Source organism: Mesocricetus auratus, unplaced genomic scaffold, assembly GCF_017639785.1.
Source record: "Mesocricetus auratus isolate SY011 unplaced genomic scaffold, BCM_Maur_2.0 Super-Scaffold_100006, whole genome shotgun sequence".
In the NCBI taxonomy this organism is placed as follows: Eukaryota; Metazoa; Chordata; class Mammalia; order Rodentia; family Cricetidae; genus Mesocricetus; species Mesocricetus auratus.
The window spans coordinates 33,219,971-33,364,149 of NW_024429190.1; the positions used below are offsets into that span (position 1 = coordinate 33,219,971).

A 144,179-nucleotide genomic window follows, 5' to 3' on the forward strand; every position below is an offset into this window, starting at 1 on the left:
CTTGCATTGTTTTCATTGTTATGGTTTTTGTTTTTGAGATAGGTTCTCACATAGCACAGGTTGGATATGAAGCCCAGGTTGGACTTAGACTCCTGATCTCTCTTCCCCTACCTCCTAAGTTCTGGGGTGGCATCATGCCTCACTTTATTGTTTATACATTTTTCACATCATAGCTATAAGACCATTGCTAATCCAGAATCCAAATGCTTTCTTCAATGAGTGTGAGAGTTTGGGGTTTTGTCTTCACATATGGTCTAATTTTTAAGACTTATTGTAATTTATGTGTATGTGTGTATGCATGGTGTGTGTGTATGTGTGTATGAGAGAGAGAGAGAGAGACAGAGAGAGAGAGAGAGAGAGAGAGAGAGAGAGAGAGAGAGAGAGAGAGAGAGAGAGAGAGAGAGGCTGGATGACTGAAGATGCCAGAAGGAGGGTTTTGGATCCCCTAGAGTTGGAGTTACTGGCGGTTCTGAGTCAGCCAGCATGAAAGCTAGGAACTGAACTTGATCCTCCTCAAGAACAATTGAGTATTCTCTCCAACCCCCAGTTTCATTTTGTTGCATATAGATATCCACATAGTATCCCTATTAGTTTATAATAAAATAATTTGCATATCTATAGTCCTTAAATAAAGAACTGTCTTGAGTCATAGTTCTACCCCTAGGAGTATAATGAGCATGATTTATATTTTCTGTGAATAATCTGTGAAAATGGAGAAAGTTCCTTACTCTCAGCATCGTCCTGAGGATTGACAGAAATGACTAATGTCCTTCTGAAGGCCATAGACAAGGACCATGCAATGATACTTACTGAGTTTACAAATTATACATGAAAGGGTGCATTCATTATTTATTGCAGGATTGGGGATTGAGCCCAGGGCCTCATACATAACTGGGCATGTGCTCTGCCACCACCCAGCCACATGCCTAGCCCTGGCATCTTTTAGAACAGAAAGCAGTTGCAGGTTTGGCACACATCCTTTTGGAAACCCTTTACTGCGTAAAACGAAATACTTCTGCATATAACCTGTTCTTTAGAAGTTGTCTTTCAGTTTTTACGTCCTACTCTTTTTGCCTAGATTCTATGATTACTGCTTATTTTGGGAACTTGGAAAGTACCATGCAAATATAGATATAGCTATGCTAGTTAAAAATAAAAGACTTAGATTTGCTGGTGAAGGAAAATATGATGCTCTCTGTAGGTATAACTGCTTGATGAACACCAGATTTGCATTTCATAAGAACATTTCTGGAGAAATTGAGAGTACATTGAAAACCAGGAGCCAAATGCCTTTCCCAGACGGTAATTTATAACTCTCGGTGAAGTCAAAAGTAATTCTGAGGGTAGAGTTGAGGCCACGTGTTTGGAAAACTGGAAGAAAAAAAAGGCATGAATAAATTTCCAAATCTTTCCAAAGTACTTAGAAGGGAGGCAATTTGTAGTTATGAGCTTAAGAAATGTTTTTTTTCCACTGGTGGAATATTCTTTCCACTCTGGTATAATTTATTTTACCTTTTACAGGATGCTAATCATGATAAAATTTAAATAATCACTTAAGCAGCAAAAATTAGATAGAACCATACCAGTTATAAATCCTAACACAGTCCTTAATGATTCTTTTAAATTGATCCTCTAATGCATTTTTTGATGACCGTATCATTAGATGTAGCTGAAGCTTTTCAAACATACTTACTATGTATCAGGATGTCTGTGCTCATGATTTATCTGTAGTTCAACTGGAAATTACCGGAGGCTTTTCCTTTTCTTCTTTTGATTTTTGTTTTTGCAAGTTTCAAGAGCTCCTTTAAAAAAGTTCCCTATTTGTAGGCCAGTTTTGGTAGTGCACGCCTTTAGTTCCAGCAACTCTGGAGGCAGTGGCAAGCGGATCTCTTGAGTGTGAGGCTAGCCTGATCTACAGAGTTTCCAGGATGGCTAGGGCTGCTCCGAGAAACCCTGTCTTGAAAAACCAAATATAAGTAAGTAAATAAATAAATGCCCCCTACATGTTGGACTTCTAGAGATGCTTCAGGTGTTAAGAGCACTTGTTCTCAGCCGGGTGTTGGTGGTGCATGCCTTTAATCCCAGCACTCGGGAGACAGAGGCAGGCAGATCTCTGTGAGTTCGAGGTCAGCCTGGTCTACAGAGCTAGTTCCAGGACAGCCTCCAAAGCAATACAGAGAAACCCTGTCTCGGGAAAAAAAAAAAGAGCACTTGTTTTCCTGTGGGCACTGGGTATACACATACATGCAGGCAAAAACCCATGCACATAAAATCAAAATAAACCTGAAAATAGGGGGGTTGGTTGTGGCATATTCCTTTAATCCCAGCACTTGGGAGGCAAAGGCAGATAGATACCTTGAGTTTGAGGCCAGCCTGGTCTACAGAGCAAGTTCCAGGATGCTGGGTCTATACAGTGAAACCCTGGCTTGAAAAACAAAAACAAAACAAAACAAAAATCTAAAAATAATTTTTCAAAATCCCTACATGTTGATGTCATAACAATGTGAAGTAGTTAACATATGAAACTGGCATAGTGTCAACAGCAACCATTGAAGGTGACGACACACGACTCTGGTAGTGTTGCTGAGGCGGTGATGGGTTACTGAGCTGACTTTGACAGTGAGAATTTCCCAGGAATTTTTTGAAAACTCACTATTTGTTATTGCTCAAGTAGATGGTTCCCAATGTTAGCCACCAAGGTCTCTGCAGGTTTATGCTTATTATTCTAAGACAATTAAAAGCACAAAACCTTTCTGGCAGGCTTGCCTTGAAACTGTGAGGGAGACCACCCTTATGTTCAAGACAGAAACCTAGTAGTAACTGCAGCATGAATAATGTAAACCCAGAGACAGATATTGGGATTTAAGCTGAAGAGCAGAAAAGCAAAGCAGACAGCCACTAGCTCTTACATGTTCCTCAGACAGAAAGGGTGATCCTGGCTCCGGGAATCCTCATCGTGGATGTAGACTGAGCTCCTTATATACCTCTCCAGTGCTGGGATTAAAGGTGTGAGCTCTGTTTCTTCTCTTTTAGACTAATTCTCTCTCTCTCTCTCTCTCTCTCTCTCTCTCTCTCTCTCTCTCTCTCTCTCTCTCTCTCTCTCTCTCTCTCGTAACCCTGGGTGACCTTGAACTCACAGAGATCCATCTGCCTCTGTCTTCTGAGTCCTGGGATTATAGGAGTGTGCCACCACCGCCCAACTTCTATGGCTGTGGATAGTTTTGCATTCTGATTCCCAGGCAAGCTTTATTAAATCATAAACATTATATTACCACGAGTAACACAGTCCAGAAAAGAAAATGTAAGGGTTGTTTTCTATTATAATGATTTACTTTATAATACAGCTAACCTTTAAAAACCCTTTTTCTGTGTACACATGGGATTGTGTCTAATTTGTTGGGGGAGTATGTGCCTGTTTGTGTTTGCACGTGCATGTGGACGCCCAAGGTTTGTGTCAGGAATCACCCCCTGTTGCTCTTCCTTGGGTCCGTGCTCATCAATATGGCAGTCTCCTAGCCAGCTTCCCTGGGGATGCCCTTGCTCTGCCCTCAGAAGCTATTACAGATAGGCCACTAGGCCCACCTGGCATTTGCATGGGTGTGTGTGTCTGGGGAGATCCAAACTCTGGTTCTCATACTGTGATGACAAGCACTTAACTGCTAAGTCAATGACCTAGCTCCCCAGTAGACTTTTCAAAAGCAAATGTGCCAATTGAAAATTAAATGCTGCAACCTTACTTACGGTCAATTGTTTCTATTTAATTGCTTACAATTATCTAACTTGATGCATGCCAGAAAGCACTAAAGCAGGTGATAGTCCATCTTAGGGTTCAGAAAACAGAATGAGGAGGTGGGGGTGGGGAGAATTTCCCAGGGTGAGAAGCTTCCTGTATACCTGGAAAGTTCTGTACTATTTCAAACCCTGTGTTCCCCATTTGCAGATTAGGAAAAAAATGAACCTGTCTACAGTGGACCAGCTGGTTAGTGGCGAAGGCCTTGGCTCCAGCTGTTTCTTCAAACAGTGGATATTTAGCACTGACATAGTGCAAACCCTTTTAACTACTGCAATATATGTCTGATGCATGACAAAGAGGGAAATTCCGTGAGGCCAGAATTTTAATGTATGCTTCTATGAATGGATAACTGGAATTTTATGACTCCCATGGTATTTTTTTAGTGTTAACTGCCTTTATATTATTTATAAAAAGAATGAAATACATGGATCACACATGGAAACATTTTCTTCCTATCAATTTGCTGTTAAAACCTGTGGCAGATTATTAGATTTCACACACGCTTTGGTTCGATCCATGCCACACTTAGCTAGAGCAAATGGCCTGCTTTCCTTTGACTCCTATCATTACTGCACCTTAGCAAGCTAAGCAAAAAACCAGGCCCACAGGAAAGTCAAATCGCTAGGACCAAAGAATCTTGTAAAAACTCAAACATAACTTGAAAGAAAGCATGGGTATTTGTTTTCCTTTCTCAAGCTCACCCGAAGTCTGTTTCTCAAATTCATTTTGTGACTCGCTTCCAGTGTTTTCCTTCCTTCCTTCCTTCCTTCCTTCCTTCCTTCCTTCCTTCCTTCCTTCCTTCCTTCCTTCCTTCCTTCCTTGAACTAAGAGATCTGCAGCCTCTGCCTTCTGAGTGCTGATATTAAAGGTGTGTGCTACCATCACCTGACTTCATTCTTTTTTCGAGTCAGGGTTTCTCTGTATTGTTTTGGAGGCTGTCCTGGAACTCGCTCAGTAGACCAGGCTGGCCTCAAACTCACAGAGATCTGCCTGCCTCTGTCCCCTGAGTGCTGGGATTAAAGGTGTGCACCACCTATGCCCGGTGACTTCATTCCTTTTTAATCTTGAAGTTAGAGCTTATGTTCCTTACAGAATTGCATAGTCTAATAACATCCTCCATGATCTTTCAACCTTATGAAAAATTGTAAGGATGAATGAAAAATAGGATGGATATATGTGTACATATTTGTGTGTGTGTGAGAGAGAGCATGTATGTGTGCGCATACGCGTATGCACATTTGGAAATCAGCACATGACATTAGGTGTCCTCCTCATTTGCTTTCTATCCAACATTATCAGGGTCTCTTTCTGAATGTGGAACTTACTGATTCCCTTAGACCACTGACTAGCACTCATCCTATCTCTTCCTTCCCAGCTAGGATTACATGTGTATGTAGGAGCATGTCCAACTTTTAATTGGGTACTGGGTATTGAATTCAGGTCTTTATGATTGCCTGGCAAACATTCTACTAACTCAGCTATCCTCTAGGCCCCAGGAAGTCTTTTTTTATGTTGTTACCATCCCATGTGATTGATGGTAGAATGCCCCATTTTATATACTCAGACGTACCCTCTTGCTACAAGTGGTTTTTCTCAATTACTTGAGGCATGTGAGGCTTTTTGAAATTAATATTAAATAACTGTCATTTTTGAATGGTCAGTGCTTAAGAAACTAGCACTTAGCTGGATATTTGGCTATCTTTAAATGGGCTTTTGAGTTGCTCAAGATACTTTGACGTGCTATAGAAGGATTTTGGCAAGAATACAAGCCATAGACTTGCTGATTAATAGTGACTTGATCTCAAATATAGTGACACTTTGAATCCCCAGAACAACTACAAATTGGGCACTATCACCTACATTTTATAGGCAAGAGACAGGCCTTGAAGGTGAAGGCCGTTATCTCATGGCTTGCAGCTAAGAGATCAGTGTTGGGTGTGTGGTTCATTAATGTAGGAATCTTGATTAGAATTGATTTTAGGTCAAAAGTAACACCAACCCTTTTGGGAGGCAAAAGCAGGCTTGTTAGAAGTTCAAAGGCATCTTGGTTTACACAGTGAGTTCCCGTCAGCCAGGACTCCATAGTGACACCCTACCGAGACACAGAGGATGAATAAAAGCAGTACTGAATGTTACAAGTGTTAAAGAGCTACCAACTGCTTCGATTGTCTACTGGACATATGTTCAGGGACTTCCAAATCCATTCCTTTCCTATTTAAGCATTTCATTCATTGGGTTAAAGAAAAGTGATATGCCAGCACTCCTGGAATGAAAACCTCTTGGGGGCCAGGAACAGGCCACTGCGACAGCATACTTGGTACCTCTAGCACAGTGTGTTGTATACACCGGCTTTGTGGCACCGGCTACAGATAGAGTTTCAGTGATGCACACTAAACTTTTTTTTATGTTTGTAGATAGTTTGCCTGCATATATGTATGATGGGGGGGACATCCTTCTGTATAAATGTTTCTCTTATTGGTTGATGAATAAAACACTGGCCAATAGAGGCAAGAAGATAGGTGGGACTAGGAGACAAGAATTCTGGGAAAGGTAGGCAGAGAGAGGCACTGCAAGAGATGCCATGTAGAGCCTGGGAAGACAGGGGAGTGCCATGTAAGATAAGGCCATGTAGAAATACATAGATTAGTAGTTATGGGTTAGTAATTATGAGCTAGCCAATACAAAGCTCTAGCCATAGGCCAACAGTTTATAAAGTAATATAGCATCTGTGTGTTTATTTGGGGCTGAAGCCACGGCAGGACCTGATGGGACAAGAAAACTCCAGCAACATATGTATGTCCACCATTTGTGAGCCTTGTGCCTGTGGAGGCCAGAAGAGGGCACTGTATCTTCTAGAAATGGAATTACAGAAAGTTGTGAACTGCCATGTTGAGTGTTGGGAATCGAACCCAGGTCCTCTGAAGAGTGCTCTGAAACCCTGAGACATCTTTTCAGCCCCCTTCCCACACCTTTACAATTGAAACATTTTAACTTTGGCATAGATAATACTGGGTTTTATTATGTTGTTTTCAAACAAAGTTTCTTTTTGCTAACTGTTCTCCTCCCTTCTCTGTCCTCGGGTTCCCCATGACCTTGTGCTTCTCAATGACCTTCCCACTTTTATACCATGGTTATCTTATTGCCTGCCCCTCTTCTGGTTCCTCAACTTTTCCTCTTGTCATCTCTTGGTCTCCTTTCTAGTTTCATTGCATGTCTACACTTACACCCACTTACAAGCATATGTATAAATATAAGTTAGGAACCACATACGAGAAATTCCATATTTGTCTTTCTGAGTTTGGGCTACCTCACTTACTCTATTTTCCAGATCCATTCATTTTCCTACATATTTAATGATTACATTTTTCTTTACCACTGAATAAATTCCATTGTCTATATGGGCCACAATTTCATTATCCATTCATCTACTGATGGATATCTAGGCAGGTTTTATTTTCCTGCTGTTTTGAATAATGCAACATTAACATGGATGTACAATTGTGTCTGATGTAACTCATATTTAAGGTTATCCTACATTCCTGCTTATGACCCTGCGTGGATGCTGGGCATTTCTTCTATAAGTATTGGTCCTCCAATTGGAGTTCTCCTGAATGTAAGTCTCTTCACACCTCAGAGCTTGCTGTTTCCTGTCCTTGTGTACATCTGCCCCTCTTACTGCCTTCCAAAAGGTGAGCGGCAACTAAGATCACCTCTGCAGAGGCTTCCTGCACTAGTCAGTCAAGGGTTACCTCTTCTTCCCTGTTCCAACCCTGTTAGCGTAGGCTTGGTGCTCAGCATTGGGCTCAGTGCAGTGTGCTAGCCAGGAGGACCCTGGAGTGCCTCTGTGCCAGCCATTTTTGTAACATCAAAGGTGATACTTGAGCTCAGTAGTAGTACGTCAAGTGGATCATGAGCTAGTTCTCTCACTTCATTTCCACCGAGATGGCAGATCACATGCACAACTTTTATTAGAAAATGGTTCTGTGCCGGGTGGTGGTGGCGCATGCTTTTAATCCCGGCACTCCGGAGGCAGAGGCAGGCAGATCTCTGTGAGTTCGAGGCCAGTCTGGTCTACAGAGTGAGTTCCAGGACAGCCTCCAAAGCCACAGCGAAACCCTGCCTCGAAAAACAAAAACAAACAAACAAACAAAAAGGCTTTTTTGCTTATTGAACAGTTATTACACTTTCTTTTATTTTCCTTGTTTTATATTTTGAGTAGGAAATATATGCTAATGGCTCAAATTCAAAGGATCTAAGAGAGCCTACTTTGAGGAAAGCTAGAGCCATTTTAGGTATAAATAAGCCACGTAAGTGTACATTTATGTATCACTGTTTGCTTTTGTTGAAATTATGTGACTCTTCCATATAAGGATATACAAACTAGTTTCTGCTTCCTAGCAGATACACACTATTGCATTGTTCCAGAAACATTTTAGACAGTACAGGCGAACACACACACACACACACACACACACACACACACACACACACACACACCACTGTTTGTTGTTGAATCTATGAGATCCTTCAACCTGAGTACCTAAAGAGTTATTTTTACTTATAAACAAATACACACTATTACATTCTGTCATTTTTTTTCTTGATTTAAAACAAAATAAAACACTGGCTTTATGAGGACCCAAGTTCCAACCCCAAACTCATGTTAAAACCAGACCATCTGTAATCTCAGTGCTCTTATGGGGAAATGGGAGGCAGAGACAAGAGAATCCCGGATGCTCACAGGTCAGCTTGCTTTGAGTATGCAGGGGGAAAACAACAAAGACACCCTGTCAAACTACAAGACAGGTGATCTCTATGGGCATGACCACATTCAGACACAGAAACACAGCAAAAACAATTCTTACTGACACACAGGAGGTTCCCAGTAGTGCTGTAATATATAGGTAGCTTAATAAATGGATTAGTATACTTGTAGCATAAACTACGCAGAGTTGTATGATTAACACGAAGTGACAAATATGCCCAATTTCCAGAGTCTATTTCTTTCTTTCTTTCTTCCTATCTTTCTTTCTTTTTTTTCGAGACAGGGTTTCTCTGTATTGTTTTGGAGGCTGTCCTGGAACTCGCTCTGTAGACCAGGCTGCCTCCTGAGTGCTGGGATTAAAGGTGTGCACCACCAATGCCTGGCTGAAAATATCTATTTCTTTATTGTTCATTAAAAACATTTTCCTTTCTTGAGGGGCTAACATAGAGAGTAGGAAAAACTCTTAAAAGTATAGTTTCGGCAGGCGGTGGTGGCACATGCCTTTAATCCCAGCACTTGGGAGGCAGAGGCAGTTAGATAGATGTGAGTTCGAGACCAGCCTGGTCTACAAGAGCTAGTTCCAGGACAGGCTCCAAACCCACAGAGAAACCCTGTCTCCAACCCCATCTCTCTCCCCCAAAAAAGTATAGTTTCATTTACTGGTCTAACTCAAAATGGTTTTCTTCCCTTCCAGTTTTAATTCACCTTCTTTCCATTGTTTAAAATTATCTCTACTGTGTCCTTATAAGAGAGACTCACTATATCTCCTCCACCCCCCTGCAAGTACTGAGTGTCAGGCAATGTTCCAGGAACTGAGGCTTGAAGAATGAGTAAAAGAGATGAAACTCCTTATTTCCAACAGTTATTATAGTCAGGAGAGTCAGACCATAAACAACTCACTGCCATCCATGGTGCATCAGCTTGCGATGCCTTGAGAAAAACAAAGGATGTAAGAAGAAAGAGGCATGGGAGTCACTCTAGTGAAAGGTGCCAGGGTATGGCATTTACCTAAAGACTTCAAAGGAGTCTTCCTTCCTATGTGTGTAAGGGGAGAGCATTGCAGGTCACAGCCAGGGCACAGGATTGGAGTGGAGAGCGCTTTAATGTGGCCTGGGAGCTTCAAGGAGGGCACCAGCTTCACATAAAGGAAGAGAAGACTGGTTAAAATCAAAGAGGTCAGAAGAATTTGACAGTGAGCCCAATGCTAAGTTCTCATAGTCAAATGGGAAAACCACTGGAGTCTTGGAGGATGATGAGGAACGGTCCACTGAGAAGACAGGGGGGAAGCAAGCATGGAAGAAAGAAGGATCACTTAGGAGACCACCTGAAAACCTGGTGGGAACACTGAATTAGATGAGGCTGGTAGCTAAGGAGGTAGAGAAGGTTAGGATCTAGGTTTATTTTGAAAGTACAATTCTGTGGTTTGAACATAGTTCACCTGTGTTCCAAGTTCATGTGTAGTCTTGGTCTTCAAAGTAGTAACTTGAGAAATGGTTGAACTTTTAAGAAGTTGGGCCCTGGGGCTGGAAAGATGGCTCAGAGGTTAAGAGCACTGGCTGCTCTTCCAGAGGTCCTGAGTTCAATTCCCAGCAACCACATGGTGGCTCACAACCATCTGTAATGAGATCTGGTGCACAATTCTGACATGCAGACATACATGGAGGCAGAACACTGTATACATAATAAATAAATAAATCTTTAAAAAAAAAAAAGAAGTTGGGCCCTGTGGCAGGTAATTAGGGTATTAAGTCTGGCAAACAAAGAATGATCCCTGGAACCCACAAGCAGGACAGAATGACTTCAGCAAGTTGTCCTCTGACTACCACACGTTTGACATGGCCTGTGCACGCCCACACACATAAAAAATGATTTTAGAGACAAGACTGGCTCCTGTTGTCCTGGGTTTCCAGTCTTCCAGCCCATGTACCCTCTTCTGCATGCACATACTTCTGTTACTGTGACATCATCCGCTAAGGGGGACTCGCCACAGCCAAGCAGATGCTAGTTGGCATCATGCTCCTGTACCCTCCAAAGCTGGAGCAATATCAACTTCCTTTCCTTATATTTGAAAATAGAATAATAGGTATAACTAGCATGATTTTTTTTCTTGCTGATTCAATTCTGGGTGGGCAATAGAAGGTAAGAGTAACTTCAAGGTCCTCCTCGTTAAGTGAGATCGAAGGATTTGCCTTTAGTGAGAAAGGAAAACATTGTAGGTGGAACTGACGGCTTGAGATTAGATTTATGACTAACAGGGTTTTCCAAGGTCTCCGATGGCATAGGTCCAACATTAGTGTCACAGACTACACTATGTCTGAAAATCCTTGGGATGACAGTTCTGAGGAAATGTTTAAAAACATTTTCCTTCTGTAGCACTCTTCTGGTCTGGATGACACTTGTTCAGACATAGCCTATTAAAAGGTTATACATTTTTTTCTTCAAGAAAATGCAACAGGGACATATATTCTTTTTCACATGAAGTAAATAACCAAAATAGGCAACCCATACCACACACCCCTACAAACCTTCAAAACGCAAAAGCATGATTTTCTGTCCATAGCAGAACCAGGAGTCATTATCTATTAGGGATTAGGGAGCTCGATGTCCTTTAAACATCAAAACGCAGTTAAAATCTGTATTTGTGTGTGTATGATGCCAGTAAGACACTAATCCCACAGGCCCGAGCCAGTCTGAAAAGTGGCTGACTGAAGAATATTCTGACACCTCTTGTGCAAATAAAAAGTCCCAAAAGAAAGGGTGCATGGAAAACAGCAGCCGCTAACGAATCTGATGAAACAGTACCTAAAATGGGATACTTACTACAAACGCACAGAAAGAGGAAGGAAACAAGACCGGCATTTTAAGTCACCGGGGAGAGGGAAGACAGAAACTGGTTTGTAGGGATTCATTTAAAGGTTAGGAACAGACTTGGGGAAAGATACTTTTAAATCGTGACCTTCTAAGACAATGCAAACATGAGAGATCGCCAAGCTCAGCTTTCTCGGAGCCTTGCCCAGCTTCCAAGGCCAGCGAAGACATTATAAAGAAAATCCACCCATCGCTGGAGTAGTTAAGGGAATGCAAAGTTGTAAAGCTAAGTGAAGCGGAGGCCAGACTAGGTGACTCAGATGCATGACTCAAAGCCGACACGGGGCTGTCTGTCAGCTCCCAGAGGCGGGGGGCACTACGTCTGGCACAGTTCAGGAAAGTACCAGGCTCGGGAGGGCGACAGGAAACCTCCCCGGCGCGTGCGTGAGTGTGCCAGGGCGGCCTCCGCCCGTCCCTCCCCGCCACGCGCCCACCGCCCCGCCTTGCGGGCCCGCCCGCCCCTGCTTTCCACGCCAGGGCACGCGCGCCTTGGGACGCACGAGACGGACACCTGTCGGGGCCCGGCTCCGCGAGATTTAGGGCGCACCCCCAGCCGCCCGAGGGTGGCGGCGGCGGTGGGGAGCACGTTCTCGCGAGGTTTCCTAAATTTCCCACGGCTCGTGTTGTGTCTGAGCCGGGCGGTGGAAGGCGGTCGGAAGGAGGTGTAGCGTGAGACTCGGCTGCCCGCATTGCGCACATGCGCAGAGGCTCACGCGCGCGCCGCGCCAATCCTGCGGCGCCCGCGAGCGGGTTTCGGGCGGCGAAGTCCAGTTGTCCGGGTTTTGTGGCTCCCTGCAGGAGGCAGCGCTGGAGCTGGGAATCTCTAGGAAAGGAAAGGGCCGGGAGGGGGAGCGGGGAGGAGCGCAGGTAGGGGCGGGGCGGGGCTCCGGCCTGCACCTGGCTGGGAGCTGTGGGGTGCGCGCAGCGGGCGGGCGGGCAGAGCCGGGCCACCCGAGGCGAGGCTTCTCCGCAGTCACCTGCGCGCCGCAGCTCGCGCGAGCTGCCGTGGGTTCCTAGGCAGTCTGAGCTCGGCGGGAAGCTCGCTCCCGAGCGCCTGGGCTGGAAGTGTGGCTCGCGGTGGGGACTCTGATGGGTGGATGCGAGGTGGACATGTGGGGGCGCCTCCGCCAGAGGCTGACCTCGGGCTGACCTCTTATCGCTGAGGCCACAGAACCGAGTCCCCGAAGCTTCCCGTCTTCTGCAGAGCTCTGGAAAGGGCCGGGCCACGCCGTAGTCATGCCCGGCCCACCACGTGTGCGGGTAGTAAGCGAGGACAGCCGCTGGCAGGGCGCGGGGTCCGGATCTCGGTCCGGTCTCCGTCGCCCCAGCACCTGGTATACCAAGATTAGCATAAAGGAGGTGTCCAATGAACGTCTGAATGAATGAAAAGGGCTGGGAACCCGCTGCGAGCGGGAAGCCACTTGGAAAACACCCACTTGAGGAGGCGTCTGCTCTAGGCCTGTGAAACGCTCACATTTTCCCAGGACCCCTCCTCCCGGCCCTGGGGCCCCGCCTCCTGACCCCTCCGGTCCTCGTCCCCGTAGTAATCCCCTCCGGTTTTCCTCAGTCTCCACGTACGTCCCCCGATGGCGCATCCCAAAACCCGGATAACCGGAGCGCTCCCCATGGACTACGCGGAGGGCTCGCCCGCGGAGGAGCGGCGTGCGCATGCTCCATCGCCGGGGTAGGTTTCCAGGGAAGGCAGCGAACAGGATCCCCTAGTCCGCGGGCGGCGCGAGGTGGCAGGCTCCCGGCGGCGGCGGAGCGGGGAAAGGCGGCGCGGGGGCCGGGTGGCAGCGATCAGCGAGGCCGAGGGAAGGGGCGGGGGAGAGGAGCAGGGAAAGGCGGCGGGGGGAATCTCGCGAGGGTTGGAGTTTTGGCGAGAGTTTGTGGAAGATGGCGCCTGTTGTGACAGGGTAAGTCTGAGGGGGCAGCGAGTGCTGGGAACCGGGAAAGTTGCGGGCGTCTGACGGCCCGCGGCAGGCGGCGGGCCGGGGCCGCGCGGCGCGCCTAGGCTCGGGAGGGGGCGCGGGCGGCGACGCGGTGGCGCGGGGCGGTGCGGTGCGGGTCTCGCCGTGCGCCGCGGTGGAGCGGGCTCCGGCGCGTGAGGGCGGGCGGTGACGAGGCCGGCGGCTGCGGGCGGGCGGAGTGCGGGCGGCGCGCGGGGCCGTGGGCACCGTGCCCGCCGCGCGCCCCCTCGGCGGGCCCGGCCGGGGACCCGGCGCAGCTTTGTTCCCGGCGGCCCGCGTCGCCCGTCCGCTCCGCCGCTGCCCCGGAGCCCCGGTGCTTTGTCTCTGCGCGCTGCCCCCCGCGACTCTGTCCCCGGCCCTTTGTTTCGCCGCCTTCGGCGCTCCGTGGGAGCCGCTGCGCGCCCCGCATCCCGTCTGCATCTCCTCGCCACTGTCCTTCCTCCCGTGCCCCTTTGTTGTGTGCCTCTCCTCCGTAGCCGGGTGACCTGCCACAGCCCAGGCACCAGATCCCTGCCTTTCTCTTTCTCCCATTGTCTTTCTCCTGTGTATCCCTCTCACCTTTTTCTGTTTGGTCCTTAGTCACCCCCAGAGGCTTTGTCTCCCCTATCTAGCGGCTCCATCGCCTAGCGTCCCCTTCCTCTCGCGTCACTGCTTGCTTGATTTATCCACTGCCCACTGTGTCTGTTGAACTGTCTCAGCCCGGGGGACTCCATCTGGTGCTTCTTTCTAAGTGTGCACAGACTCTATGGTTTGCTTTTGTTGTTTGAGTCTGGTTAGATGCTTGGGGGGGGATACTTAAGTTTGCGCCTCCGCGCCCCTCATTTCCTTCGCACCCCTTTCTCTCAGGATCACCCCAACACCAACACTATCACCACCCCCGCTGCCCCCCACTCCCCCAGTTGTTCTCCTGGATTAAAGCGACTCCAGTTTTCTTTGCCATCTTTCTGGGCCCGTGATTGTTTTGCTTGGTAACAGTAGCGCTGGAAAAAGAGCAAGATCTTGATAGCTGTTGCCCTCCATCATTGGCTTCCGACGGCCCGGGCCAAGGGCATCCGCAGTAGCGTTGCACCAGGGTTACCCGAGGATTGATGGAGGTTATATTGTAGACGCAAAGGTATTTTTTTCCTTCCTGTTGGTGTTGGAAAATAGTTTCAAATATTCACAGTGGATATTCATTTGGTGTGAGTAAGAGGTGAATGGATTTTGATGTTGAAAACTTATGAATATTGGGGTGGAGAATTGTATTTTTTTTCTAGAATCTAAATCTACAGTTTGTTTTCTTACTCCTGCTTTACAAGGAAGTGAAATCTCGCTTTTTGATAAATGGTTTTTGATAAAGGGGATTGGACAAAGAGTTTGCTTTTTAGAGTTTACCATTTATGATTTTGAATTTGCAGTTGGTGATTTTTACTTCTGTAGGTGTGGCGACTCCTGTTTGGGATCAGGTGCCACAGAGCAGAGGCAGTTTGGTTTGATAAATGCTGCTTTTAGCATCTTCGTGGAATACATTAATTACAGGCAATCAAAAGACAATGATAGCTTTTAGTTCGGTTATCCTAAAGAAATTTCCTTCTGTTACAGGAGCAGTAAGTTGTTTCCAGCTCTTATTGTTATGGTCATGTTAAAAGCTTGGGGTGATGGCTAGGGGGTGTGGTGTAGGTTATTGTGTACTAATGGCCTGAGTTGTTGTGCTAATGTGTCAGGGTTGTTAATTTGGAATATACTGTTCTGGAAATCTACATTTGTAAGATATGTTATCCATAGAGCCATATGCAGCTTCATCTCTTTAAAGTTGTACACAAAGGGCTGTCGATGAGGACACAGAAGATGAAGTCTGAGAAATGTTGGCACGTTGGAAAACTTTAAAACCATGATGATTAGAATTGATAGGATGCTTTTTTTCCCAGTGGAAGTCGTATTTTTATGAATGATACATGAAGTTTGTGTGTGTGAGAGAATTTGCATTTGTCATACTTAGTGTATAACTCTCCAGGTTAAAATCAGGCACACATTGGTTCTGACTGAAAGCACAATGTGAGTGCTGTGTAATAATGGAATGTAGTTTGCTCTGATTTGTGCATTTAACAGCTGGGCAGTGGTGGCATTTGGGAGGCAGAGGCAGGTAGATCTCTGTGAGTTCGAGGCCAGCCTTGTCTACAGAGCCAAGTTCCAGGACAGGCCCCAAAGCTACACAGAGAAACCCTGTCTCAAAAAACAAAACAAACAAACAAACAAAAAGAATGGTCATGAAGTGAGTTTTACAGTTGAGTTGTGTTGCTTCCAAGCATGCCAGACTTTCATACTTTACCCTGAGTGATTATGTAAGAATTTCCATGCAAAAACGGTGCCTGACAACAGCTATTTGGAAATGTACAGGATGGAATGTGACTGGAAAACTTTCTAAGTATTGACAATTTTTTTTTTGAGACGGGGTTTCTCTGTATTGTTTTGGAGGCTGTCCTGGAACTCGCTGGGTAGACCAGGCTGGTCTGGAACTCACAGAGATCCACCTGCCTCTGCCTTCTGAGTGCTGGGATTAAAGGTGTGCACCACCAACGCCCAGCTGAGTATTGGCCATTTTAGCTTTAAATTTATTATCTCTGAATGTTTGTAGGTACACTATGAGATTTGTTTTATTACATAGTACTTCTAGGGCATTCATTTTAAACAGTTAAACTTACGTTAAAGTCACTTTTTTCCATAACACTCACTGATTTCTCCTGCTATCTCTTTCTTATATGGGTAAGATAAAAACCAAGGGGGACACTGCTATTGCCAGATTTAATTCATTAGATAATCTTTGGTATCATGAATGAGTAAGACATTAGGAGAAAATGATTGTCTTAAAGTTCTTACAGGTTTTAATTCTGAGGTTCACTCAATTTTAGAAATAGGACATGCTTGAAAGCATTTTGCATTTTATTTCCTCCTAATACTAAATTCATGTTATTTCAGCTAGGGGCAGTATTTTCTCATGGATTGACTAAAAGTTGTTATTTTTGGCATTTGTCTTTGTGATTATTTCCAAGTTATTCTGTTTCCTCTGCCAGTTTCCTAACTCTGTAGAATGGGAATGGAGTAACTGCCACATCTGCAGAGATGCACCCTGGGGTTTTCAGAGTCCCTTTAGACGAACAGTATGCTTAAGATCTAGGAACTGTTATTGAAATGAGCTGATGTGAAGTAGGTCATATTTTATAGGAAGTCAAGTAGGAGGTTATGAACTAAGTTCTTGGCAAGTTACAGGAGTGACAGTGGAATGGAAAGAAAACCCGACCATGTATTACAGTTTGTATAAAAGATATATCTTCCCTATAAATTTAGAGGGAGAGGGTCAAGCGAAACAATCTTGTGTAAGAGATTGAAGATCATAAAACTGAAGTGTAATGACACATTGTAAAATTGTGGGATGCCTTTATTGATTTCTGCATGTAGTAATAGTTTTTAAAAGATACTAAAGAATGTTTTCCCTGAACTCTTAGCCAGATCTGTTAATAGTAATGAAAACTTTTATATCTGGCTTATATATTTTTGTCATATGCTTTCAAGAATATTTTTTGACCACTAGGATGTAATTTTAGACTTTTGGTTTTAGGGGAGGTTCCCCCCTTGTTTGTTTCTTTGTTTTTTTTTTTTTTTTTTTGCTCTTGAGACATTCTGTAGATAACTATTGCTGAAACCCATTGCTCCTATTGGCAGTTGATAGTCAGGTGTCATCTGGGCTTCCTCTCTCATTAACCCTTTACTTCTGAACCACTGAAGGAGGTTGCACCATGTAGCCCAGCCAAAGGCTGGCCTGGCACTTCAGATACTCCTGCCCTTATGCCTCCCCAGGGCTGAGCCTTTACTTCTTTCTAATTACTAAGAACTGATAGTTTCCTAAATAACCCTTTTAATCTGTCTTCATCCTTAATGCCACAATGCACACTGACGTCACTTCTCACCTGTTTTACCACAGGCCTCTTTCCCCTTCTAGATATACCTCTAGATTCTCTAGCTTCCACATAGCCAGAGCTGTGGTTCTGAACAGTAGTAAATCAATCGCTGTACTTTAAAAAGCTTTCAATGGCTCCCCCTACAGTCGTCAATGGGATAGGCAGCAGGCTAGAAGTCTTTGAGGTCACATTAAAGATTTGCTCTGTGTTGGGTTCCAGTGTGTTTCCTTCCGCTTAACTGTAATATAATCAGGCTAGTCTACCCTTCCTCTTCCATCAGTTGTAAGATAATTATTCTTAATTCAGAGGGTTTCTAGGAGGTTAAGTGAGATAATAGTTGAAAGCATTTAATAGAATTCAAGGCATACACTTAGTTTTTGAAAAAAATCTTTGCTAGTGTTTCATAGAAAGTTATGCATCGATATTTATTTCATAGGTGCTTTTTTTTTTTTGGTCTTTTGAGACAGGGTTTCCCTGTGTAACCTTGGCTGTCCTGGCACTCACATTGTAGACCAGACTGGCCTTGAACTCTGCCTCTGTCTCTCAAGTGCTGGGATTAAAGGCATGCACCACCACCGCCCGGCTTCAAATCTCATTTTTAAGAACTTGGAGTTCCTACACAGGCCCAGCAGTTTAATTCTTCCCTAAACTTTTTGAGATTGAGGTCAGAGAATAGTCTAACCAGATTTATCAGGCTAAGTTCCATGCCCCTGCTGTGTGTTAATAAAAGATTGGTGTAATTCTCTTGGAAGTATGTTACTTAATTGTAGTATAATCATATTCAAATACTGCTAGTTACTTGGTGACAGATACCATTTTCTCTTAATCATTTATATATTATACTCACAAGCATGCCCTGTACTTAATAGGGAGTCAGCAGAAATTTTTAAACAGAATGCTTATGTTACTTTGAAACATGAATGTACTGTGGCTATATAGTCTGAATTTAGTATATGTAAATTGCTCATGTAATAAGATACTTGTGTATCTCTTGATTACGATTCTGTTAGAAAACCTTTGCTGATGAACCCAAAGGAATTGGTGTTCTCAGCTTCAGGTCAGGCTGTCACATAGTATTAGAAAACGTAGTGAGGCTCATGGAAATACCTTTTAGATGATAGAAAACACTGCTGTAAATTGTCCAAGAATGACAAATGTAAACTTCACATTTTGTTTTTATGTGGTTGGTAATCAAGTGACTCTCAATAGGTTTTTATCTAGTTATAGACAAGATTTTTGGCTAGGGAGATAGCTTAGATTTTAGTACTTAGGATATGAATTTGAGTCCCAAATGCTGACATCCCAATTCTGGGGAGGTTGAGACAGTGGTCCCTTGGAGCCCCTAGAAGGCTCCCTACTAGGTCATCCAACCCTCCTTGGTAAGTTTCAGGTGAGAGAGACACACAGAGAGACACAGAGAGACAGAGACCAAGACCCTGTCTTGAAAAAAGAAAACAAAATAGTGGACAATGACTGAAGAATGACATCATAAGTTGTCCTCTGGCTCCATATTCACATAGAACATACATACAGTCAATCTCTGAAGCTCAGCTGGCCTCAAAGTCAGGATATTCCTGAGTGCTGGGATCATAGGTATGCTGTAGCCATCATGTCCAGCTGGTTCCATTATTTTTAAGTGTTTCATTTACTTCTCAGATGCATTAAAAAATACATATATATATGAAACATTAGGGCACTAAATAAATTCATCTTTAGGAAAGCTTATATTTACTGATAATTTCTTCATCAGATTCTATCTTTATAAAATAGGGAGTTATACTTTCATTGTGTTTATCTGCCAAGTATATTGTGACTATGTTGCAAGTGAAATTATAAAGATCCAACAAAACAAGGTGTGAGTGATTTGTAAATAGTAAAATATGGAGCTATTTTGCTGCCAGTTTCCTTGGTAACCTCTCATGGACAAGGCTCAAGATAGACTTTTCTATTGCATCCTGTGGCTTGTGGGTCATGTTTTAGGAAGGCAGCAGTGTGTTTAGTACATAGGACCGCAGCCCTTGAGCTATGTGCTTTGACATTTTGAGCAGGCATATTTGGTAAATTACTGCTTCACCAGGGATGTTGTTATTGAGTCACCCCCAGCTTTGGGGTTTACTTCTTGCTGTTCATGGATCTGCTTGGACAACCACAATAATGAATGTTGACTGCCCAGCTGTTGCTGTCTTTCAGACACTCTGTCCGGCATTTCTGGATGCCTCTTAGAGCCTGGCATTACATCATGATGTTGCTTATGTCTCATTAGGCCTACTGATGAATGAAACAATAGTCAATGTATTTTTCAAGCATACATAACATTTATGGGGATGGAGGAAGCATAAGTGGTGGTAATTGTCTTATCTGTGTAAGTATTTGGTTTTTTGATTATTTGTTTTGGTTTTTTTTTTTTTTTTTTTGGTTTTCCGAGACAGGGTTTCTCTGTGGCTTTGGAGGCTGTCCTGGAACTCGCTTGGTAGTCCAGGCTGGTCTCGAACTCACAGAGATCCGCCTGCCTCTGCCTCCCAAGTGCTGGGTTTTGGTTTTTAAAGGCAGGGTTTTTCTGTAAAAGCTCTGGCCGCTCTGGAACTCAGTCTGTAGACTAGGTTGCCCTCAAACTCACAAGGATCCCCCACCCTGTCTCTGCCTCCCAAAAAGCACATGCCATCGCCACCTGGCCTGTATAAATATTTGTGTAAATTTGTTGGGTTGAGAAAATGCACAGAGGTACACACAGCATCTGTTCAGTCAAACTGGTAAAGTCTCTGGCAGTACTGGGATTAGTTAAAGTATTTTAAGCTTATATGTAAGAAGAAAAGGCAGAAACCATTTTTTTAGGCATTGTAAGTTGCAAAGACGTGAACCAAGAGTGCTGCCTACATCTGATGGATGTGAAATGGAATACACCAACCCCTTTGCTATGATTCCTCTATTCCTTTAGCATGTTTGGTTGGCACTAGAGCCAATTTGCATTGTTAATTAGATAATACTCTGAATTGTAGAATAGTTTCTCATAAAAGTGTCCTGTAAAAGTATTATTTTGTGAACGTGTTAGAGGATGTAATAGAAGCTGAATAGAACCATTGTTATAGGGGCTTGTAAATTATAAACAGCTTTGCTTTGGACACATCTTAATTTACTCAGGATTCCAGGATATACTAGCTTTAGACTGGTTTGCATTGGAACAAAGTATTTTCCTCCTTTTCTGTAAACCCTTGAAGGCCTTCTGCAGGCATATTTGTTCAAATTGTAATTTTGGTTCTAAATGTGAGAATAGTTTCCACGCTCTGAACCAGTTAATTCTGTTACCAATCCTTATACCAGTTGAGTAAGCAGAAATGTGGGGGTCCCAAGACATGAAGAGAGTAACTTCAGGGAAACGAGGCTGCCTTCCCTTAGTATATTTCACTATTTGTGTAGTAAAGAGACAGTTGTTGAGCACATGGATAGTGTTGGTAGAGACACTGATATTGATTATGTTCAGTTGAAGGGATATTTGTAGTAAAGATGGGTGGTAATAGGGAGTTTTAATTAAGCCAGAAATGTGGTTTGGGGCTCTTTGGAGAAACTTGTCAAGCTAAGTCAGGGAATCCTAGAGAATACAGGCAGGTTTTAGTTGACCCAAGGCTTGTTGTAAATGGTAAAGTAGATTGGAATTGGTGTTGATCATAAGAGAAACATAAAAGAGGTCCATTTTGTGGGTAAGCCTAGGAATGGAAAGGTAAAACAGCTTTTTTTTTGAGTCAGTGTAGTATTGGAAACTGTGGAATCAGTGTACTGTCTGTCACTAAAGTAGATCTTTGGTAATGGGCATGTTAGTTAATTTTAGTCTTCATGGTGTTGATGTGAGGATCGAATACAGTAAGGGAAGTAGTTTTGGAATTAGTAGATGCTGAAATAGTTTAGTATCTCCCCCTTTTGTACTGAGGGATTTTTAGATAATGGAAAAGAAGGGAGAACAAAATCTAAATGTTTGAAACCTGAATGTTGACATAATGGAAGAGTGGGTGAAGTGAATAAATGTAAGAGAACCTATGTATAAAAATGTTCAGAGTTTTTTAATAAATAAAAATATTTACATGTGTGTAGATAACTGCTGTGGCAGTTAACCTTGTTCTGCAATTGTAGATTCATCTGTGTTGTATTTGTCTAATCTTTCTGTGAAAGCACCAGAGCCATTTTATTTGTCTGTAATAATTACATAGACCATCTCCCAGATTGCTACTTGCTGGATGAGTGGCTGTGCCTGAAAAGGATTTAATAGTATGTAATGCTTGCCACTAGGTGGCACTTGGCTTAAGTGATAAATCTGATATTCTGTGTAGAGTGGGTTTTCTACTTATATGGCTCACATAGAAACTGACTCTTGGATTAGATTCACCATTCTGCATTTCTGGACTATATTGTTTGAAGTGGAATATGAAAAATATCAAATAGAAAACCCAGAGTGTTACAAAGGAGAAAACTGAACAGTTTTAGATACAGTCTTACTGTAGGAGGATTTTTTTTTTTGTTGGTAAGACAACATTTGTAAGATTTCTTTAGAGGAGAGTGTGGCAGTGTGTTTCTTAGAGGATTTGTTGACAGATGGTAAAATGTGGTCTGTCCTGACAATGAGGTATAACTTTTTTTTTTTGACCCACTTCCTTACCCCCAGTTCTGAATTCTCATTACTGCGTCCTGGGCTATACACAATGTATATTAGATTCAGGGAACTAATTAGGAGCTGGTTCTAAAATCCTCACTCATTTTAATAGACACAGGCAGGCTAGGTAGTTCACAGGTGGTTAGACTGAGGTTCAGTTACTGGCTCCTTCTTTGGGTTTTTTGTTGTTGTTTTTGTGTGGGAGCATATGCTTGTGCTTTCACTCTTTTCTATTTATTTATGCCACTTGGCCATCTGTTACTGTGTCCAGCCTTTCTTTGTGTGAACCAAGAAGAACAGAAGCAAGGTCTGTAGCCCCTCAGGCCTAGTGGTTTACATCTGCCAGCATTGCTGTGCAGTTGTCAAGTCTTCCTCCTTTGCTGCCATCCTACTTTTGCTTTTATTTGTTTTTGAAAATGGGTCTCAAGATGTAGTCCAAGTTGACCTTGAATTGATTACTTAGCTCAGGCTGCCTCAAATTCACCTCTTACTTCAGCCCCCCACTTTCTGGGATTAGAGTCCTGTACCTCACTCTACCTTGTTTTTGTATTTGAGACAGGAATTTACTATGTAGCTTTGACTGGCTGTGAATTGCTATGTAGCAGTCTGGTCTTCAGTTACTCTCCTGCCTTGGTTTCCCCAGTCACTAATCACTATATCCAACTGAGATCTTCTATTATTGGTATTACTTACAATGCATTGTCTGTTTCTGACTGACTCCTTACTGCATACCTTCTTACCCACTGAGGACATAGTTACTTCTGCCTCACTCCTCTCTACATTTTACTTAGTTTATACCTGGCTGTCCCTGGAAGAAGATGGAAGGGCAGAGGGTGACAAGAATGACTTGCACATAGAAAAAATGCTATAACTTTAAATTTCATGCTGAAAAGCTGACTGGCTTATAAACTTGATGGTCTATATGCTAAGGCCGTACTCTTAACTATGGAGTTAGTAAATCTTTTGTGTTTGTCATCTCTGCTTCAGATGTCAAGGAAGTGGATTAAATTCATTTTGACATTCAAAGATATTAGCGATATCATTTGGTTATTCACTTACAGCTTACTAATGAATGCCATTTGACTAAATAAATTGTTGGTTCACCGGTGTAACTTTCTTTTAAACAATCAAATCTAGGTAGCTGTTCCTTGCCTTCTCTATTGTATTCAGTGTACACAGTTTTGTGCCATGTCATTTTTTACACTTATAGTTTCTCAATTTTATCTCCTGGAAATTGTCAGTTGGTAAATTAGGTACTTGTTAAATTATATAACAATTCACTGTGGACCAGGCTGGCCTGGAACTCAGAGGTGCACCTGCCTCTGCCTCCTGAGTGCTGGGTCTAAAGATGTGTGTCATGGTTGCCTACCACCACCCACCACTCCTTGACTGATGTTAAACCTACATGCATCTGGTAGTCGTGCCTTGGCTCTTTCTATAGTTACTTTGTGTAGTGGAACTTTTTCCTTCCTTTCAAACCTCTGGCTTTGTACCTACCTGTAAGGCAAGCATTCTATAGGCTACATCCCTAGCCATGGAATATTTTCTTAAGGGTTAATGTCAGTCACATTAGTATGTACTTGATTCTTTTTCTGATTGGAAAAATGTTACAAAAATATAAAAACTTATATATAAATGTATCTTATAAAGAGAGCCATTGTTATAGCAAGGATTAACTATTGTTAATATTTGTCAGCATGTTCTTTTTTATAAATGCAAATGTTAACATTTTGTTTTATATTAAAAATGTCAACAGATACTAAAAAAAGATGGGGTTAGGGGGCTGAAAAGATGGCTCACTTGTTATTGCTTTGGATCTGGGTTTGGCTTTTATTTCCAGCATCCGTAAGTGGCTCACAAACATCTATATATCAAGTTCTAGGGGTCCTTGCTCTTTTCTGACCTTCATTTGCACCAGGTACAAGTGATACACGGACATACCTGCAGGCAAAACACCCATGCAATGCAATACAGTAATAATGACAAGATCGGGGAGTTGTTTGAGTCCTCAAAGTCAGTCTTATGTACTGGTGGCATCTCTCTCTCATGGAAATTTGAAGGTCAGATATGTTTAACTTCAAACTCTACTTCCATTGTACATTTGGGTTGTATTTCCCCACCCTGTACCAACTTTGCTTTGTATTTGTCTTTCCATTTGAATGCTTTCATGTTGCTACTAGGGGCAAGGCAGTTCCTGGTTTAAGTCAGTGTGGTAGAATACTTTAAGGAAGGGTGACAGTATTCTTTTCTATTAGATAACTATAAAAGTAAACACATTTAGAAATGTGATTAAAGTTATATTTGATTAGATTCGTTTATACAAAAAGTTTTGAAGTAACAAGAGTTTATCTTTAAATTTTCTATTTAAAAAAATTTAAAATAAGTGTCAGGCATTCTTGACATGCTGCTTCATTAGACAATGCTTTTTTACTTTGTGTTTTCAGATCCAACTCCCCTTCCCAAATCCCCAAATAATTCATTTTCTGCCTACAGATCAATTTCAAGTCTTGTAATTATTATGTAAAGATATAGCATGGCTTTGGGTAAGAGTGACTACTTGCTTTGTGACTAAAATTTCTCCTGGAAACAAAAAAAAGCAGAGTCCTTAGGAGGGCCAAACACACTGCAAAGGGCCTGCAACAAGAGGCTGGCCCTATGGAATTGGTTATGTCCAGCTTTTTTTCATTTCTTACTTCAGCTGAAACAGCTGCTGCCCTCTTTCTTTATGGTACCTCATGTCATGGTGTCTCCTTTTTATACTCCCTCCTTGTTAGTTGTTAAAATACAGTGTGAGTGTGTGTGGGGGGGTGTTGCTTTTATTGATACAATATCTTTATATCCTTGACTGACTGCAGCAGACTCTACTGCTTATACATGGTCTTTCCTTTTATACTTTTGTCAAAAATATGGTTACTTTTCCATGTCCCCTCTTTGCTGTATTTGTTACTTTGTCATTACTTTTAGTGTTAGATCTGTGTTTCTAAAACGCGTACTGTCTATTCTGCAAAACAAGGTTGTTATATACACTACATGCATCCGTGTCAACTATCTAGTAAGTTTCATACCTTATAATAGTGCTGCTGTCCTGACCGGTGGAGGGGGGCTCCCTGGGAAACATTATCTACTGTTGGCTCTCTGTGTGTGTGTCACTTCCTTCTATTCTCATTTTTTCTTGTTTTGTTGATGACCAGATCTTTTCATATTCTTCCAGGTGTTTCTTACTTTTCTGAGAGTAAGAACATTTTTCTCCTTGTTTACTTCAGCTGTCTTATTATTGAGGTCTGCCTCATCCTGCAGTTGACTGTTTCTTTCTTTACTACTCCACCACCCCTACTATCACACCAAGTTCTTTTATTCTGTAGTCTATGACTGTGGATAGTTCTTCCCCAGTTAGTATTTGGAGGGGTTATAAGGCTACTTGGTAACCTAGTTTTGTTGTAAATTTGTATCTATGAATTTTGGTTTGGTCATCTGGTAGCTGCCTTGTATTGTGAGAGATGGTAAAATTATGTGACTGCTGTTTCCATCCTGAAGTTCTTTGGAGTTTTAAAAAAAGGTATTAGACATATGTATTAACTGTAAACTAAGTCAGTGTGAATTGCATAAAGTCGTTTCTCTCTACACAATGTAAGTTCCAACCCTCAGAGATAACAATGCTAAATTGTCGGTGGGCTGTTTCTTTTCAACTTGGAAATTATTTTCTTGGCATGTCTAGTGTCTAGTTACAGGTTTTATGCTTATTCTTTTATTATTATTTTGAGACACGATCCTCTAGCTCAGGCTGACTTGAAGCTAATGGAGTGCCTAGGGTGGTTTTGAACTGGCATCCTTCCCCATTGCTGTGATTACAATGTGAGCCACTGTGCCTGAGGGGTTTTTTTTTTTTTTGATTCTTGGAGGTTTGAGTAAATGTGTGTGTTGAAAAGTGAATGAAGGTTGTAGAGCTAAGGAGGGTTTCCTTTGCCTCTGTCCTGTAGAGTTGGCCCTTGTTTACAGTTTGTAGTAGTTTTCTAGACTTCTCTGGCATGCATTGACTTGCAGAGGTGTTCTTCTCAAATTATGTGTTCTGCTAGTCCTTGCTTCTGTTGCATAAATTGGACAGTATTAATTAGGCAGCACCTTGTTCTTCCACTTGGGTCAGGAAGCAGTGGATGTCTGGGAGGTGTGGTTTCCCAACCTTTTTTTTTTTTTTTTTTTTTTTTTTTTTTAAGACAGAGTTTCTCTGTGACTTTGGAGGCTGTCCTGGAACTAGCTCTTGTAGACCAGGCTGGTCTTGAACTCACTGATCTGCCTGCGTCTGTCGGGATTAAAGGCGTGCACCCAGCGTTTCCCATCATTCTTAATGGCTGCTTGGAGGTTCTTTCCAGCTATCGTATTTCTTTATATTGATGCCATCGATGTATTTATGAAAATCGAAAGCATGGATATTTTAAGGTGGACTTTCTGTTTTCAGCTGCACTTATTATCCATTTACATTTTTATTATGAATTGCATTTATAAGTTTATTTTTCTATCGAAGTCTTTTTCTCAATTTGTTTGAGAACTTATATTTTTCCAATCGTTCTTTGGCCAATTTTCTATATTAAATATTTTCTCTTATATTTTCTGTTGGTTTGTTTTTCTAGAAAGGGTTTCTCTGTGTAGCCATCGATATCCTGGAACTCTAGAACAGGCTGGCCTTGAACTCAAGAGATCCATTTGCCTCTGCCTCCTGAGTGTTGGGATTAAAGGTATGTGCTTGCCTCTGCCTCCTGAGTGTTGGGATTAAAGGTATGTGCCACCACCACCTGCGTTTGCTGCTTCCCTTAGCTTTTTACCTAACTGATCTTATTTTTGTTGAACAGGCATTAAGATTTTTATGTAGTCAGGAGTTTTGTGTTTTATCTCCTTCATCCTGCCTGGGATTATGACAGCATTCTTAAAACATTCTTAACCCGCCTCTCCTGATGCATTAATCAAATTAATCCTGTCAATAAAAAATTTGGAGTCAAATATTGGGGTAAGAATCTGAAAGATCTGAGAAGCAGGGAGCAGCTGCCAGTCACTTCCTGCTTCCTTCCAAAAGGGCTAGGATCCTCTCTCAGCCCTGCCTTACTACTTCCTGTCTCCTCTTGTCTACAATCCTCCAAACCTCTATGGTTAATTTTGGTCAGCTAGTGGATGGCTTTGCCTTCTGACACCACGCAGGCTTTGACAACACAGTCAAAATATCAAACACTTCCTCCATGCTCTTTTCACAATTTAAAGAAATTTAGCCCTTTAAACTGTTTGGGGGGGTATTTATTGATTGGTTTATTTAGGTAGGTATTATAAAATATAGGATCTAACTTTTTATATGCATTGATTATTTTGCTCAAATGTATTTCTTTGTGAATTGGAGCTGCCATGTTGGTGCTGGGAATTGAACCTGGGCCCTCTGGAAGAACAGACTGTTTTTCTGTGGTCCATTGGGCCATCTCTTCAGTCCAGGATCTGTCTTCTTTAAAGAGGATAGTCAAGTATACAGCATTTCTAGATCAGGGTTATCTAGAAGCTTGACAGAAATGCAAACTGAATTTTACCCCATAATTCTTGTATAGACACTTTAGGGTCTACCCACCTGTTTCATCAGGCCATCAAGAAGAGGCCATGCATGCTGTGGTTTGCAGACACTGGCTCTAAGGGCCATTGAGTTTGTGCCCTAAAAGCCTTGTCTATCTTGTCTAGGTTAAGACATTGAACTCAGCAGCTCTTTTCCTGCTTTCTCTATCCCAGTTTTTACCTTTTTGCGGAAACAGTCTATAGTGGCCACTGCTGTTCTTTGCACACACACACACTCTCCCTGGTTCCCACCACTCCAAAATCACTCCTTTCAAGTTTACTAGTTCTCTTCACACAGTGGAACTTCAGTGGCCATCAGGTTCTAATATCTGATTTAACTCACTTCAGCAGCATTTGGTGTCCTGGGTCAATTTGGGGAGTGGGAAAATTGAGAGATTGTTTTGGGAGATCAAGATTCCTTCTCCCATGTGGGTCTGGGGCTTGAACTCAGGTTTGATAGCAAGTGTCCTGACACACTGTGCTGTCTTGTCTGTATACCATATGCGATTTAGTTACTTACTTCTCACTTTCATTACTTCTATTTCATTTAAATCATTTTCAAAGGATTTAAAACATTCTGTGCCTCGTGTGTACTTAACAAATTATCATTGTTTTATTTAGATTAGTGCTCCATTCTAAGTTTGACTTCCTAAATTCTGTAATATAATTGTGACATAAAATGAAAACTATTTTTTCTTTTTTTTTCTTTTTTCTTTTTTTTGGTTTATCAAGACAGGGTTTCTCTGGCTTTGGAGTCTGTCCTGGAACTCGCTCTGTAGAACAGGCTGGCCTCTGTCTCAGAGATCCACCTGCCTCTGCCTCTGACTGCTGGGATTAAAGACATGATCCACCAACGACTGGCCACTTTTTTTTGTTTTGTTTTGTTTTGTTTTCAAGACAGAGTTTCTCTGTATTGTTTTGGAGGTTCTCTTGGAACTCGCTCTATAGACCAGGATGGCCTCGAACTCACAGAGATCCACCTGCCTCTGCCTCCTGAGTGCTGGGATTAAAGGTGTGCACCACCAACACCTGGCTGACCGGCCACTTTTTTATTTTGCATTTCAATATGAGTTTGGGAGGCCATTCATTTTGTGGCAAGAACATAAGCTTATGGTTATGAGAAACATTCTGCTTCCAACTTATGGAATGCTAAAGAGGTATAAAGTGCTTCTAATAACATCTAAATTGAAGGTATTGCTATGAATTCAGTAGTCTTATAGTTAAATACTTTAAGCACCATTGATGACTTTCTTTTGTTTAGAGATGGCTGTGTGTGTATGTGTGTGATATAGCTCAGACTAGCCAAAGATTTATGTGCCACTATGCCTATCTACATTGATTCTCTGCGTTATACTCAAGTGCTTTTAATTTTAGTTGTATCTAAAACTGTTTTATACATGTCATTTTAAAGTCTGGTTGTTTTATAAGATTGCAGCTGTGGATGTGGCATAAAAACTGATGAGCCCCTGTATCTCTAGCCTTTGTGGAGCAGTGAAAGGCTTCTTACAAACTAGCCACAGCTGCATTGAATGCTGTGCTTGTGGGTTTAGAAGTGGGGGTGACACTAAGCAAGAGAGTGTTTCTGCCTTGGTCATCTTAATGCTGCTCTTTTCTTTCTTTGCCTCCCAGGAATTTGGAACATTTTTGCTTGGTTATCTTAATGATTTTTTTTTCTGTCTAGACACTATATCTTTAAAGCATTTTATGGGCATTCTGTCTGACATCTAGTAGTGGTACTCAGTTGCCATTATAGGAGACAAACACTACCTGTGTCCACTGTGCAAAGTTATGAACATGGAGTTATTTGGAACTAAGTATTTCTCTATTTGAAAAGAGAAATCACTACAATGGCCAAAATAAAGTTTTACCATGATTTTTTTTAAAGCAAGATAGTTACTGTTGCTTATTTATTAAATATCTTTATATTTATCTCAAAATAGAAGACAATCCTAAAATTTATTTTATTATTATATGTCTGTCTGTCCGCCTGTTTTTGAGATAGGACCTCATTGTATAGTCCTGGCTGGACTGGAGCTCACTATGTAGACTAGGCTGGCCTTGAATTTAAAGGCATCTGATTGTGTCTCTGCCTTCAGAGTACAGGAATCAACAAAAGTTTGTGCTGCCATACCTGTCCACTTTTCGTGTGTACACACACACACACACACACACACACACACACACACACACACACACACACACACACACACACAGACCCACGGGGCTATGTTTACTGTTTGTGAAAGTTTTAGATCATATGTAAAGTTTAACATGATTTCATACTGTAAAACATTGAGTACTGAAGATAATCTGAGAACAGGTTATAAAGGAAAATAGAGATTATAATTACCTAAATATCTACTTTAATTTTTGGTGTGCTTGGCTCAGGATCTTGCACATGCTAGGCAAGCACTCTAATCCTCCTCCTTTTCCCTTTTTAAATAAATAAAATTTGTCTTATCTTTCCTAGTAGTTGAAGTGTTTGAACAGTGATGTTTCACTGTGTGGAATGAGTTTACAGAAGGATTAAAAATGAACAATTTTGTGAGTTGTATTGGTTAACCATACTTTTGGATACAAAAGCATTCCCAGTGAGTTCTGATTCATTATCAAGTTTTAACAGTGGCTGTAGACTAGCAGTGAGAATAATTAGCCAGAAAATACTATAAGGGTAGAGATCCCTTTGTGTAACATTTAACTTTAATTTCCTGGCCAGTTTATATGAATAATTAAAATTTTGAAGCAGTTAGGATTGTGCTGTTGCGGTTGATTCCTTGAGCTCACCAGGCAAGTTGAAATACTGTTTCAAACATCAAGCAGATGGTTTTCCTATTGCTGTTCTGAGAAGAACCTCCTGAAGTTCGTGATTGTGTTGGATAATTTCCCAGTCATACCAACTCAGTGTACTTTGGAATGATCATGCCTAGTAACAGAATATGATGTAGATATGTGCTTCCCACAGTTGGAGTTGTGTATGCTTAATCATGCTCTAGGGGAAGGAAGGACACTTCCTTTACCTAATGGATGAATAGTCTTCTCCAATCCCAGGTAATTTATTCTTTCTTTCTCTCCAGTTATCCTTTCATGAATTCCTTAGCTGCTTGTTCACCCTTTTTACTTTCATCAACACGCTCCCCCACCCCCCATTATTTTAGGCAAGGTCTTTCCTGTTAGCTTCAGGTGTGCTTTGAATTTGGGATCCTCCTGTCTCAGTACCCTGAGTGCTGGTTTTATAGGCCTATTGCTGTTTTCATTTCAGTGTGCTATTTTCATTTTAGTCAAATGACAACTTCTATTTAGTGCTTTCAGGGTGGCTTATAATAGAATTATAGGTTTCATTGTGCTGGGGAAGGCATGCAGCCATGCTATGGTTTACAATTGCAAAACCATCTTTTCAGTTAGTTCCATAGGAAGCTTTGGTGGAGACTTTACTTGCTCATAATAGGGTAACTTTCCCTAGTTTTCGATGTTGCTTGACTTCTCCTGTGGGAAAATTTAAAAAAAAAAAAAAAGAAATTTGGGATATCCATACATATTTGAGCTCTTAAAAATCACTAAAATTCTAAAAACTTTGTAGACTCCAGTTTAAATAGCAAGAAACGTTCAGTCTACTTTAAAGTCCTATCTTGATGATATCTAAAAGCAATCCAGTGTCATTTTGAGATAGTGTGAAGATGAATTGTGTTTTGAGGAAAGAGAGTAAGGTTTTATTTTTCCAATACAACTAGTCAGACCAGTTCTAAGAATGAGTAGAGTTAAAGAACTCTTAAAACTTTGTCAAGAAGCGGAGGAATTTTAATGCTTTACATGTATTCCAAGGGAGCATTGGTAACACTTATTAGGGTGAGATGACACTGAAATAAATGGACGGTAGAAGAGTTCAGTTATGTTGGGAGAAGTTTTGGGTTAGTTGACCGAGACCATGAGTTGTTTTGAAGGCTGATTCAAGGGAGCTAGATGAAGGTATTCAGTGGCCAGTCATATATGGGATTCTAACCTAAGAGGTCAAGATTTGAAAAACATAATCGAAGACTAGTAGATGGTAATTAGAGCAAGTTCCTGTGGAGAACTAAGCAAAAACAGCTGGGAAGCACCCACATGTAAGAAATGAGTAGAAGCTGGTGGTAGAAACCGGTAGTAAGAGCAGTAGTCCTCAACAGTGCAGCACTCCCACTCAAGAAATAAACAGAGAGACCTTGGTCACTGGGTCACTTACTGCAAAGAGCAGAAGTCTAACATCTGTTAGATTTAGGAGTTGTCAAGAACCTGTCAAGACAGTTGTAGTGAACCAGTTGGAACTGCAGTGTGATATGGGCAAGTTGAGTTGGGTTGGAAAGAAGTAAACAGTAATGGCTCTGAGTGTGAAAGATGAAAGCTATGAAACTGCAATGGAATTTTGAAAAAATAAAAATCATAATTTATGTTGGGAGCATTTATTCATGTGTATATTTGATTTTTGTTTCTTTCAAGTATCTTGCATGCCTTGGTAACTTCATCATATAATTTAAAACAGAAAATGGTGGTGGTGGTGGTGGTGGTGGTGTGTGTGTGTGTGTTTGAGACAGTGTCTCTCATTGGCCTGAAACTGGCCAAGTTAAGATAGGCTGGTTGGCCAGTGATCCCCAAGATCTGTCTACCTCTACTTCCCAGCACTAGGATTACAAGCATATGCTACCATGCTCAGATTTTAGGTCCTTATACTAACTTTACTTACTGAACTGTCTCTCCAGCCCCCATTTCTATTTTTACGATTTCGTCAGTGGAACTCTTAAAGGTAATTTTTAAAGGATTGACCTGTGTGATGCTTGTTAAAGGGAGGAAATGAAGGCTAAGTTGGGAAGAACATTAATTCTAAAAGGCTATCTTTAGCCGGGCAGTGGTGGTGTACCCCTTTAATCCCAGCACTCTGGAGGCAGAGGCAGGCAGATTTCTGTGAATTCAAAGCCAGCCTGGTCTACAATGCTACACAGAGAAACCCTGTCACAAAACAACAACAACAAAAAACACCAATCTTCACTAAAATTACAATCTGGTTTGGGGGTATATATAGGTCAGAGAGAGCACTTACTTACATGAAGCCCTGGATTCAATCCCTAGCACCATACATAAAACAATTCTGAAGTATTCCATATTGGTAATACTGGCAGACAAGGTCCTCAAATGGTAATCTTCAAGATGCTTCCACATTTGTAGTCTGCAACAATTCTTTTCCTTGTAGAGGCGATTGCATACATGTAACGTAGTTTTAGCCTTTTCATCTGTTGTGCAGACTTGGGTTATTTATATTCAGTTGTTTCATTCATTTGATTAGTTACTTTTAGTGATTAAAGTGAATTGCATTGTTATTGAAGAGTGACGGATGCATTCACTTTGGTAAAACTAAAGTCTGTGGTCTTAAGATTATTTGTTGGAAAATATTTATCATGGGGTCAATATGGAAGATCGTAAAGCACAACTCAAATATATATTGAGCACTATTAGGAAAGGGACCTAAAATGGACATGCTGTAACTACCATATCGGCCAGAGGTGCAGTGTAAAGTTAGCTGGACTTGGGAGACCTGGAATTTTTTACTCATTCACTTCTTGTGAGTATTAAGTAGTATTTCTTGTGAAGTCTCTCAGTGATGTGAGTGTTGTCAGATAGAGATGGACTTGTTAGTGAGTTAGTATCCTATACCACTTGTGAAACTCTCAAGTCCTAATAATCGGGTGGTTATGTTTCTGTTTTAAGTCACAATGAAACAGTTACCTAAGAAGGGGTACCAAGGGATATTCTTTTCTTAGTTTGTTACTACCTAGAAGTCACATCTACTTTCAGACTTATGTATACTTAGTGGCTATTGGACAGAGTTAGAATTGTACCTACAACTGAGACTGATTTCTGTCAGTGTACCCCATCCCATCTCAGAAAATAGGTTGTGTTTTTTGACTTGTGACAAAACTTTCCTTAATATTTTTTTCCTGTTAGTACTCACAGAATGCTACTGCATACCATCAGTTTTGAGAATTGGCAATGGGAAGTTGAAAAGCATGAGAGAACACAAAATAAGCGTGCAGAATCATAATCAGAAATTGAAGCAACATGCGGAAGTAAGCCCCTGGAGGCTTTTAAAATAGCTTTTTACCACAGTTCTTCAGCTTTTTGTATTTTCTTTCACTCAGTCTTATTGTAGAAATTAAGCTAATGACTGGGACTGGAGAGATGGCTCAGAAGTTAAGAGCACAGGCTGCTCTTCCAGAGGTCCTGAGTTCAATTCCCAGAAACCACATGGTGGTTCATAGCCATCTATAATGAGACCTGAAGCCCTCTTCTGATGAGTAGGCATACATGCAGACAGAACACTGTATACATAATAAATAAAGCTTTAAAGAAATCAAGCTAATGGAAGGCACTATTGAACAGAGAAGTTTAGCCTGTGGAAACATTCCATAAATGTTACCCATAAAACTCATTATTTCTAGGGCAGTGGTGGTACACACCTTCAATCCTAGCCCTTGGGAAGCAGAGACATGTGGATCTCTTAGTTTGAGGCTAGCCTGATCTACAAAGTGAGTTCTAGAACATTCAGGGCTACACAGAGAAACCCTATCTAGGGCCTCCCACAAACAAACCAACAAACAAGTAGTATTATTTCTGATCTATAAGTTTGAGACAGTAGGGTATTGTGGTTAATGACTTCAGGCGAAATTGACATCGTTGTTTTACTTGAATATGAAAAAATATTAAGTTAGCCTGTAGAATATAGTGAAAAATTATTTCAACTCAAAATGTGTGGAATTTCTTTCCCTTCATCAAGTTAACAGTCCATTCTGTTGCAGACACCAGCTGGGCATCCTCCAGTTAATTAAGTTCTAAAAACTGGTATGAACCACCCCTGGTAGTATAGGCTGGAAATCCCAGCTATTTGGGAAACAGATGTAGGAAGATTGCAAGTTCAAGGCTTGCCTGGATTACAGAGTGAGTTTAAGACCAGCCTCAACACTTTACCGAGACTGAGTTTTTTTCTTTTGTTTTGTTTTAAGAAGACCAGAGATATATTCATTGGTAGAGAACCTGCTCAGTGTGCCCCAGGTTCAGTCCCTCAGTCCCTAGCACTGCATGGGGGAGGGGCTCTTCAGACCCACATCTTTGGTGTGTGTGTGTGTGTCTGTGTTTCTGTGTGTGTGTGTCTGTGTGTGTATTTGGTTTTGATTTTTTTTGAGACAGCATGTCAGTATCCCAGGCTGACCTAGAACCCAGAACATAATTAGCCGAGGCAAGCCTTGAACTTATGAGATCACTTTGTTCACCTTCTGAGTACCAAAAGTAAAGGCATTCTTATTTTTAATTTTATAAAGATTTCTGCATTCCTTTTTGGGGAGATGTAGTATTCACACTATTGCTCTGGAGCCTTGTCGGGCTTCAGACGTGAAAACCTTTTGCCTCAACTTATGTTGAGGCATGCCCACCATGCCCAGCTCTTACCACCTTTTAATGGTCTTTAAAGAATGTTTTATATTGAAACTCATGGTGGTTGAAGAATGAAGACAAAATCTGAAAGAATAAAAAAATTATTTCTATAGGAGGTTAAGTTCTTGTATAGTATTTCCTGACCTTAGTTGCTTGCTTTAGTGGTGAAGTTTTCTTGCCCTTTATAAAGAAAAATATGATCAAAAGATAAGAAACTTAATTTTTCTGGTTTAAAAGTCTACATTTAAATAATTCCATGGCCTATACTAATGTATATCAATCAGCATAGTATGGATTGGGTTGTGATGCACACCAGTGTGGATGGATATATTAAGCACAGACTATTTTCTCATATTTAAAAGCTTTTTTTTCAAATTATATGTATGTGTGTACAAGCATGTGCATGTGAGTTTAGATGCACTCACTCAGAGGCAAGAAGTGCTGGATCCCCTGGAGTTGGAGCCCGTGTGCTGGAAGTTAAGCTTGGGTCTTTAACCCCTGAGCCACTTCTGCAGTCCTCTTCTGAAATATCTTTTATCCTGATAGGTCAGTTCTCATTTTCAGACACGAAATTCTCAGGTACACAGAGGGCCAGTTACAACCAAAATTCAGTTGTCATTGTTTTGGGACAACATGCCAGCACTAGAGCTTCTGTTCCTTAACAAGATTGTGCAGCAGTTTTGTAGTAGGAGCACTCTGAAATTCTAAGTAGAAGATGTACTTTAATTTTTAGTTCTTTGGTATACTACATGGGTTTTCTCTAGGCCAGTTATTTGAGTACAGATGCTGTCTCCTGTAGAACATGGCTCTTCTGGTCGGATGAGGCAGGAAGTCCAGTACATTTACACTTTTGTTCTCTGATGTACTTGTATGTTTGCTTGCTTTCCAATGGCTCACTCCCCCCCCCCCCTGTGTGGAAGAGGAACTGTTTTAGAAGCATTCATCTGGTATCCTGTGTGTAGGATGAATTTATTTGCAGGAGCATAGTGTAGGAAACAATATTGCATTCTTCTTCCATGAGGGGACAGACATGTGTGCACATAAGCACACATTACTAACTTGTTTTGAGCAGAAGTGGGAGGGCCTGGGGACCAAACATGGCAAAATCATTAGTTTGAAAAGATGCTGTGGCTGAAGACAGGAATTTCATTGAACTAGGTCCTTTAGTTCTGTTTTCATTAGTTTCTTTTACCCTGGTCAAGCTTTCTTATATGTAGTTCTGCCATCATTGTCAGCTTTCTGTAATCTACATTACACCTATGTTCCTCACAACTAGTAAAACTCTAAATCTTAGAAATGTGTCGTCGTCCCTCACTGGACTTGGAATATGCTCAGACAGGAAATTGTTTCACTTTATCCTTAGCACAGACTGCAGCCCTGTCTGTCCCTCCTTCACCCTTTTCATATGCCCAGAGTCTTTCTCACTCTTTCTCCTTGGAAACTTGCTCTGTGGACTAGCTTCATTAAAAGTTTCCTGATCTATCATGCTAAAATAATTTAAATTGCTTTATGACAACAAATGTATATATTCAATGATAAGTTATTCTATTGTGTGCAATACAAATAGTCTGTATTAAACTTGCAAAGACTGTGAGTTCTTAGTAGATATAAAACTGCAGTATATGAATTTATCATATCTTAATTATGAAATGTTTTTAATGTTTTCTAGTTTAAAAATTGGGTCAGGGTGAAGAGAAAAGGCCTCATGTCTTCCAGGGTGCTCACAGAGCAGCAGTGAAGCAGGAGTAGGTCTTCTCTTGACCTAACACTTAACAGAGGACTTCTGCGGTCAAGCCCCACCTCCACACAAGCAAGCGAGTAGATGATTCTGTCCACTTGGCTGTTGTAGTTCAGTCTGTTCTTCACTATCTTCCCAGAAGTAGCATTAGACCACAGGTTGAGGATACAGTTCCTAAGACTGCTCTGTCTCCTCAGACTCTGGGCACAAGCTCTAAGTCATTTTACCTGTACTTCTGAAAGCTTAGCTATGGAGCAGAGTTCCCACAGGACTGTGGGCAAAGATAAATACTGCTCTCAAGTTGATTAAGGAGGAATATGCAAAGAATACTAATGAGTCAGATGAAGAGATGGGTAGAAGAAACAGTAAAGACAAATTTGTGGGAACTGCTAGAGAAACATCTGTGTAAAGCAAGTGCTGACAGTGTTGCATAGTGGCCACAGTGGCTTCTTGTTTTTCTAAGTCACAGCAGCAGTTAACACAGTGCACTAGTGCCTTAATAAATCAACACTTAAGTCCTTATTTTTGTTTTTGTTTTTAAGTTATTGAAATTATGAGACTATCAATTCAAATGGATGCATTATAGTTCTTCGGAACCATTATGATCTCAAAAGCAAAGGAGAATGAGATACACGGGCTGAGGTGTTGTGAGGTGCTTCGAAGTGTTCCAGTGTGACTTACCTTAACATGTTCTTGAAGTACTATGGCGTGGATTAAAAGGTATGCTTTTAGAAATCTCTCAGTGATCCAGAGGTCATAGGTTGAATCAACACTTAATAATTCTGTCATTTTTTTCATCACAGTCATGGTTATGGATGTATCATGGGGTTTTGTTGTTAAAATCACAACCTTTATGCCAGAGGTTTTTACCCTCCTCCCCTCTTTTGATGTAAGTTTGTGGAAGACACCAGGATAGTTGCTTTCCTTACACTAATTGTAAAAGACTATAATTTATTTCATCATATAGTTTAGAGATACATAACTAATGTTAGTTATGTATCACAGACTATTTCTCTGCAATGCTGTCACTTCATGGTGGCCTGAACAAAAAACAGTTGTATAAGTTCTTCACTTAGGGTATTAATGTGACTAGTAAAATGATTCCTTGTACTGCTTGTAAGCAGTATTGTGTTGTAAACAAACAGTATTGTCCTTTGTGGAAAAAAAATCACTTAGAGGAAAATGAGTGATTAAAAAAATATATGTGTATATTGTGAGTTCGTGGATATAAGTATGCAGTTAATCATACATGTGTTCACAGTATGTAGTCTTGTAATTGTGGTCCCTAGGAGTGGTAAGTCTAGACTCTGTAACACCTACTTATGCATTAAGGTTCTTTACAGTTTTTATGTTCAGAAAATTTTACTTGCATGTTGTAAGATTATGTTATTATTTGAAGTCTTGGAATCTAGTTTTTGTGCTATGTTTGCTCTTGAAATTGTTTTGTGTATAGAAGTGAATGAATTTGGGTGCATCACTGACCTTATTAATGTTCTATCAGATTTAGAATAGTTTGTCTTTTACAGCATGAAGGAAAATGTGTTCATTGGAAAGATAAAGGTGTAAGCCACAGATCAACAGGTTGAATGGAAACACTGATACAGGACAGAGTTTAATTGGGCTGCATATAGTGGATCCTCTGGCATATCAGTAACTATGTTATTACTGGAATTTAGTTGTTGAAGCCAGGACTAAATTGTTTTATATTAAAATCTAGTTGGTGATGACAGTGATCAAATCATGTTCCAAGGTAGAGTCATCTGGAGGTTATGAGCCAAGGCAGTCATTCATTTCAACCCAGAAGTTGATGTCTGATGGCAAACAATAGTATCTGTATCTAAAGTTTTAAATTGTATTTCTGGGTTGCACTTTGGCCTCCATTTGCTTTGCTTGTAATCCAGATAGGATTCTAGTGCTCTGGCAATTTTTGTTCTTGGTGGAAGAGTTACGGCTTTGTTTTAAGAAATTTGTAGTCTGTTTTCCTAAGTTTTATACTGAGTTTTCTTTGTTATCTTGACAGGTTGTAAGAATAACCTGGGAAGCACAAATTTGTATATTAAAAAGGTGTATAGCTATATAGTATAATTTACATTTGATATTTAAATGATTGCATGCATATGAAGGGTTTGGCAATAAGAATCAGTGGTAGATAGTGAGAGTGATAATTATTAAATGTGAAATCAGGACTCTTGGGGTGCAATTATTTGTCCTATCCTGAAACTTCCTACAGTTAAAACCCATCATTGGATTGGTATTTTCAGTTTGGGTTTTTGTTCTGGCACTGAAAGTTGACCACTAAGGACTGGTAATTTTTGATGTTCTTACTTTGCTAGGGTAACTTTTGTGTTCTCTGAAGTTCTGTGTTTTGAATTGTGAGTTCAAAAAAATAAGTGGGTTATGACCATTGTTGAAAAAATCTTGTATGGCAAAAATGAGTCCTGAATAAAGAAAAGGATATATTAGTAATTTTGAAATTATTTCAATATTTAAAATGTAAAAATAAAAAATATGTACACATCTGGATCTGTGGTCTGTTTTAGCTCTAGTTGTGTTCTATAGCCACAATTGGTTTTGCATGATCTTGCTTTGCTGGAAAAAAGTGACCAGAGTATGTTTGTTTGCTTGTGGCCTTTATTGGTGTGGATACTCTATGTTACCTGCAGGGTTTCCTTTACATGTATGTTTTATATAAGTAAGTTACAGGCATCTGTGGGGTGTAGAAGAAAATGAGAAAACAGGATAACAGTGGCTCTTGATGGTGTTACCAATCCTCTCTTTCTATCCTCCTTCCCCGCCAGACACACATACCTCTTGTATGTGGAGACAGATGACAACTTTGTCAAGTCAGTCCTCCTGTTGTGCCACGTGGGTCCAGGATATGCAACTCAGATCATCAGCATTGGCAGCAAACACCCTTACTTATTGAGCCATCTCACTGGCTCTTGTCAAACTTTTGTTTCCAGTAGGTACTGGATTATAGGAACCTGAGTTATAGTAATGTAAGACTAGGAAACTGATGAAAGCCTGGCTGTTTGTTACCAAGATGCTGTCAGGCTCCAAAGCTTGCAGGTATCTCAGGCAGGTATTAGTGAACCCACTGTTTCATCTGGAAGGAGTTAGATATTAACTAGAAGACAGTGATTTGTTCCATTTTGTCCGTTATGTCTGTCCCATTAAATATTCAGAGGTTCATCATTAATAAGTCATTTACAATATTAGTTATAATTTGCTCTTGCTTTTCATTTATGTAAGTGGAACATATAGCTAAAAATTTCAAGGAAACCCTCATAACTTATTTTTTTTGTGATAAGTAAGGAATTGCTCATTTAACAGGTGTTTCTTTAATTCAGTGTTTAAAAAGATGTCAGTGTTAAAAGTGTTTGAGTTATGAGAATTTCTGTTTCTGTTAGGATTTACATGACATTTACACATTTTTCTTGGACTAGTATGTACCTGTGCCAACTACAGTATCCTCATAAAAGCAGATATTTGCTTTATAGATCTATTGAGAATATTGGTAAACATTTTAAAGTAAATAATGCTTCAAGGTAAATAAATGTCAGTATAAGTACTTTTTACCTTGTTTCTAAAATGAAATTATGCTTCCTAGAAAACAGTGAACAGTAAAAGGACAAAGACTTCTGGTGAGTTGTTTCACAGTAATGGAATTTATGCTTTAGTTTTCTATACTGGGGGTTGAAAAAAAAAAAGGAAGGATTCTTTGTTGGAAGAAGAGGGCAGAGATAATCAGCATAATTCATCTTTCTCAAGTTCTGAGAAATTGAGCTAAAAGATATGATTCCTTCTTTGAATTGTGTGTGATCCTGTCCTCCTTAGGAATACTGTTTTGAAACTGTAGAATATGTAGTTTCCCAGCCAGTGGATTAGTTGCCCTGTTAATGGTGGTGGTTGTGGAATGCTAGCCTATGAGTTATAGCAACCATCATCTTCATCAGAACAGCTTTGACTGCTTTTAAGAGAGCCTCAAGATGCAGGGGAGGGGCTTCTTGATGTTCCCTCATAGAAGAAGGCATCATTAAAAACTGACTTGAGATTCCAGCCATTCCTTCCTCTGTCTCATCTGCATATGTCTTAAAGCCTGGGAGCTAGAGTATATAGAGTGGGAAGGCTGTCTAAACGGGAGGGCACCATCTGTGCTGTTATGGAAAACTGTTATCTATGCTGTTCCTATTTCCTGTTGTACAGCTGTTTTGGGATTACCCTCATTTTTGTAAGTTGCCACTGACCTATGCTTTATAAGTAAGCCTGAACTCTTGCTTTAGACTGACTGCCATTAGTTCCCTTTCTGGTAGGAATATTTGTTCAAATTTGTCCACAGCTGTTGTCTATACAGATGTATGCATACATATGTTGTTAGTAGGGAGGTAGTGAATAATGAGAACATATGGACTTACAGTTTAGAAGAATTCAGTTTCTTTTATTCTATTGCTTTCCTCCAAATTTCCCCATATCCCAACTGTCCCTTGTCTCCAGAGGATTCCTTTCTTCTGTTTTCAGTAGCATTGCTTAGCTTTTACATGAAGATCACCGTGCTTCATGATGCTGGGAGCTCTGGCATTTTTGTTTTCAGAGATACATTCCTTTTCTTTGGTATCATAAATGTACCATAGCAGCTTTTTGGTTCATTTGGTGAGCTTATCCTTCCTAGCACAGAGCTGAAGACAGTAAAATATACTCTAGCTCACTGAGTTCTGTGACCAGATGCAATAGAACTCCTGCACTATAAATTAAGGCAGCCGGTACTAAATATAATTTCAGTATGGTTTTGTTTACTAAAAACAAGTCAGGAGGCCGGGGTGATGATTAATGGCACTGGCTGTATTCCTGCATTAGATTCCCAGCACCTACACGACCTCCCGAACTGACTGTAACTCCAGTGTCATGGGATCAGATGGCTGCCTTCTGGCACACGTGGTACACACGCATGCACGGAGGCAAAACACTCAGAAAATAAAACAATTTTAAAAACATGTCAGAATTATCCTCTAAAAATGAAGGTTTCTTTTTAAAGATCTTTTAAAAGATACCTTAAATGTTTTTGGCTTATTTTTTGTTCTTCTATCCCAACCAAAGTTTTCCCCCCTCCTCCCAATTCCCTCTACCTCCCTCCCCCAACCCAAAAAAATTTTTAAGAGCACAGTTTTGACTATGCTGAATTTCATTACTTTGAAAAATAGTACTATTTTGGATGTGTGTGGATGTAGGATAGCTCAAAAAGGAGTACTTCATAAAACCTAGTTGAGAAAGTAGAATTTGTTGTGTCAGGTCAGTTTCTGTGAGGAAATGAGGCAACAAGAAAAAATGGCTCCTTTGAAAAATTCATTGAAGCCACTTTTTGTGTGTGTGCCGTGGAAAGAAAGGACAGATGAACAGGAAGATGTGCTTGTGTTGTTCACGGTGCCACACTCCAGCTAAGATGAACAAGTACAGTTTTTATTGGTGAGGAAGTCAAGTTCTCATTCAGCCAGAGGGCAGGAGTGCTATGACACTTTTGTAGCCCATTTTGGGGAAGCTGTAAAGAAATACCATGCATTGTCAGGTGACATTGCTTTAACAGCTATTGTGTTAATACAGACTTTTTAAGGCTGTGACTGTAAGCATGCCACATTGAAAAACAGTCATTAGGGAGAACATAGCTGGTGCTCTCTCTGTCTCTGTCTGTCTCTCCCCCCCTCCTTCCCCCCTCCTTCTCTCTCTCCCCCCCTTCCTTATATGCTGGGAATCCTGGGACAGAACTGTGGGGCGTGGAAGGTGAGATAAAACTCTTTGAAAAAGTAAGTTACTTTGAGGACTCTGTGTTTTATGTGTCACAATAGTGGTGATGAAGGTGATGCAGCAGTTGAGCAACTAAATTAACTAAATTTAGCTTTACTAAGACCCCTGTGTTGAAATTCCTGTGAAAAAGCCTGTGGGTGGGAGAACAGAGGCAGGCAGCATCCATAGCAGGGTGAGGTGGGACAGGTGGATCCATGGAAAGCATTCACATTTGAAAGTTTCACTAGCTCCCACTTCAAGAAGGAAGTTTTAATCCGAGCCCTGTTTCCCAAGCTTTTTCTGTATACCCCATTAATAGATCTTGTTCTGCAATTCCCATAGTTCTGTTCTAAGTGCTTACAAAATACATGTTTTTATGATGGGTAAGTTTTTAAGATAAACACCTATCTTGTCATGGGATAAGAGTCCATATTCTTATTTGCTTAATGTTTGATGTACAGATTGAATGACAAAATATTCAGAAGGATTTCTTGGTTTTTAAAATTTAATTTAATTTTATTTTGGTTTTTCGAGACAGGGTTTCTCTGTATTGTTTTGGAGACTGCCCTGGAACTAGCTCTTTAGACCAGGCTGGCCTCAAACTCACAGAGATCCGCCTGCCTCTGCTTCCCAGATTTCTTGCTTTTGAGACAATCTTTGTTTCTACAAATGCATTATTCTTGTGAGTTAGATACTGGTACATCTAAAGCACCTAAGACTATTGGAAAACCCAGATATTTACATTACCTTTCATAACAGTACCAAAATTACAGATATGAAGTAACAACAAAAATAATTTTGTGGCTGGGATCATCACAACATGAGCACCTAAGTTAAAGGATCACACCACCAGGAAGGTTGAGAACCACTGGTCTAAAGGCTAGAAAGTCTTCAGGGTGGTACTGTAGACAGAGAGTGTATGCTTCTTGTTAAGTGCTTTGCTTTCAGTAGCCCACGTGTCACACTGACTCAACATTCCCATTTCACAGACTGAAGTTGGGAGTAACTGAAGGCACTGGGAAAACAGGGACTTTGATGGAGCAAAGCTCGGAATTACCTAACTTAAAAACTGGAGCTTTTCCTCACAATGAAAAGATAGCAAAGTATAAGATTATAGGGAAACTGATCTTTTTTTCATATCTCCAGAAGAAAAACTTATACCCAACTAAAACATTTCCGTATTTGGGAATGACCAGATTTGGTTTGTTAGGAGGTGAACAGTTGCCCTTTTATGGCTACTGGATTCTCCATTACTCTTCTGCTTCCTTTGACTTAGTGATTCTGACACTCCCCAAAACAGTTTTTTCTCCCGTCTTTTGTTGCTGCTCTCTTGGCTCTAGTGCCTCTGTTTCCTTTCCTCTGTCTTCTCTTTGTACTCTGCAGCCTCACCCAACCCCATTACATGCAATTTAAACAAACAAAAGTCTTTGCTCTGCATTCTTCCTGTAGATTAATACTGTGAACACTGACTGAGGTCAACCTTTGTGTCACAGAACCAGGCAGGTCAAATGAGAAGTGGCTAGACCAACAAGAAAGACTCAGTCTTGAGGATGCTAGGAAAAAACCATAAACTTTTAATCCTAGCAGATTGGCCTGGGACCAAACATCTTCAAAATAAGGAGCTTGTTGGCCTCTTGGTACTTATTTTGCCACAGGCTATCTTGGTGTGTCTTTTGTTGCCTGGTCAGTGTTTATGGGAAGAAAGCAGATGGGCTGGGGTTCTTGACTAATAGGATTGATTCTTCAGCTATACCAGAACCAAACCGAAGTACCAGTGCAATATCTTGTTCTGTTTTTGACATATGTATTTCAGTAAATGTTTAATGTGGTTAAGACAACCTACTAATACTGTCAGTTTGTCTTAGTGTACATGTCTGCCATAAAATTTGGTGAGTATTATAAGATAGTCTAAGGTTCCGTTATGCAAGTCTGGCCTATTGTGGAGATGGTTAGTATTGTCTTGTTTCTAAGCTTCTTGCAATTGTTTAGAACGATATTTGACTAACCCTTAGAACCAGTACCACAGCCATTTTTTTCTTTCTGGTTTATTTAACCATATTCCGGTCTTCCTATTTTCTAGTTGGTTTACTTGATCCTTAGAATGTAGTTTTCATTTACATATAAATACTTGTATTGGTTAAGAAGAGCTCCCTCCCTCCTAAACAAGATATGGCAGATGGTTGGTATAATGGGAAAAGCAAATGAGCATTATCACAAAGAGGAAAGGGCATTTTGGGACAGGAAAACAAGACAACACAAAAAACTTGACTTCCTTACAGACTTTTTATGTGGGTCTTTCTCATTGTCTTAGCATGATTATTAGTGTGTAAGTAGAAGTTAGGGGAAACTTGGCTGGAGAGATGGTTCCATGGTTAGAAGCACTTGCTGCTCTTACAGAACTAGAATAGGTTTGGTTCCCAGCATCCACATTGGGACTCACAACTGCCTGTAACTCCAGCTTTAGGAAATTAGATTCCCTCTCTGGCTTCTCTGGGTATCAGGTAACATGGTGCATATATACATGAACATATACAAAAACACTCATACACATAAATTAAAAATAAGTTTTAAAAAGGATGTATGGGAACACTCTACTTTTATAATTTAAAAGTACTACTAACTTTGAAGAATGTTGACAAAGCTTAAGTGAGAGCACATGTAAAGATAAATTCTCTGTTGCTTTTCTCTCTGTTTACTCTGCTACAAGAGGCCAAGTTAGAAAACCCTGGGAAATAACGAGGAGCGTTTCATCAAACTTTATGGCACGGAAGAATAGAAATAAAGAATTAATGGCCTTTATCAATGAATTACTGTAGTAGAAGGGGTTTCTGATATTGTAGAGCAGAGAAACTTCTTATGTCTTTAGCAAACCTGTGAGAAGGAATATTAAGAATTAAGTGGCTGTAGTGGAGCTTAGCCTTAAAGAAAAACTATTGTATACATTTTTTATTAAATAAATCTGATTAGTAGGTTAGTTAACACCTTTGCAGTTTGCATGATTTAAATTTATTGAACAATGAAGTACCCAAATAAATGGTATAGAAGGAATGAGCTAAACTGTAAAAGTTTGGTCAGCAACTACAGAGGCTTTATCCTTATCTTAGTGCCACTTCAAGCTTTTTTTTTTTTTTGCCTGCTGAACAGTGTGCCAATTACTGGAAGAATGGGCTTTGAGGAACTTATTCTTCAAGCAGCCAAGTGTGCTGATCTGGGAGCAAGTCTCAAGTGTGCTGCTGGCTCTGGTGTTTCTGATGGTTGTGGAAAATGTAGCAATGCAAAGTAAAACAGTCAGATCATTTCCTGAGCCACAACTGTGCTCTTTGTGGCTCATTCTGCCTTCAGAACCCCATGACCTCCAAGGTTTATATGGGCAAGTATGAGGTCCTGGGCTCTCCACTGTCTAAACAGTGCATGCTGGCAGACTGACAGTCAGTTTAATGCCTCAGATACACTTCAGCAGAAAGCCAGTCTTTAAACTTTGAACTGTGGTTGAGAAGGAGGGAGGGAGGAGTATGTGTGTCTTTACTACAAATGTAGATTTGTTCATTAATAATGTGGCATGTGATAACAGAAAGCACAATTGTCTATAATTCAGAGGAAATGTATTGTTGGGTGTTAGCACTAAAGACTTCTTTTTCATGAAGTCACAGGAAAAGCTTAGTAATCTCTGATTTGAACATAAGGATTTTGATTCTCACCATTTTGTTTTACTCCCATGTTAGGGTTAGGTATTCACTGTGCCCTTTTTATGTCCTAAAAATGGGAATCCTCCCACCAGTCCCTCACCCCCCAGTAGAGTCAGGCTTTTTGGAAAGCACTTAACCTTTCATCCTAGGACTTGATTTGTAACTGTGGAAAAAGTCATTTGGTTTGGGAGTCAGGCTTGAACATGCCCCCTGCCTACTACTTCTTAGCTCTGTGGAGTTAGGCCAGGTTTCCAATTGCCCTGTTTTCTCTTTTCTTATCTTAGAATGGAATTCCGGTTTTTGAAAGTGTCTTAGTGTTCTGTTGCTGTGAAGAGACTTGATGACCAATGCAACTCTTAGCCCCCCCAAATTAAAACAAACAGTTGGGGAGTTTACTTACAGGTTCATCAGAGGGTTGGGTTAGGTCATTATCATCCTGGTGGGGAACATGGGCCGCACAAATGGTGCTTGAGCAGTAGCTGAGAGTTACATCCTGATCCCTAGGCAGAGAGACAGACAGACACTGGGCAAGGCATGGATATTTGAATCCTCAGAGCCCACCTCCAGTGACATGCCACACCTCCTAATCCTTCTAATCTTTTCAAACAGTGCCACTCCCTGGCGACTTAAGCATTCAAATATATGAGCCTATGGCAGCATTCTTATTCAGACCAGCACAGAGAGCTAAGGTGCTCAATAAATGGCCATCTCTGTACTTTATTTGTCATGATGAGTTAGTCAGTTGTACAGATAAGGCAGGGTGCGTCTTCTCTTTAATTTGATACCTGGTTTTTTGCATGCCTGATTGTAGGTGGTTGTATGTGATCCCATAAGAGCCCGAATAAGAAGATACAAAGCTTTATTAGGGAACACTCACGAATAACAGCAGGGTAGAGAGCCCCACTGTCTTCCATTCTGCCTTGGGGTCAATGGAAGCAGAGATCTGAGAGAGTGAGGACCACTGCCCCCCCACCTCTCTTAAAGGAGTTATATCAGCAGCCAAGAATCCATGCCTAAGGCCAGTACCCCTAACCTATTGGCAGAATGAATTCCCACAACACCTGATAGGACTTATAGCATGATGATAGGGTTGGAAAGAATTTAGTGTTTTACTAGTCATAAGTGCATTTTATAGAAGCTGATGTATTCAAGAAATATGTACCCATTCATCAAACATTTGTGAAGTGTCTTCTGACCACAGGCACATGTATTCCATACAATCACAATTTTGCTCTCTGTCTATGATTATTCTAGAAATTACAATACTATTTGTTAAGTTTTAGGTCTGCCTTATTTCACTTTGCATTTCTCCAAGGCTCATGTATGTAGTATATCCCAGCATTACCTTCCTTTAGGCTGTAAAGTACCTCTTTGAATATATTACATTTTGTTTGTCCACTTTATTGTTAGTGGGTATGTGGATTCTTTCCACTTTTCACTATTGTGAATAATGTGCTGTGCTATTGGTATACTGCTCTGAGTATTTGCTTTCTCTTGTTTTGAGTGTGTGCCTGAGAGTAGAATTGTATTGTGAATCATGTAGTAATTCTGTTTCATTTTTTGTTAAATCATATTGTCTTGTATAGATGTTGCAATATTTTACATTCTTACTTGTGGATTTTTTATAATTTATTATCTTTTTTTGCATTGGTGTTTGCCTGCATGTATGTCTGTGTGAGGGTGTCTGAGCTTGGAGTTGCAGACAGTTGTGAGCTGCCATGTGGGTGCTGGGAATTGAACCCACATCCTCTGGAAGATCAGTCAGTACTCTTAATTACTGAGCCATCTCCAGTCTCTTGCATGTTTTTATTAGCTATCCTAACAGGTATGTTGTGGTATCTTACTGTGGCTTTGATTATTTTCTTTCTTAATGATTTAAGACATTTTCATAGTATATTACTCATTTGTTTACCTTACCTTACAGAGATGTCTGTATGACCCTTTACATTAGACTTTTTGTTGAGTTATAGGAATTTGTGTATTCTGGATGCTAACCCATGTCTTATGGTTGTCAATATGATTAATCTGGTATTAACTAAAAACCCAAGCTTTTGGGCATAGCTGTGAGGGATTTTTAGTTAATTATATCATTTGAGTTTGGAAGACACACCTTAAATCTGTATCTGTATATGGTCATAAGACCCACCTTTAATCTGGGCTGTACCTTCTTGTAGCTGCCCAATAGAAAGGATAAAGAAGAAAGAAGTCTGTGATCTCTGCCTGCTTGCCCTTGCTCTCCCTTCACTGGTAGTCGATTCTGCTTCTTTGGGATTCTAACATATACAGAAGACCAGCTAAGACATACAGCCTCATGGACAGAACAACTACAAGATTTTTGCACTTTCTGTTGGGAGACAGCCATTGTTGGATTAGCTGGACCTTACACTTGTAATTCTAACAATTTGGGAGGCTGGGACAGTATTGGTGCTTGTGAGACTTGTCATAGTGGTTGTTGTGGTGTCATGCACTTAGAGGATTTGTTGGAGGGATGTGAAAAACAAGCCCCCAATTAAATGCTTTCTATTTTGCTTTGGTCATGGTATCTTTTCACAGCAATAGAACAGTGACAAAGGCATTATTACAAATTGCCTTGTATTATGTGATTATCATTCAATAATCAGCTTTGAAGGAGCAGTAGTGTTTTATTGTGTGCTTAGTTGGTTGTTAGGTACTCTTGTCTGTTCTTTTCATGTACTAACCTTTTGAAATTTTCAAAACCCTGTTTAGAAGTACTCCATCTATGGATTTATTTGAGAACACTGAGGCATAGAGTTGAAAGTTGCTTACTTCCTTTTTCGTTTGGTTTTTGTTTTTCGGTGACTAGGATTTCTCTGTTTATTCTGGCTGTAGGCAGAGTTTCTGTTCTGCCACCCTTCAGCCCTAAATAAACACACTGATGCATATATTAATTATAAACTGTTTGGTCAATGGCTCAGGCTTCTTACTGGCTAGTAATTAGTAATCCATTTCTATTAAACTATGCATACCATGATGTTGTGGCTTACCCATAATGCTCCAGCATGTTACTCCTTTTGGCCACTACATGACTTCTCTCTGGTGACTTCTCTCTACCTTCCTCTCCCCAGAATTCTTCTTGTCTGGTATCCCTGCCTATACTTCCTACCTGGCTACTGGACAATCTGTGTTTTATTCATCAACTAATAAGAGAAGGACACCCCCCATCACCTGGCTGTCCTGGAACTCGCTCTGTAGACCAGGTTGACCTCGACTGAAGTTGCCACTAGTTTGCGCTGGAGTTAAGAGTTAGTGCTCTTGGCACAAAGCCCTTCCCATGACTGACAGATGGTACCTCATAAGATGGCACTTTGGGTCTGAACACTGCCCTACTCTCCCACACAGATTATATTTCTTCAGTGAGTAAGAGGATAGAAAAAGACCAGTCTATAGATCAGCAAGTCATGCCATAATTCATAGAGGCACGTGTACAGGTCATTAGATAAAGTTTCTAAAGACGTTATTAACACGTTATAACCAGAACCTCTTTAATGTTTTTTATATTTAACATAATTTTTTAATTGAATCTTAGGAAATTTCACATTACCCCAATTCCACTCACCCATCTCAGTCCTCCATATTTTCCCCTCTTCCCCTGCAGTGGACCCCTTTCCCCCAACAGGAAAAGAAAATCAAACCAAAACAAGCAAGGAAGCAAACAAAAAACAGGATAAAAAACTAAACAACAACAACAGAAACCTATTCTCCATCTTTCTCACTTTCTCCAACACCTCTTCATTAGTCCTGGTGGCATTGGGATCTTCGTTGTGTCACATAGTATATACCCCTTTGTTCAGTCAGCTTTACTGAACCAAATGTTCATTGCAATGAGCCACTGGTCTGGTTCAAGACCTTTGGTTTCTGGTACACCCTCATCACTGGATCCTCATGGAAATTTTTCTTGGATACCTGGTGGTAGCCCCAAGTCATGGAAATCCTGTGTATTTATATAGTTATTTATTTGGTTTTTCGAGACAGGGTTTCCCTGAAGCTTTGGAGGCTGTCTTGGTACTTGCTCAGTAAACCAGGCTGGCCTCAAACTCGCAGAGATCTGCCTGTCTCTGCCTCTTGAATGCTGGGATTAACAAGCTCTATATCAATAGCAGCCGAGTTAATAATAATAATGATAATGATAATAATAATCGAGTTAATAATATAAAAGCTGTAGCAAGAAACTAGCTACAAGGCTTGTTATGTACCATTTCACTACCACGTTCTGTGTTCAGTAGAGTCAGGCCAACATCTTGATGAGAAGGTGATTGCCTCTCTGGGCCTGGCCTTTTGCTCTGCTGTGATACCAGCTTCTCCAAGTAGTCTCAAAATTACTACAGTAGTCAGCGGATACTTGACAAAGAACATTGACCATATTTACATTATTCCTCTGTGTGTGTGTGTGTGTGTGTGTGTGTGTGTGTGTGTGTGTGTGTGTGTGTGTGTGTGTATGTGTGTGTGTATGTGTATCTATCCACATGTACATATGATGGACACAGATGATCCTTTATCTTTGAATCATTTGAAGATAAGATTTTTGAAGATAAGATGTCAGCATCATATTTTTCTCTTAAACTACAATATTTCTAGAAGTGAGAATGTTTCTCTACACAGCTACTGTATAGTAATTAAAAATTAGGAAATTAAAATAAATCTGACCTGTTTATGCAGACACTGTTAATTTTCTAATGTCCTCTGAATCATATGTTGCATGGTCTTGTTTTTGTGTCTTTAACTGAGTCATTTTCTTATTTTGTCTGTTTCACATACTGAATTTGTTCCTTATGTTTGGATTCAGGCTCTACATTTTCACCATAGTATAAAAATGATATTGTTTCTTAGTGCTTTGTGTAAGTGGCATTTGTATGATTTAACTCAGTCCCATTTGATCTCTCTTGCCTTATTTTAAGGGGAACTGGGTTTCTGGGAATGAACCCAGGGTTTCATGAATGCTAAGTATACATTCTACCACTGACATATACTCTGCTTCATTCTGTGACACATATAATTGGAGTAATTTGTTTCAGAGTGTGATTATACTTCTGTTTGAGGATACAAATGAAAAGATTTTTATTGTGGGGCCATAATTTTTTTAAGCACCTACTCACCCACCCCCACTACAACAACTTCCTCTACCGAGTTACTTGAAAAACCTAGTGCAGAGTGCAGTTGGAGATGGTGGTCTTAGTTATGTATGTCTTTCCCACCCTAGTACATTGACACAGATTGCTGTCAGGTTGTTAGAAGGTATTGTTGTTATTTTACATCAAAGAGCAAAAGTAGAAGAGACTTTAAAGTTAAGAAAAAGTCCCTTTTAAGTGTTTCTACACAGTATGCATAATAGCAAGTAGGGAACATGTCTTCATCTATTGGGGTCTGTCTACTCCTTGTCTTTGACATCAGCTCAGGGGATGTTTGGTCTGTTTATTAGGAATGTGCTTACTAAATGTGGTCCAGGAGGACCTTGATCTGCTTTGATCATATTTGTCACATTACCCAGAACTGAGTAATGTGACAAATTATACTGAGTCAAATTCTAGTACTGTTGCTTTTAAATTGGCTCTTAAGATAAGATCTGATTCAAAGTTTGAAAAAGGCTGATATACTCTTTTTTTAAAGTTGAAGCCGAGGATCAGATACCCAGGGTGTTGAGCTCTTCCACTGAACATACTCCTGATGAGTGTCCTTTTCAAAGGATGCATGGCTTCATAAGCTGTTTTCTGCAATTTGTAGATTAAAAAAATGAATAAACTATTTAAAGATAAATCATGTGTTTACTTAAAAATGTATTTTCAAGGCTAAGGATATCAACTAGTTGTTAGAGTACTTAGTACACACAAGGAAATTTTTGTGTTTGTAAATTATGAATATGAATACACCAAGTATCTCTCTGTCCATTTGCCCTAACTGTGCATAGGTTCCCGTAAGGGCACACATTTATACCGTATGCGCATTGATGTTTGGACATACCTCTACTTGGTCCCTAGTAGTTGCTCAGTAAGTAATTAGTGAGGGGCAAACGTGGTGCAAACATTACGTGGGGGCTGATGCTGGTGAGCCTGCTGTGGTTTTCCATTAGTTACCAAGCACTTTCCCAGTCAGTACTGACTTCATTTGTGTTTTATGCCATGTTATTAGAGTGTATATTGATGTGTATCATTGTAGTCAGTTTCTTTCTTGAAGGTATGAGTTAGGCTTCTCTGTCCTGCATTTTCTTTTCTCTTAAGTCATCATTCAGAAACCCCAGTGCTTTATTATAATTATATACTGTTTTAAGAAGTTTGGGTTGAGCTGGGCGGTGGTGGCGCATACCTTTAATCCCAGCACTCGGGAGGCAGAGGCAGGCGGATCTCTGTGAGTTCGAGGCTGGGCTGGACCGATAGCCTCCGAAACAATACAGAGAAACCCTGTCTCATAAAAACCAAAAAAAAAAAAAAAAAAAAAAAAAAAGTTTGGGTTGTTAATGTTTTCTTTTCTACTTTCTTCTTCTGCAAATAGCTCATTTATGTTGCTTGACTGCAATTCTTTTTAATCCCCTTTCAACATGAAGCAGACAATCAGTAACATTAAGAAAAGCAGAATTACTGTAAGCTCTATGATTCCATTTACAGAGATTTCCCCATGCTTCTAGCCGTTTTTTCAATTCATTAATGTGCTTCCAGAACCAGAGTGCTATTGTCCAACATTAGAGGTAGAGTGAAGGTTGACTTTTCTTTGGTTTAGTGGTATGATTACTAATTTGTTCTGTACTCACGGCATTTTTTTTCTTGGAGGGGGGGCTTATTTGTCTTTTTCTCCGCTTTCTTGTTTTGATATTTAAATTGGTTGAGATTTGTTGTTGTTTTTGTTCTTTAATGGGAATTATTTTTGGCCATAAAACATGTTAAGATACTGAAATCTGACAACTTTTTGTACGTTTGTGGTTGTACATTTCCTTAATACATTGCTGAATATAGGGGTAGGAGGAAACCTCTTACCTCTTCCCCAGCAGAAAGAAAGTATGTACAAATGGATGGGTTTGCAAGTTTGTCTTTTAGAAAATCTAATGGATTGAAGGCTACAGAAAAAAAAAAACCCACAAAAGCCTTATCATTTTGTGCCCACTCCCTCTTTTACTTGCTGGAATTTTGTCTGGCTTGAAGTTATGCAGGTCTTGTGCCTGCTATTAAGTCTGTGAGTTATCAGTCTGCTGTGCATAGATAGAGGCTGTTTTCCTTGGAGTTTTAGTCCATGTTTTTGCAATGGCTCCACTTCCTCTTCAGCATAGATTCCTGAGCCTTGAGGGGAGGGAGTTCGTAAAGACATCCACATAGGACTGAGTACTCCCTCTCTCACTTCATGCACATTGTCCCATTGTGGATCACTGCGTTAATTACCATCTACTGTAAGAAAAGTCTTCTCATCCCCAAACAGGAAGCTATTTGTAACTGATACCTACTGGAAGAGGAAAAACCAGTTTTCTCCAATGGAGTGTCCCGGGGTATATCAGCTTGGGCTACATGAGAAGGGGGCACTACTTTTTACTAATGCTTCAGTAGACTTGGTAATTCCTCATTTGTTTCTGTAAACTATATAAACTCCTTGGGTTTTATAGTATGCCCAGTCCAAATCAGATCCCTCTATTGCACCTACATGACAGTGGTGCATTTGATTACTCTTTGTTTAAAAAACAAAAAACAACAATTAAAAAAAAAAGTCACTAACCATCGTCTGTGGAAAAGAATCCAGGAGCAGATTTTTGCCTCATACTCTGTAGCTATTCCTGAGTATGAAGTAACTGAATGTTTTGAAATATTTCCACTTAGGCTTCTTTGCTGGCATGTCAGGAAAACATTGAGGGGGAAGGGTTATGTGTTTCATACTTTTTATATACAATACGGTACATACTGTAGAATAAAAATTAAACACAAAAGTATTTCTGTTTACAAAATCTTACGGTACTAGTTAGTATACAACTTACATGATTTGGTTCTGTCTTTCCATTATGTGGGTTCTAGGGATTGAATTTAGGTTAGCAGGTTGTTAGCAAGTGCTTTGACCTACTACCTCATAAGTCTCAGTGGTTTTTCTGTAAGATGTTTGATGTCAGCTATCCTCATTTGATCATGTGCCACTGGATCAGAGTAGGTATGTAAAGCCTGCCATTGGAGTTTTGTTTTTAGACTTATTTTATGCATATGAGCACTTGCCTGCACATATGCGTACCACATTCATGCCTGGTGCCCAAGGAGGTCAGAAGAGGATGGGCCCCATGGAATTGGAGTTACCATTGATTGTGAACTGGCGTATAGGTGCTAGGGATTGAATCCTGGCTTCTGCAAGTGTTTTTAACTGCTCAGCATCTCTCTGGCCCCACTGCTATCTATTGTTTTTAAAAGCTTTGTATCATGCATTTGTTATTTCTGGGCACAGATGATTGTTGGGATTTCTCTGACAAGTCATAAGGGACACTTTCTTATTGTGGTATTTATCAATTTATTTACTTTATTTCTTTAATTTTTTTCTAGGAAGTTTGGTGAGCGGCCTCCACCTAAACGACTCACTAGGTAAGCATTATACTAGCCATTCAAACATTGACTGTGCATATAGAGTCTGTCGTTTTAGACACTAACATTAGAAATCATTCAGATATAGTAATTACATCTTGAGCTTATTCCCACCCCTCTATTTCCTTCTCTCTTAAAGAAATAAACAGGGCTAAAAGGATATACGTTAAAAATGAAAAAGTGAAGTATTTTCAAAATCTCATCTTAAGTAATAGATTTTGAAAATAACTGCAACAGTGTTTTGCCAATCACACTTTGATAATTAAGGGGAAGATAAGAGATTTAATATATGCTTTCTGATTTGAATATTAAAATATTCCTTTTCCCCATCTAAAGAAAACCTAAGATTTACCCATTTTCATGGTAATATAGTATTTTAATTATAAGTTAAATTCTCAATCATATATTTCAAAGAATTAATTTAAAAGCTCATAAAATTTTTTGTCAGGTTATAAAGTAAGCAACCCAGTGGTTTTAACAGTTTCAGCCCTCACTCAGTGTTGTTCTTAATCTTTTAAGAAGCAGGTGGGTGTGGGTGTAGATGTGTTTTCTTTTGAACCTAAACTGGGATCCCGCTTTATTATTGCTCTTCATCCTTAACCCCACAATATATTATATTACCTTAGTCTTCAGAATTCTCTGTAATAGTTCCGTGGTGTTCTGTTGTAGCCACATCCTTCTTGGTTCATACTGATAGCTATTAGGCTATTATCAAATAATTACTATTAAAATATTTGTTAAAAACAATTGTGGGCTGGGCATGGTGGTGCACACTTTTATTCCATGCTGTACTGGGAGGCAGAGGCAGCTAGATCTCTGAGTTCAAGGCTAAGTTGATCTGCATAGTAAGTCCCATGCCATCCAAGGCTGCATAGTGCGATCTTGTCTCAAGAAAGAAGGAATGGAAAGAAAATTGTACTTAAGAGTGATGAACACAGGGCCAGTCGATGGTTGCACATGCCTTTTTATTCCAGCACTAGGAGGCAAAGGAAGCTATGACTAAAACTATAGGAAGAAGTAATGCCTGAAAATATGCTGTTGAAAGCTTTTGAACCATAGATTCAAGAAACTCAATCTCAAGTGTAAAAGTATGTTGAAGCACGTCATGGTCAAATTAATTACCAGTGGTAAAGAAAAAAAAATGTAAAACAAGGGATAAAGATGGATTTCAAAAGCAAAGATAAAGATCACAGCAAGTTTTTCATCTGAAATTTTGCTATAGATCAGACAGCTTTAAAGTTAATTCAAAAGGGTGTAAATAGAGACTTTAACATTAAAAATATCATAAACATATTGAAAGAAATTCTTCCAAGCATAAAGACAATATTAGAAATACTAGAAAACTGATTCTAATTTATTGGTCTAAGAACAAGAAAGAGAATATTACTGCAGACCTTGCAGATACCAAAGGCTAATAAGCAAATGCTTTAATAACTTCTGAAGAAATGCTTAAGTATCTTAAACTAACAAACTGTCTAAGCTTGTTAAGGAAGAAGTTGACAACCCAAATAGCCTTATCTAAAGAGACTGAATTTATTATAAAAACTTTCCAACAAAGAAACTGCAGACATAGTCTGGCTTCACTGCTGGATTCTACAGAGTGCTTAAGTGAGAAAACGCCACTTTCTAAAAGTGGGGAGACAGGCTGTAGTTCTAGTTGATTCTGTGAGGACAGACTACTCAGTTACCTAAGGTAGACAATGCTTGCAATATTACTAACAACATTATGAGAAAGTAAAACTGTAGACTAACATCTCATGAGAAAAGATTTCTATTTTATGAGGACAGACTACTCCATTACTCGTAATGCTACTAAAAACATTATGAGAAAGTAAAACTATAGACTAACATCCCATATGAGCAAAGATTTCTATTCAGAAGTTCAAAAAAGGATTGCAGTCTGCAAGCACAAGTTCTAGGAAATGCAAGCTGTTCTTCTGACAAAATAAAGGATTTCAGAGACTCAAAAGGACAGCTTTGGAAAACTGAGAATCTCTTGTGGTGGTGGTGTAGTGTGCTCATGCTAAAACCACCATAAGGTATGCCAGTGAGATCTCAAAACTTTTAACATCTTAGTAACCGTTTTACGTCTGAGATAACTTGGGAGAGGGAGACTAGAATATCTTCTAGGGGAGAATTCCGCTAAGGTTTGTTTCTCTTAAAAAGAAAAATAGATATCTTCATTGCCAATGCAAACTTAGCAAAGTCAATCTAATAGCAAATAAAAATTGAAAACCAGTAACCAACTCTGCGGTAATTAATTTTATTGAGTACACACTTAGAAGTGCGATATTGTCTCATTAATTTTTATATTAAATTTAGTACCATCTAATACTTGGAAATGTATTTTTATGTTTCTCCTTTGAAGTGATTCTGCTTTAGGTAAGCAGTGTCTTATTTGGCCAAAAGTATTTTAAGGAGTTTGTCTCCACTGGGTTATAGAGAGTGTAATTTGGGGGCCATATCTTCTCTTTTGAGACACATTCAAGGCCTACCCTGAGCTGTTCTTTCTTACATTTCCCAAAGTAAATAGTATTGGGGGGAGAGTCTCTCATTGGAAATGGGGCACAAATAATTGGAGTAAAGACTATATACTATTCAGCATGACTGAATTTGTTTTTTTTTTTAAAAGAATTACATTTATTGTATGTGTGCACATGTGTATGCATGTATGCATATGAGTGTATGTGTTACACTGTGCTTGTGGAAGTGGGAAGTCAGCTTGAGAAAGGAGAGTATTCTCAGTTTCCACAGGTGGTCCCTAGGGATAGAAATCTACACATTTTTTCAGAGATAGTTTTGCTAATTTATTCCTCCCATAACTGCAGACTAGTAGCTGCTAACTCATGCTCTTGCTAGAATTTGTTTAGTAGCAGAGGAGTTCCTTTGTAAGGTTTACCATTACTTTAAATTTTGTATGACTGTTAGAATGATGTTTTGTTGTTCTCTCACTCAGAATATCCTGCTTAGGAGTAAAGCTTTTCAGAGCGCCTATCTTCTCTGGCTCTTATGGACACCCCACTTTGTTCTTAAAAGTCCTACACGTGAGACACATAAACCATGTATTTTTGTAGACTCAAGCTAGGCCAGTAACTGTTGAACAGTTTTTAGTAGTCGGACTATTCTCTCTGTTTAGTTAGTTATTGTGTGGGGGCATCATGTATCAGTGGCATATGTTTGGAAATGAGAGAACAACTTTCAGGAGTAGGTTAATCTCTTTCAAGATTGTCAGGCTTCCAAGGCAATCTCTACTTGCTGAGCCATTTTCCTGACCCCCTTCTCTATATTTTTACATAGTAAGATGATGCTCTTTCTTCTATATTTTTATGTGGTAGTATGTTTTAATCCATTCATTCTGTTAGGTAACAATCCTGTATAAATGCAATTATAGACTTGATAGGTATTGCTGTGTATGGTTGATGAAACAGCTCTCACCTCAAAGGAATAAAAGGCAGGGTAATCAGTAGCAAAATGTGAGAGTTCCAATGTGAGAGCAGTTTCATGGAGTTTTTATGGTAACAGAACAAAGAAAGTTATAAATCAGGGGATTTAAAAAATAGATTGATGGAGCCAGGCAGTGATGGCACACATCTTTAATACCAGCATTTGGGAGTCAGAAGCAGGCAAATCTCTTGAGTTCGAAGCTTGACTGGTCTACAGAGCTAGTTCCAGGATGGCCAAGGTTACACAGAGAAACTCTTTCTCGATAAAAACCAACCAACCAAACAACAACAAAACCCAAAAAAACTACATTGATGGAAACATCAGAGAAGCAGGTTGCAGCAAGATGGGAAGATAGACCTTGTATGTTGTCCATTAGCACTCTTAGTCCTTTGGTGGAAATCTAGGTTTTGTGGAGTTAATACATTCTAAAAGATTTTTATGTTTGTCGGGATGTTGGGTCTAGCTTGACACAGAGGTTGTAGTAGGGATATGACCATTTAGCAGACTTCAGATAGTCCCAAATAGATTGTAATTAGGCTTTGAAATAGCAAAATTCTAACCTTTCCACATCTTTGATTCCATCAGCCTGTGCAGACAGCTTCTTCCTAAAATTTCTTGTTCACAAGTACATTGAGGTTTGCATTAAGAACACCAAGTCAGTATGCTACATTAATGATAAATGATTGACATAGAAAGCCTTTACAGTTCCTTATGAAGGTAACCCCCAACCATAAAATTCTTTTTGTTGCTACTTCATAATGCATTTTTGCTACTGCTATAAATCATAATGTAAATATCTGTGTTTTCTGGTGGTCTTAGGTAAACCCTGTGAGAGTGGTCGCAACCCACAGTTTGAGAACCACTGCTTTGCACTGAATTCAGCATAAGCTAATCACACTTGAAGGGAGTCTGGAGATGAGGCTGGGACAGAGCAGGAAGGTACCTGGCATCCCTAGAATTCAGGGGGCCATGTTTGCAATGACAGGGCTGGAAATCAAGATGATGTCTTGACTATCTCCAGTGCTCCCTTTTGGTTATATGTTCCTAGAGACCTCTCTTCCCAGTTTGTCTCTGCACACACAGTGGGTGGTGGTCTTGGCGTGGTCAAATTGGTTATCTCCAAAGTAAAATCTGTAGGTTTGTAAGACACAGGAGTGCTTGTGGCTCATATCTCACAGACTGACTTTAAAAGGAGGGAAAAAAATAAATCACAAGAGTGATTAGAATTTGTTTCTTAGCTATGTGGTAAGATTTCAAGCTGTTTACTCATCTACACACTAAAAACTCATGTAGGATGAGGGACATTTTGATTTTTTTAGAGCAGAAATGAAATGAGATGTTTTGCTAGGGATCAAACACTCCAATTTCTAAAGCTTTGGTGACCAAGGGTGCTGGGAGTTTGTTTACTATTAGTACTATTCTTATACTGTCAACTTCAAAATTAGCCCTTGAGGAAATGTGTTCACAGAAAGCAAAAACAAACAGAAAAACAAAAGCCTCCCTTAAGGAAAAAGATTTTGGTTTAGTCTGCAAGAGGCTATTTGGCAAATCCCTGTTGTAGACAACTATTACTAATGACTACTACCAGACTCTAGTTATTTTTCTATTTGTACTAAATGAAGGGAACTGAAGCTGCCCCACACAGCCATAACACCTAGTTGCTTCTAGTACTAAACACTAGTACAATGCCAAGCACCTAGAAGGCAGTAAGTCCTAGATGGGAAGATGGATATGTGTGCTATCAGAAACTATGCTGCTCAAGTTGAATAAAATGCCCAGTAACACCGTAAAGTCCTTTATCCAGCTGCCTACAAAGCTTTTGTGGAAGTCCCCATCCTACTCCTCCTGCAGCCTGTGTAGTTAAGAGCTTGGAATGGCTTTTTAAAAAAGAAATAATAGTGGTATCTGTAACTTGCTGGTATGAGCTACTTGTCAGTAGGGGTTTAGCTTACTTTGAGTTATACCCCTCCATCCATAGCTTCCCAGAGGAGAAAACCCTCAGATTCAATAAGTGGCAGAGTTAAGATTCAGACCCTTGTATTTCATAGCAGAGCTGTGGCTTAGCCATTGAGGTAGCTTTGTCTTTGAGGTAGGTAGCTCAACTACTAAGCTTTGTACCCTGGCTCTTCTGTATCATTTCAAGAGAGCCAACCTTTCCCCATTTCTAACACGTGCTTGGTCATATGTCACCCTCAAGGCTGTTGGTTATATTAATACTTGCTTAGAAAAATAACTAGCACAGCCTTACTGGTCAGTGTCAGTCTTTCAATAGTGATATTATCTTTGTAGAAAGAATCTATACCTGCCTTAAGTTCTTTTACTCCAAGCCTCTATAGTCTGACTGGGAAGGTAGGAAAACCTGATAAATATTAGCAAATAATCCTTAAGTGATATAACAGGGACCATAAATGTTAATAGAATTTAGTTTGGGAAATAGGGTTATAGTTGAAACTTTTCAAGTATATAGCTGCTTCTCAAGTTTCCTGCCTGGGACTTTTGTACAAATTTTGACAGTGTTGGCTTTCTGTTGACTTTTGTTTTTATCTTGTTTATTTATACTTTTGTCCTTTTTTTTTTTTCATGTATACATGGTCTTGCTCCAGGGATCTCCTTGTTCTGCTTTCAAGGCTGGAATTACATGTGGGTCATCATGCTTACCTGGCATTTTAATGAATTCTGGGAATCCAACCTTCTTGCAAAGATTTTAACTGCTGAGCCATATTCCCAGCCCCCTTGTTTTATGTTTTAGCACTCTCCCATTCCCCAGTCTTACTCTCTGAACTGTCAGTTACCTGCCATAGCAACATCTCCAATCCTTGCCATGGCCATCCTGTTCAGCACCCTTTTCATTTGAAGACTTCCCCCAGTGCAAGGTCTTTCGTCCCCCTGTTCCTTGACTTAGATAGACACTATGTTTTAGGGCTTTCTGTGCACACCTTTGCTAATAGTGCCTGCTTCATTCTGTTTTCCTGCTCCCTTTGGTGACAGAGGTCCATTCTCTCTGTCCACACTGTGGTGTCACTTTGCTGGCAGAGGTCCATTCTCTCTGTCTACACTGTGGTGTCACTTTGGTGGCAGAGGTCTATTCTCTCTGTCTACACTGTGGTGTCACTTTGGTGGCAGAGGTCCATTCTCTCTGTCTACACTGTGGTGTCACTTTGGTGGCAGAGGTCCATTCTCTCTGTCTACACTGTGGTATCACTTTGGTGGCAGAGGTCCATTCTCTCTGTCTACACTGTGCTATCACTTTGGTGGCAGAGGTCTATTCTCTCTGTCTATACTGTGGTATCACTTTTCAGGCCTTGCAGCTAAAAGATTTTTATTTCTCTGTAAGAACAAATGTCATTTAGGTTCTCTAATTTGACCCCTTTAGCCACCCTGAGCTAGGGGGTTGTGTTAGCTCCCTATTTTCAGCTATGAAAATCAAAGTTAGGTGAGGCACAGTACACAAGTGACAACAAATCTACAATTCCCTACATTTAATAGCTTTGGACAGTTGACAGCTTATTACTGTCATTTGAATATACTTCTGTATGGTGTGTTTGTCTTTATTTGCAATGTAAGTAAAATAATTAATTTAGTGAAATATTTCTTCATTATCCTAACTTAATTCTTTGTTTTGTTTGTTTGTTTGTTTGTTTGAGACAGGGTTTCTCTGGAACCCTGGCTGTCGTAGAACTCATAGACCAGTGTGTTAGTGTTTCTATTGCTGTAAAGAGACACCATGACCACAGCAACTCTTACAGGTTTAAGCATTTAATTGGAGTGGCTTACAGTTTCAGATGTTTAGTCCATTGTTATCATGGTGGCATGTAAGCAGACATGGTGCTGGAGACTGAGCTGAAATTTCCACATCTTGACTTGCAGGCAACTTGAAGTGGTCTGAGACACTGACTGGGCTTTGTCTTGAGCATAGGAGACCTCAAAGCTCCTTCCCACAATGACATACTTCCTCCAGCAAGACCATGCCTACTGCAATAATACCTCTAATAGCGCCACTCCCTTTGGGGGCATTTTTCTTCAAACAACTACAACTAGGCTGGCCTCAAATTCAGATATCTGCCAGCCTTTGCTTCCCAGAGTACTGAGTTTAAAGGCACGTGTCACCACTACACAGCAACTTTTAATTTTGTGATGTGTAAAACATCTCAAGAATTGAGATTCTGCTTAAACCTATAAGAGTCGTGTGTGTCCATGCCCCCCCCCAGCACTTAGCTTTGACAGGATGATTGAGTGAATAAGCACACATTGAAGTTTGTATAAAACATTTGCTTAATAATCATGTTGCAGTTTTAATTTGATGTAATATTGAGTTTTTTGAAAGTTGAATACAATTTTCAGCAATTTCAGTTAGCCTCTGAATTTAATATATTTAGCAACATCCTTTGGGCAATTATATGTTGGGGTATAAGTAACAGGTCTTTCTAAATCCTTGCATGGGACTGTTAGTTGAGATCAGGCAAAATAATAATAGCAATTTCGGGGATTTGATGTTTTGTTGAGACTTAAGAAGTGAAAGGGTAGATGAACAAGATAAGCTACAGCAGTGCAAAGCTGTCCTCTCTCTCTCTCTCTCTCTCTCTCTCTCTCTCTCTCTCTCTCTCTCTCTCTCTCTCTCTCTCTCTCTCTCTCTCTCTCTCTCTCTCTCTCTCTCTCTCTCCCTCCCTCCCTCCCTCCCTCCCTCCCTCCCTCCCTCCCTCCCTCCCTCCCTCCCTCCCTCCCTCCCTCCCTCCCTCTCTCTCTCTCTCTCTCTCTCTCTCTCTCTCTCTCTCTCTCTCTCTCTCTCTCTCTCTCCCCCCCGGGTTTTTTCCTGTGTAATAATAGCCTGGGCTGTCCCAGAATTTACTTTGTAGTCCAGGCTGGCCTCAAACTCACAACGATCTGCCTGTCTTTGCCTCTCCAGTGCTGGGACTAATGGTGTACATCACCATACCCAGCTGTAAATATTAATTTTTAACAACCAAAATGCAGAGTGAAAGTGGGTATGTATTGTCCTTTATACAAGATTCTTTTAAGGTAACTTATGTATTTCTTTGTTTTCATTTGCTTATTTAAAAATGTTCATGAGTGTTCCTCTCACAGAAACTGAAAGATTTCATTAAAAATACCATCCCTACAATAATAAAATTTATATTTGATTTCAGGGAAGCTATGCGAAATTATTTAAAAGAACGAGGGGATCAAACAGTACTCATTCTTCATGCAAAAGTTGCACAGAAGTCGTATGGAAATGAAAAACGGTAAGATTATTGGGGAATAGGTACTTATTGTACAATTTGCATATGATTTATATTTATGTCTGAGGCTATATTTATTACTGGGCTTATTTTCATAGTAGAAAATGAAGAGGAGACTTATCTCTTAAAAAGAACAGTGAACTGTGGTATGTTCAAGTTGAAAAATTTAGAGAAGACCATCTGACCACATCCCTAATTTTACAAAATTAAGTCTGTTTTTCTTTGGGGTTGTGTTCCAAGAATCTTAGTGATACATTAGCTCATTTGCAAAACAGTTTCCCTTTGGGGATAAAGTGTAATTTGATAAACAACTGTAACCTCCCCCTCCCCCTGGTGCCATTTTAAAAAGGAAGAGACAGTTGTGACACAATTCTATAATCCTCAACACTGGAGATGCTGAGGCCAGCAGGATGGCAAGTTCAACTCTTCTCTGGGTTACAAAGTGAGTGTAAGGCCTGTATGAGTAACTTTGACATTGATGCAGAGAAGTCTAGGGATAGGCTGGAGAGATGGCCCAGTGGTTACGAGCTGCTTTTCCAGGGGACCTCTATAGCTCATGTCTGCACTGGCTATAACTCCAGCTCCAGGGGGAGCTGGCATCCTCTTCTGTCCTCTATGGCCAACCAACCAACCATATGTGGCATATGTGGCACACTCAATCTATTTTCTTTCTTTTTTTTTTTTATTTGTCTTTTTTCAAGACAGGGTTTCTCTGTGCAGCTTTGGAGCCTGCCCTGAAACTTGTTCTATAAACCAGGCTGGCCTCAAACTCACAGATCCGCCTACCTCTGCCTCCCAAGTGCTGGGATTAAAGACATGCGCCACCACCTCCCGGCTCACAAGTCTTTTTTAAAAGGTCTGGGGATACAGCTCAGTGACAGGGTTCTGGGTTCAGTTCCCAGTGCCATGATAGGTAGGTAGGCAGGCAGGCAGATTTTGCACAGATAATAACACATAAGTAAAGGTAAAAGATTGTAACTATAAATGTGTCTTGAGGTCAGTTTAAGTTGAGCTTTGGAGCCATTATAAAGAGCTCCCAGCTTCCTTAACCCTATCCCTGATAGTTGAGAACATTCACCTGCCACATAAAGTGCATATGGCAGCAGTGTGCATCTATAGGCCCACCTGCTTTGGAGGCCAGGTCAAGAGGACTTGAGCCCGAGAATTTCTGCCACATTGCAAGATCCATCTAAGAAAAAGAAATCTCCTTCATACTCAAACCTAAGTGGCCACTACAGAAATTACCTGCAAAGGTAATTATTGAATGTTATTTCTGTGTAATCTTTTTCATGAAATTCATATCTCATTGTATTTGGATTAATTATGGATTTTTTAAATTGGTGTTAGAGATCAAACCCAGGGTTTCATACATACAGCATACATGGTGTACCATTTGGTCACATCCTCAGTTCAGCATACTCAACTGCAGTTGTCACAGAGTGGGGCATGGCAGTAAGCAGAACCTGACCTGCTAGACTGGGTCATTGTCTCAGAACCTCACTCATCTCTGCTGTTTTCACTTGATTCCAAGAATTTTAAGGCATGTCTTTCAAACAGCATGTTTTGTTAAGCACTTATGGGTAAAGATAGCATGCTTGTGGGCGGTAGGGTGTCACAAGATTTTGGGATTGGCCAGGGAGGATACCTAACTACAGCAGAAGGAATGAAAATGTGATTTTGGAGACTGGGCTGAAAAGAATGAAAGAAAGCATAGAAGGTGTGACAAAGGAAATGGCTTATGAACAAAGTAGGGAAGTACAAATGTTTAATTAAATATGGACTGCAGTGGCTCATCAAGTTATTGTAAACATTTTAATGATTGCCTTTTATTGTAGAAGCCTGTTTTTACCTTCTATTCTCTGACTCTGTGGCTGGGTCAGTCCATAACCCCAGTTAAATACTTAGCTTTTGAACTACTCCCCCCAAACAACAAATAGCAGCAAAGCCAACTTATGAGTAGTTATAGTAACTACTCTCCATTATCTTTTGAATCATGTGTACTGTTAATGTTTTCAAGGTAAATATGCTACTTTAAATACAGGAAGAACCTCATTGGCTTACTTTGTATATAAGGCATTAAGACCCTCCTTAGTGCTTTACAGGATAGAACATAATTGGGAAGTCTCTTCCTTGATCTCTGAGCTGAAAAGAAAGTAAAGCTTTTGAATTGGTAATTATTCTCAAAGAGAATGAATAGTGAAAACAGTATGTAGGATCTATATTATAATTATTATTCAACTTTTCTAAGTTTGCTGCCCAGGTGTCTAGCAGACTTTGGTGGTGGCAGGGTGGAATACCAAGCCTTTCTCATATTAAGTAGGCTGTCTAATGAGTTACAAACCCAGCCCTGTTTTGTTTTAAGTGACATGTGAAACTTGATCACTGATTCATAGCTAACTTGAGCTAACTTCCTTTTGTTCATGAGGTTGGCACGAGAAATTCAGGTTTGGGTATGTGTTTATTTGTTTGCTTGTTCATTCATTTATTTGCTTATTTATTTGTTCATTTGTTTGTTTGAGACAGGGTTTCTATGTGTAGCGTTGGCTGTCCTGGAACTTGGCTGGCCTTGAACTGGCCATGTTTGGGTTTTTAAACAGTGAAATTTAGTGTATATGTGTAGTGTTTTTTATAAAACAGTTCTTACATTAATTCTAGAGCTAAACACGAATGGTCATGGCTCAGGTACATAGATTTAGGTTGTCCAAATGTTATGTTCTAGTGTGTATATTGTTTGTCAGGTTTTATAGCTACAGAAAAGTCACAAATGAAACTTTTCATGGTTAGGTGGGTTACAGCAAAGGCTATATATACTGCTGTCTGATGACATTGTTAACTCCTGGATTGGTGAAAGCTAGTGGTCTGATAGTAATGCTTTAACAGATTTTACATGATAATCACAAAGCTCTTAGGTCAGGCACTGGTAGGCAGTGAATGGCTGTTGAGGAGACTGAAGGTAGCCCCAAAGCCCTGGATCTGCAACATCACAACTGTCCACAAGCATTGCATTCTAATCAGTCAGCCTTGGTGACATGGGTGTGACTTTTTCCTGGGAACTTCAGTTCACACTGGTCAGTTGTTTTCTAAGGAAAACAGGAATGCTTCTCACTGCTAAAGAAAGCTATGCAAGGCCAGTTGTGCTATTTGACAGGAAACAGAGAGCTTGCCTAGCAGCTCCAATATTGAACCAGAGAAGTGTTCCACCAATGCTATGATGGAGCATTTTAAGGGAAATGAAGGTAAGGGAATCTAAACATGCCTTTGCTTTCATTGCTTAGTTATCCTTGGTGCCAGAATTGGAATTCTTACAACTCCAACTAATTCTAGGGCTTTAAAATTTTATTTCTGTAGTTTATAAAAAAAACGAGAAGTTCGTATTTTTATTTCCCATTAAGTGAAATTCCAAAGGCATATTGTATCACCTGGATTCAGTGTTGATGCTGACTTACATTTTATTAGGTTGGCAACTCAGGGTCAAGGAACTAAAGATGCTGGGAAAAGAGTAATCCTTGTGAACTTCACTCAGTCTCATCACATCCTCCCCATTGAGTAGAGGAGACCAGGCTAGACCTCATGGAAGCATGGGGCAAACTTGTTCACATGGCTGCAAACATGGATAATGCTGCTTTTGCTTTTCAGTCTCTGGAGTTGTGACAAAGTATCCCAATTAGGTTAGTTGTTTCATTTATTCTTTTTTTTTATTATTTGTTAGGTGCTAGTGCAAGAGGACCTATTAAAAAATCAGTTGTAGTATTTAATTTTATGATGGATGGCTGAGACCTAGTGAAGTAATAAAAGGATTTGTTAGTTATTGTAAGAAATACAGGGCAACAGGACTGCAATGGCTTATCGAGTTATTGTAAATATTTTATGATTGCCTTTTATTATAGTAACCTGTTTTTTACCACCTTTTATTTGACTATGGCTTAGTCAGTCTACAACCCCAGTTAAACACTTGAAGAGTCTTAGTCCCCCCCCAATAAATAATTAAAAGGAAAAAAAAAAACAACTTCTTTCCAATATTTTTGAATCACGTGTATTGTTAATATTTCCAAGGTAAACACACTACTTTACAATACAATTAGAACCCTGTTGGCTTGCACTGTGTGTGTGTGGGGGGTGACAAATGTGACAAATGCCCTCCTGTGACTGGCTCCTTCTGCTAAGGTTTCCTTGTGGATTAAAGGAGGTGATGGGTCTGGTCTCCACTGTGGGAAGAGGGAGGTTCATCCTCCTTGCTGATCCAGGCTCAGGCTCTTTTAGAGAGTTGCTAAGGCATACAGCATGAGGTAACCTGGGGACATGACCATGGACAGTTTGGACATGTCTCTGTCATAAAAACCAATTCCAGTGACTAATACTAAAAATATCTGGCTAGGAAATTTCATTTAAAAGGCTTAAATTATTCTTTGTATTAGCATCTGTGCCTCATATTTAGTACACACATTGATGGTAGTCATCTATTTTACTTTTTCATTAAAGATTAGTATGGTTTTTAAAAGATGAAACTTCATAGAAAGATTGTTTCCTCTAGAGACTGTGTTAACTTACTTTTTGTTATTAATATAATATTAAAATTCAGTGTTGTCTCCTGGTGAGCAAGCAGTTATATTAGAGGTGGTGCTCTGGGTACAATTACTAACTACACACTTAGACTCTGATTTTAAAGTCACAGTAAGGACTGTGTTAACTGAAGTAAACAGTGTGCCAGAGACTCCCAGGTTACTTCAGAGGTCAGATAATGTCAGCGACAAGTTTTGGTTTTGTCTGGCCAAACTTAATTGTCATACCAAGTTAAATAAAAGCTTCCTTTTAAATGTATAGGTCCCCCCTCCCTATGTGTGTTCTCAGGATTGGGGGGGGGCATGTTAAATCATCCACTAAAAGATTGCTGAATTTTAAAATGAGTAAAATCTTAAATGTGTACATACCGCCACCAAGTGGGAGAGAACAGCATTGCTTGTCAGTTGAGATGCTGAAAAAGAGAAAGAAAAAGAAAGACCACATTATTTCTCAGGATTCATTTTATAGCAGTCCTTAAAAGTCAGTTTCAAACACAGAAATACACCTTAATTTTTCTTTGGTTAACTATTTGGGTGTTTATTCCACACTTCCTTCAATTCCTTTATCTTCATTTGTGTATATTTTTATATTTCATCTGATTATTTCTTCTGAACTAAAGTTTTGGTTAATTTACTTTTAGGAGTGACAGTTTCGGGACATTAAAGCTATGATTTCATCTGCATCTTAAAAAATAATTGTTTCAATTCTGATGAATTTATTTTCTTAGTTATTTTGGATAATTCTGGTGGCTATAAAAAATAAACAGGACGTTTCTAAAAGAAAAGAAAAATAAGCAGGGCTATTGAAGAGCCTTCATTTTTCTTATATTTATTGTATGCTTGAAAGACTTTCAAGGTAGAATCTTGATCAGTGGTTTGTGCTTTGTTGTTTTGGGGGTTGTTTTGTTTTGAGACAGGGTCTGGCCCCCTATAGCCAGTGCTGTTCTGGAACTCACTACATAGTCCTGGCTGGCCTTGAACTCAATAGATCTGCCTGCCTCTGCCTATGAGTGCTTGGATTTAAGGTTTAGACCACTATTTTAGTCAACGTTCCATTGCTGTGAAGAGACACCATGACAACAGCAACTCTTATGAAGATAAGCATTTAATTGGGACTGATTTACAGTTCTAAATTTTAATCCATTGTCATGGCATCATGCAGATGGACTTGGTGCTGGAGGAGCTGAGAGTTCTACTTTTCTGTTTCGTTTTTTGAGACAGGGTTTCTCTGTGTAACAGTCCTGGCATCCACTTTATAGACCAGACTGGCCTCAAACTCACAGGAGTATTACATCTTGATCCATAGGCAGCACAGAAAAAGAGACTGTGTGCCATGCTGGGAATAGTTTGAGCATATGAAACCTCAAAGCTACCCCCACAATGAGTGGCACACTACCTCCAATAAGACCACATCTCCTAATAATGCCAGTCTCTATGGACCAAGCATTCAGACACATGAGTCTGTGGTGGACATTCCTATTCAAACCACCACAGCCACAATGCCTGGTTTTGATTAGTGTTTTACATAAAGAATTTTAGTCTGAGTAATTTTGTTTTATTTGTTGTTGCTGTTGTTTTTTGTTTCTCTGTATAGCCCTGCCTGTCCTGGAACTCACTTTGTAGATCAGGCTGGCCTCAAAGTCACAGAGATACACCTGCCTCTGCCTGTCATGTTCTGGGTGCCCAGCCTGTTTGGCTAATTTTATGCCATTGTTTCCCGTATTTTGTTGCAGCACTCCTATGTGTACCTAAAACATTCATTCCTTTATCTTTTTTGTGACGATTCATAAAATTTGACTACTACATTTGGTATATTCTCTAAAAGCATAGTCATTTAAATTTGATAGTATCAACTCACCAAGGAGTTTTTAATAATAAGTGTTCAATAAGATTACTAACATGGGATGAAGTTCCTGAAAGTGCATTAGCCTAGGTATTTGAGATGTGTCAACCTATGCATTTGGTGGCCAGTGCCATTCAAGACCTGAAAGATCCCTGGTATAGACATAACTCAAACAATCCTAAAACATGCCCAGCCGTTATTGACATCCCTCCAGACTTGAAGCCCAGCAGCAGTACCTTGGTTGTGTGACCTTGATATCTGTGTTCTCAAGTGTGAGCATGGAGGCATATGACTCTTTGTTTTGTATTGGTTAGAAACACCACAGGGCTCCCTGCTGTGCTCCATCCACAGTGTTAACTCACCAGGACCCACTTGGTCTACTCAACCTTTTTTGCTCAAGGCTTCCTCTCTCCGGTTGATCCTCTTCTTCTAGCCAGCCACTGCTTCTGTATTTCTCCATCTTTAGATGCTGCAGAGTTACCTCCCTAGGGTGTTTCATTATTCTACGTACTTACTGCTAGCTAACAGTCTCTATTTTTATTTTTTTTCTTTCCTTGTCTCTCTCCTATTAGAGTGTAAATTCCACAATGATAGGAACTTCGTTTGATTTTATTTTTATGACTATATTCCTGGTACCTGGAGGAAATATTAAGTAATTGGAGAACTAATAGATACTGAATAATCTCAGCTCAATTCTTGTAGGTTACATATGTCAGTTACTTGGAAAGTCATCTGATTAGGGTTGACAAAAGGTGCCAGTACATTTGGAGGCTGTTCATTACATACTGATTTGCTCAAGAGGAAGCAAACTGCTCTCCCCCATCCTCCCCCCACAGACCTGAAACTGTATGCATAGGCACTTACTTTCTTTTCTTTATTTTGTGTTTCGGTTTTGATTTTAGTTTTGGGTTTGGTTTTTGTTTAAGACAGGGTCTCACTATATAGTTCAAGTTGTTCTGGAACTCGATATGTGGATAGACCAGGCTGGCCTTGAATTCACAAAGATCTGCTGGTCTCTGCCTCCTGGGTGCTGGGATTAAAGGCATGTGCCACTATGCCTGCCCAGCAACACAATTTATTTTCTTTAGTCTGGGTTTTAGGTAAAATTTGATGTCCAGTATCAATTGACTGACTGGAAGACACCACTGGCCAGTGAGGCCCACGTGCTGCTAGTTCAGTAGCTTGTGTAGGTGCATGTATTCACATGCTTTCTTATAACTGGAGCTTGGCACCTGTAGTTGATTTTTGTTACAGTTAGGCTGTTTTGATTATATTGAGATTAGTAAAATCAGACACTTTTTCTATATTTGGAACAGCAAAAAGTGAGAATTACCATGAGGGTCTTTCTTCCTTCCTTCCTTTCTTTCTTTCTTTCTTTCTTTCTTTCTTTCTTTCTTTCTTTCTTTCTTTCTTTCTTTCTTTCATTAAGAAATAGGAGAAGGAAGCTAGTTATTTAGGTAAAAGCTATTTCCTGCCTCTTAATCATATAACTTCATTCATTTATGCTATTTGCATAACTACTGTAGTCATTTGAGTTTTCAGACCCCTTAAAGAGACAGGACACAAACATTTTAAGGTATGCAACATGTCAATGGTATCATTAGGCAAAAGTACATTACATATCATTGGGCAAGTACATTATGTTCTACATAAAGAATGAATTCATAGTTTGAACTCTGCTTTTTGATGGATAGGTTAAAACAGTCATTTTACATGGAGAGAACTTGGGAAGTCGTGTCTTTTGGCACACAACAACACAAATCTGGTAGTAGTCATGGGCCGAAAGAACACAGTGTATTGTTCTTTTGGCCCAGGATGTTTCTCAGTTTGCATTCCAGGTGTTCAGGGGCTAAGATGAATAAAAAAACATGGACTCATTCATTGTAGAGCTCATATCAAGTAGCCTATTTTCTTTTTCCTGAGTTGCCTCACTTGAGGTATTGCTTTAATGCTGTTTTCCAGGTGAATTGACAAATAAAATTAAATATAATATACTGAGAATAGCATTAAATTAATGATGCTGTTATCTTGACTTGAACTTAATTGCTAATCACAGATTCTGTGGTGATCTATTGTGTTTTGTGTTTTGCATTTGCCAAATTCCAATATAGTAGCTCAAAGGTTTGAGCTGTGAGAATTCAAAGGAAAGCTGCTCGAAGGAGGACTAATCTAACTGAAGATGTAATGCTCAGATTATATTAGAATAGATAAGAAAGTCTTTATTTCAGTCTTTGACACGATGATTCACTTTATTAGTAACAAACTTAGCACACTGAAGTATGATTTTGAACTCACATATTCAAAAAATGAAGCATGATCTTGAATTTAATTGTTTTTCCTGGCACTCCCCACCCCTCTTTTTTACAGATTTTTTTGCCCTCCTCCTTGTGTATATCTTATGGGCAGTGGTTGGAAGAAAAAAAAAGAACAAATGGAACGAGATGGTTGTTCGGAACAAGAGTCTCAACCCTGTGCATTTATTGGAATAGGAAATAGTGATCAAGAAATGCAACAGCTGAACTTGGAAGGGAAGGTAAATTTAAAACGTATATTCTGCATTCATTTTTGCAGAATTTATTTAGTTTTTCCCCATCAGTGTTTATTGTTTTTTTTAAAGTACTTTTAGTAACAGTTGTTTAAATGTGTATATCAGAATCAAAAGTGTCCTTGCAGGACAGCTGTGTCTGGTGACTCATGGAGTGTGTATTAGCATCTAAAGGCAGCACCGGGATGCTTTTCCACCTTCTTGACTGCCTTATCTGTAAGGGAAATTTCACTGGATGCTAATAGTTTAGGAAACAAGTCTCTCATCTTCTGTCTGGCAGGATTGTGATACTCAGATACTAGTGAAAATACATTCCTCAGCTTTGGTTTGCTCTATCCTCTTAATTAATCTTCATCCCTTGCTGTGAAGTGACTGCTGACACAAGAACATGGATCTGGGTATAGTATAGTAGTGACCCTTGTCTAGCCAGCACAACACCAGTTAGAACACAGGTTACTCAGAGAACAGTCTTTGCTGACAGTTTTGTGAACATAGAAAGCAGTAACAGTCAATATACAACTTTAATTCAGGAAAGTGGTTTGTTCATTTATTATACTTCCTAATGATCACTATTTTCCCTTAATATTGATATTTAGAAACAGGTTCTGATCTCAGTGACTACCTAATTTTTTAAGTAGCATAAAGCTGTTTCCTTATGTAGTAACTCTTTGTTGGCTAGCTTCGTGTTTATGTTTTGTATGACACTAGGATAGGATGACCTACAATATTGAGGATGGTGAGCTAGTAATTAGCATTCTTAATTACATTTAGTCATGTTCAGAGAGTACTAAGAAGCCATAAAGCTAGTCTTCATATCTGATGATTTATATGCCATTATGTTTCTATAGTCAGTAAGATATGTTGACCACGGATTTAAATTAGGTTTGGTATAATGTTTATTACAATAGTGAAAACTTATTATAAAATAAAATAGAGCAGTAAAACCATTTTAAATTAAGACTGTTGGGCTTAAAAAGTATTCTACAGAGGGTTTGATCTATTCTTCTGTTGTTATTTCTCTAGTTACTACAGCATACCCTACCCCTAGATATTCTATTCTTTAATGAGTAGATAAGTAGGTAGTAAAAAGCCAAGGATCTGACTACCAGTTTGTGTAACTATGCTGATTGAACTTCATTCTTATTTTAACTAGTTCTAGCTTTCAGTCATTTTACCTCCCAGCAAGATAATACTAAAGAACCAATCAACCTACCAACCAATAGCATCATTGATTGTCTCTCCTGAGATACTGGTACTATGCTCTTTGGGGGCTGCCTCAGCATGAACTTCTATCTGCCTTATGTTAGACCTTGTTACACAAGTCCTGGACATTGGTGAGATGCAAGCACACGTGTGCATGTGAGGGGGTAAAGGACTACTCAAAGGAGTCAGTCGTCTGTTCTCTCCTACCTTGTAGGACCCAGGGGTGATCTTAAGGCTTGGCCTTTACTCACTGAGCAGTCTCACCAGCTTATGCTCACCTGTTTTATATATGCTAGACAGTATCTTCTCTTTCTTGATGCAAATCATACCCAGTTATGTTAGCACTCAGAACTAAGTGATCCTTTTCTTTGGGCTTTCCCACTAGGATGATGCAGTTCCCTTGTTTAGATACACTGTTCATTTTTCTTCTGTGACTACCTGCTTTGATACATTGACTTTATCAGAACAGTTCTAAATTTGATCTTTAACTAGTATTTAAAAAAATACGGCTTATGTATAAATTCAGAGATGGCATATCTCAGTATATAAAAGAACCACTGCAAAGGGCTATTGTATTTTGCTTTTATTACTGTTGTCTTATTTTGCCTTTTACATGGCAAGACCTTTCAAAATTTAGAATATTCAGGAACACATTAAAATTTTCTCATGTAACTGTGTTATAGAGACAAACTTGCAGTATTTTTATCTGCTACTAGTAGTACATATTAGTAAATTTTAAGGATAAGAGCCTAGAATTCACTAAGTACTTATTGGTAAGTAGTACTCATATTAACAGGCACACATTTTAAAAGGAGCACACAGTAGTAGCTGAAATAAATTTTGGACATTGTTTGCCCTGTTTGGTAAAGGAGGTCAGTATTTTGGCCCAGGCCCCCACAGTTCACAGTGATCAGGACCAATACATACAAGTGAAACAGTAGCATTTCAAAGTGTTGCTGCTTTTTGGCAAGTGAGTGTTTTCTCTTGTATCTTTAAACTTTGTTCTTTTGGTGATAGTATGATAAACCAAGTTTATCCGTTTTAGAAATAGTTCTTTAGTATATTCTTGAAGATACCTAAGATGTTTCATGGTCCCATTCACTCTCACACTGTAACCACAGCATTCAACCATATAAAGAGAAACATTATGTGAGCTAGTGTGAAAACTGCAAACAAAAGCTTTTTATACAATTCTACTAAATTTTGATAGTCTTATTACTTTTGTTGTAGATAATCATCAGTTGTTTTTAAGTGCAAAAGTCAAATAATAGCTATAACGTTGAATGTTGATTCTGTGAAATATGTAAAGCTATATAGAACAAAGAATTTAAGGAGAGTAGATATGGATCATAGGCTTTCTTTTTTTAAGGGTAAATGTTGTCGTCATTTTTGTATATAACTAAAACTTGAGGTATTCAAATTAATGCCTTGTAGATACCTGGAAGAGTCTCGGACTGTTTCATGTTCTGCTGCTCTTGGTCCAGATGGAGCTGTAGGAGCTAACCATATCCATCCCATGGATCCTGATCCACAGGCACACTTGGGAAGACCAAGTCCTCAAGCACAGCTGTCAGAACTTAGTTCCTAGATGTTTGTTTTATTTTTTGTACAGCCTTTTTGGAGTTGACTTAGGCAGTGCTTTCCTCTGCTTCCTGTACTAAGTGGACTTGAATAAGTTTGAGGAACTGGAATGATAGATGTAATAGTTTCTTAACCATCCTGAGGACAGCTTTGTTAATGGCTGTAATATTCAGCTCCCACAGCTGAACACTGAGATTCATTCACATCTTCTCCATCTCGAGAAGAGTCTAGGAGCTGCTGGCTCAAGTCCAGCTTTTTGGACTAAGCTCAACTCTTCTTGGCACCTAAACTGAGTTTGGTCTTTCCTTACTGAACCTTATCTTCAGAAGAGGCTCACTTTCCGTCATTCCTTCCCCAACATTTGTTTTGAAAACTTCTTAAAGATTCTCTTTAGAGAGCAACGTAAACAGCCATTGGGTGATCCATCAGAGTGATATCATTCGTGCCGGGTCAGATGTAGCCACACCGTTCTGAGCAGATGGTGCATAACCTCAAGGGTTTACTGCTATTAACACCACTTTGCTTTTCTTTCACAGAACTACTGTACAGCCAAAACATTGTACATATCTGATTCAGACAAGCGAAAGCACTTCATGTTGTCTGTAAAGATGTTCTATGGCAACAGCGATGATATTGGCGTGTTCCTCAGCAAGCGGATAAAAGTTATCTCCAAACCTTCCAAAAAGAAGCAGTCATTGAAAAATGCTGACTGTATGTATGCTCAAGTTTCCTTATTTGTTCCCAATTATCACATTACATACATTAATGAGACAAACTTTTTAAAACTTAAATTCATTGTTTACTACTATTTTTTTCTTTTGTGCCCTTACTGTGCTTTAAATTTAAGTGTAAATAAGCAGTGTCTGGCTTAATGAAGTGATTCATTCTCAGTTAGTGTCCTGAGAATCTGTTACTTCATTAGGATTACCTCAGAGTGGTTTCTTACTATCCCAGGGAAATGGAGGGAATTTTCTCCTTTTGTCTCATTGACTGGGAAGGAAGATAAATGTTAAGTACCTGATGCTGTGGGCTAGTGATAATAAATGTCCTACAGTGCCCAAGGTAGTTCCCATTCCAAAAGAGTCTATCCTTCCAGAATGGCAGAAGTACCCATTTCCGAAAACATCATAGTTTGGAAAGCCAGGTAAGGCACTAAACCAAATGTCTAAAGGTCTCTGCTGCAGGAGCTGCTATCTCATTGGCAGATTGTTAAACTACCAAGGCTGTCTGAGTACTGTCTGTAAGTCTACATTTCAACACATTTGAAATTGCTTGGCTGACTTTCAAGTTTTTTGTTGTACAAACTTTTAAATTTATATAAAAGGGAGAAATTAGCATGATGCAGCAATCTCCCCAACCTTAGTAATTTCACTAATTCTGTTTTGTGGCCCTTACCAACAGCACCTCTTCCCTGTCTAACTGCTGAAATATTTTGATGTAAATCTTCAACATCCTAATCTTTCAGCTAACATTTCCTGCACTACTGACTCTTAATGCATGGCTTTTTTTTTTTTCTTTTTCTTTTTTTTTTTTTTTTTGCACCACACCTCACAAAGTTGACAGCCCTTTAATGTCATTTAGTATTCCATGAGTAGATTAGTCATAGTGTCTTGACATTTTTTTTATATAGTTTGTTGTTATGTTTTGTTCCATTTATAGTTGGCTTGTTCAAACATAGAATTAAGTAAGGCCCATAACTTTTAGTCTGTGATAGTTTTTCTATTCTCTCCTTACCTGCTTTGATATGTTACTTATTGAAGAAACTGGGTCATTTTGGAATTTTTATACTCTGGCTTTGACTCATCCCTTGTTCTTTTGCCTTAGTTTTTCTTTGGCCTGGTGATTAAAGACTTTTAAAATTAGCTGGCTTTTAAAATTCTCACTGGCTTAGAAATCACAGAGTATCTGGTTACCACCTCCTTTTTTGTCACATTAAGACTGTAGTAAGTTCAGCAGTTTGTTTAATTTCCTCCTAAGGCTCCTGAGAAACCTGGAAACCAGTGGTTTAGTGACCTTTACTTCATCGAGGTACACAAATTACTGATTTTCTAATTCTTTTATATAACTTCCACATACTTAGATGTGTTTTACTCCATGCAGTCTTTATTCCTATCAGTTATTTAATATGGAAAATTCCATACACACTGATGCAAACAGAATTACATAATGAATGGAAATCCTAACTTGAATAGTGACCTTAATTTCAGGCCAGTCTTATTTCATCATAATTAATTCTTCTGGTTCAGTCTGCTTTCCTCTTACTTATTTGTAGTTTGATGTAATTTCAGACGTTTGCTTCATATACAAATATTGTATAGCTACAACAGATAAAATTTCTTATTTTAATAGTATAATACCATGATTATAATAAAACATGCAAAGCAAGCATAAGCAGAAATGCTTCTAATGTTCTGTCAGTGTTCAAATTTTGAATAGTCTAAAATAATTGAATTTTTAACCAAGTGAGTCAAAATTGAAATTCACTGAATGTTACAATATATAGGTAACACTGACATCTACGTGGGTATTCTTAATCTATGTTCCCATGCAGTTTACCTGAGGCATTAGGAATGTATGCATTCAGATTTGTTAAGTTAATTCTTTTGGTGTAGTTCAATGGTAATGTTTAGAAGAAAGAGCTGACACAGTGAGCAGTGGAAAGACAGACTTCATTTAGTACTGTTTCAGGAAAAGAGGCATGTTCACTTTCATATAACAAAGACAAGTTCCAGTTTTCAGCCAAGGAGGAAAATGAGGGGCCCAGTGGATAGTTAAAAAAAAAAAAACAAGGACGGGAGTTTTTGCTAAACCAACTTAACAGGAGTCCTGACAGTAACTGCCGGAGTGATTCCTGTATCAAGGGAAGTGCCTGACAGACTTGCTACAGCCAGACTTAGAAGGTGGTGATGGGGTCCCAGGTGAAAACTGATAGAAAGGAATGCTGGGAGGAGACCCTCTCAAGTTTGTTCAGGAGGGCATGTTTGTCGTGGTCAGATTTAAGCTTGTTCTTTCTTTGTTTTGGTAAGTCCTCATTGATGGCCATATGCTCTTGTACACCAGGTCATATCTGACATCTTGTCTTGTATTCAGGCAGTTTCCAGTTCAGATTGCAGAGGGCTGAGGTTTTAGTTTGGGGCGGGTATTTTTGTTTTTAACTTTGTTAATTATGTGTTTGCATTGGTAGTTTTGTAATGAAAAGAGTATACTCCACTTCTAGAATATTTTCTTAAGTGGATGTGCTTTTCACATCTAAAAGTACATCTTTATTTTTAAATTTTACAAATTATAAAACAGGTATTGTTTTTCATGCAGTACACTTTATGGTATTTGGGAGATTGCAGAATTCCCTAAAATCATAGTGCAGTGGTGTCCGGTTTGGTAAACGTTTTTCTAGAGACCTTTCTACACATATTTTACAGGGTTTGATGGAAGCATGTAGAGGTGCTCCTGTGCTCCCACAGAAATGTGTATGTTGCTTCTTAGTAGGACCATAGTGTATAGAGTGTCTCATAATTGGCCTTTTCATTCAGTAATATTCCAGGAATTGATGTAGACATAATTGAAATAGGTGAATGTTACTGTAATCAATTTAACCAAGTGTCTACCATTAGACATTTGTTTTTAAAATAATTTTCCAGCTAATAATTGTCACTGCATTAAGTGCATTGTGTAATGCTTTCTGAGATGTTGACAGCTGAGTGAAAGGTACAAGATGATTCTTTGCATTATTATTTTTTTTTTACTTCTGCTTTTTGTAAATCCAATACTAAATTAAAAGTGAAATTAATTAAAGTAGACGGCAGTGATGGCTAAACACAGTACTCAGGAGGCAGAGGCAGGTAATCTCCTGAGTCTGAGGTTAACCTGGTCTACAGAGCAAGTTCCAGGGCAGACAGGGCTGCAGGAGAAACCCTGTCTTGAAAAATCAAACAAAACAAAGAACTGAAACTAGTTTTAAAAAACAATAAAAAAACCAATCATTTAAAATCTTTTTATGTCATTATCTTGATAAGATTGTGAAGACATAGACCTTGCTTTCTTTTTTGCTATCTCCTGTCTTAGAAGGCTAAATAAATTGTTTGCTACCAGAATCTGTTCATTATTTGTATTATTATAAAAATATTCATAATTTTCCAAGAAGAAATCCTTTCTTTTGTTAACCTCTGCCTCAGTCAAATAAATAAGAATCCTCTTGTCATTGCAGTGTGCATTGCCTCAGGAACAAAGGTGGCTTTGTTTAATCGACTTCGATCCCAGACAGTTAGTACGAGATACCTGCATGTAGAAGGAGGAAATTTCCACGCTAGTTCACAACAATGGGGAGCATTTTATATTCATCTCTGTGAGTATAAACATGTACATTTGATATTTTCCGTGTGAAAATAACATTCTCTTTATGGAGATAAATAGAGTCATTTTGTTGTTTTCTTAAGCATATACTAAATTTTAAAAGATGGCGGTTTTGTCTGTTTTGCACCCACTATAGTGGATGATGATGAATCAGAAGGAGAGGAATTCACAGTTCGAGATGGTTACATCCACTATGGACAGACTGTTAAACTTGTTTGCTCAGTTACTGGCATGGCACTCCCAAGATTGGTAAGACTTGGCTATGTGAGATAGAAACAACCAGGAGAGATAGAAAAATGTAGTTCAGTTTTTATACTTTCAGATGTGAAAATGCAATGTCCCAATTATCCCGTTAGCCATTGCCTCAATTCATAAGGGCCCTTAAAGAATTAGTCTGCTATGAGTGCATTGGTCAGTCTCTTATGCCATTTTTAATGAATTTGGTGTTAGTTCCCTTTTTGATTGTGTATCTGTTATTGTTTTCTTTAATGTTGCAGGTATACTGTATACTGTGTGTGTTACCTGCTGTATTTGAATGAAGGACCAGGTTTCAAAAGCCTAGATATATACACACATAATTTTTATTAGGCTACTTGACTGAAACATTTGTTTAAAATTCGGTAGAGTTTATATTTCTTGCTTTAGGAACAATGCACAGGATTTGGACGTTTTTGTTCATTAGGTTGTAAAACTATAAAGACACTATTTTTCCCCTTAAGTTAAAAACATTCCAAAATTCTGCTTTCCAGATCTGTAAGTTTAAGATGCATATTAAATGTCATAAGTGGGAATGTTGACTAGGTGTGACATGTGTAATGGCACTATGAAAAGTTTGTTAGAGTAGATGTGACTCTAGGAAGAATGTCCAAATCAGGTGCTTCAGAGGCTGTGAAGTACTATGAAGAAATGCATGAGGATCACCTGTGTGGAGGTTCTTGGTGGCCTTGGTAAATAGTTAACAAAGGAAACTTTGAGACAGAAGGTTATAGAACAGTGGTTCTGAGTTTGTGTGTTGTGGCCTCTTTGGGGGTTGCATATCAGATGTTTACATTACAATTTGTAACAGTATCAGAATTAGAGTTATGAAGTAGCAATGAATTAATTTTATGATTAGAGGGCACCACAATGTGAGGAACTATATTAAAGGGTCTCAGTATTAGGGTCTTGAGTACCGCTGTTATGGAGGTTTCAGGAGACGGGACTGTGAGGACGATATCTTTCTTTCCCAAGGAGCACTGAGAAACAGGCTTAGGGAGAGGGAAGGAAGGGCATGCTGAAGGAACAAGCTTACTGCATTTATAAGTATTTATAATGTGTTTGTATGCTGTTGGGAACAAGCAGTAGTTTCTCTCCATGGAACTTAGTGACTACCTCTTGTGCCTTGTGTCATTTAAAATTTGCTAGCACAGTCTTTAATGTGCACACATGGGTTATATAGACTACCCACCCCATAGATCATCGAGTGGCTTTGTCATGGTGGGGGGTGGTCACCTAAGACCATCAGAAAACACAGTATTTACATTATGATTCATAGCAGTAGCAAAGTGACAGTTATGAAATAGCAATGATAATAATTTTATGGCTGGGGGTCAGGTAACCACAATGCTAGGAACTATGTTGAGAAGCGCTGATCTGGTAGCTTACTGTAGATGTTTCCTTGTGGTATTACATTTATATAATATTGAAAAGATCACCAGAACCTGATAGTGGAAATCCATGTATCCATTAGCAGCATTCACAGCACTAGTGTGTTACAAGTACAGAATACTGGGCCCCAAGTGAGTCATGCTGTGTTAGATATCTTTAGTCAGTTACTCCAGACAATTTATGTATATATGTATGAATGTTTTAAAAGCACTAATCTAAACAACAAATGTCCGCTTTCCTTATTTCTTAATGTGTTCTTTGAAGGGGTTATTTCCACATTTAATAAACTTAATATGCTTATAAAATTTTTAATGACCTTTTATTCCTAACCTTATTGCTTATAAATGTTTAATATGTAGGTATAAGGCAAGTGACTGATACATTGTTATGTAGTATATTCTATGGACTGTGACAATGTATAAAATAAAAACTGCATGTGGATGACTTTTTTAAATTGTTGGAATACAGATAATTAGGAAAGTTGATAAGCAGACAGCATTACTGGATGCAGACGACCCTGTATCACAACTCCACAAATGTGCATTTTACCTAAAGGATACAGAAAGAATGTACTTGTGCCTTTCTCAAGAAAGAATAATCCAATTTCAGGTATGTTATAAAATGATTGGTGAAATCCAAGCTATACAAAATAGGGCTGGGGTGCTGCTCAGTGACAAATGCCTGCCCAGCACTGTGTTCAACCCCAGTGGTGCAGATCAGTAATGGCTGGATGAAATGTGCTGGAAAACTATTGGATTAGCCATTTACAGAGACATACTTCTTACTGACTGTCAATTATATCCACGTACAAGAAGCTGGGTCCATATGTTTATCTTAGGTCATTGGTCCTTAACACACACACTACTCCACACACACTTGTGAACCTCTAAATGACTCAAAAGTAAGAGAACATTTTTAGAGAAGATTTTTTTTATAAGTTCCAGGATTCTTAATCTGGCATTCAGAGAACCCCAGAATGTCTTAATAGTAGAACACTGGTGTTCAGTGGCTCCTCTAAAATGACGTATAGAAGAAACATATACATTGTGCATTCGGCAAGAGGGTTCAAATCTTCATCTTTACAGTGGGGCCACCCATTAGTAACACTGACAAGGTTTAAGTGCTAATATTCAATAACATTTGCTCACAAACTTTCAAGAGGACACTTAGGACATGAATTGATGCCATAGGATAGCTGCGGTTTCATGCTGGAGCCTTTGCACCACTGTTGCAGAGGCGTGACTCCATACTGCACTCATGGGAATACTGAGTCCCGGGCCAGGGTTTGGAACCGCTAGTTCACACAGACTTTGTTTCTTCCTGCTGGAAGTGCCGTAGCTCCTAATAGTTCCCCCTTTCTTTGGGAGTCCACTTGCATTTTGTGTCACAGGTACTGATCTATTAGTGAAATTATATAATAGTGAACCACATGGTGATGGTGCATGCCTTTAATCCCAGCACTTGGGAGGCAGAAGCAGGTGGATCTTGGAGTTCGAGGCCAGCCTCATACACAGAGGGAGATTTCTAGGACAGCAAGGGCTACCTAGTGAAACCCTGTCTTGAAAAACAAAACCAAAAAAAAGGAAAAAGAAAAAAATTATATAGTAATGGGAAACTCTTGAGTGAGTGATTGCTAAGAGGTATGACTCATTACTTAATGTATCACTGAAGTGTTGGTGGTCTAACAAAAACTACTTCCTGTGGGGCTTCATGTTAACATTCTATAGTCATGTAGGGATTAAGTGTATTAGGATGTTCCCAGATGTTATTTCTCTAAATTTTCTCCTTGTTAACTCAAGTCTGAATGTTACTTGATAAATTCTCTTATACTGCTGTGTATATAAAACTCATTATGTGAACGTTTTTTTATCTTAAGGCCACTCCATGTCCGAAAGAACCAAATAAAGAAATGATAAATGATGGAGCTTCCTGGACAATCATTAGCACAGATAAGGCAGAGTATACATTCTATGAGGGAATGGGCCCTGTCCTTGCCCCAGTCACTCCTGTGCCTGTCGTAGAAAGCCTTCAGGTGAGACCACTTAGTCACAAGGTGGCTTTTTAGCATTTACTGCTGTTATTATCTATAACCTGCCATAAACTTACTTCGCTATGGTACTGATTTTTCTGTAAGTGTTATGATTTTGGGGTCTTACTGCATATATTATTGATAGGAAATAAAAACATGATTATATGGAAGAAAGTTTAAATGACAGTGGATGTTATCTTGAAATAGCTTCAGCTAGCTTTGAAGTTGTGTCATTCAACAGAAATGTTCTATAAATCTGAACTTATATTAACCTTCATGAAAATGAAAGCAAGTATAACCCAATCTGTGTTCTTCAGTAGAGAGTGAAAAACTGTCTCAATATTGTGGTTCTCTGAATTGCAGTTGAATGGCGGCGGGGATGTAGCGATGCTTGAACTTACAGGACAGAATTTTACTCCAAATTTACGAGTATGGTTTGGGGATGTGGAAGCGGAAACAATGTACAGGTACTGACAGAAGCTGCTCTGTCTCCCAGGGGAGGGGAGGGGAGGGGAGGGTATAGTTGATGCAGAACTGTGCTTTGCTTTGAAAATGCTTCTGTCTAAGCGGCGTGTGTTTCCTCCTCAGATGTGGAGAGAGCATGCTCTGTGTGGTCCCAGACATTTCTGCATTCCGAGAAGGCTGGAGATGGGTCCGGCAGCCAGTCCAGGTTCCAGTAACTTTGGTCCGAAATGATGGAATCATTTATTCCACCAGCCTTACCTTTACCTACACACCAGAACCAGGGCCGAGGCCACACTGCAGCGCAGCAGGAGCAATCCTCAGAGCCAACTCAAGCCAAGTGCCCAGCAACGAATCAAACACAAACAGCGAGGGAAGTTACACAAACGCCAGCACAAATTCTACCAGTGTCACATCATCCACAGCAACTGTGGTGTCCTAACTACCGTCTTTTTGCTAGGACTTAAACTGACTTGAATGCGGCAAAAAGTTGACAAAAAAGGAAAAAAAAAGGCAAGGATAAAATGAACAATCTTTTGTGGTTTCTTGGGAAAACTTTTCATACCAGGTGATCTATTCAGAACCCCATTACCTGCAAGTGCTGATGTGAAACACAGAAGCCGCAGTAAAACGAAAAACATCCAAATGTACAAACCGTTGGAAATCAAGGTTTTCAGCTGTCTGTCTCCCTCACTCACACCCCTTTCTGGTTGGCTTTTGTTTGGTGTTGATTAAATGGTCAAGAAGTAGATATGTGGCTGGAGTACAGGTTAAACTAGAAGACACAAATCTAACCTAGTTTGTATGGACCAAGGGACTTGCGAAAGTAAGCTTTAGGAAAAGGTACATTTTCACCCTGCCTATTTTGTATCACAGTATGTAGTACACCTTGTTACCAGTAGGTTGCACTCTCCACCCCTTTTGAGCTTTGGCTCTGAAGTACATTCAGGTTCAAGCCTGACCATGCTTGTTCAATCTGAGTACTGAACACTTCCAGGTTCTTTTGGTCTAAGGCTGGAACTTTTTTTTAAGCTGAAGTCTTATGACTTTTTCATAAGTTGGAATTATTTTGATTTCAGCAAGTCAAGTTTTGTAAAGGCCTGCATATTTTTTTTAAGATTATATGAAGTCTGTGCAAAAGCTTTAAAAAAATGCCTCTGCCTTGCCTGCAATACATGCAATGTATGTTAATTTAGTCTATTCTCAGATACTGTTAGTAGTTATTTCTGTTTTCTTTTTTTTTTTTTAATGTATTTATAGTGGTAATCCAAGAGATTCTAACATTTACGTGGAGTTCAGTGTGGCCATTTAGTCATTTGTGAGTCAATGGCCCAGAACATCACCATTTGAAGGTTTGCGCTTCTTTGCCTGTTCGTCAGTTTGTCTGTGTTCCAGGGTTTGTTCAGGTTTCCTTCCCCCCCAAATCTTGTACATAACTTGTATTATGTGTAAGTTAAACATTTTATCTTTAACTTGGAATGTTCCCAGTGATTACATTTAACAGGGTGTTTCCCACCTTGTTGACAAATGACAAAAAAAAAAAAAATATCATGAAAATATTTGCTGCCAAGATGGTGCCCTTAGGGTAAAATGAGGAAAGTCTCTGCAAGAAAAATGATCTATTGTACTTCATTTTCCTTTTTTTAGCCTAGGCCAGAACATCATTATAATTCTAAATATAAGATCACAAGATGGCTTTTTTTAGATGATAACTAAGTAAAATAGCCAGAAGACAGTATGTTAGAAACAGATAGTTGTAAGTTTATAAAAATACAAATATAACTTATATTTTCATTTCCCCTTTTGCCCTTTGTTTGTTTTTCCCCGGTAGAAATGTCCTGTCCAAATTTTTTCTTCTTTTCTCTTAAACTTTGGTTGCATTTGGGCTTGTGTGTTAGCCTTGTGTGCTAATATTGCCAGTTTTATTTTGTTTCCATTCCTGCACTTTGTTACCTTGTTCAGTTTCTTGGGAATTGCAGCAGACTCACTGGGCTACATTTAGTACAGGAAGCACATGTGATGTTAAAGGGCACAGTCTAGTGATACCATCCTCCTTGTAGAGTAAAAACTACCTCTAGATTGTGGTAAGCTTTTACTGTCCCTTCAGACAGGAGCCACAAGCACCCTCTGATGCAAACTGTAATTTGTACAGCATTTTCGGTGTCTTTCTGGCTCCCTGGACCTCTGAAAGTTTTCATGTAGACTTGTTAAGAATCCTTTGTCAGGAGCATTGTTTCCCATCTTTGCTGATTTGTCTTGTCACTCACCATTTCCTGGAGACTGTGCCACTGTAAATGCCACTCTGAACATCTATCTGCAAACTGCCCCCTCCTTGGTGTTTCAAGGGGGAGGCCATCTGTAAAACGTGTGCTGGTTAAATCGGTTGCTGCAGCTTTCTCTTAATGCCAGCCTTCATAACCACCCCAGGATGCACTGTACTAGCTGTTGCAGCCATTTCTCCTCGGATAGGCTGCAGACAGTCTCCTCCCCCGCCTCACACCTTCATTCTGCTTCAGTGGTCAAGGGCAGAGCTCACTGTGGCCTTACCTGTCTTTGCAGTAAACTGTTCTTGGCTTTCTCCAGACCTGCTTCTTCCTAGGCACCTCTCCTCAGTTGCCGTGGAAGCAGGACACAGGTGTGTTGAGAGCCTGAGCAGTCTCAGCGTCTGTGCTTTCCCAGGCCACAGCTCTCCTCTTCCTAGATTTGGGATTTAGTTAAGAAATCATTAAGTTAACCGAGAACAGACAAGATGCTTTTGAAGAACAAACTATTCCTTACCCAGCTTTGTAGCTTAAAGTAACTATTCAAGTTCATGGCTTTATTAAAATGAACTTTGACTTTTTTAATGTTTATATCTTATTTCGGTTCTCTTGTTTATTTTAATAAGAATTGAAATAACTAGACTATAAGTCGCTTTCCTGTTTTCTTTCTTTCTTTTTTTTTTTTTTACGAAGTCCAAGAATGTAACAATAATGGCATCTTTCCTATGGTTCTATGCCAGAGTCCTACCACAGAATAGAATGAACTGATATGTCTGTTTACCATGTTATTGATAGTCTTTTGTCAGCTGCTTTTATTAAAAGTCCTTTTTGTGGATTTGTAAATCATTTTCAATACATGACGTATAGGAATCCTGTCCCCCATTTACTCAGAATGTTTCCTCCCAGAAGATGCTGGGCGTTTACTCTCATGAAGACTTCTTAGAACTGATTTCTTCAGTTGCAATGAGTGAGTTTGTGTTTCCATTCCTTTTAGAATGAGTCTGCACAACTTCTCAAAACATGCCTAGATATAGAACCTGAGCCCCAGAATGGTTTTTAGCCCCTTAAATTTGTCAAGAGATTGGACGGCAGGCCAAAAACTGAAAATGTGGGATGCCCTTTACGTGATTGCAGAGCCGAACACTAGTGGGGTTTTGAACTCACTGCTGGCTGCTCTTAAACTGTGGCAACTTCCTCATGTACAATGGACTAATCTGTCACTCTTACTGCCATCATCGTTTACGGTTTCGTATCTTAATTTTTAGTGTGGTGCTGAGGCTGAATCCAGGGTCTCAAGCATATCTGATAAGGCTTTTTGCTTGTTTTTTCATGAGAAAAGGGTCTCATCCATGAAGCCCCTCTTGAGCTTTGGGATGCCAGATATGGCGGTATGCCATCACTCCTTTTGTTTTTTAGAGAAACTGGTCTATCTGTCCAACCACAGAGAAATTCCAGTGTGATTTTTATTAACCCAACTAGTTATTTAATTAGAAAATCTGTTGGTGGGGGCATTCCTATTTGAAAGAAAATGCTATTTGATTATTAACCAAGTTAATGGACATTGTTTTCCAAAGCAGCTGTGTTTCTGGTGAGTAATGAACAAACGTGTTATTTTCTGTGTCACTTGATTTATTTTTCAAGCACTGTAACTTGGGATGGATGGTTAGAAACAATAATATATTAGGGTTTCTACTTAACCCTTTCAGGACTGAGCTGTATCACCTATTAATTTCTCCCTGTGTCGTGATAAATGTTTGCCAGCATTCAGTACTGTGTCGGTCCCAATGTAGGTTTATGTAAAAGCTCAGTTAGCTTATTCCTTGTACCTTACAGCATGCCCTACACATTCAGTCCTCAAGGGGTTACTTTACAAACTGTGCGCCTGTAAGGGTTATTAGCAATAAGATAGAAAATTGAGCAAGTTTATACCATAATTTTGTAGAAAAAAGAATCTGCTCAATTCCATATTTCATCCATGAAAAATCTGCAATACGGGCAGTTTCTAGGAATAAATAAAAAGGAAATGTAAACCATTGTAAATGTCTTCTGTGGGATGTGCCTGATGCATGTATTATCGTCTTTGATTTCAGAATTCTTTATAAAGATAAAATTAAATTCCATATTACAGTTTGTGGACTTAAAAATCTTACCTTGTCTTTTAGATGACTTTGAAATAGTAATTATGCTAAATTAGTTTCCTTTTCAGTGTTTTTAAAATGATTTTCTTTTCTTCCTTGTGTTTGGGAGTTACTACTCAAGGGGCACATCTCCCAAGCCAACCCTAACAAAACTGGAGACTGCTTTTTAGCAGTGGCTTGCTTTTCTAGCACAGAGTTGTCATTTTGTATAGAATACCAAAGAAACATTAATGACAGTTTATTTATGCCTTTAGAAGGCTCCCCCAAATAGGGCCGAGCATACTTCATGTATAATTGAGACAGATATAAAGGGAATAAAATCACACCATTTCTGATCTCAGGTTTAGTGCTTCACTGACCTGACCTTCAAAAAAGGAGCTGTAAGAACTTTGATAGGAAGAAATGATTTCCTATCTTAAGAAACGATTTAGTTGAAATTTGCATTGTGGCATCTATAAAGATTGAGACTGTCAGTGGGCTGTTTGATATATAATTTAGAATAACAAGTTTGTAGTCTGTATTGTATTGTATGTGATCTTTTCCTGAGCAGTGTTAAAAACATTTGATTGAATACATTGTGTGTTGGCTATCCATCACTATATGGTCACTGATTACAACAGTGCAGTAGGCAAGCTATATTACATTGCACATACAATAACATGAGTGGTTATAGAGGGAAATCTCAAAAAAAAGATAAATAGCACACAAATTATACACCAAAAGAGCCCCTTAAAAAAGTTTTGCAATAGAAAACAATTGATAAAGACAGATGACACTGTTACATATAAAATGCCCATGAGGTGGCTGACTCACCCCAACCTGGGGTTAACACCCAGAGCACAGGGTCATGAGAGCTGTGAGAAAGGAACCTGAGACCCTGTTGGATTGGGCCACTGTACACAGACTCTTGGGTTAGAAGTAGGATCACTGACATTCCTGAAGGAAGAATATGGAGTCCAGTCTAAGGTGCTGCTATGTCTTGGTTTCTTAACCAAGAACTGCAGCTAAGCCATAATACAAGAGGAGATTGTTTGAATAACATGCATATTAAATGCAGCTGTTGGGATTAGTGTTGATTGGGGGAAGTGATAATTGAAATTAGATACTCAACATTTATTGCAAATGTGAGTAGGAGGTAGGTGAATTGAGTAAGGTCTTTCTGGCTCTTTGAATGTGGTTCGTATTTATCACCCCCTATGCCTCTGTTTCATACAGGCGCACACACTAGTCGTAGTTCTTTACCCAGACATGCTTTGTACCAGTGCTGCACAGATTGATTTACTTAAGTCCTGAACTATCTAGCTCACCTCCCCACAACCCCCCCCCCCCACACACACACACACATACACACACTAAAGAGGAAGACTGTGACCAGGTTGTTGTTACAGTGGCCTAACTGGTTTCCTCCATCACAGATTCTCAATGTGGTATGTAAATTAATTGGAGCTTTGGGGACAGTTGGACAATTGCAGTTCAGAGACAGATGCTCTACTCTTGGTATTTATTGTCCTGAGAGCAGTGGGTGTGCTGGTGGCTGATAGATCCCAAAGGAAAAGGCACAAATTGTGTGATCCTTGGGAAGGGTTTCAGAGAAAGGGTAAGGGAAAGAATGTGTAGGCATTTATCAGAAGTTTTTTTTTTTTAATCCATGTTTTTGTTTGTGGGTCTCATAGAGCCGAGATTCGTCTCCTGCACCTTGTAGTTGAGAACTCTTGTCCCTTGTGCCACGTGTAAGATTACTAGCATGTGCTACCATCCCTGGCCTCCCAGTAGTAAGACTTACATTCTAGTAACCAAGAGGTTAGACTTTGTTAGGACCAAACTGGGATCTTTAGATGTTCTGTAACCTTCCAGGCCCAGAGGTCAGTTAGTGTGCAGTCATCTAGAGAGGACTCTAAAGTACTGCTGCTGTGACAGAGTCCCACAGCTTGAGTGCCAGTGATAGAAGATGGTTCTCAGAGCTTTGGAAGTTGGAAACCCAAGATCAAGGAGCCCGCACAGTTGGTGGGATTCTGGCTTTCAGAAAGCTAGTTTCACCGTGCTCTTACACCAAGAGAGAGAACTATTGTAGGCTCCACCCCATAGGGTAGTTTCTTGCCCCAGATACACACGTTTAGCTGTTTTAAATGACAAATTGTCTGTCTACTGCTGCTGTTTCCTGTATTTTAAATAGTGGTTGAGGTTTCTCATAGTACATCAAGATGATGTATGGACTTGGGCTAAAGGGACAAGCAGAGAGCTGGCTTTAGGGAGAAGAGTGGAGATGTAGTTCATTAGTAGACTCCTTCCCTAGTGTGCTTGACGCCTGGTACCATTAGTACGGCAGGGGAAAACAGTGCAGGGCAGGTCACATTCATTACCACTTGTATTCCATTCCAACCAACATGAGACAGAATGCTTGCCTATTTCAGAGAGGGGTTTTCTCACGGTCAGATGTAAGTCAGTTGGAGTATCACATTTACCCCAGGACCTTCCAGACACCCTCCTAAGTATCACTAGATTCTTCCCACTGTAATTGTCAGAGCTAGGGACCTAAGGGGGCGACCCCAGATGGTGGTGTGATGGAGATAACTGGTCTGTTTCAGCCTTCACATGTCACCGGTGAGGAAAACTGGCCTAGAGAAGCTGAAGTGTGCCTCTGTTGTGAAAGATTCAAAACTGCCTTGTGAACAAAAAGTGCTGCTCGCTTTTGGTGCGTGTCCTCTGTTACTGTTCTTAGTCCCCTGTCCAAGTCTTACACATAAATGCACATAGCACACACTAGGGAGTGGTCCTGGACAACTCAGCACATCTCTGTCCTCAGGCCTTTGTCACAAAACAGATGTGAACTGGGCCTCATGTTGGCTTTAGGAAGACCAGGACTCAGTGTCAGACTATGAAATATCATCTTTGTGCTCAAGAAAAATAAAGCCCTACCATTCTGCCATTACTTATTGTCTACCATTCATCTAGCATATAAATTTGAATTTAGTGTCATTCTCAACTAAGTTTTGTCCTGTGGAGATGGAGGGCAATCTAGTTGAGAGCACACTGGCCTCTGCTCTGGCTGTTGGGTTTAAGATTCTCTTTGACTTAGGTCTTCCAGGGTAGTGTGACCCTATAGAGTGCAGAGCAGGTATCTGCTGGCTTTTTGGGTTTGTTTGTTTGTTTTTCTCCCGAAGAAAAGAAAGATAATTTGTTTTGCATGTGATACTGCAGATTTTTTTTTTAAATGCACAGATCACTTGAAATCACCTTGTAAAGGATAGTCACTCTTCATCCTTACATCACTTTTTGGGATTCACCAGTGCAGGTCAAATAAATGGGTCCAATGAGCTTCCAGGGGCTGACTAGTTTCTTTCAGAGTCTAGGATTTCCAGTTGGTGGAAAGGAAGCCCAGCTCTAAAGGCACGTGGTGAAACTGCCCATGCCTACCAGCTCTCTCCACAAATGTCCCTTCTACAGGGCAGGCCCTTTGCAGTTCTGGCATGCATTCACACACACACACACCATTGTAGCTGATAGATCAGTGACTAACCAGGAGCAAACTGGGACTCAGAAAAGAATGAAAGACAACAGAAAGCCATCCCAATTCCGACTTCTGAGGCTCTGCAGTGTTCCTTGGGAGGGCTTTCACTGTGTGAGGTTACATGGGAAGATTCCTGGTCTCTGCCACCTATATGGCCTTGATGGCTATTTGTAGACCTGGTTTATTTCTAAGTACCACCATAGCCTGGCACTGCAGATTCAGCCAGCAGTACAGCAGATCCCTGCCTGACACATGTTCTTGTCGGAAACAGGAAGTGTTTCTAGTGGAAAAGGTAGCACGTAACTGAACTACTGCAGTCACCTGTTAGGGTGTAAAGGAGGAAAAGAAAAGGTTACAGTTTGAGTCCTGCATTGCCTGGCGAAAGAAGACTACTCCAGCATGTGTAGAGGACAACTAACTGCAGATTCTCAGCAATGAAAACCTAGTGGACCAGGCAGAAACTAGACGGATTGACAGAACAAAGGAAAGTCCTTCACTGTCTAATGGTTTTAAATAACATTTTCCAAATCACTGCAAACTTGCTAACAGTCAGTTTGGAATTAACTTTCTCTTTACACCTCCTGTCTAATCACAATTTAGCTAGTCCATCTTCAGAGCTACGAATGTTACCTGTCTAAAACTGCCAATTCTCATGCCTGACCACAGTTAGATGACCAAGTGCCAAGCCACCCACAGCTGTTTAGCATCCAAATTGAAAGTACCAAGAAGTTAGAGAAGCTTTTAAAATCTTTGGCTTGAAAGCAAAACACCATCTCCATTGTAATTGGGTTCCTTTGTCATGAGAGCAGTTTAGAAAAAAGAAACCTAATGAGCAGCGTATGTGGTGGGATAATATTGGCTGACCCTGTGTGCTAGGCAGGGATACTATTACTATGAAAAGACACCATGACCCAAGAAATCAACTTGAGGAAAAGGCTTATTTATTTTCCTTCCCTGAGGTGTTTTCTTAATTGAGACTTCACTCAGATGACTTCAGTTTGTGTCATGCTGAAATAGAATTTCACTCAGATGACTTCAGTTTGTGTCATGTTGAAATAGAAGTAGCCAGAACAGCATGACTGGCTATCTGCTGCTGGGTAGGGTTGGAATGGGGGCTTCACAGAATTCTGCTTTCAGCCTGGTGCTTAGAAGACCATGTAGGTTCCTTGCCTCACAGAAGTAACTGGGCATCTAGATGACAACAGATGATAGAACCTTCTCAGAGTAGATGTATAAATGCTTGGTGAGCTGAAAAGCAGAATCCTAGAGATATGTGGTGAAGGGATTGAGGGAAGAGAACTGAATTGGAAAATACAGAAACATGCTCACATCCACACCACTGCATGTTCTGGACGCCTGCTCTGAGCATGAACAGAGCCAAGGGGTCTTTGGGAACGTTGACCTTTTTCATTATGTGGCTTGAAAACTGACTTCTCATTATAGACCACCAGTGAGAAAGATGGCCTGGCAGGTGCTGATGTTGGAGCCCACAGCACCTGAACTGCTGCTTTTGTAACTTTTCCTTTTTAACATTTGTAATAAAGGTATTTTTAGATACTGAGGAATATAAAGGTATATGTACTTTGCTTTTGAAGTAGCTGGGGGCAGGAGTTGCAAGCTCCTGATGTGATAGCCAGCGGAGCAACTTGTTACAGAATCAATTTGATGTACGGAGGCTTGCCTGACAACTCACTCTGACACTTCCCTGCCACTCCTAGGTCCTGGGAACCCTTTATACCTGGCTCCTGGGACACTAAATTTTCTGGCTACATTCTCAGCCTTTCCACTTTTAACAGCCCATATAGTCCTTTCTCCCTCTGCTCCCCTACAACACTACCCACAGGACTACCCCTCTCTGCTTGACCTACCAAAGCTGACTCCCAAATTCATGGGTCCTGCCCAGGTGCCAACATTGCTGGAGTGTTCCCCAGTAAGACTACAACAGGTGGCAAAACGTGGAGATGAACTGCTCTGGAGACGGTTTTAGGGGATATCGTCTGCTCTTTGTACATGAACAACCACTTACATAGTGGAAGCCTATCGACTGGGATTGGCTAGCAGTTTACCTTGGATTGAACAGTGAGCACTCATACCACCAGGATCTTTGTGGAAGAAGCAATAAAAGGAGACATGGAGAGAGCAGGTTCATCACCAGATCTGCTAAAGACTACTCATCCACTCCATGTTCTGACAAAATACTTAACATCAACATCTTAAAAGAACAAAGACTTATTTTGGTTCATGGTTATTTCTGTCCATTGTCCTTGTCTGTGTTGATTCGATGCTCATATTGAAGCACCATAGCAGTGCGAGGATGAAGGAAAAGGCTTGTTTACTGTGGCAAACTGGATGTAAGTAGAGCGAAGGGAATGCCTCTGCCTAGCTGTCTTCACTCCCTTTTGCCAGGACTCCTAGCCTGTGGGATGGTGCTACCCACATTCAGTAAGTCCTACACACCCACCCCTGCCAGAAGCAGCCTCAGACAACCCAGAGATTCTCATTGCCAAGCTATGGGCTTCTCCCAAGTTGACATCAGTCCTTGCTATCTTACCAAGTCCTACAGGCTTTTCACCCTACCTAGGTCCCCCAACTTCCCAGTTTTAATCTTCCACCCTCTTCCTGTGTTGACTACCCTCTAGGCACATGAACTCTGGTGTCTTCCATTGAAATCACCAAACAAGCTCTCATTTGGGGCCTCTGCATCTGCTTTGTCCTATGTCTGGAACACTTCCTGTGATATTCTCAATTCTGTGTCACACCCTCTCTGGGCACCTGCAAAATGACATGTCTACATTCTTCTGTCCCTGTCTGTACCCTTGACCTGATTTCTCATTGCATTTGCTTTCCGTGTCCTTATTTGTATTTACTTGGGTTATTTCTCTCCTACAATCAGCATGAAGCCTCTTGGGACTAGAGACATCATATTGTTCCTCATATCTTCAAACTCCGGCACGGTAAATGGCACATGGCAGATATACCGTAAATATCACACCAACATCATGAGCACATGTTTCCAGGATGGGAGGGTTCATCAGAGTGATAACCCACTTTGCTCTTTTTCTTAATAAAGAAACTTACCCTCTATTCCTTCGGTGGTAGAAATGTATTGTGTCACCAATCACCCAAGCTCAGGAAGACAGCAGACAGACAAGGATATAAACACTGGGAGTGAGGGATTCTTGTGTGTCAACATTGGCACCTTTGGTGGTTGTGGCAATGAGGATGTCTGGATTAAGTGAAAGAAGCAGGCAGGGGTTCTCATACCTGGAGAGAGAGTTTGCTTAACTCTAGTGACCTCATTCTTTCCTGGCTAATTTCCAGTTACTACATCAAAGGAAATAGGGTTTGTGGGTGTCTTCAGAGAAACCAGTCTATTTTGGACTGGGCTTTCTATAGCAACAGAACTGATGAATATACGTAATAAGAGAATTCATTAGGTTGACTTACACAGGGGCTGGTGGTTCAACAATGAACTGTACGCACTGGAGAGTCAGAGAATTCAGTGACTGCTCCATTCAGGAGTCTAGATACCTCAGTTGTCCTAATCTGGTACTGAAGGCCTGGAGCATTTCTAGAAATGGAAAGCTTGGGTGACTGGTGACAGTAGAGGATGGCAGGTCATATCTACCTGTAACTCCAACTCAAGGGATCAGACATCTCAGCTAGCCTCCAAGAGCACCTGCACACATGTGCACAGACACAGAAATAATACATTTTTTTCTTTAAAAGAAAATTTACTATTTTAACTGACTTTTTTGCCTACATGTACATATTTATATTGTGTGTGTGCCTGGTGCTTGTGAAGTTCAGAAAAGGGCATCAGATCTGGAACTAGAGTTACAGATGGGCCTTAATGTTAAAATGTTACTATTTAGTAAACATGGAAATTTTGCATACTAATGGAGATGTTTGTTTATTTTTACATAAGTAATTAAATATTGGAATAGTTGATACTGTAGGGTGCAGAGCATCATCAAGACTTTTCAGGCCTGATTGATGTTTTGATGTGATCATCAATGCTGAGAACATTGCTTTACATAAATACATAGTAGAAATGGCAGAAGCATTTCAGAAGGCATTGGAAATTGTGTTCCAGGCCAAAGCCAAAAGTTACTTAATGATTTCTTTTTTATGAAACTCAAGCCAGGAGCTCAACAGCTATGTTTTAAAGCCTGTGTTTACTTTGTATGTAGGTATGTATGTGTGTGTGTGTATGGGGACATAGCCACAGCACAAGTGTGGAGGTCTGAGAATAACTTGCAGGAATTGATTTTTTTTTCCCTTCCATCATGGGGACTCCAGGGATTAAACTCAGGTTATTAGATTTGGTGGCAAGTGCCTTTGCCCTCAAAGCCATCTTGTGAGCCCTACAACCAGCGATGTTTGAAATCAAACATTCTAACCTAGTAAAATCAAAGATGTTGGTTTGACACTTCCACATTGAGGAATGGTGATAGAAGAATATTGGGCTTTTATTTCCCACAATTAAATGTTCAAATGAGCAGGAAGCCTTACAGTAAAAACACGCAACCTAGTGCACATTGGTCTTTGGTCTGAAGCAGTGTTTCACACAGTTTATTGTCTTTATGTGGTATTGATGACGTGCACAGAGCTAAGTTTGCATGTTGCATGTTCGGGAACACAGCTGCTGAAGCAACACAGAAACACCCAGATTGGTTACATGTTTGATTTTTGAATTAAGCTTTGCTTGTTGCACAGTCAGAAACTTTTTACTGTTGCCAAATTTTTCACAACCCTCACATTCAGTTACATGACCCCATATGAAAGTGCTACCCAGAGTTAAGTGATTGCATCCAAGGTCCTGTGTGTGCCCCATTCATCTGTCACAGTAACAAATGGCAGCCCTGCTTGCTTATGCCCTTGTCCCCATTCCTCTCCTTTTCCTCATGGTTAAGACAATTTTTGTTTAGGTCATCAATCAAAGTCTACATTATGATAAATTTGTTCCAATGTTAATTCTCTATAGTACAGAAGACTACTTTCAACACTGAAAATGTCAGAATAAAATTAAGGGGATACCTTTTTTTTAAAGATATTGGCGTAGGCACAAGCATGCTAGAATAATAACAAAAGACTCTTTGCTTTTGCATTAGAAAAAAAGTTTAGGACACTAACAGGAGAGAAACTAGCCCCAAGTATCAACAGATGGGACTATATCAAAATTAAAGGTTTCTGCCGGGCAGTGGTGACACACTCCTTTATTCCCAGCACTCAGGAGACAGAGGCAGGCGGATCTCTGTGAGTCTGAAGCCAGCCTGGTCTACAGAGCCAGTTCCAGGACAGCCAGGGCTACACAGAGAAACCTTGTCTCTCAAAAAATACAAACAAAAGTTTGAACAGCAAAGAAAACAATCGGCAGAGCACATAGCCCACAAAAGGGAGAAAATCTTATTTGGCTACACTTGAGACTAGACCAATGCCTAGAGTTTACAAAGAATTGCAGAAATTAAATTCCAGCGGAATAAAATGGTCAACAAATGGGGAAATGAACTGAATAGACAGTATGCAAAAATGGAAAGACAAATGGCCAATGACTCTTAAAAAGTGTAGAACATCCTAGGTCATCAGGGGAGTACAAAGGAAACCTACTTTGAGATTACCACTTCATCCCAGTTAGAATGGCAGTAATTGACAAATCTGACAAGGAATGATAGAGAGGCTGTGGAGAGAAAGGAATCCTACTCACTGTGGGTGGGGTACAAATTGATATAGCTGTTATGAACATCAATTTGAAAAATACTCAAAAAATTAGAAATAGAACATATGACCCACCTATTTCAATCTTCAGCATGTGTCCAAGGGAATTCCATATCCCAGGGTAGAGATATTTGCACCTCATGTTTATCATTGCCTTATTCACTATAGCAAAGAATTGGAATCAACTTCACTACCCATCAATAGATGGGTGAATGGATAATGAAAATTTGTGTGTGAATATATATATATGTGGTGATACAAGCATATAATACACATGAATATGTTATATGAATCATATATATAGTGATATAAGCATTATATATATACATATATATACATGAATACCACTCCACTCTAAAGAAAATGAAGTTTAAAGGTTTGTAAGAAAATGCATGGACTTAGAATGTATAAAGCCACACGATCTCAGAAAGAAACCTACATGTTCTCCTGCACATGCAGAATCTGGCCAGTACTGTATGCATATGTGTAAACAGATGTTCCTATGGCTAGAGTAGAACATGAAGAGAACAAGAAAGTGTAAATGTACGGGGTGAGTAAGGACTGCAGGTGATGGACAAGAGCTATGCAAGAGTGTCGCGTCTGCCGCGCAGCCTGTGTCTGAGAACCCTCCCAATCTGGGACACGTAAGCCTCCCCCAATAATGAACCATGGACTCACACGTTCAATCCATTTTAGAAGGCCTTCCATGGTTGTAGTCCCCTGTTCTTCAAGTAACTTTTTTTACGTGATACTGTAATTTAAACTTCCAGGGACTATTTCCCATCGTTTCTTTTCCTATTTTCCTCCATCTGTCCCTGGCTGGCAAAAGGGATGACCCCGTCCACTTACCTCGCTTTCACGATCTCGGTAGGACCTCCAATTGTCGCGTCTGCCGCGCAGCCTGTGTCTGAGAACGTGCGGAGGGTGTCGGGGATTGACAACACAGAGATTTGTTCAACGATGTAAAGAAAACTTTAAGCAGGCCCCAAAAAGGTTCAAGAAAACTTCCTAAGAAAGGCTCCCACCAGAGAAGCTTCTGCTCTCTCCTCTACCCTGGCTGGTTTTGCTCTGACACCAAAAACTGATCTGGGCGTGTCAGAAGAGGCGGTTAGTCTTTGGACAAGGTCGAGGTCAGGGCGGTTTCTGTGGGCAGGCCTTTTCCAGGAACTTATTGCCCCCGGGCATTGTATTGTTTTTAGTAAATATGTTTTTAGTAAATATTGTCTTACAGCTGCCTACTCCCAGGCAGAAGGGGAAGTGGGTCTCTGCTCAAGGTCTGGTGTTCCCACACAAAAGGATATGCAGCTGGTTGTTTTTCTAGTTCTAATTCTGTCATGGGATTTTTCCCCTTTGGTGGTGGCTAAGTGCATAAAATGTATTTGGTACTGGAAGTGTAAAATTGAACGTGAAGTTTCCCAGCTTCCTTTTTTCCTTCTATTTTTATTCTCCTCTCATGCTTTACATCCAGACTGTAATTTCCTCTCCCTCCCCTCTCCCCAGTCTCTCCCCCTCACCACCTCTCTTTTCCCCTTGATCCACCCCCCTTCAGAAAAGAGCAGGCCTCCCAGGGACATCAAACAAACATAGCATACCAGGCCACAATAAGGCCAGGCACATACCATCACACCAAGGCTGGATGAGGCAACCCAGGAGGAAAAGGGTTCCACAGTCAGGCTAAAGAGTCAGAGACAGCCCTGGCTCCCACTGTTGGGAATGCCTAAGAATGCCAAGCTACTCAGCCATAGCTTAACTGCAGAGGGCCTAGGCCTGAGTCCTACAGGCTCTCTGATCTCTGTGAGCCCCTGTGAGTAGGCTGTGTTCTCAAGGGACCTGACCCCTCTGGTTTCTCTGACCCTTCCTCCCCCTTCTCCTCAGGATTCCCCTAACTGCACCTAATGTTTGGCTGTGGGTCTCTGTGTCTACTCCCATCAGTTGCTGGATGAGTTCTCTCTGATCTCTTTGCTGAGGATTCTTCAAGGCTCCAGTCCCAAAACACTTGGCAGGCAGGATGTACTATTGGTGGAAGGTTTTGTAGCTGGGTTGGTGTTCCAATACCTCCACTTAATGCCTTTCCTGGTTGCAGAGGTGGCCTGTTCAGGCTCCATGTCCCCCATTACTAGGAGTCTTTCCCTGAAAGTATGAATATAAAGCAAAGTAGTATATAGGGTACACTGTAATTAGATTCCCCCTTTAAAGAACGTTTTGTTCTTCCTGGAGTTCTGGGTGCATTGCTCTTCCCTGCTCCACTGTCTTCACATATCCAACTCTTTATTTCAGAGTGCTCCCTCAGATGCAGAACTCAAAGTTGCCGAGTGTGTCTGACACAGCTCTCAGTGCTGGATATCAGTAATGAACACTTTACACTCGGTTAAAAATCTATCAGTCACTTTCCAAATGTTTAGATGTATACTCAGGAATCATTGTATATGTTTTCCTTCTTTTCCTAATACAAAACCGGCCTCCCAGAGCCCCTGACTTGCTGTTCTGCACTCTGTGTGGCTTTTGCTTTATTCTTAAGAGTTTTCGCCTTTGTTTCTATTTTTGTTTTCTTCTCTGGGAAATTTTGGGATGTTTTCAAAAATTCTTGTGGTTATATATATATTCCCACTCCTAACACGTGTCCAGACAGTCACTAGGAGCATAAGACCTTCAGGGGTGGGATCTCTTGTTGCTTCACTGAAGGATTCTTCTTCTCTCTTTCTGGTCTCCCTACCAGTCAGATCCCTGCCCCCAGCCCCTCCATCCTGGGTTGACTCTTATATTTTCGGTTGTGAGTCTAGCCTTTAACGGCTGAGACATCTCTCCAGCCCGGGTTAACTCTTTCAGTTCTCATCTTCTTCATGTCTTTCATTTTGTTTCCCTTTTTATTCCATGTCTGAAGAATTTTATTTTCCCTGAATAGTCTTTAGATGCCTCCCTTCCATTTTTCATCAGTCTCTCCTCTATTTGCAAAGTATGGATGGGCTGGGTGAAGCCCGTCTGGGTTTACTAATTGGTGCCAGATGGGTAGGGGATGGGAACCCTGTTTCAGGTGTCCACTGGAACAAACTGTGCATTCATTCCGTTTCCTTGAGTCTGCTCTGCCAGGCGCTCTGTGGGAGGAAGGTCATCCTAAGGCTGTGGCCTTGAGTGGCCAGAAACAGCTAGTGTTTGCTCAGTTCCGTGTAGGCCAATGGGAGGCCTGGGGGAGATGGCAGTTGAGGGCTTGGCTAAGGGTTGGCTCAAATAGAGCCTTTGTCACCCTCATGTAACCCTTGACCGTTGTGGGCAGCTGTGTGTGTACCTCATTCCTCGCTCTCCATGTCTCTGCGACCCTTTAGTTTTACAGGTGACTGGGAAAGTACATTTTAAATAAAGCCAAAGTCAGAGATTTAGGGTGATTTTTTTTGTAAGAAAAAAAAAGACAGACAATTTAATTAGTGGACACAGTCTCAGAGGAAAGGACTTGGCTCAATATAAAAAGGTCAAGACATTAACAGCTATATGTTTATGTTAATTAAAGCCTTACATTTCATTAAAAGGATTTTTCCCATCTTAACTAAGCTTTTTTCTTTCTTCCTCGCTGATCCAGGTTGAGGAACACAGGACTCACCTGGGGTGATAGTGTGTTGCCCACGTCCTGAGGATTAGGCGCTGCTGGTGGGAGCTGCAGATGCTACAAACCCCCTGAGCAGCAGCACCAGGAAGCAGGAGCTGGTACTTCTCTGCACAGGGCAAAGCAATGCCTTGAGTGCCTTCTTGCAGATGCGCATGGGTGTAGCATAGACCTAGGCTGGAATAATCTCAAAATCTGTTGCTTCCCTTATACTGATGTGCTGATTTATACAGGTGTGTACACATGTGTAGAGGCCAGAGGTCTTCCTCATTAATATCCGCCTTAATTTTTTTTTGACGCAGAGTCTCTTATTGAACCTAGAGCTTGCCTATTTGGCCACGCTGGCTGGCTGGTTAGGTAGTCCCAGGAATCCCTCTTGTCTCTGTCTCCCCAGTGCTGAGATTGTAGGCGTGTACCCGTGGCTATTAAGTAAACAATTTTTCTTCTTATGTGAGTGGTGGGATTGAATCGGGTCCTCATGGTTGTATGGTCAACGTTTTATTTACTGAGCCAGCTCCCCAGTCCCTGCTGGAACATTTTCATTGTAATGGATGGAGCAACAGCCTTTACCAAGTCCTCTGACAATTCCCAGTTTTTGCTCTAATCCCACCTTGTCAGGTCAAGTTGCCCTGTAGGTTTGCTCAGTCCATAATTTTGCTATGTTGGGATGGACACCTGCACCCCAAGGGGAGTCATCAAATCCCTGTACAGGGTTCAGGTCTCGAGCATAACTTCAGAAATGCCACAAGCTGTTCCGGACAGGGTGATTGAGTTCAGGCAGGCTATTCTTGCTTTCACACGATTATCTGCTGCCTCCCTGTGGACTGTCGTGGGAATGGACACCCATGTGCTGTGCTGAGCGGGATTCAGTAATGTCACAAACCATCAGCGACTCCACGTTGAGTGTGGGGAGAGTGGAGAGCTTGGGCACAGCGATCAGACACTTGTCCCCACGATCAGACACTTGTCCCCACTTACCTTAGACTGTCATCAGACCTGACCTGTAGAGCCACGTGAGCTTAGACTATGGGTTTCCAGGATTCACTCCCATAGTGTCTGATTCAGGAAGACTGCTGGGTCCAAGAAGTGACATTTATTGAAGTTCCAGGTAGTGTTGATGCTGACCCAAGCAGCCCCATGTCTCAGGGTGCTGGCCCATGCCAACCTTCTCTAAAGTTTCTCTCAGTTGTAACTTGGTACACTCTGTGACTCCCCTCTCCCAAGAAAATACAGAGCTACCTACAGTATGTGTTGGAGTGTAAGGGTCGAGACATTGAAACATTTTTTCCTTTGAAAGGCCAACCTTGCTGGTATGAAAAATATAGTGTCACATCTTCACACAGGTGTGTTGTTATATTTTGTTCCCTCCCCTCCTCCCCCACCCTTCCCACCTGGTCCCCCAGTCTCCCACCCAATCTCCACTCCGATCCCCAGGGAGGGTGAGGCACTCCATGGTGGATCTCCAGTAACTGTCATTTCATCCAGGGCAGGGCCTAGGCTCTCCCCTAAGAGTCCAGGCTGAGAGAGCATCACATATCGTGGCATTGTATTTTGTTCTTATTCTCCCCATTGCCTGCACCTGTGCCCGGAACCTGGTTCCTTTCCCTCCCGAAGTTAGCTTTCCCTCTGCTTTCTTGTCATACACACACGCTGCCCCTCTGTTTCCTGTCTCATTGAGCTCTCTTCCACCCTCTCACGACCCCATTTCTAGCTTCATGACCTATATGCACACTGTAAGAACATACATGTTATTTACACACTGTCATACACACACGCTGCCCCTCTGTTTCCTGTCTCATTGAGCTCTCTTCCACCCTCTCACGACCCCATTTCTAGCTTCATGACCTATATGCACACTGTAAGAACATACATGTTATTTACACACTGTCATACACACACGCTGCCCCTCTGTTTCCTGTCTCATTGAGCTCTCTTCCACCCTCTCACGACCCCATTTCTAGCTTCATGACCTATATGCACACTGTAAGATCATACATGTTATTTACACACTGTCATACACACACGCTGCCCCTCTGTTTCCTGTCTCATTGAGCTCTCTTCCACCCTCTCACGACCCCATTTCTAGCTTCATGACCTATATGCACACTGTAAGAACATACATGTTATTTACACACTGTCATACACACACGCTGCCCCTCTGTTTCCTGTCTCATTGAGCTCTCTTCCACCCTCTCACGACCCCATTTCTAGCTTCATGACCTATATGCACACTGTAAGAACATACATGTTATTTACACACTGTCATACACACACGCTGCCCCTCTGTTTCCTGTCTCATTGAGCTCTCTTCCACCCTCTCACGACCCCATTTCTAGCTTCATGACCTATATGCACACTGTAAGAACATACATGTTATTTACACACTGTCCTGATTAGTTCTTTGCCAGTTTGACACGGGAAGAGTAGTCTCAGTTGAGAAAACTGTTTTATCAGATTCCCCGAGGCAAGTCTGTGAGGCATTTCATTTTTGAAAAGATTAAACTAATTAATAACTAATGAATTCATTTACTTTGTCTTTTGAAACAAGGTTTCTCTGTGTAGCTATGGCTGTTCTGGAACTCACACTATAGACCAGACTAGCCTTGAACTCAGAGATCCCCCTGCCTCTGCCTCCTGGGTGCTGGGATTAAAGGTGTGCGCCACCACTGGGGGTCTGAGGCGTTTTCTTGATAAATGGTTGACATGGAAGTGTGCACTGGTGGTGGCACCGCCCCTGGCCTGGTGGCCCTGGCTGGTGTAAGAGAGCACACTGAGCAAGTCATGGAGAGCAAGCCAGTAAGCAGCATCTGCCATGGCTTCTGCTTCAGTTCCTGCCTCCAGTGATAGATAGCCTATGCCGTGGAAGAGTTAGCCAAATAAACCCTTTCCTCCCCACGTTGATTTTGGTCATGGTGATTCACCACAGGAGTAGAAACCAAACTAAAACACACACACACACACACACACACACACACACGATTTTAAATCCAAGTTCCATATATGATAGAAGACATGTGCCTTTTGTCCCTGTGGGTCTATCTTGTTTCTCTTAACAGGAGTTTTTGGTTCTATCTATGTTCCTGTAAATGCACAATTTCATTTTCTTTACACTGCATAGATTCCACTGTGTATATTACCACATTGTCTTTGTCTAGTCGCCAATTGATGGACAGCTAGGCTGGGTCCATTCCCTGGCCATTATGAATATGCAGTTGGAGACACAGATGTGTAAGTGTCTCTATGGTGTATATTGACCCAGATGCCTTCAGCTATATACCTAAGGAGTGGTATAAATGAATCATATAGTTGTTTTATTTTTCAGGAGTTTTAAAAATGAACCTCTATAGTGGCTGCACCCCTGTAGAGTCAGAGGCAGGTGTTCTCTCTGAGTTCTAAGACTTTCCGGACTACATATAGAGACTTTGTCTCAAAAAGACGACAACATACAAAGAAGAGTTCCTCTTGTCCTACATCCTCTCCAGCACTGGTTGTCACTTCTTTACTGACTAGGGTGGGATGGAATCTCAGGGCTGTTTTAATTTGAATCTCCCAATGGCTAAGGATATTAAACATTTTTTTTCAAATGTTTCCTAGCTGATGTATTTCCTTTGAGCGTTGTCTGTTTAACTCACTAAGCCCTTCGTTGGTTGGTTTGATTTTTTTGATGATTAATTTTTGCAGTTCTTTATATATCTGGGTACTTGTTCGCTGTTGACTGTGCAGCTAACAGATGGCATCCCTGGCTACCTCTTCACTCTGCTGATTGTTTCCTTTGCTGTGTAGAAGCTCAAAAGTCAGCTGGGACGACCTTGACTCTGTGCTTGAAAAAGTGTGAGCACTGATGTGGGAGCCCTACGCTTCAGACCCAACCCTTCACTGTCACTTTTTCTGGCTGGAGGAAGGTCCAGAAACAGAGACGGGCACACCCGCTCTGGTGTAGATAGACAATCTGCTCCCAGGAAGATGTGCTGGGAGTTTGCATTTCTGCAGAACGATACAAATGTCACCCCACAGATACCCTCATGGGGAGCTTTTTTCATGGACGGATTGAGTCCTGGGGGCTGAGGGGACATGATGTGGGTCAGAATTTCCAATTGAGTGCAGCCCAGAGACAGGCTGAGTTATTGCTATTGATAAAGCCCAATGGTCAAAGACACAGAATGTCCAGTGCCTTGGAGTCAATACTGAGAGGAGGAGATGGCAATTGTCTAGGGCCCTTGTCTTCCATAGGAGCCTTCCACCGTCTCAGGGGAACAGGTGAGGTGACCAGCAGCCACTTAAACAATAGTTTCATTGGCTTCATCACCTGGAACTCAACTGTATGAGATAAGACAGGCTTGAGGGAACACAGGTGCGCTAAATCTCACAGAGGCAGAAGCAGTTAGAGTTCAGGCCCTGCATGCGGTGGTTCTCACACAAGGCAATGACCTGAGAGGCAAATAATGACAAAGATAAATTTTCAGAGTTCAAAAAGCAAATGTTGACATTAGTCAGATTCCTTTGAACCAACAGGAGGAAGTGTGCAGCCAAACACACAAGTTCTGCTTGTCTGCTGGGCATCCGAAGAGACTGGACATATTGATTGTTCATTTGCTTTTCTTTTTTTCCCTTAGGTAATTGGGTCACAGGCTGATCATAAATTTCATCTCAATGAGAAGAGCCTTAAATCTGTGGATGAGGACTTGAAGTTCTGTAGATCAATACCTAGAATGCAAGGAGAGGAGAACACATTCTAATGTCATCCTCTGGTTCCTGGACCAGGATTCTAGCATCTGGGAAAGTGGTGTGTTATATTCCTAGAGACCCTTGCATGTCATGTCTTAATGGCCAACATCCTCCCTATGAGGCGCTTTCTTGAGCTGCCATGAATGGTCCAGCCCTGTCATCCCTAGGTACCAGTTCAGGGTCCATGACAGCCATATAGCTGGGAGGTAAAGGTAAAAGCATCTCTGAACATGCCTGGCCATCCTGTTGCGCTGTGTTCTGGGCATCTCTTGTTTCTTTCTCTGACTGTCTTTTTCCAAGGCTGCTAGCATCTAAGCCTCCACCACTTCCTCCATCACCTTTCCAAGTTTCTCTTATCCAGTTTTCCCTCACACACTCTGGTTTTCCATAGAAACCAATGGAATGTTTAAATGGTATGATATCTTCCTCTTAATCCCGTCTACCCATGGGTGGGTAAAGCAGCTCAGATAAAGAGGACACCTGTTGCCAAGACTGACACTTGAGTTCAATCCCTGCAACCAGCATGGTGGATGGAGAGGATCAACTCCCAAAAGCTGTTCTCTGCTTGACAGTGGTGACGACTGCCGTTAATCCCAGCACTCGGGAGGCAGAGGCAGGTGGATCTCTGTGAGTCTGAGGCCAGCCGGGTCTACAAAGCGAGTTCCGGGACAACCAACCTGTTAACACAGAGAAACCCTGTCTCGAAAAACTAAACACCAAACCAAATCAACAAAAGTACAGTTGAACTATGTGGCACACACGCACACTCCTCACTCTCCCCAGTTACTCCAGGGCTGAGTAATTGTCAGAACTCTAGTATAAATGACCAACATTTTGAGAACAGCTGGGGAAGTCCTGCAGATTCAGCCCCATTCCCCATTGCCCCTTCCATCCATCTCCTGGCTCCTTCCCTCTCCGTCTCTGCTCCCCTACCCACCCCTGCTAGTTCCTCTTCCATCTGTCTTGTGTCCTCAGCCCTGTCCTTTGCTTCTGTGGGAAATGCCTTTTTCTCAACCCTGTCATCTTTGATCCAGCATGATCTACTGAGCTTCACACACATGTCACGTCCTCTGAGAACCTCTGACGCCCAGTGTCTCTCTGTCTCTCCTGCCTCTTTCCTTACGTGCCTCCCCTCAGGTGGACTGTGCTATTTGCTTGATTTCTGATTTCGGTGAGTTTCCACTGCATATGCGAATGGGAAGGCATCTTGGGGGATAAAGGGTGGTCATGGAAGGTTTTAGACCTTCTATTTTCAAACCTGCATGGCCTGCAAGAGGGACTAAGCAGTATTTGGTAATTACGGAAGTAAGTGCTAATGGAGAGGTGAGCATGCTGGGGAGGGGTGAACTCATGAATGCAGCATGCTCTGTCTGTGTGTGTGTGTGTGTGTGTGTGTGTGTGTGTGTGTGTGTGTGTGGCAGTGCAGCTCTAGGATTCAGTGGGGAGAGCATCACCCAGCAGGGAGGCTTGCTACAAGCCTGGCCAGCACCCAGATGATGCCTGAGGACACCTGGGACCAGGGAGGACTCAATCCAGGGAGCCACAGAACTTTCCTATCCCTGGAGCTATGGGCACCCTTGGCCTTTGCCCACTCTTCTGCTTAGGCTTCCAGCAAGGGAATCTGGCAGAACCCCCAAGGTGCCACAGGATCCACTCACTGAAGGCAGATTTGTCAGACCAGGAAAGGCAGGAAACACGACAAGGGTGACTCAGAAAGAGAGCTTTTAGAATTGCTCTCCAAGGAAAAGACTACGAAAAATAAGAATCTGCACTCAGGTGGGGAGGGGTTTGTTTTATTTGTTCCTTGTTGACTTTGTTTCGGTTTTTCTGCTTGAGACAGGATCTAGCTTTGCAAGCAAGCTGGGGTTGAGCTCATGATCTTCCTGCCCCAGTCCCCTTACCAGTAAGTATCAGGAGCATATGCTATCACACCCGGCTCAGGAGCAGATACTTCTTCCAATTATCACCGCTTGTTTTCTTTCCTTCAAAAGTAAAACTGCAGCGCCCACTGTGAGCCTCTATCCTCAGAGGACAAAGAAACAATACATGATGTTTTTCCACAATCAAGCCACTTAAAAAGTAGTCCATCCATGAAACAAAATACTGCCATGATCAACCTAACAAGAGGAAGAGCTTAGTCTGGTTTATACGTGTGAAGGCTTTAGACCATGGCTGGTTAGGCTCACTGGGCCTATGATAAAACAGAGCATCATGGAGCAAGCATGAGACACAGGAAGCCTGATCACTCATGGCCAATGTGGAAAAATAGAGAAAGGACCCTTCCAAAGGCACCATCGTGCTGTGGAACAGTCTTTGTACACTGTAAATATGTGTAAATGTGTTTGGGTGGGGGAAACGGGAGGAGAAAAGGGAGGGGGAACTGGGATTGGTATGTAAAATAAAAAGGATTATTTTTTAAAAAGTGGATTGGCTGATGGCTAGGCAGGATTTGTGGGTTAGAGAATGCTGGGAAAAAAAGAGGGGGGAGTCAGAGGAGTTGCCAGCCAGACGCTGAGAGGAAACAGAAGGTACAAGATGAAAGAGAGGTAAAGCCACGTGGCAGGATGTAGATTAATATAAATGGGTGAATTTAAGTTGTAAGAGCTAGTTGTGGTATTTGGGAACAACAGCCGAGACACAGAGAAAAATCAGCCTACAAATGGCACCCAACAGGCAGAGTCTGGGAAGTCTAGAACTAGTCATGAAAGAAGTAACATGGGAACTTCATAGATGAGGTAAACAGCCTAGGGACAGCACATTAATAGACTAATAGAAACGGGTTAATTCAGGTTGTAAAAACTGTCTGGAGAAAGCCTAAACTATTGGACAAGCTTTTGTAATTAATAGTAAGTCTCAGTGTGGTTATTTGGGAGCAGCTTCTGGGACACAGAGAAACTGCCTACACAACCCCAGGGACTTATAGCTTCCCTGTGGTTTTTGTTTTGTTTTGAGACAGGGTTTCTTTGTATAACCCTTACTGTCCTGGAACTCACTCTGTAGACCAGGCTGGCCTTCACCTCATAGAGATCCGCCGGCCTCTGCCTCCCTAGTGCTGGGATCAAAGGCTTGAACAACCACCTCCTGACTTATAACTTCCTTATACAGAGCCCCACCCTTGAAAAAATTTACCATCATCTCCCATGGCATCTCAGTCTGGTGACGAATCCTCTAACACACGGGCCTTTGAGGACCACCTACCGAAGGCTGGGAAGGCTGGGAAGGCTCTCCTGCAGCCAGTGGCAGATTTGCTCTGGCCCTCATGGCCTGCTGTCTTTGCAGGGCCTCCTCCTACATCTCTGTGTGCACTCTCTGCCTTTGTCTTCCAATGGAAGATAAGATCCAATAGACAGTGAGCACTGTCCCTCTGCCCCTCCATACGACAGTTCCAGAGCCCAGAACAACGTCTGTCCAGGCTCCATGCAAGCTCATTGGGTGGTGCTAGTTGTCAAATAAAACCTTTAAGTGACTGTCCCCCTCACTGTCTCTCATGTGCTCAGTCCCAGAGACTTTACATCTAGTTTTAAGCGGGGAGGACATCCCCTGGATGGCAGCACAGCCTTCCTGCCTGTTCTTGGCCAGAGAGAATTTTCTGTGGGTCTGTGAAACAACAGCTAGAATCTGCTGGCAAGTGCCGCCTCGTTTGCATGCAAAATTGGGGGCCCTTCCAGACTGTTCATTCTAAGTGGCCGTTCCTAAGCTGCACCAAGTCTTCAGAGACTCTCTGACATGGAAGTTCTCTCCCTCTCTCCCTCTCTGGGTCTGTCTTTCTGTCCCTGTCTCTCTCTGTTTTGTTTCTGGGGCAGTTAAACTTACTAGACTAGACTTTGATCTGACCTCTGAAGGGGAGACAGTATGAAGGAAGCTGTTTCTCTGCGAAAATTATCTGTGACAGTTGCATGTCCATGAATGCGCGCGCGCGCGCGCGCGCACACACACACACACACACACACACACACACACACACACACACACACACAGGAACACTCATAGGCACTGTCTTTTTTGTGGGGATTGGGCCCTCCTGGACATTCCTGATCTTTGAATTCCAGGGCTCAGATTTGAGCATCATCAGGAGGCTGCCCCTGTGTTTCTGTTTAGTTTTCTTGTTTGTTTTTCGAGACAGGGTTTCTCTGTGTAGCTTGGCTCTCCTGGAACTCATTTTGTAAACCAGGTTGGCCTTGAACTCAGAGATCCACCTGCCTCTGCCTCCCAAGCGCTGGGATTAAAGGCATGCACCTCTCCCGGGCCTCTATCCTTTTAATTTTCTTTTTGAGACAAGGTCTTCAGTCCAGGCTGGTCTCGAACTGTCTGCAGTGCAGGATGACTTTGAACTTCTGAGCTCTCACCTCCACCTCTCCAGTGTGAAGATTGTATGCACCAGCCAGAATGCCTGGCTCTATGTAGCACCGGGGATACGACCCAAAGTTTCGAGAATGCTAGATGAGAATTCTACCAACTGAGTCACTCCCCTGGCCTTCCTCTGTCACTGAGTATGTGTCTTCCTAGACTTACAGATCCAAAGTCATACAGCCTAGTGGCAGGCCCAGGGATAAGCATCAGCCATCATCTATTGACTGGAGCGTCTTTGAGCCCTAATTTATAATATAAACTTAGGAAAACATTATTAACCAAACACAGCAGTTTGCATCCTTCCTTTAAAAAATAGAATGCCGTGGGGAGCCTCTGGTGCTGCAATGTTCTACAAGAGCTTTTTGCGCTTCACAAAGGTTTCAAGTGGACAAACTCATTATCGGGGAAGAGCATTTAAGGTAGCCAATCCACTATTGCTTAGTTTGCCAGTTGGTGTCATCCTTGTAGATCTCTGGAAATCTCACTAGTGCCAGATCTCTCCTCAAACCTATAATGACTCTCTCCATTATGGTATTTCTCATCCTGTTCTCTCCTATTTTTCCCTCAACTTAACCTTCCTGCTCCCCCATGTCCCCCCCCCTTCCTCTTCTCCACCACTCTCTCTCTCCCAGCTCCCTCTCCCCCTTTCCCATGCTCCCAATCCACTCAGGAGATCCATCCACCTTCTCTGGGGGTACCATGTGTATTTCTCTTAGGGTCAGCCAGGTAAAATTCCTGCTATGTTGGCCAGCAGATGGCAGCAAACTCGAACTTGACCTAGAAAGTAGATTTTTCTTGCATTTGGAGCATTCAAGTCAGGTCCAGTCCAGTAAGAATCAAATATGAGCCAGGCCTGGGGGTGCAGCCCTGTATTCGCTATTTGGGTTGCTGAGACGAGTGGTGGTGGTGATATGCTCAAGTCCTATGTGGGCTACAGAGTGAGTTCAAGACCAGCCTGACAAACTTAGTGAGATCTTGTCTCAAAACAAAAGTAAAAGGACAGCTGAAGATGTGGCTCAGTAGGAAAGGGCTTCCCCAGCACGACTGAGGTGTGGAACCAATCCCCAGCACCAAAGCAAATAGTTTTGAATAGAACAAGAATGGCAGCGGCTTCCTGTTTTAGTCAGGGTTCCAATTGCTGAGAAGAGACACCACGACCAGGCAACTCTTACAAAGGAAAACATCTAATCAGGGCTGGCTTTCAGTTCAGAGGATTAGTCCATTGTCATAATGGCGGGAATCGTGGTGGCAGGCAGACAGGCATGGTGCTGGAGAAGGGGGGGGGGCTGAGAGTCACTGAGTCTGGGCTTGAGCATCTGATACCTCAAAGCCCACCCCCACAGTGACACACTTCCACCAACAGCTACTCCAACAAGGCCACACCTCCTAATAGTGCCACACCCTCTGGGTCAAGCAATCTTCATGAGTCTTCAGGGGTCATACCTATTCAAAGCACCACATCTCTCACCTTCAGCATAATAGGTTTCTCTCTACAGTCCATTCATCTGAAACCTCTGACACTGTGATCCAAGATGCTCCTTTTCTTGCATTTAGTGGGCTATCTCAGGTAGTTTGTCACAGTGACAGAAAGCTGACTAGCATATCTACTTTATGCCTGGTAGGATGGTAATAGAATATTGATGCCCATTTGGAAGATAGATTTTTAAGGCGACCATTGTAGCTGTCATCCCAGGGCAAGCAGCCTGTAGGGGATGCATCGAAAAGAGGCCCACTGAGCTACAAAGCAAAAGTGTTAGAGAAAGATGTGTGAGACGTTCCCAGCTCACTCTTCTCTCCAGCCCAAATGGGAAACAGAAAGCCAGTCCCATGCCTCTCAAGAGTGATTTTTGTGCCAATTCAGAGAGGAAAATTCTGTTTCTGGAAAGTTTTATCATAGTAATGAAGAAACAAATTACTGTTGCCTCTTAAGCTCAGAGTAGGTGAACGACTGTAGACAGTCCCGGGAAATGTTTGGTGGGCTAGGAAGGGTCTGTCCTTGCTTCTGCCTCTACCTTCAGGTTGTGGGCTTGGTGGCTGCGCTGGTTGGTTTTATCTGTCAACTTGGCACAACCTAGAGTCACCTGGGAAAACAGACTCAGTTGAGGAATCTGTCAAGATCAGGTTGGCCCCTGGACATGCCTGTGAGGGGTTGCCTTGATTGTTAATTGATTCAAGGAAACCTAGCTCATTGTAGATCATGCCATCCCCAGGATAGGGGTTCCTGAACTATACAGGACAGGGGAAAGCTAGATGTCTTTGTTCATGACTATGGCTGTGATGTAGCTAGCAGCTTGAGCTCCTGCTGCTGTGACTTCTCTGCAGTGATAGACATGTAAGGCGATAAACAATGACAGAAGTGTAAACCAAAAAACCTTTCTCCTAATGTTACTTTTGGTCAAGGTTTTTATTTATTGTTGTTTGCTGTTGTTGGGGTTGTTTGTTTTTAGAGACAAGGTCTCTACATACCCCTGGCTGTCTGCCTATTCTGAAGCTCACTATGTAGAATGAGCTGGCCTCAAACTGGCAGAAATCTGCCTGCCTCTGCCTCCTGAGCGCTGGGATTAAAGGTGTTGATCAAGATGTTTTGTCATGGCAACAGAAATGAAGCAAGGACAGTGGCACAGTAAGGTGCCTCTGGCCACAGTCAGGTCCCTGCTTTATATGTTTCTCAAACATAGCAAGTGGGGATGGCCAATAGGAGAAGGCATGTCCCAGGAATGAGAGGCACTGGTCAATGAGGGGCGGGGCACTTGCTGTCCTTATTCATGATGCTGTTGGACTCCCCTGGACTCTGCTGATTGGGGACATCTGCTGAGGGGCTGTCAAGTTATCAGGAGTCTAATTGCGAGTGTCAGGTGTCTGAGGCATGGCAGCTGGATGGGCAGTTGCCATGCCCTTGCACAGCCTTTGTCCGAGAATCTGTAGAGGGTGTAGGGATTGATGACACAGAGACCAGTCGGTGGTGAAAGAGGCTTCAAGAAGGCCTCAAGAAAAAGCTTCAAGAAGACTTCAAGAAGGCTTTAAGAAGACTTCAAGAAGGCTTTAAGAAGGCTTCACTTTGTTTTTACCCTGGCTGCTTACATGTCCTGACATCAGTGGTGGTTGTGGGGGGTCAGGAAGAGGTGGTTAGTCATTGGAAAGGTCAAGGTCAGGTGTTGGGGAAGTCCTGTGTATATGTTAATAAATTACTGCTGGCCAATAGGAATCTAGATAGGTGGGGCTAGGAGTCCAGGAGGATTCTGGGAAGGAGAAACACAAGAGAGTCGAGATGTAACACCATTGGGGTAGGAAGCCTGGAAACCTCTCCGGTAAGAAACATACTTAGATTAACAATTATGGGGTAATTGCTTAAAGCAGAGCTAGCCAGGAAGAAACAAGCAAGGCCAACAGCTTCATAATTAATACAGCGTCTTATGTGTTTATTTGGGGACTACAAAGCGGCAGAGCCCAGGCAACTGGAGGGAGATAAACCAAAGCGGCTAGCAAAGAAAAAGTTTCCCTTAACAGTCAGGGTGTTCCTGTAGGCAAGCCCTTCTGAAAACATCAGGAACTTATTGTTCTGGTAAACATGTTTTTACGGACACTGGATTGTTTTTTGGTAAACATGTTTTCTACAGGTTACAGCTGCCTGCTCCCAGACTGATGGGGAATGGGGCTCTGGCCAAGGTCTCTTGTTCCCACAATTCCCCCCCTTTTTTATAATGAGACACTCCTGTCTTAGGTCAAGTAGGGTCACCCTCCCTTACCCATCTTTGGGGGACCTAGCGACCCCTGTCTTAGGCTGGAGGTCTCTTCCCCACAGGTTGCCTATTATCAGAGAACCTCATCCTTGAACCATCTGTAACTGGATTTTATGGCTACTGGCATTGCCATGGGCTAAGATGAGCAATACTTGGTGATGGATCTGCTGCCTATGGACCAAGGCACGTTTGAACTCGGCATAAAGCCAAAATGCCTACCGCCACTGCCACCACTCCTAGGACACCCATTGACATAGCACCTCCCCATCACTGTACCCATCCCTCGATCTGGGCCATAGTGTTTTACCAGCCTTTCTCTGTACAAGGGTAACCCGCTTATGATTTTCAGTTACAATTTGATGACCAAAACAGTGATAAAGTTTACAAAGTTATCATTCCAAGATCCACTCAGGAAAGCATTTAGAAGGTGTACTTGCACAGATACATTAGGTATACTCATTGATGTTACACATGTAGCATGATAAAAATATGAACAAGAGGTCTGTTGCACTATCCAAAGAGCACCAATTTGTTCCTGTAGTGATGCAGTTTGTTGATTTAACGTCAGCAGACTCAGCTGAATATAGGAATTGAGCGCATTCTGGGTGGACAGTGCTTTGCTAACTCTACCAGCAAGGCTGTTAGCAGTCTCTCTTTGGTGGAAGATTGGGCAACAGCAATTCTGGCCACGGCAGCTGCAGTGGCCAATATGATGATGGCTGCAACAACAGTGGCCGTATTGCCAAAGTCTCCTTTTTGCCGCATTAGTACAAGTTGCATTTCTCCAGAAAAATACACTGGCATAGGCACGATTCCAGAAACAGGAACCACCAAGGCCGATATTTCAAGTGACCATGTCCTGTTCAAATACTGCAAAGGGGCTTTTGCCACTCATCACGGTCCATACCAGGGTCCAATTGTTTTAAATGGGTCCTTTTTTCCCCAAAGGGAAAAACTGGCAAAATGAATTCTATTGTTTCAAGGTGTGTCAAGGGAAAACTGCTAATCTTCCAGTTCTCTGTTGGCTTCAGGATGAAGAACTCACAGGTCCAGGAGGTTGATGCAGCAGGCCTGTTGAGAAACTGGAAATCTCGAACTGACTGTTTCCTTTCTTTCTCAGGCTGTAGATTCCATGACATCAAGGGTCAGGAACACTGATTTAGGAGATCTCACTCGAACTGGCTTAGGCAGGCTCCTACGGTCTCAGGTCCAGTTTTTCTCTGCTTCCTGCATCTCAGCAAATGTTCTGACAGCTGCCAAGCTTTATTCTTTTCCTGCAATAAAACACAAACACACTCTCGACCCCAAATTAGGGCAGAATCGGGTCTTCTCCACTGTCTAGTGCATGGATGTCTCCATTTGACCTGAGCAAAAGTCACTCAAGTTCCATCATGCCAGAATCTGTCTGCAGCAGATTGCTCACTGGCATCCATATTTTAAAAAATTTAAAATGAGGAGTGTATTATTTAACGAGTCATGTGGGGACTGGGGACATTACTCTCCTTTTTTATTTTTTGAAAAAAATTTTTGAACTGTTTGCTAACATCTGTTGATGCTGGACTATAACAGTAGAAGGATTTGTCTACCCTCCTTAGTTAGCTATCTAGGTGAATTGGGATCACTATCTAAATTACTAGTAGATGCCCTTTAAAAAGGACATAACCATTATATCCCAAAAACTTCTGAAAATCACTCAAATATTGTAAACTATACTGTGTCCCAAATAACTTTGGAAAATTATTTAAAGTTTGTGAGTACTCTTTCTAATCCAATCTGCTGTTTACTAACTGTTACCAATTTTCAGTTCACCCATTTCAAATCCATCCTCCAACCGAGGATGATCCCTCAGGCAAAAGCCTTAAGATTTACTCAATCCACCCTCCAACTGAGGGCGATCTCTCAGGTTCCCCTTTCTTTCCTGACCTTGGTGTCAGGCGAAGGCCTGGAGATTGAATCCAGTCCACCCTCCAACTGAGGTGATCTCTCAGGTTCCCCTTTCTTACCAACCTTGGTGTGGGGCAAAGGCCTGGAGATTTAATCTGGAACCCCTAACTTGGTACCCCTTTTTGATTTTTTAATTTTAATTTTTAATTTTTTTTGTTTTTTGAGAAAGGGTTTCTTTGTATTGTTTTGGAGGCTGTCCTGGAACTATCTCTGTAGACCAGGATGCCCTCGAGCTCATAGAGATCCACCTTACGTCTGCCTCCCGAGTGCTGGGATTAAAGGCGTTTGCCACCAATGCCGGCTCCCTGAAGATCATGGCAAAACTCCTCCCAATCAGGGACATTGAAGTCTCTCCCAGTAATGAACCATGGACTCACTCATTCAATCCATTTTAGAAAGCCTTCCAGGGTTTTAGCCTTGACTGTAGTCCCCTGTTCTTCAAGTAACCTTTTTACTTGATACTGTAATTCAAGCTTCCCTCGACTCTTCCCCATAGTTTCTTTTCTTATTTTCCCCATTCTGTCCCTGGTTGGCAAAAGGGACAACTCTGTCCACTTACCTTCCTTTCACATCTCAGTGGGACCCCCAATAGCCACGCCTATGTACAACCTGTGTCTGAGAATCTGCGGAGGGTATCGGGATTGATGACACAGAGACTAGTTGGTGGTAAAAAAAAGGCTTCAAGAAAGCTTCAAGAAGGCCTCAAGAAAAGCTTCATGAAGGCTTCAAGAAGGCTTTGCTATATTCTTACCCCGGCTACTTACATTCCCTGACACCAGTGGCGGTGGTGGGAGGTCAGAAAGAGGCGGTTAGTCATTGGAAAGATCAAGGTCAGGGTGTTCCCATGGGCAAGCCCTTCTGAAAACATCAGGAACTTATTGTTCTGGTAAACATGTTTTTATGGACACTGGATTGTTTTTTGGTAAGCATGCTTTCTACAGGTTACAGCTGCCTGCTCCCAGACTGATGGGGAAGTGGGCCTCTGGCCAGTGTCTATTGTTCCCACAGGCAGTGATGTATGAAGCATGGAGGGCTGGGGTTCAGGTGCTTCGGACACTACAAGAAACAAGGGGCCCTGAGCTAGCACAGGCTCAACCCTGCTCAGCTTTCTCCTTTTTGTGTTGTTTTGTTTGAGATGACCTCACTACAATAGCCCAGGCTAGCCTTTAACTCACAGTCCTGCTGCTTCTGCTTCCGGAATGCTGGAATTACAGATGTGTGCCCCCATGCCCAGCTTTTAGCCTCCTTTTGATGACAAGAATGGCAGGGATGTAGGAGTGGTGACCACTCGACATACAGATCAAGGACTGTCCCTTACAAATTCTGCTTCAGTGTGTCTGTGGGTAGATCTGGGTTCAGTTCTAGTCCCCACCTCCTCTAAGATCCAGCAGAGCTGGCCAATGGACAGCATTTTGAGTAGCAAGACATACCGTCCTTTTCGCCTTTCAGTTCTGTAGTGGGACCCTGTCATTGCAGTAGCTGAGGCTTTGCCCGTAGTGAAGAAAGGAATTTGAGATTTCCACAGGATTTGCCCTTTGGTGCCTCACCCTTGACTCAACACAAGTTGTCCCACTTAAATCTCTGCACGGCAGACCTTGTGAGATGGCCTTGCATCCCCATTGTACATAAAGGATCAGAGAAGCTAAGTGACTTCCCTGGGGTTGAACAATTAACAAGGGAAGGATTTAGGATTCAAGCCAAGGTCAGACTGGCACAATGCTCAATAATTAGTTATCTAACTAATCATCCCAGAGAGAATTGAATACTGATGCCAGAAGCTGTGAGTTTTTTAATGAAAATCCCAGTGCCAGGCAGGGGATACTTCATTATGAGCCGTTGGTCAGAGAGCCCCCAGAGGCCCCCCAGATAATGTGGGCTATTGCTATTGCTCTTGGATGTGTGCCAGAATTAGAAGGTAAGACTGATTACTAAAGACAGCACACATACACTTTGGATACAGAACACAGAGAAATGAAGCTGGGACCGAGCTGGTAGCTTCCTCCTTGCAGGCTAGCTTTCATAAAGGCAGAAGGTATTAGAGAAGCTGCTGCAGGGGAGAGGTCATCAGCAGCCATCTCTAGCTGCAGGAGAGAGGTCATCAGCAGCCATCTCTAGCTGCAGGAGACAGGTCATCAGCAGCCATCTCTAGCTGCAGGAGACAGGTCATCAGCAGCCATCTCTAGCTGCAGGAGACAGGTCAGCAGCAGCCATCTCTAGCTGCAGGAGACAGGTCAGCAGCAGCCATCTCTAGCTGTAGGAGAGAGGTCATCAGCAGCCATCTCTAGCTGTAGTCCCGGATACTACATTATGGACCCGCCAAGCAAGACATGCACACCGGCACAACAGTGGCGTTACGTTGACTGTTTGCAGGTTAACCAACCACTTTCTGACTGGATTTGAGGCCTGCTCCTGTAAACCTGATCAAGACCCTGTGGTTGGGGAGCTCACAGCCTCTCCTGTTAATGGAGCGGTGTTGAATTCTACTAGTGATGCTTTGATAACTAGATATGATATCAAATTCTCTTCTAAATATTTATGTTTGTATCCACAGACTAGTGCTTTCAGCCTCGGTCAGAATAGCATCTGCTCTTTGCAGTGGGCTACGGTTAATGCAAAGACTCATAACTGGTCAAAGTTCTGAGATTGTTGGACCATCCCATCCCTACACAGGACGTTTATTTCACCCCATTCAAGGTCCAAGTCACGGTGAAAAAAGACTGTAAGAGCTTGGATATGGGGAAGAACACTGTGAGATGTTGTCTTCTAAACATGACATGATTGTGCAGTCATGGACACATAGCAGTTATGACTACCTGCATGAGATCTACACACACACACACACACACACACACACACACACACACACACACACACGAGAATATGAAAGTAGAGGAGGCTATTTGGGCAGAAGGGAGTAAGAAAGGGTTAAGGAGGAGTGAGTATGACCGCACTGCATCATATACATGCATGGATACATGCATGAAATTGTCTAAGACAAAAGAAGACAGTAAAAAGACAAACAAATTCATGAACTGAACACACCTGACTTTAGCACTAAGGAACATGAATCCTGTGGGGCTATTTGTCAAGCAAGAAAAGACACAATGAAAAACCATTCCTGAACCTGTCACTTCCTTTCTGACCCACGACCCCTCATCTCTGGCCTATAGGAATAATCTTGTCCTTGTGTCTAGAACACTCTCCCCTGGACCTTTACATGGCTGCCCCCTCCCGCTGCTTGATTCCACACCAATCTCCCTGGCTCCACAAGGTGCTGTGTAGCCTAGTAGATGAGTGTGGCTGGTGGCTACAGCACCTGGGCCTGTCTTCCAGCTCCTCGTGTGTTATTAGCTCTGTGTGATACAGATGGCGTTACTTAGCCTCTCTGGGTGTCAGTGTCCTCACCTGTAAAGGGGGATGTAAGAGTTCCTACGGTGGCCTGCATTGTGTCTGTCAGACATCTGCACGAAACATCTCCCTTGCTGCTCCTTGACACTCTCACCTAAATTGTATGTACTCTTATCGAGAGGAACCATGTCATCCTGTCAACAAACTGCCCACTGGTGTAGCAATGTGTTCTCTGTGCCAGAAGACATAGGACATTGTCAAACACTCCATGTATGACTGCATCTTGCTACTCAATGAAGGGTTGAGTAGAGGTGTGTGAGAGTCTAGAGGTGATCGGTGGACTCACTGAGTCTCTCTGGCTCTGGTGGGGGCCTTGCCTGTCACACAGTGGCAACCCTGGCTCAAAAGCCACGACCTCTGCCTTTGCTGTTAATAGTAATTGATGGACAGAAATGGATGACTCTGTTGGCCAATGTTGACCTCTTTTCCAGGATTCTGGACCTTCCTGAAAGCAAATGAACAAACAAACAAACAAACAAAACAACTGTCAGAGGCTTTAATCCGGTGGGTTGAAGCTTGAAGAACACCTATTTATTCAAAGTTAAGGCTGGCAGTCTGCTTTGGATCCGTAGGTCTGTGTCATACCCTTGACATTATATTTAAACATGGCTTTCTTGATTTAATAAACAGAAAGGCCCAGAGAGGTTCTCTGGAGTCTTCTGTGAACATTAATCAACTCCCTGAATGCATTCTGCCATTTGGGCTGGCAAGCTGGCCAGAGATAGAGCAGGGACAGGGAGGAGGAGTTCTTATCATCTGACTGAGGGTGCCGCCATGCTCCAACCTTCTCCCAGAAAACAGGAGTCTGAGAAAGGTGCATGGCATTTGCTGAGTTTCCCTTGAAAGATTTGAAACTTTCAGTGTGAGTGTGACATCAAGAGACCCAAGAAAAATGCCTGCATATGTCCATTCTCATCTGATTGAAGATGCCTTAAAGTCTAATATTAAAGTCTTTCTGTACAGACAAGTGACTTGAAGAATATGCACATTTGGGAGGAGAAAGTCTACAGTTGACATTCACTCCAAGAATTAGATTTGGCCCAAGATTTTTAAACATAATGGTTCCCATAGGAAGCGTGGGAAACACATATAGATGGTAGGAAGCAAAGAAAGGACAGTGTACCAGTCAGCTACTGATGTGTTGATGCTTTGTAACAAAGCAGACAAAAGTTTAGAGATGTATGTTAAGCTTGGCTTTCTGCCTCACGTGTGTCAATCAACTTGAGTTCAGTAGATCTGTGTAAAGCTCTGTAGACTTAATTTCCAGCAGCAGGTAAAGCCGCCCCCTTGCTTTTCATCCTAGGAGCAGCTTGTCAGTTCCAAACTTGCTGTGTTACCTTCACTCCATTCTTTGGGTCAGAGCAAACCACACAGTCGCGATATTTGTGGAGATCACAGAACATCTTTGGCAACATCTGCATGTGTCTTAGATTCTGCTTTCACACTTTCGTGGGTCCTCCTGGACTCTCAGAGTTCTCATGTAACAATTTTATTTCTCAAAGGGTTCCCCTCCTTCTCCGCCTACCCCAGCCCCCAACTGGTGGTGCTGGAGAGCCCAGGACCTTGTGAGTGCTTGGGCATGGATTTCTCACTGAGCCACAAACATCGCAGTAGCCAAAACAAGGTGCAATGTAGTGCCCACTACCCAGTTATGCAGTTGAGTTTCCTGAATCTGGGGGAATCTCAGGGGTTGGCACACTCGGAGTGCAATGGATGAGCTTCACGTGGAGAAAACCATGTGTCTGATGAGCGTCTCTTTCCTGTCAGGCAAATACTCAGCTGTCTTCAAAGCTCCTCTTCTTTCTACTACCCCAAACTCTAGCTAACCCCACTGGGCTAAAACCCACCAGATCCACTTTTTTTCTGTCAGGAGCTTTCTGTTCTTGGCTTGCTTCCTGAGGCCAACACTCTTCTCACCATAAAATACCCAGCTGTCCTCCATCGTCGCTGCATTTCTAAAAATCTGCTTTTAGGGGCCAGCATTTCAGAATCACCTTATTAAGACTATAGTTCCCACAGACACTCAATATAATGGTTATTTTCATAGCTAATAAGCATGTTTTGCTTTTGCAAGCTAAAAATGAGACTTTAACAGGTCAAAACAGACAGAAAGGAAGCCAAACCCATTTTTTTTTGGATCAGCCCTTTGTGCACATGAACAGAACCTTCTTGCCTTTGGAGTCCCTCTGGCCATTTGCCGGTAGCAGAGTCATATGGGTGAACCTGCAGGCTGCAAAAAGAGATCCAGTCCTGGAGTGGGAACCAGTGACAGGCAATAACAAAGACTCACAGAAGCTTTTCTCTCCCGTGGGTGAAGCTCGTTCACAATTGCAGCTGCTGCAAACAGGCAACCCCCCAGCCTCACTGGTGGCAGGCACACAGCATGGATTCTCCCAGTCGGTGAACCAGTTAGTTCTTGATGGTTTGTCAATGGCCCTCCTGAATCCAGCTGCAGAGAGAGGGCTTTCTCTTCCCTGTGGCCTTCAGAACAGAAAGGTTGATTTTCTTCCCTGCCCTTGGCCTCTTCTTAGCCCTTGGTCAGTCCCAGCCTGTGACTCAATCATCTCTCCAGTGGCCCACAAATAAGGGCACTGGTGAGGCCTGTCACCTTGCCATTCTTGTCTTGGGAAAAGGGAAGCCAGAAGTGTTAATATATTCCAGGATAGAGATTCTGAAAGTCCAGATGCACAAACGTCACCCCAAGGTGTTTGGTGACAATACACTCCCCTGAGTCTCACATGAGACCCTCAGGCCAAAGCCCGAGAGTCTGAAATCTCTTCCTATGTTCTACTGTATGGTAATGTTTGAGAATGTGACACCCCCACCCCCACTCCCTTTCGAAGAGAACCCCTGAAAATCTGCTTGGGTGTGGAGTGCTAGTCACATGGACAGACCCAGACGTACACAAAAGCCAGTGGTGTGGCATCTGGAAGTTTAGAATGCTCTAAATGTCTGTCAAACCACACATCTGTATGTGTGACCTGAGAACCACCTCCCCTGACGTGGCTTCCCATGTCAGCTGTCCCCTGAGAGAACATCTTCAACCTCAGCCATCTCACCAGAAGAGTGAAGACCCAGTCACCCAATCAGTGCCTTGTGGAGGGCTCAGCTCCTTACTAGGGGACATCTTTTGGTGATAGTAGACCCAAGTCTTACCATTCTTCCTTCCTATGAGGAGGCTAGTGCGCCTCCCAATTGTGCACGGTCCTGCTCTGCCCTCTCCAATAGTGTGGCTTTGGATCTGGAGCTCACTCCTTAAGGTCTCTGCCATAAGCTGAAGTCTGTACTCACCTCCCAAAGCCGTGAACATCTTCAGAGTGATGCACATCTGATCTAGACTGAGCAGCTGGGGGGGGGCTGCACTTGGTGGGGTCCGCCTCACTCACTCACTGAATGAGATCACAAATCCCCTTGGAGGTTCGTGCCCATTTCATAGACAGTTGAGAAGTTTAGAAACTCATAAGTTCCAAAGAGATGTCTAGGGGTTCAGTTTATCTTTTCCAAACTCAGTCTGAAGTCCTTAAGCCTTCAGCACCTCAGACTGTGGCCCTGTTTAAGAGATGTTGTTTTGCAGTTGTCATCGGCTCATGAGGGTGGCCCTAATCTAAGGTGACCCATGTCCTTATACAGAGACATGCACATGGAAGAACACCCCAGGCCTCTGGGAGCAGCAGTGGGATGATGCCTCTACACGTCAAAGAACACGAAAGACAGCCAACAAACCTCCAGGCTGGAGCAGGTTCTGCCTCCTGGCCCTCAGAAGGAACCAGACAGCAGATTCTTCATCTTGGACTTCCAACTACAGAGATGCAAGGTTCATCATGTTGAACTGCCCAGTCTGTGGCCCTTCGTAATGGCAGCCACAGTAATCTCACATAGTCACAAAGATTCACAAATGCTTAGCATCTCTCTGCCTTCCACAGGCATCTGCAGATAAGACTGTGGCTAAGGCAACACAGAGCTCATGGCCACTCTGGGATGTCTGTCTTGAAAGTACCTTGTGCTATCTGCCAAAGCTAAGTGAAGCCTTGCAAGTAGGTTGGAGTTAGTCTTAGGGCACTAGAAATGTCCCCCAGGATCCAAAGTCCTGACTTTTTAGGGGTGTACCAGCTGAGTGCTATCAATGTATTTTAGCTGCAAACCCATATGTCTTCTTATAATCCCCTCCCTTAACCTCTTAAATCTTCAGTGTCTAAAACTTAGAACCTTTTTTGCCTGCAAGTCCTAGGACTAGAAACTCTAGTCAAACCCTGTTTTTGTTTTTTTCCCTTGCAGTAGCCATGATAAAGTAACAGGTGTAACAGGGGAGACATGCCACGTAGGCATACTAATGGGCCACCACAGATGTTGTTGCACCATAACCACAAGATCATGTGATTAAGGTCATTATTCAGGTGGTGTAGTCACAAGAATTCTTATAAGCTAAGGTCAGAAGAGCCAGCCAGAGAAGGGATGGATGATAGAGAGAAAACTTGAGTGAGTGAGACAGAAACATGGAGAGGGGATGAAATAATGAGAGGAACAGAGGAAATGACAGTGAGAGGTCAAGAGGGGAGTTTTGAAGATACTGCAGCGTGGGCCTTGGAGGGGGGAGAGGCCAAGAGTGGGAGCATGCAGGCATCCTCAAGAAACCAGAAAAGGTAAGAAGAAACCCTCCCCTAGAATTTCCTGCTGACTCCTAACAGTCTGACTTTCCATAGTACAATATAGGGAATCCGCGCTGTGTTGAGCCACTATCGTGATGAATCTTTGTGGCAGCCATAGGAAACAGAATAGTCTGAAACTCTTTAACCAGACTCCAGCTGAGGGCAGTAGGCAAGGATGGCAGCTGAGACTCGTGGCCTCCTAGGGCAGGCCTTTCCTTCCTTCACAAGTGGCTCAGTGTATGGTGGTGGTGGTGGTGTCTGTTGTCCCTTCTGTGCCTGCAGCCATCAGGACAGTGCCTGGTCACATTCACTTTATCTCTTCACAATCTTCCCCATGATAACCCACTGAGACGTCCTTGATAGGCCTGTCGATTGGGCAAAGAAAACTGCATTGCATGGGATGTGCTTTAATAGAGTGATCACTGCTTATCTCAAATTCACATTAGAGACATTTTGTGTTTCATCTGGCAACTCTACCCCTGTGCCAGGGAAACACCTGCTGCTTTAAGATTCTGAGATCTGATCTGTTGGCTCCATCCCTGGAGACGCTTTTAGCTCAGCTGGACCCCATTTGGAGTTCTCACTTAGCAAATTGTTAGTTGGCTGGTCTGTCCCTCAGGGACATTGCTGAGATCAGAGAGCAGGTGGGAAACACAGAGGTTATTGAGGGAGGAGAGCACTTGGAACAGATGTGTGGTTCAACACCAACACCGCAGCTCAGGTGTCCTCCTGCAAGAATTATCATTGAGCTGCCAGCTTCTCTGGCCATCTGGGACTGGTTGTAAGCACTCTGTATACTTTAAGGAAGGAGGAATCATGGCTTTCTAGGACCCACTACAGTCAAGTACTACAGTCCAAAAGACTTAAGTAGCAGAAATTTGTTTCCTCTTACTCCAGAGGTTGTAAGTTCAAGATCAGTGTGTTGGCCTCTGGCCTCTGGTAAGGGTTCTCTTCCTAGGTGGTTGATGGCCACTTTCTTGCTTTCTGTCCAGGTGGTTCCCTCTTGACATTGTGCTAGGGTCAACAGAAGGTCATCATTATACCTTTGTGTTGTACAAAGTTCTATTTCCAAATATAGTCACATAGTGAGGTATCAGTAGTTATGTCTTCAGCATATGAATTTAGCCCAAACCAGGAAGCTGGTTAGACAAATTATCCAGTATCTCTCAGAGCACAGGACTGTGGCCCAAGGGGAGTAGTTCGCAGAGGCCTTCTGTAAACTTCCACTAGGGCCAAGGAGTCATAATGGCAGGAAGCTGGGAGGAACCTCAGGCCAGAGGCAGTTAACCCTCTGAGAGGTAGTTTGTCAATTAAGAAATCAGTTCTTCCATGCAGAGTAGGGCCAAGTTTGGGACCTTGGTTTTATTTGTCTATTAGTTTTACTCATGAAAACTAGGAAACTGCAGCCCGGCTGGCTTGTGGGGACTCTTTGGCATTTTCCTGATGTCAGGACATCATTCAAGCAACTGCATTGAACAATTCAGCAAGCCCCGGACCAACATCTGTCTCTCTCTTTTAGGAAACTATGCAGGTAAAGTCTTGTTACGATGCCAGCAGCGCTGGGATGATGCATTGAGAGTCTAAACATTAGACTCTAAAGGAAGATGGTCTTCTCTATCATCAGGATCAAGGGTAGGGCGTATCTGGAAATTAAGGTCCTGAACTTATGTGGCAAAGCTTAATTGAAGCCACTGGCTGCTCCTGACAAAGGCTGGTAGGTATTGCAGGCCTTAGAGTCACAGATTATGAGCCCCAAATAGCTCTGCATTAGTGACCTTCAAAATATGTCCTATAGAATCCAGGGTCCCCACCCCACCCCAGGATTTCAAGGGAAGGTAAAGCACTATTACTTCTCCTAGGCAACTCTACTGCTATTTCTTTCCCATTTTGGACCTCCATACAGAACTGCATAAAAATGTGAAGATCATCAATCTAGTTAAATACTTTGTATATAAAAGATTTGTTCTTCAAACATGTTTGGAGCTCTATAGCTTATGACACAATGCTGGACTTGAAGGTATTGTTATTGAAGCAGAATGCAGCAGATACTGACCAATAAACCCAGAAGCCCCCAAGAACTGCTCCACACAGTTCATTTACTGGAACCAGTTTGGGGCTCACATTACCTACTTTATGCTGCCTTGCAAATGACTGTTGTTTATGTGTCTGGAGACTTGGCAATGAACACTCAAAATGTGTAGCTCCCTGGGAGTTGGAGATATGGCTCATTAATGTCATTTAAGTCTCACAAAACCTGTAAATACTGCAGACTTGGAGGCTGAGTAAAACTCCCACGGTTAGTTAGACCTGGATACGAATCCAATCTACTCCAGAGTCTGAGTTCTTTTTGATAACTGATTTTCAGAAATGATCCAGATCTTGAGCTTAAGGATCCAGGGTTTAGGACACCATTGCCATTAGGGAAAATAAGGAGAAGAAGTGGTTTTGGATGTGGCAAAACTCTCCACTGTAAATCCCATCTGTTTGATATTGTGGTGATCCAGGTATCCTCCCCCCTCACGCCACTCCCTTTGACGATCATTCCACATTCACTGGGAAAGGGGGGCTTGGCGAAAAGGTAGCAAGTGAAGGGGAAATCAGGAGGCTTTACTCTGATAGCTGATGGAAAACATGGCCTCGGTGTATCTTGGTTCTAAGCGAATCCGAGATCTGCTTTAATATAATGCCAAATTAATATAATTTGCCAAAGAGGTGAAAACTTGTTTATGGATACTATATCTTGGCTTTCATGTGGGGTGGTAGAGTGTATTTTACTCCTTAAAAATAAACATAGGCCTGGGTGTACCCAGGACAGGAGTGTGAACAATCAGCTTGTGTCCATAGGGAGGCAGAAGCAGAATGAAGAAACAGGGACTTGCTTCCTTTGTGGTGATTATAGCATGAGTACTACAAACTAGGCAGCATTGCTGAAATGAAGTCATTGCCTATAGATTATTTAGAAGGGTAAATGTCATCATCTAACATCAACAGCAGCCTGGTAGAATTAATACATTTTTTGTGTTTATTTTGTGTGTGCAGTTGTGGAGGTCAGGGGACAACTTATGGGAATCAGTCTTAGCCTTCCACAGTGTGTGTCCTGGGGATAGAATTCATGTCATCAGGCTGAACAGTAAGTGCCTTTACATGCTGAACCATCTCGCCAGCCTATGATGGAATTAAAATAAGGATGGGCCTTGCATCTGTCATTGGTCACCTGTCTAGTTTTGAACATGATATCTGCCATTCTATTCCTCAAATCCTTAGGTTAAAATGTGGGAAATGGTGACTCACACATGGTGTTTGGAGATTTAAATGACAAGAGAGGGAAGTAGTACATTTAGAGGCAAGGGGTAGGGAGTCAGCAGATGCCGCATGGGTCCGGGTGCCTCCATGCAGTTGCACTGGGGTTCTTCGGGAAAGCAAATGAATGGGGGCATAGCAAGGGATCCGATGGGAGTGTTGATGGAAGGAGCGAGCTGGGTTCTTCAGCAGAGTTGGAAATGAGGGCCAGGGGGACTAAGCTGAGGGAAGCTAGGGACCAGTGGTGCCCAGCCTTTGTTTATTTGTATCTCAATGGTGTTACTTGGCAGGATCACCCATCAGAAACATTGTAGGTTCTATCCACTCTCTCTATCCACTTAATTCATGAGGGTAAGGAAAAGAGGAGCGAGAACACAGCAAATGGTCACACATGACAGCCTGGGGTGGATGCATGCAGACAGGAAAAGGTCTTGTCAAAACTCTGCTCTTCTCCCCCAAGAGGGAGCTTCCTCTTGATGAGGAGCACAGCTGTGGATGGAAAGAGAAACCACTGGAAGCATTGGAGGCAAGACAGAAGTTGGTCATAACATTTATTAAACATTCACGGTACGTGGGTTACTAGGCAAAACACAGGAAGAACATACAGTGGAGATTCAGCAGCTGTCTTCACTTAACCCACGAAGACGACATTTTGCTTAAACAGAGAGACACCTGTTAAGCATACAGGGACATGCGCAAAGGAACCCTAGATATCCAGGCACTGCTCTTCACCGCCTCAAGGCGTTAGGAGATCTTACCATGGTGCCTGGGACCCAGAAGCCGAGACACAACTCTCAATTCCAATGCTCCAATATATCCTGCCTCTGCTGAAGGAGTGCTGCTACAAGACACTAAAATCCTAGGAAAGTATTTGTTTCCTTAACTTGAATTCGTGTTCAAATCAGTAATCCTGTTTAACACGAGGCCCAGGAAGCTGACTCAACAAAGTGTGAGTGAGAGCAGCATTATGTGAGGAAAAAAATTCGTCAGTAAGTTAATAGCCCCCTACACCCATCTCTCGGCTTCCGATAGGTGAGAGACTGTCCAATAAATTAAATCTACAAAGGCATCTTATTACTGTGTGTGGGAAATGTTTTTGCCCGCTTTAAAGTATTTCAAAAGTAGGGTTGGCAGATAAAACATAGGATGTCTTCTAGTGTATGAAATGCACTCAAAACAAAAAATTAGTATATGAAGGGTGTTTCTCAACATGTGGCTCATGACCCCTTGGGGTTGACTGACCCTTTCACAGAAGTCACCTAAGACCATTGGAAAACATATATTTACATTATGAGTTACAGTAAAATAATAGTTATGAAGTAGTAATGAAAATGATTTTATAGTTGGGGTCACTGGTCTATGGTTTATCCAAAAGTACACTTTAGCTGCATGTATGTATTTTTATTAAATAAATTCTAGAATCTTGTTTTTAGGTTAATATACCTTTAGAAAGTCCAGGGGTTTCTAATAATGTGGGGGTCCTAACTTTTCTTCATTTATTAATAATGTCAGAGGGTCAGACACAATGACTCAGTATTTAGGCAGGAAATGTATGTGGACTATAAGACCTACTCAGGTATCCAAGACATTTTTATCTCTTGCATCTTATATCATTGCGATTTAACTCTGCGTTTTGACACTGAAATTATTACCTGAGAGGATGGCAATAGATACTCATACAAGATGGAAGCCTGAGGAGGGACTAGTCTGGCTTGACAAGAGGGGTGTGATGGGCAGTTATGTGTTCAGCTGCTGCTCCTTAGAGAGCTCCATTAGGCACAACTGTCCCTGTAAGATGCTCAGCTTGTCTAACTCTAGACCGTCAGAGAGGTCTTAGCATCTCTCTTCCCTTCCTCTTCCACAGGGAGGTTTGGGGACAGTTGAGAGTGGGGAGCCAATGAGTGCGTGGCTGTGGCCTTAAGCAAGGGAAGAAGGCTCGCTTGTTGGATCATTGGCAGCTCACAGCAATGACCTTCCCTTGATTTTTTTCCTACAAACTGGTGTCTGTTGAAAAGGTCCACACTAACTCCGTTAAGCAGACAAGACAGTAGTATTCAAGAAGAAAGGAGGAAAAAGGAGATACAGGGAGGAAGGAGGTGTGGGAGAAAGAGGGCGAGTGTGTGTGTCTTGCTAGACCGGATTGGTACATGCTATCTAGAAATGTTCTTCCTGGTGTCTCAGTGTATAATTTATTTCTATTTTTAAACAGAGAGTTCTCAGAGTTAAGTGTTTTCAGCACGAATTTTGCAAAGAAACAAAGCTCACATGAAACTTCAACTTTTATGGAAGAATGGTAACACTTGCTGAATTCCAATATCCACAGATAAGTTTTTAACATACATATAGCCATATGATCACACACACACACACACACACACACACACACACACACACACACACACGCACGCACTGAGCCAATTATCAAGAGTTACATAGATGGTATTTAGAAGCATACACATGTTTGGCGTTCAAAGCTATGTTAACCGAGACCCAGCATGCCAGTTTTCTTTGGGGCCTGTCTGTACTTGTTTCCATTACTGCCTGCCCAGGTATGTACAACTCCCCTTCATACCTGGAGGTCTTTCTGGAGAAGAGGAAGTACAGGTGAACAGAAGAAATCAAGCTGAGGTTTAAAAAATGCTGTGGGGTTAGGGTGCAAAGGAGAAGTTACACAGCACAAGTCACCTTCCAGTCTGCCGCTTGATGTTACTGACAGAAAACATTCCTTCAGACCACTGGCCATGCACACTTTTTGTAGAAGTAGAAAGTCTAAAACCTGTTTTTTAGATACACTCTTTTTGCTTTTCTGATGATGACCTAAACTTACACCTCTGGGTGTTCGTGACTAACCTCAAGATTAAAAAGTGTTCCTATTCAGAAGTGGCCAGAGGAGGTGTGCGTCACACATCCTTGGCGGCCGCGAGAAGATGTATAGTTGCAGGATGTATAGGAAGTAGCTGTGCATTCCCTGGGAAGGAAAGTAGTGACCGGAATTCGGCATGAGCAGAACAAACAGCGTAGCAGTGTGTCACTATGGGGAGGCCTCACCTGGGGTGTTCCAGAAAACTCTAAAGCTCATTAGGGTCTGTACCTCCATTTTGAACATGGGCTTGGCAGTGACATTTATAGTATGAGCCCTTTGGGGCTCCCAGCCTGGCCTGCTGAGGTCTCCTCCATGGTGAACACTGTGGGAAAATGCCTTGGCATTTTCGTGACCCCACCTTCTGGAACTCTGTGAAGGACAAACGGCAGACATTGAAGAGTCCCCATGAGAAACAGGTCTTCCTTCCCCTTCACTCCAGCCTCCTCTTCCTTCCTTTCCTTTTCCTCCTTGCTCCCTGGACCCTTCCTTCCTGCTGCAGCAGTGGGCCAGGTAGACTAGCTCACGGGGGTGGGGCAGAGGTGTTCATGTGGCTGTAGGAATACCTGGACAGGGATGCCCCTATGGTCCTCCCATCCTCCTCCTCTCCCGCCTCTCCTCTCGGCCCTGGGGGGCCAGGATTGGGGCAGCAAGGGAAGGTGGCCATGAAGCCCAAGCGAAACCGTTTGTTCATGAAGCAGTAGATGATGGGGTTAACACAGGAGGAGGTGTAGGAGAGGAGGAGGATGAAGGAGATGGGGGTCCCCGAGAGGTGTTTCTCAGCGGAAACAGTGTCGTATGCCCGCCAGGCGTTGGCACTGAAGATGGGCATCCAGCACAGGAAGAAGAGGACCACAATGACAATGAGCATGCGGATCACGCGCTTCTTGGCTATCAGGTTGGCGGTGGAGCTGCTGCTTCTGATGCGGTTGACTCTGCCGCCACTGCTGCTGGTGGACAGCTGCTGGAGCTCCAGCTTCCTCGGGTGCCTGGACTTCTGCAAGTAGCATCCATCACTGTCCTCGTATCGGCTGCCGCTGCCCCCACTCAGCTTCTTCTCTGGGTGGGCAAGTGACATCATTTTATTGTTCAGGACAAGTCATGCCAGAGAGAAGACCCGGGGCCCCTGACTCCCCCAGTCCAGGAGGCCAAGCTGAACTTGAACTGGAGAAATGGGCAGGCAGCCTTGCCTGTACTGGTTTATATCAGCATTGGTCTGCACCAGTTCTAGCCTTCCAATGAAGCATAAATCATATATACATATATTAGTAACAATTGTAATAAAACCCTATACACAAAGATTGTAAGGCTGAAAGTTATTGCAAAATAAATATTAACACTCTTCTCTGTTCTTTCCTGTTTGCTTGCTGAGTTTTTAGATTTTATTTATTTTAGATTTATTACTTTTATTGTGAGGACTCCAAGTAACAGAGAAAGTCAACAGGAGTCAGAGAGACTGTGTTATCTACATAGTAAGGAACTGAGACAGGAGGCAGGGTGAGAAGGAAAAAGTTAAGTCAACACAGGTGTTGGCGACAGGTGGGCTCTAGAAGGGAGGGAGGACTGAGGAGAGACGAGGAGCAAAAAGCCGGCCTTGGAGGCCGTGAATCTAATGTCTCAATGTCACGTGCAGGACAGAATCACCAGAGGTGTCTACTGGCCAACCTGGGGGACAGGGCTAGCTGGGGGCATCTGTGTCATGTGAGCATGCTCTCCATTGAGTCCACTCAGGACCCCAAGGAGAAATCTCTCCTCATTTTACACACTTGGGATCAGAGAAGCCAGGTCCCCTGGCTGCCTTGTAACACTTTTCAGTCTCCAGAACATGCTCTGTGTGTTCCGAGTCCCTCCAGTTAACTTATAAAGCACACTTTTGAGCTCTTTTGGAATAAAAACCCAGTCCAAAGATAGTTACCTTTAGCAGATTTCTTCTGGCTAGCATCAAATTTTATTCCTTGGTAGAGTTCCAGAGAGATCAACCCATAGGCCACCACCATCACAATCCCCGGGATGAGAAAGAGGATGAGTAGCAGGAATGTTTGCCTAATACAATTAAAAGAAATCTAATCACCAGCGACTCTGGACCTTCAAGTTCTGATGGGCAAGAATGGGGTGGGGGAGCTGGTCTGAGCAGACACATTAATTTCTAGCATTTAACATCCTTGGGAATTCCACGTCTGGAGGACCGGCCATTAGAACTTGTTTACCTTGTATATTCCTTAAAGTGACTCTGAAAGACTACTTAAATTGGGAAAACGCAGCATCATTCTCTGCTCCAAACCAGTGAATATGTTAAAGTATAACAGCAAAATCGTGTATACTTACAGCCCCAGACACTCAGGAGGCTGAGGCAGGATGCTTGCTCAAGTGCTGGAGTTTGAGATTAGCCTGGGTGACATAGTGAGACCTTTTACAAAGATGAATGATATTGACCATAAACAAATAAAGAAGTCTTTAAAAAATGGGAGTATGTGAAAATAATAAATATGAAAATAAAGTGTTGAAATAATAAATATGAAAATACTTCTCGTCTGATGAGGACTAATGCTGGGTTCTACAGGTGAGGCTAAGTTCTTTGCATATATGTCTCAGTTTAACTCACATAAGAACCTTTGGTAGCTACTGTTGTCTGAGCACTTACTGTAGAGATTAGGATATTGAGCCTTGAGGAGATTACATGTGTCCAAAGTCACACAGCTAGTATCAAAGGTGAGATTTGAATCCAATGACACACACCAGGCTACACAACTTGTTGACTCTACATTAAAATGTTTATGTCAGGCCAGGCACTGGTGGCACACGCCTTTAATCCCAGCACTTGGGAGGCAGAGGCAAGCAGATCTCTGTGAGTTCGAGAGCTAGTTCCAGGACAGCCTCCAAAGCCACAGAGAAACCCTGTCTCAACCCCCCCAAAAAAAGTTTAGGTCAGAATTATGGAAAATCTTTTAGTTTTACCAAATGTGTCATTTGCCTTCCGTAAATCTCTCTAGGTATCCATTCTCCGTTGTGCTTCGAAGCTGGTTTGGTGGTGCACTAAGCCGTATGCCTGGAAGGACTGAGCTATGCTTTCTCTAAACATAGTTAGTTGTTGAGGATTCACAGCCTCCTGCTCCATGAGTCTGGCCCCTAAATCACTTTTGCGGTCTGGCATGTGTAAGCTGCAGATAAGACCTCACGATTGTCAGAGGCAAGCAGTGGCTGGGCCATTTCTCATTGCAATTGGACATGTTTTGATAAGTCTTGTATATCCTTCTCTTTTGCAGTGTCATGCTGCTTTGTGTGCAAGCTACGTGACGACATGAAAGGAAGAGGGTAAGGGAGCATGATCCGGATTTTTAGCCACCACGTAATGATGTCTAGACTCTGCTTCTAAAACAGCGCTATAGTTAGTACACACGAGCCACATCTGTACCGTCTTTTCATTACAGGTATTTTTATGGCTTCTTATTTGAACCTTATAGTTCCCTAATAATGCAGATTTAGAAAAACAATCTAACTCTTTTAAAGATAAAGAACCCAGTGCATCAAGAGGCTAAGTAAACTTCCCCAAGGCTATTTAGTCAGTGAGCAAATGAACCAGTATTGGAACATTGTCTCTTCTGGTAAGCTATTTTGGGCAAACACAGTGGTTATAAACACTAGGAATTGGGGTGTCAAGATAGCTTAGCTGGCCCAAACACTTGCCACCAAGCTTGATAACCTGTGTTTAATCCCTGGAGCCCACATGTTAGAAGTACTCCGTAAATTGTCCTCTGATCTCCACACATGTACCATGGCACACATGTACCCCACACATGCACATATACACGAAGTAATTACTATTTTTAAAACACTAGAAAAGGCTACATGAGATTTTGGATACTGGTCTCTGGTCAATTATTTGGAAAAAATCCTAGTTCTGTAAGTTAACCAGTCTGAACTCCTTGGGGACCACGTAGATGCCTAAGCATAGTGGTTAAACACCCAGAGAGGCTTTGTGGATTTGGCTACTCTGGAACCTCTGAGTCAGCTTCCTTTTCTGTAAAATGGACATGCCGACATCACTTCATCTATAACTGTGTGTGTTTAGGGTCTCGATATCCCACCGTATACTCTTCCTGTCAAGCTAGAATGGCCCTCCTCAGAGGGGACCCTGAGGCCCCACGCTTGAGGGACTTGCTGGCCTACGTGATATTTCCTTCAGCAGTGTGGCCACTAGTAAGCTGTCCGTACTCCACTAAATAACGTCTTATTCAGACCTGTAAGAAGACCTAATTTAACTCTGTGGGTCACATAGAAAAAGAAGCCATGAAGGTACAGGAGAACTTGTTGAGGAAAAGGGTCTCAACCAGAGATGGAGGGGGGATGGGAGAGAAGAATGAAGACAACTAAACTTCATTATATAAATGTATGAAACTGTCAAAGAATAATAATAGAAAAGGACCCTCTGAGAAAGCCTCCAGGACACCTGCCCTGTAGTCATCAGCTTTCCTGTCCCTCACATTGCTAACTTTTGTTTTTTGTTTTTTTGTTTTTTAGACAGGGTTTCTCTGTGTGGCTTGGAACCTGTCCTGGAACTAGCTCTGTAGACCAGGCTGACCTCAAACACAGAGATCCACCTGTCTCTGCCTTCGGGTGCTGGGATTAAAGGCGCGCGCCACCACAGCCGGGCAAAGCTGTGTCTTACAGGCTGAGCAGAGCGCTTCCTTACCAGGATTGCTGCATCGCATCGCTTGGCAACAGGAAGCGGCACATATTTGCCGTCTGGTTGTTATGTTTAGTAAAAGGCACCAAGTTGCTGTAAATGGGGTACGGAGTCATGATGGTGAAGGAGAGGCACCAGGTGGCAGCAATGACCTTCAAAGCATGGGACTTTGTTTGCCAGACTCGGGACTGTAAGGGTCTGCAGATGGCGCCATATCTCTCCAGAGAGATGGCTACCAGGTTGAAGGTGGAAACACTCACGGATGTTCCTGGAAAGGAACAAAGAAAGGGCAGTTACTCGGGTGTTGACTCCAAAGTTTGCACGTTAGCTGAAGTGTATCAGAGCTGCAGTTCAGTATCATAGGAGAATGCTCTAGGGGTAAGGAAATACTATGTATATTTTTAAAAGATCTTTTAGAGCCAGCTTTGTACCGAAAAGGACTTAAGGCAGTTAAGCATATGTATTTGCCAATTTTCTGATAAGTTTATTGAGCTATGACTGCAATCTAACCCCAGCCTGGGCTGGAGGTACTCATTAATTAATAAACAAGGGAATAAAAATAAATTGCCATCCCACAGAAGGGCTTTCTGGAAACCCAGAGAAGAGCTCTAATTTTGATCATGAGCATGTGGTTAAATAGACATAAAAAGGCAAAAATTGTCAAGGACTCCATACTGCCAAAAGGTCACTGGGGTGTTAAAATTTCTAGTACACAATTTAAAAGAGAGAAACATTCTAAAATTTAAACTATCTGTTGAAAGCATACGTAGTAAGGAAAGGTGGCAGAGAAGAGGCTCTAGGATGGACTAGCGTTTTCGGTGAGTGGGAGGAGCAGGGTCTTTTCACCGTCTCTGCTGTATAAAGTGGGCGTGTAACCCGCTTAGAGCGGGGACATGAGTCACATCTCCTCTAGAGCAGTCACCTGCACACAGGGCAAAGGAGTCCTCACTCCTCCCGGCTGTATATGCTTATTGTAATGTCTTAGCCTTTAAGTTCCAACACGTCAGAGCCTTCAGCCATGAGAACTGTCACCTATTAGCTATTATTACCAACATCCTAAAACATCACTTACCACTGTAGGTAGATAGTAGCTCTCTAAAAACCACATGTATATTTTTTTTCTAAAGCCTTTAATTAAAAGCATTTTTTTTTTGGCGTGCGATTCACTCACCGTGTTCTACTGGACTTCTCTGTGAAGAATCTGTGACAGGCAGAATTGAAAGAATAGCTCTAAATCCCATTGAGTTTGCTCTGTACAATGGGTCCACAGTCACTACAAACCCACGGTCAGACAATCAACCTCCCTCCACACACACACAAATGAGGTGTTTGATGGCTGTTGTTAACAGTGTTGTCGAAGACATCACAAAATAGACCGTAAGATCTAAATCACCAGAATTAGAAATTCAACGAAACCTTGGACTTGGTGGGAGCATGCCTGAAATTATACCACTTGGGAGGCAGATGCCAGAGAATCACCTCAAGATCAAGACCAACCTAACTACACACTAAGTTTCCAGGTCAGCCAAGGCTACATACTGAACCCTGTTCAACCCCCACCCTATTCCCCACCCCCAGACTCCAAGCCAACCTAAAACCAATTCTAAATAACAAGAAAAAAGTAAATTTAACCAAGTAAGCTGTTATAACATTCCAAATAATCCCGGAATTAGTTTGCTGTTAAATTTTGGCTACTAAAACTATTCTGAGGTGAAATTCACACAGCACAGACTTGACCACGTTGAAGCAAACAGTTACCTGGCCTTCAGAGCTGTGTGACTATGTGAGTACCTCTGGTAACTCTCCTCCCCACACTGGCTAAGATGCTAAAACACTGTGCCCGTCAGATGCACATGGATGGGCTCCAGGAGTTAACGAGCTTTCAGCAATGCTTCATTATCTAACCAAGATCCTTCCCATTTTTTAAAGGCATTAGAATATGTTCAGGGGACTTGAACACAGATGACATCCTAGTTACTAATCTGGGGGCATGAGAGTCAGTGACTCATCATCATTGTGTCATCTGCTGGATCCTGAACACTCAACCGGGAAAAAGAAAGGCTTTTCAGTGCTTTCTGGTCTCCGAAGATTTCCCTAGCCCTCTTCAGTGCTCTCTGTTTAATACAGTTTGGGTCAGAATCAAACATCCCCTACACACACACACACACACACACACACACACACACACACACACACAGAGAGAGAGAGAGGGACTCACACACACACACATACACACACACACTCCTCACCCTCTTCTTCTTCCCAGTTGCTTCTCAGAGTGGGCGAAGGACAAGGCAATGTGACAGACAGAGAGGACCAGGGACATGTTTCTATCCAGGGTTAGGAGAACCTCAGCAGCTGGCAAGCTGAGGCATGAGCTCACCACTGTGGTGCCTGCTAATCTAGGTTCAAACCCCAGGCCCCAAGCTTCCCCTGATGTGTGCTTGGTGAGACAGGGAAGAATTGATGACAGCTATTTACAAGGTGGACAAGAAATAAGATCCTGGAAATGAAAGTGCTCAGCAAAATGCCTGGGACATAAAAAGTACTAAGAAAGTAGCTTTGTAGGTTTAGCTACAACCATCATTATGTTTGGTATAGGCAGCAAACTATATAGTTCATCCAGTCAGGGTCTACTTCATAATCCATGCTCCTGAGGAACATATTCAGCTTCTTATTAGGGACACACACACACACACACACACACACACACACACACACCCTGCAGAGCCCTCCCTGGCCTAAGATGCCCCCAGGCTTTGAGAGAGCAGTCTGGGAAGTGAATCCTGAAAGGAGTAGCTAGACAGAGATGGAAGGGTTTTAAATAGCCTCCATTCGTCACACAACAAGAGACACACCAGCAAACAGCCCTGATCCTATGCAGCTACTCCATTCCAAGAAACTCTGACCTAAGTTGGGAGTTAATTGGCGTGCAATGATTTGCTGACTGAAAGGTATGGAGTGACTTGAAGTCACCTATGAGTTCTTGTCCTTATTCAAAGAGCCAAGTCTACCAAGTTCCCATTGTGTTTTTGTATCAACTTCTGACACACACTCCCTAGCAAGTAGGAGGGCTGACTTGCTGTAAAGAGAGCACCCGCATCCTTGTACATAGGCGCAGCCAGCCAGATGCTTGGTATTTGGGAACCCAGTAGGGTCCCTCTGCTGTGACTGGCCAAGTGTCAACAGCCACCTGCAGCGACTCACCCATGAAGTAGGTGGTGATCTTGCACACGGCACTTCCAAAGATGAAGTCCTTGAGCAGGTTGGGGATGAGGTTGAACGGCATGCAGAAGAGACAGAGCATGAGGTCACTGACAGCCAGGGACAGCAGAAAGATGTTGGTGACAGTCCGCATCCTCTTGTTTCGAATCAGCACCGTGATGACCAGCGTGTTCCCCAGCACACTGAGGAGGAATATGAGGGAGTAGAGGAGAATCTGCACCGCAGGCTGCCACTCTGAGGAGAAATGGGGAAGAGTTGGAGGGACGCGGGTCAGGAGGGTGGAATGTGAAAACCTCAGCCCCCCAAGGAGTGCTCACTTCTGATGATGTCCCTTGCTGGCTTGCATCACTGAACCCGAGTATCCCTGTACCGACTGCATCGCACAGACACAAGCCCAGGAAAGCACAGGGCAATTCAATTGTTTTTTTAAAGGTTGGTGTGTGTCGACAGATCACTCGGGAAAGCAGTTTTTCCTAAGGACAGCACTCCTGAATGGTGACGACTTTCTTTCCCTGAGGCTAAGCGTTATTCTGCTTTAATCACTTCTTCATGCTGGGTTTCTCCTAAGAAAAGGCACCCTCTGCTCCTGACAGTGCCTTTTCTGTAATGCAGTCTTCTATGCTTTTGTCATCTCCCCCGAATCCTGCGTGAGTTCCCAACTCTCCCATGGGAACAATAAGAATATTTGACTGTAGATTTCTCCTACTCTTTTATCCAAACTTCTGAACATACAACTTCATCTAGATTTGTCTCACAGGGATTTTGCCCGTGTATATACACACACACACACACACACACACACACACACACACACACACACACACACACACTGTATATACGTTTTTAGTCAGCCTTACTGTTGCTATCATCTCCCTTAACTGGGGTTGTTTTCTGAACTCCAGTCACAGCCTCTAACACCTACCTTTTGAAGGTTGAGGTTGATCCAGGCAGAAAAGAGTCTCATTTTCCAGGCCGAGTTCACAGGAGGGAGTAATGTTGCTCCCATTCATGAGAAGGCTGTCGACCACGTCCATCCTGCTGCTCTCTACCGAGTGCTGGCGAGCTGGTGAATGGCTCACTCCTGGCTCGTTCCTCTAATGACCGGAGAGTCTCCCAAATGCAACCTGCCGTGGAGGGGCAGGGAGGGGGGATTTCCAGGTGTGGGCTTTGTAGCCATTCCTAAAGGCAACTTGAGTTCCCCATTCTCAGACCAGCTGGGCAAGCACTTGCACTCCTGTGGGGACAAGGCAGCCTGTGCAAGTCAAGCCTGCTCCACCTTCCAGGCCCACCCCTCCCATTCCTGGGCCGGTCTGAGGCCCTGAGCACAGGCAGCTTGGCTGCATATTAACCCTTCCCAGAGTGGGGCCATGTCTACACATACACAGACACACAGACACACAGACACACACACACACACACACACACACACACACACACACACACACACACACTTGGAGAGAGAGAGAGAGAGACTTCCCAATTACCACCTCTCTTCTCTGCCTGTCATTGTCCCAGACATATTCAGAGTGAAGCCTGAACTGTCTGTGTGAGACATCAATTAACATGGTAACAGATCCGATAATGCAGACCATCGGGACTAAGGGACACAGAGGGACCGCGTTCCTATCTCCTTATATAAAAGCAATTAGTGCCTTTTAGCTTTGGAGCCTTGCCCAGTAATGCGTATAGAGAGAACTTCTGGGTGGTTGTTAAGGTGTTACCAAGCACAGTGCTCGGTCTTGTGGTCTCTGCCCTTGTTAACCAGAAGCAGGGGGTTCTTCTGAATGCAGATTCTTAGGCTCTTATTACTACAGAAATCAGCAAGAGTTCTCATTCACTTGTTTACCTTCTATTGTTTTGCTTAGTCGCCCCACCCCAGACCTGTTCACTGAGAGACAACCATTTGCTGTATACTTCTCAAGCACATCAGCAAATAAGACCACCTCAGAGGCTGCTAGGTCGGAGAAGGGACGAGTGGGGAAGGATTTAGGCCTCCTGGTGGGGGTGGGGGTTACTAGTGGTGCTTGACCTGAGATGTAAATGAGAAAGCCTCCAAAGGGCAGACAGAATGCTTTTTGCAGAGGCCACAGCCGGTGCAAAGGGCCTGAGGCAGGAAGGCGCTTGGCCTATTTGAAGACAGTTGGGAGGTGGTTAGTGTGTGAGAGGCCTGACTTTTTCAGGAAGTTGGACAATACTTAAAAGGCCTTCACTGTTCACTGCACAGCTGGTCTTAGTTTGAACATCCAAGAAACAGGTACCATTAGGATCTGTGTTTCTTTCTTGCTTTCTTTTTTTTAAATAAACTTATTTATGTATTTAATTTTACATCCTGGCTGCAGTTTCCTGTCTCTACTCTCCTCCCAGTCCCTCCCCACCATCCCCCTCTGCTCCTACCCCCAATCCACTCCTTTCCCACTTCTGTTTTAGGAAAGGACAGGTCTCCCATAACTATCAACAAAACATAGCATGTCAAGTTACAGGAAGACTAAGCCCCTCCCCATGTATTAAGGCTGGGCCAGGTGACCCAGTGTGAGTAGCAGAGTTCAAAAAGTCTGTAAAAGAGTCAGAGACAGTCTCTGTTCCCAGTGTTAGGAGTCCCACAGGAGGACCAAGCTACACAACTATAATGTACATGTGGAGGGCCTTGGTCAGCCCCATGCAGGCTCCCTGGTTGTCGGTTCCATCTCTGGGAACCCCTATGAGCCCAGGTTAGTTGATTCTGTAGGTTTCCTTCTGGTGCCCATGACCCTTCTGGCTCCTACACTCCTTTCTCCTCCTCTTCTGCAGGATTACCCAAACTATGCCTAATGTTTGGTTGTGGGTATAAGGACTCAGGCATTATGCTGGCCTGCCCCGTCACCTGGCAGTACCCTGATCAGTCCAGGGTTCCATGGTTTCATAGTGTGTATGCAGGTAGAGAGGACCCCTTTAAAAGAAAGACCCCTGCTCCTCTCTTTCCCACTGTTCCCCTGGGGCAGGCAGGACTTTTCCTGTCTCCCTCTTTTCTTCTGTCCTCTCTCTCTGTTTCTGTGTCTCTGTCTCTTTTCTCTTTCCTTTCCCCTTCCTTCCCCTTTCTAATAAAACTTCTCACTTAAGCTCTGTCTGTCTGGCATGTTTGTCCCTCCGCCTCAGTCAACCTCGCCCACAATGGAATATGACACTTTATCACAACAGTGGGTCTGCATCTGTTTCCATCAGTTGCTGAAAGACACTCCTCTGATGACTATTGGGCTTGACACCAATCTGGTCACAGGAGATGGCCAGTTCAGGCTATGTGTCTGTTATTGCTGGGAGTCTTATCTGGGGTCATCCTTGTAGATTCCTGGGAGATTCCCCTGTGCCAGGTTTTTCCCTGACCTAAAATGCCCTCCCCACTTCCAGTAGTCTCTCATAGCAGTTGTATTTGTGATAGTCAGAACCTGGAAACAACCTAGATGTTCCTCAACTGAGAAATGGATAGAGAAAATGTGGTACAATTATACAGTAGAGTATTACTCAGCTGTAGAAAACAAGGACACCAGGAAATTTGAAGGCAAATGGATGGAACTAGAAGGAAGTCATGCTAAGTGAGGTAACCCAGACCTAGAAACACAGACATGGTATGTATTCACACACACACACACACACACACACACACACACACACACACACACACACATATATATATATATATATATATATATATATATATATATATATAAAGCCTAGGCGCATCAGTCACCTCTCCCCTTGTAAGGGCTAAGAGACTTGCTCCAGCCCCTACCAGGATCCCAAAGGAGCGAAGGAGGGGGTAAAAGATTTGTATAGTGACTTCATACACAATCTGAGGATCATGCACTTTATTTCATATGCCCTTTATTGTTCTGTTTCTGTTCTAAGAATCCTGTCCTGCTTCTAACTTCTCCATGCTTCTTCTATTCTAAAAACTCTTCTCCGTCGGGAGCCTTGAAGTGATGAAGTTTCTCTCGCTGGTGAAAAGCACATCCCAGGGGAAGTGATAAGGAGCTGTTTACCATGGCAACACAAGGGTCCAAGATCATAGGATCAAAATAGTGACCAGACAGGGAGGGCACAGTGCCCATTGATAACTTTAGGACACAGACCTATTGTTATTGGACTGGCAAGTGAAGTATTAGCATGCTTTTCTTAGCACCCTTGGTAGACATCTGTGCCTCTGAACTTGTGTGAGCTATAAAGTTTTCTTTTTGCAAAAAAGCCTATAGTTTAGTTTGAACTTGCTCTGAGGTGAAAGTGAGCTAATTGTGCACAGCAGCCTGAGCAAAAGAACACAGCAGGCTGCTAAGAGTCTACAGTCCTTGTGGAACAAATAGATCCAGTTAGAAGCATGTCCCAGTGTATATTCCATACCTGGAAACCATGTAACTAACTAAAAAGTCATCTTCCAGACCTTCCACAGACTATGTGTCCAGTAAGCAATTAATACACTGTAGCGCCCTGGGAAGAATACCCACAGCGCTACAGTGCTGTAATGTGAGGGCAAGAGCTCTTCACACAATGAGGACAGATCACACATTCAGAAGGCAGCATTCCTTATTGTCTTGCAGAGAAGGTTGACATATGCGTCTCTGGTGACAATATTCCTCAGCACCTTGCTAAGTCCTTCTCTGGTGGACTGACTCCTGGAGTGTGTGCTGAACTCTCACTGCATAACCCCAGGGTCTGTAGCATCTCCTGGGGTTGATGCCGGTTTTACAGCTGAGGAAAGTCAGGCTCCATGACCTGCGAGTGTGAGTGCCAGACTTCCATCCCTGCGTCTGAGCTGGTCCTGAGCTCTCACTGACTTCTGGGGAATTCCCCACGGGCACCCCTGAGCCTGTTGGCCTCTCACTCACTTGGGGCTGCTGGATAGAGAGAGATGCAGAGTCCTAGGTCAGGGATGAAGAATCGGGACCTTTGGGAAGGGCATCAGCAAGCCCCCATCATTCAGTCACTAAGGCTGGCTGTCGAGAGGTGCACTTGTTTGTGGAACACAGTGCACAGGTGTGTGTGACACCCCTTGTTGCTGTCTGCAGAGCTCCTATCACTCACTCCCTACTTCCTCCCTTCCAAAGAAGAAAGGAAGAGAAGGAGGGAGGAGAGAAGGAAGGACAGAACCTAGTAAAATCGGACTCCGTTTCGGCTCAGAGCAGGTCCAGTCCAAGCCCTCGGCTCTCCTAGCTACAGAGCCTACAACAGCATGTGCCCCTCAGGTTTGATAACCCCATGAACCCTAACAAAGGCCCTTCCAGGATAAATGGCACCACCTCTGAACAAAAACTCCTGTGGAAAAGTGCATACCAAGGCCTGGAGGCAGTGTATCTGACGCACTCCCAACATGCTCAGCCCCGTTCCGGTCCTCAGCATACTTGTGGAGTGTGTCTGTGTGCGTGTGTGTGAGTGCAGGCACATGTGTGCCACAGTGTGTGTACGATGGCCAGAGGACAGTCTCAGAATTGGTCCTCACCCTCCACCGTGTTTGGGACAGGATTTGAGACGTTGTTCACTACTGTGTATGCTGGGCCAGCTGTCTGGTGACCTGAGGGGTGCTCTCTTATCTAGCGGGCATCCCTCCACAGGAGTGCTAGGATTACAGTTACGCCACCGTGTCCAGCTTTACATGGACTGTGAGCATCAAGCTGAGGTCCTTCCTCTTTCACGCCAGGTACTTTCTCCTTGGAGCCCTGTTCCTTGTTCCTCAACATGCTTTTATCAAATGTCCTCCTGGTGCAGCTCCAGTGCTGTGTGCTAGTGGAAACCAGATGGCTGGAATTCCTGTCCGGAACACACTCAGTCCACTGGGGAGATCACCGGGAAGGGCAGTGGGCATGCTAGAAATGCCGTACGCTCTGATTGGTAGCAATTCCAGGTGAATTGATAGAAATTGTCCAAATTGAGTAAGAATAGCTTAAGTGTCTCCCCAGTCTTGGCGATACACAGTAGCAGTTAGGACTGAACCTGGCAGTGCCGTGCAATTTGGTAATCTCTTAGAAGCCAGGGCCTTTTCTGCCAAACACTGAACCAGAGAAAAAGCAATTTTGGTGGGGTCAGTGAGGTCCCGAGATGATTACCTGCTTCTCAAACTCATCTCTGTCTTAAGGAAGGATTCTAAAACACCGAGAAGATTCGTACGTGCTATTTTCCTCATTATAATATTAAAGGTGGGCATTAAAAGTAATGGGCGAGAGGTAGGTATAAAAACAACAGAAGTTTCAGGACTCGGCAGGATTGCTTCTCAATGGGAAGCCATTTGAAAGAAACACCCTCTAACAGCCAGGGGTTGTTAGCACTGATTGCCAGTGCAAAGACCCAATATTCACAGACAGGGCGGTGTGACATTTCTTAAAACTCTCTGCTTACTCTCCCACAGCCACCCTCCGCCTCTGTTCAGAATGTAACTGTCTAAAGTCCTTATTCTTCAGTGCTT

The 144,179-nt window shown here is 42.0% G+C and overlaps 2 protein-coding genes across 8 annotated transcripts; one reads left to right on the top strand and one right to left on the bottom strand.

Moving 5' to 3' along the window:
* Positions 1–12,851: 12,851 nt before the first annotated feature.
* On the top strand, positions 12,852–88,623 carry Rbpj (recombination signal binding protein for immunoglobulin kappa J region). 7 transcript variants are annotated; one of them, XM_040747080.1, is made up of 12 exons: positions 12,995–13,110; positions 37,283–37,460; positions 54,715–54,753; positions 63,342–63,437; positions 72,204–72,369; positions 75,702–75,876; positions 79,370–79,507; positions 79,652–79,764; positions 81,631–81,771; positions 83,039–83,194; positions 83,555–83,658; positions 83,780–88,623. In XM_040747080.1, exons 2-12 carry the CDS (start codon positions 37,444–37,446, stop codon positions 84,093–84,095), a joined length of 1,461 nt encoding a protein of 486 aa, XP_040603014.1. In that variant the 5' UTR covers positions 12,995–13,110; positions 37,283–37,443; the 3' UTR covers positions 84,096–88,623. The 7 variants fall into 7 exon arrangements, with proteins under 7 accessions (XP_005068823.1, XP_040603014.1, XP_012967981.1 ...); XM_021226405.2 differs by lacking the exon at positions 12,995–13,110 and adding an exon at positions 13,289–13,342; XM_021226406.2 differs by lacking the exon at positions 12,995–13,110 and adding an exon at positions 13,683–14,510.
* Positions 88,624–127,520: 38,897 nt separating this feature from the next.
* Cckar (cholecystokinin A receptor) lies at positions 127,521–138,978 on the bottom strand. Its single transcript, XM_005068765.4, has 5 exons — positions 138,678–138,978; positions 137,738–137,989; positions 134,537–134,798; positions 131,762–131,889; positions 127,521–130,905 (listed from the first exon to the last, which is right to left on the bottom strand). Exons 1-5 carry the CDS (start codon positions 138,787–138,789, stop codon positions 130,370–130,372), a joined length of 1,290 nt encoding a protein of 429 aa, XP_005068822.1. The 5' UTR covers positions 138,790–138,978; the 3' UTR covers positions 127,521–130,369.
* Positions 138,979–144,179: the final 5,201 nt, after the last annotated feature.

What these genes read in the sequence shown, in the direction of transcription:
- Cckar (XM_005068765.4), bottom strand. Translation starts at nt 138,789, where the DNA reads ATGGACGTGGTCGACAGCCTTCTCATGAATGGGAGCAACATTACTCCC. An exon ending in GATCACCACCTACTTCATGG is followed by an intron (nt 134,799 to 137,737) that starts GTGAGTCGCTGC and finishes GTTCCTTTCCAG; the next exon opens with GAACATCCGTGAGTGTTTCC. An exon ending in GATGCGATGCAGCAATCCTG is followed by an intron (nt 131,890 to 134,536) that starts GTAAGGAAGCGC and finishes TAATTGTATTAG; the next exon opens with GCAAACATTCCTGCTACTCA.
- Rbpj (XM_005068766.4), top strand. Translation starts at nt 13,013, where the DNA reads ATGGCGCATCCCAAAACCCGGATAACCGGAGCGCTCCCCATGGACTAC. An exon ending in TCGTATGGAAATGAAAAACG is followed by an intron (nt 63,438 to 72,203) that starts GTAAGATTATTG and finishes TCTTTTTTACAG; the next exon opens with ATTTTTTTGCCCTCCTCCTT. An exon ending in GTCATTGAAAAATGCTGACT is followed by an intron (nt 75,877 to 79,369) that starts GTATGTATGCTC and finishes TTGTCATTGCAG; the next exon opens with TGTGCATTGCCTCAGGAACA.